The sequence below is a fragment of the Emys orbicularis genome, chromosome 7 (assembly GCF_028017835.1).
Source record: "Emys orbicularis isolate rEmyOrb1 chromosome 7, rEmyOrb1.hap1, whole genome shotgun sequence".
Classification (NCBI taxonomy): Eukaryota; Metazoa; Chordata; order Testudines; family Emydidae; genus Emys; species Emys orbicularis.
The window spans coordinates 11,704,671-11,831,605 of NC_088689.1; the positions used below are offsets into that span (position 1 = coordinate 11,704,671).

General features: G+C 43.1%; 2 protein-coding genes across 2 annotated transcripts; one reads left to right on the forward strand and one right to left on the reverse strand.

Annotated features, from left to right (window-relative positions):
* Window positions 1-5,385: 5,385 nt before the first annotated feature.
* On the forward strand, window positions 5,386-47,649 carry HABP2 (hyaluronan binding protein 2). The gene is made up of 13 exons (XM_065407563.1): window positions 5,386-5,454; window positions 19,112-19,151; window positions 34,689-34,808; window positions 36,937-37,044; window positions 37,808-37,924; window positions 38,232-38,351; window positions 39,714-39,885; window positions 40,445-40,539; window positions 41,502-41,757; window positions 44,288-44,430; window positions 44,842-44,976; window positions 46,429-46,574; window positions 47,473-47,649. The coding sequence occupies exons 1-13, from the start codon at window positions 5,386-5,388 to the stop codon at window positions 47,647-47,649; spliced, it is 1,698 nt and encodes a 565-aa protein (XP_065263635.1).
* A 1,779-nt stretch (window positions 47,650-49,428) lies between these two features.
* On the reverse strand, window positions 49,429-113,506 carry NRAP (nebulin related anchoring protein). The gene is made up of 42 exons (XM_065407202.1): window positions 113,435-113,506; window positions 112,971-113,065; window positions 112,080-112,167; window positions 107,898-108,002; window positions 106,179-106,283; window positions 105,257-105,364; window positions 103,807-103,911; window positions 103,371-103,478; window positions 101,522-101,626; window positions 97,509-97,613; window positions 95,464-95,580; window positions 92,231-92,335; window positions 91,184-91,291; window positions 90,356-90,460; window positions 88,081-88,179; window positions 87,502-87,606; window positions 86,280-86,387; window positions 85,233-85,334; window positions 84,508-84,705; window positions 84,187-84,291; window positions 81,702-81,800; window positions 78,431-78,535; window positions 77,842-77,949; window positions 74,459-74,770; window positions 73,039-73,143; window positions 70,734-70,832; window positions 68,767-68,871; window positions 68,132-68,239; window positions 67,120-67,233; window positions 65,358-65,555; window positions 63,824-63,928; window positions 62,650-62,748; window positions 61,766-61,870; window positions 61,294-61,401; window positions 59,615-59,926; window positions 56,433-56,537; window positions 55,667-55,765; window positions 55,439-55,543; window positions 52,842-52,949; window positions 51,815-52,126; window positions 50,801-50,953; window positions 49,429-49,530 (listed from the first exon to the last, which is right to left on the reverse strand). The coding sequence occupies exons 1-42, from the start codon at window positions 113,504-113,506 to the stop codon at window positions 49,429-49,431; spliced, it is 5,214 nt and encodes a 1,737-aa protein (XP_065263274.1).
* Between the last annotated feature and the right edge of the window lie 13,429 nt (window positions 113,507-126,935).

Sequence of the window (126,935 nt, forward strand, 5' to 3'; positions counted from 1 at the left end):
TGTCACTCAGGATTCACTGGTATTGTCTAGGGCTCTTAGAAAATTTTCCACAGAGAAGGTTTTTTAGGAAATGGCTAATTTTGACCAAAACAACCCCATAAAAATGAAAATAAAATAATGGGGTTATAACCAAAAACCGAAAATTTGGTTTTTGGCAACCAAAATGAAAACATGTCAGCTGAAAACTCAAAAGTGAAAATGAAAATTTTTGTGTGTGTGTGGGGGGGAGAAACGGTTTTCTAGGGACCTGCCTCTAGTCTTGACCTTGGTGTGGCCCAGAATTTTTGCTGTACTGTTGCTCTCTCTCAACTCTCATGTAGTCCTGGGCATAGCCTGACGCCTCAAGGTCAACTTGGAAGCTGTTTCTTCCGTTTTATTATTGAATCCTCCCACCTACTCAAAACCCAAATGTCAAGTCATTAATGTTTTTAAAAGAGTGAAGATCCGAGTCCACTACTCCAGTGGCATCAACAAAATAATGTAGCCCTGCATGTGCTATTTATCCTATGTTGGGATGTGCTTGTGCAGATCCTTGTGCCAACTTGCTTCAGTGGGACTCCACACTGGCAAAAAAGGATCTGTGAGACCAAGACCTAACGAGACACATCCAAAGCCAGGTCACTCACACGTGCAAATTAATCGGGCTGATGATCTGTGAGTGTCATGCTGGTTCCAAATAAACTATCCTCAACTACAAGCAGGCTGTTAGTTCCCTTTTAAATGTATTTTCATATTAATTGTTCTAAAAACCTCAGCTCTTTAGATAAACTATCCCCAAACTGGAGGAGATTCATCCAGTGGTTTGAGCATTGGCCTGCTAAACCCAGGGTTCTGAGTTCAATACTTGAAGGGGCCATTTAGGGAGCTGGGGCAAAAATCTGTCTGGGGATTGGTCCTGCTTTGAGCAGGGAGTTGGACTAGATGATCTCCTGAGGTCCCTTCCAACCCTGATATTCTATGATTCTAAAAGGCCAGCATGAGGCTTATGTCCCACTGAAACCCACAAAATAGGGCTTCAGTAGCACATCGGCCTTGTGCTGATGCCTTGCACAGTGGTGAACTTTGCTGCAAGTGACTTGATTGATCAATAAATGCAATATCGGATCTTTGTGTGCAGTCTGACATACCCATCACATCTCCTCAACGTCATGTGATTTTTCTTTTAGACTGAAAACATTTCCTCCCCAAATATTCTAACTCTTGGGAGGCATTCAGATATTACACTGCTGGGCCCTGTGTACATACCTACACTAGAGAAATAAATCACCTACTGCAGTGTGGTTTCTTCTGTACTGGAGCCTATAGCCCAGTGGGCAGAACCACCAGCGATGGAAGAAGTATAATGAAGATGAGTAACACTTTCACCAGCAACAGTTTCAACCCCTTTCCTCAAGGCTTCGTCACAAAAAGCAGTGGGTCCCAATTGCCAGAGACCTTGCTAACTGGGAGGGGAAAGGACAACCCTTTCCTCCCCCCAGATAGGCACCACCACAGCCATTTCCCCTCCACGTTTATATTCCAGTCCTGATCACCCATGTGTCATGGATAGGTCTGGGTCAGCCCCTCATGCATTAGGACTTTGGGCTTTCCATCATCTCGCACATTTCCAAAAGGTCATTTGTGTGAGTAAACGGCTTTTGGGAGTAGTCTGATGACTTGCATACACAAATGCTTGTGGTTTGCAGGTGCAGATGATTATGTTGGTAACGCTGCAGTCGTAAATGTAGCAGGTGGGATGAGGCCTCAGAGCTACTGGAAAGGATTTACCAGGTTTCAATGTGCTAATAGAAGGGCTTGAATATAGCAGAATTGCACACCATCGTACTGTGAGTCGTGGGAACAAGATTCAGAAACCCTGTCTAGGAACACTATATCTTCCAGGCTATAGCATAGCACAGCAGAGCTCCATGTCTGTTCAATGCACTGGGATGAGCAAGGTGCATTGGAGGGGGTGGGAGAGTGGTTCCATTCACAAAACAGAGCTGCTGGCTGAAAACCTTGCACCGGGGAGGAGCAGTGCAACATGTTTGATGCTCCTTCCCATGCCTTGTAGCAATGACTATGCCTGGCGGGTAGGGGGTGAGGTTTTCATTTTTCAGCCCAATGAGTTTCCACATAGAGCTAAGCTTGGTTACCCAGGCCTCATTATTTTTACCCAGTCGAAACTTTCTCTTAAGGTTATTAAAGTTCCCTCATTTGTCAAAACCATAGTCCATCTTCTCCCATTAGCAGAAGATGCTACCAAGCTTCTCTTTCAGCAGAGCAAAATGTGACAGGTGGGCACCCTTGCCATGGATTCATTGACAAGTATAAAACTGGGTGGTGGAGTATTCACAGAAGGCAAAGTTGTCCCCTGGGCAAAGGGTCAACAGAAGTTCTATAAATTAAGTTTGTTATTGAAGACTCATGCAAGATTTAAGTGCTGGCCTTCAGCACAGGAGTGAAGTTCACCCAAGAGCATGAGCAGCTCATTGAAGTGTTAAACAGCATCCAGGATAATACGTTGAGATGACAATGCAGCACACAACCTTTTCATGTAGCTTGTGCTATGCACAAGGGCACATCTAAATAAAATGCATAGGAAGTAGCATCACCCAAATATGATCTACATTTTTGTTGATCAAAGAGGCTGTGGAGAAAAAAATAATTAAAAAGTAAAAGCCTTACGCAATGAGATTTAAAAGAAAACTTTGGAGGCTGACAAGATGCATCTGGCACAACTTCAAAGTACATATAATCAATGTTTGTCAATAGCAGTTTTGCATCCTTTAATTTATCTTTCATGGATATAAAGCATGATGTTATTAGGATCCAGTCCATACCTTAATTCTGTTTGAGATTTGATGAATCAGGGCTCTATTAAAATTCAGGGCAAATCAGCTTATTCAAGGACACATTAGCTAAAGCTGGGCATTATCTAATTCCTTTTATCTTGCTGTCTTCCTAACTAGTTAAAGAATCTTGAATTGTTCTCTTTAACTTCTGTGTGTGACCACCAACATACGAACACCTCTATTATGGTGGGTGGGCGTGTAAATTATATATAACACCAATATAAAATATACTCCATCTAAATCGTATATTACACACTCCAAAAATTCCTTAAACATACAGCTTGCGAAGTCAAGCCCTCAAAAGTTAAGAAATGCCACAATTAAAGTCGCGTGTGCAACCTTAATTCAGCCCTCTTGTGTGTTTGCATAATGATGCAGTCTTTAATTACATGATCACATACTATTTTTTTTCCCACAGGATGGCTGCCTCATTCAGTGCACAGGATGGACTGTGCCCATTTAATGAGCAGTTTTTCAATATTTTCTTTTCTCCTCATGGTCTCGTGTTTTATTTACTGCCCATTATTCACATCCTGCTTTGAAGACAGAATTATTCATTTCATCATGGGCTTCTATGGCACTCATCACTACAATATCTGAGTCCTTCACGAACATACATGAAATGTATTAATAGGACTCTGTGGTGGGGCGGCTGCCCCACACCCGGAGAGGGTGGGCTGCGGCAGGCCGGGGCGCCTGCATAGACGCGCAGCCAATCCGAGAAGGGCTTACTGGGAGCCAATCAGAGGACAGATTGGGGCTAGCCAATCAGGGCCCAGCTCAGCCATATAAAAGACTGCTCAGAGCGAGAGCAGTCAGTCTGTCCTAAGCCTTCAGAGGGGAAGGTCTGTCTCCAGAGCTGGGAGGCCAGCACCACGGACAGCGCAGTGCAGGCCAGCTTTAGAGAGTGGGAGAAGGCCCTACTCCGTAGCCTGCCAGGCGGCAGGTCTGGAAGGAGAAGGCCTAGCACAGAGAAGGGCCGTTGGGGAAGTGGTCCAGAGGAGTAGTCAGAGGAGGAAGGAGAAGGAGGACAGCCAGACTGTCGCCAGAGGGCATCTGGACCGGGACTCAGAGTAGTGGGCGGGTCTGAGTCCCCCCCTTCCCCCCTTTTTGTTCTATTGGGCCATACCCTCAGCCATAGGCCGCAGGGAGCGGCCGGCCGAAACTACACCAGACCCTTGACCGAGGGGATCGGACTTGAAGGCGTAAGACTGTGGGTCATCCAACCCACCCCCCCGGAAGGGGGTGTGAATGAACAGAGGGACACTGTCGGAGGACAGTGTTCCAGAAGAGGATGCTGTGCGTTGTGAGCAACGCGAGTCCGTACGCCAACTGAAGGCGAGACGACAGGCGGGACGTCACCAGAAGGGGGCGCTCTACTGGATCGAGCCAATTCCCCGAGACGACCAGTAGGCGGCGCCACAGTGGTGAGTCCCAACGCTGTCACAGACTCCCTGAATGACCTTGGGCAGGTCCCTTAATCTCTCTATACAATAATACTTCCCTTCCACCACTCTTTTCTGTCTTTTTACTTACCCCTGGTCTACACTGGGGGGGGGGAGGAGGAAGGGGATCGATCTAAGTTACACAACTTCAGCTACGTGAATAATGTAGCTGAAGTCGACGTACTTATATCTACTCACTGTGGTGTCTTCACTGCGGTGAGTCGACTGCTGCTGCTCCCCCGTCGACTCCGCCTGCGCCTCTCGTGGCGGTGGAGTACAGGAGTCAATGGGAGAGCGCTTGGGGGGTTGATTTATCGCGTCTACACTAGGCGTGATAAACCGACCCCCGCTGGATCAATCGCTGCCCGCCGTTCCGGCGGGTAGTATAGACATACCCTTAGACTCCAAGCATTTGGGGTCAGGGTCTTATGTGTCTTTACAATGCCTTGCACATTGGAACCCCTAATCTTGGTAGGGCCAAGGAGTTGCCAACAGTTGCCAACTCTTCTTCTGTTTTTATGAATCTCATGACATTTGGTATTTCTCTTAAAGCTCCTGCTCCTGGAGTCATGTTATTACATTAGATTCTCTGCTTTCATTTTAAAAAGAAGTAAATTCCTATCTCTCCTGGTTGTTGGGGAAAGCTTGAAAACATAGCCCCTAAAGAGTCAAAACCCAGAAGCCAATAAAAAAGAGCCCAACATTTATTATTTTTAAAAATCTCATGATTTTTAAGCCAAATCTCATGGGGTTTTTTGCTGTGGGATTGTCTCTGACTCATATCTTTAAATGTCTACAATTGACTATAATGTTGATAATAATAAATACATACTACTTCTATTTATTACGCACTAGGTTGTTAAACTTTGTAATTTTGACATGTTCCCCAATGATCAAGACAAGAATGTACTGGAATGGATTCACCGGTAGCACATATTTGATCAGGATAGTCTGTTGACCAAACATTAAACATTAAACAATATTTGAGGCGTAGTTAATCATTTGCATTGCATGAACTTGCTCTCTAGCCATTGTAGTTTGACTTTGCAGAAAAAAACATAGTCAACAAATGCAAGATTATTTGTAGGAAAATTTAGTTTGTGAGGATGGTCAATGGCGCTGTGTCCCTTTGGGTTCTTCCTCTGATCCTATTGCTGGGGAATGCACCTTTCTGTGTAAGTATCCTTTTAAGGTAGTTACTGCTTGTGCAGTTCTTTGCAGAACCTTTACCTAGCAATTACAAAACTAAGCTATATCTCAGAGCAGTGCTTAATTTGTAAAGAAAGAGGTGCCGGGGCTGAAGCAATTTTTTTACATTCATAACTGATGCAGCAAACCCAGAGGTGCTGGGGGTATGAACTGCCAAGCCCAGAGATGCCAGTGCACAGCCCTGGCACTAATTGAGTACTGTCTCAGAGATTGGAAGTACTGATTTAGCCTAGATTCAGATCCATTGGAATGTCATGGGCCTAAAAGGTGGAAACCTGAGCATTATAGAATAGGCATTCCACCTCAGAGAGCCCCTTGGGGGAGAGGACCCCCAAACGGGACAGAGAAGGAAAATCCAATGTAAAAATAGGTTGAAAGAGCAGAATAAAACAAGCAGAGAGAGAGAGTATAAAGAGGCAGATGGGGAACACGGTAGTGAAAAAGTAAGTACCGTGGGCCAGATCCTCCGTTAGTATAAATCAATAGAGCTCTATTAAGGATCTGCACTTACATCTGTAAAACACACAGTATTTATTTGACAATGGTCAGGCAGCTGGTGTGCTGAAACCACTACCTATTATACTGACCAATATTGTCTCATTGTTTCCTTGTACTCCCCTGCCTGTCTGGATCCATCTGTTGACTGTTGTCTTATACTTAAATTGTCAAATCTTTGACGTAGGGACTGTCTTTGTTCTCTGTTTGTACAGCGCCTAGCACCATGAGGTTCATGACTGCGGCTGCTAGGCGCTACTGCTATGAAAATAATAAATGATGATATTAACATAGTGCACCCCCTTTTATCCATCTAGCTCTTGTAGAATATTCTTCTGTCCCTAATACATAGAACTGGTTTCACTATAGCTAGGAGAAAACATATGTATTAATAAGTCTCCTAATCAACACACTTTCAGAGTCAGCTTTTTAAACTATCCCTAGTTCCCAATTATCCTTGACAACTGGACCCAAATGATCTAGTTTTGATTCCTCCTGTATTATTTATTATCCATATAGTGTCAAGGTATACATGGAGCTGTGCAATACGTGAACAGTGCCAGACATTTAATTGTACCTTGCTCAGAAGACCTGAGAGTCTCAAAATGCAGAATGTGGCATGTGGTTCTTAGAGCTAGAAAGCTTCATGGTTCAAATGGGTTTTCTAAAATTTTTGGAGGAGACATTAAACAGAGGGGTTGCCTGGATGGGGTGGTGCGTGCATGTGTGTGAAACAAAATGTTGGAGTTTGTTTAGTCTAATTCTGGTGAACGTTGGTGTTATTAAATGCGAAGTTAGTACAGTGGCTCTGGACAGTGTGAAGCTTACAGTTCTGCTAATGTTTCCATACAAATACTAACACATCCCAGTCGTTGCTAGGTGGAGATGGCTTCCAAAAGAGGCTAAATTAAAAGGTACTATTTGGCCAATTTGTGTGAGGAGACAAGTACCGACAAAGCCAGTAGGGTGTTTCTTTTTCCACGGTCCCACAATGCAAGAAAGGGAAACAATATGTTTATAGCCAATAAAAGGCAATACATGTTACATCTTGTTAACCTGTGGAACAACCTGCCACTGGATTTATTGAAGCAAAGATTTTTAACAAGTTTTTTTTTAACTATATAAGATGTTGGAGCTTTTGCTTACTTCTATTAAAGTCAATGGAAATATTCCCCCTAACGACAGTGAGAGCATATTAGGCCCTTAATAAGTCAGAATCTGAACCAGAATTGCAGTTGCTGTGATAAAAATAAGGGCTCTCAGTCTTTATGTTTAATGGAGCTCCTGAAGGAATTCGTCTCTCTGTAGTACAGTATTGCAGTTAGGTCCATATGTGTTTTTTCCAATGACCATTGATGCAGAAAGGAGTCGATACTCACCTAAAAGGGTCAGTCGTGTTCTCGGGTTTGTTAATTTTGCAGGCTTATTCAAAGAGGATGAAATTCGCTTAGCCAGGTGAGTGCTTGCGTTGATTTAGTAGAGTAAGGTGCTATTCCCTGTGAGTAAGGGCATGAGAAAGTGGTGCTAAGCATGTGATCTGCCTGCCAGATAACCAGAGATGCCAAACAGCAGCTCCTCCGCATCAACAGACCCCCCCAAAATAGTCACATTTCTGACTGTAGGGGGAAAAGGTTAACAGCAAAACGTTCAACACAACTCGAGAACCCCCAAACCCTAGTCTTATCAGAGCTAGAGAGAGATACTTTTCCAGATCTGTTCATCCCATCACTAAAGAAAAATAAAAGATTGGCTTGTAACCCAAGAGAAGTGAAAACTCACTTTTAAAAACATTCCCATTCCTCCAAACCTTTCAGCACGCAGATTTTCTCACAAAAGAGGTGGTTGTTTTTTTTACTTATTCTTTAATGAAGATTCCAGTTGATGAGATTTCATGTTTACTGAAATTCATTCTGAAATTCTAGACGTTGATGTGCTTAAATTCAGTCCTTTGGAAGAAAGAGAGAGAGGGTTTTTTAATGGCTTATGGATCTTTTTGAACTGGCTGGTGAATACATGATCAGTGATTTTCACTACACAACAGAGTTTTATTTAAATAATGTATTGTTAGGGCTATCCATCCACAGGCAACAACGCATACCACACAGTTGATCCAATGATGGATTTGACAACTTACTGGCGGCATCAATACTAGGGTGCTTCAGTGTCAGTTTTACAGATTTTGTGGGAACCCAATCAAATCTAAACAAGTCCAGAATGATGATGATGCTTTAATTCACACCCATTGCAGAAGGTTGGATCCTGTACTAAATCATGTACAGATTTTCCTGACTAACCCTAAATGTTAGACCAATTAATTAGCTTTGATGGTTTTAATCTGACTTTCCTGTAAATATCGCTGAGGAAAATTGAGTATATATATATTACCCCCCACCCTCCAAAATTTCATTAACGTTGCTAAGATGCAAAAGCAATTCTGCTGTCACCGAAAAGCAGCACGACAGAATATTCAGCAGGCTAGTTTTTAATAAAACATGTTTTTATTCATAATTAATATAACAAGGTTTTTTGGCTTAGCACTTGGCATGAATCCCAGCGGAAAAAAAAAAGGCCCAGTTGCTGTGACGTGACCATGACATGACAAACATGTTACAAGAGGACATTTTTGGCTTAATGATTTGTTCCAAAGAAGTTGCACTGAAAGCAGTCAGTGAAAAAAAAAAAAAGACTTTACACGCTGCCAAACTCAGTGGAAAAAATAAATTAATGTTTCCTTCCTTTCCATCATCATCCTCTTCATTTTATTTTTTATTAGACTTGGGGTTTAGGAGTTTTTATATGTAGCAGTATAATTATTAAAGGGTTATTGTTATAATATTGAAGAAGCCAAACAACATTTCATGCATTAGTTCCGTCTAGTCAGAACTGAACAGAAAAGCACCAGGATTTCAGGATCAGGGTCGAAGGCGAAATTCTCCTGTCCGTTCGATGCAATATGATCGGAGAAGAAACCAGTTACAAATGTGAAAATCTGGAGTAAATCCATCAAGGGTTGTGGAATTACAACATTGGTGGAACTGAGAGCAGAATTTGGCCGTATTTAAACGACATAATTGAACTATATGCAAGCTTTGCTTCAGTGACTAGAGATCCTTTACAGTTTTTATTCAATTTATTTTGCTTAGAATTTCAGTAGGAATTCACTGGTTATCACATCACTATTCTGAGAACCTGGGCTTTGCTTTTTTGTTTTTTAATGACTGTCTCACTCGACTTCTTAGCAAATATTTAGTAGCAGAGACATTCTCAGACTAAGGTCTGATATCGTTAAGGATTTCTTACTTTTGCAAAATTAAAACAAAAGACTCTGTTATTGAAACACTGAAGTTGTAGCGTTAAGCACATTAAGAGTTAAGACATTGCTTCAGCAAAGTATCCTTTCTCAGCAAAGTACCGAAGCTTGTGTTTTAAGTCCTTTGCCGATTTCAGCGTGGGTTTAAATACTTTGCTGAGTCGGGGCTTCAGAAGTCAGTAACTATGAGAGCTATGTTTGTGCCCCGATTTCACGATGATGGGTGAATTTAGAAAAGTTCAATAGGAAATTAAGGCCCTGATTTAGCAAAGCACTTGCGCACATGGTAGGTGTTGATGGGACTTAAGTATGTGCTTAATGTTAAGCATGTGCCTAAGCGCTTTGCTGAACTGACGCTTTAATGTTCAAACCTTTCCTCATAGGAATAGTCCCACTGACTTCACCAGCACTACTCACAGGAGTAAGGTTGACTCACGTGAGTAATGGATGCAGAATCGAGCCCTTACCTCTGCCCATTGATGTGGACATTTCAGAAAGTATGAAAACTAAAGAAGGCAGGGTTGTAATGGAGAATGTTTTGAACCCACCAGCATGACCACTATCTTAACCTACAGTATACTTGCTTGTGAAGCGTGAATTATTAAGAGATTATTACGATTTTTAAAATGCTCGGCGAAACCCACTGTTCAGAGTTTGTCATGCATCCCACTGCATTGGCTGGGCCACAGGGGATCTAAATCTCCTGTAGCTACCAGCTAAAGGAGCTATTGCTTCAGCTCGAGTGCTAGATGCTCATCACTTAGTGCTAGAAGTCCCAAAGTCAGGCTATATCTCGACTACCACAGTAAGTCGACCTAAGTTACGCGACTCCAGCTACGTGAATAATGTAGCTGAAGTCGATGTAGCTTAGGTCGTCTTACTGCAGTGTCTACACCGCGCTGGGTCAACGGGAGACACTCTCCTGTCAACTTGCTTTACTCCTCTCATTCCCGGTGGAGTACTGGGGTCGACCGGAGAGCGCTCTGCCGTCGATTTAGCAGGTCTTCACTAGACCCGATAAATCGACCCCCAGTGCATCGATCGGCACAGCGTCGATCCCACGGAAGTGTAGATAGGAACAGGTCATGATGCTGGCTGCTGCGTTTGTCAACAGAATGCATTGATTAAATAAATCAATGATGCTGGTCTATGCATATTCTCCCCATAGTTCTGTGGTATGCACATATGGGCAGCATGCTCGATTGCATCATAAAACAATTCCCCGTACAGAGAAATATGAGTAGTCAAAGCAGCATTGATCACTGGTCCATCAAGGCCAATATCCTGCCACTGCAACTCTGGCCTAAATTTGCCTGATGCTGCAGGAAAGCAAAAAGCCTTCACAATGCCCCTAGCTCATTGTGCAATGCTATAACATAGAGGGAAATATTCCTTTCTGACCCCCGAAGGCAATCAGCTTATGCCCTGAAGCGGGAGGGTTGATATCCTTGTAACTAAAGAGACTTAATGGCTTTGCATAAGCTTTAAGTCTAACAGCATAACCTGCATTCTCAGCACTGATTGCAGAATGTTTGATGAGACCCAGCACTTCTGTCAGGGTGATAGAATCTGCTTTTGCAGCCCCATTCAAACAGATTTTGCAGCCCCCTTTTTTGCTCCTGATTCCTGAAACTGAGCCTGTTTTCCATGTAAGCACAAATGCACAAGCTCAACAACTGAGCCGGTTTGAAAACACCCACACTTTCCCAGGAAGCTTCTTGTGGTGCAAGATTAACTTGTGGTGCAAAGATTGTCTTGAAATACAGTAGCCAGGCACCCTTGGGTAGGCAGCAGAGGTGGTTACAACAGCATCTCCAATAGCCAAGCCTTCAGCTCCCTTCTGGGCCCCGACGGGTTCCTGTATCAGATGCTAAAACGGGAAAGGGTGTCAACTTAACAGTTCCAAAAATAGAGACATTAAATAAATTCAGTTTCTGATATTCTGAAACCAGGCACATTCGGTGCTTGTCATCTGATCTCCTAAAGCAAATAAAAAAAGATTGCAGCATAAATATCTTATTAGAATATGTTTGGTTGTCTTTTCTCCTCAAGACTCTAGGGCTTGTAATGGAATCAAGAGGCAGACAGTATGTGTATTCCTAACTTGGAAAAAGCAGGGGTTGCCGTATTGGGAAAGAGAAACCTAGAACCCACTAACCATGATGAAGTCCTTTTAAGTAGACCATTTCCCACTCTAAGGATAATGTGTATATGTTCCCTGTATGCTCCATGTGAGAACACACCCTGCTTCCATTATAATCCAGTTATAACATTGACTGAGTAATGCAATGCCATTGGGAGCTTGGGGCTTTTCCAGCAAAGTTCCTGGAATGCTGCCATTCAACATGGTGGTACCCAAGAGTTTGGATGCTTGTTAGACTGTCAGAACATCTGATTCCTTTCTAGTCTGTCAAAAGCCCAGACAAAAGATCCCTTTGAAAGCTGTCAGAGTGGACAAGAGATTCACAATGGAGAGGCAGTTGTGGCTATGATTATAGCTCTTTCAGACCTACTGTCAGTGAGAAACAGAATTTGCTCAAGCGCTCTCCCATGTCTTACAACCAGTCTCAGTTCTGTATCTATTTGATTGTAATGGGGAATGGCAATGTGTAATCTCCAGGTTTATGGTTAGGAAGGAATTTTCCTTGGCAGGGCCTGTAGGCAGGGAAGGTTAGGGGATATTCCACTTCCTCTGAAGCATTAAGCGGTGCAGCCAGCTGGCTATATCCCACACAATCATTTCCAGCACCTGCACTGGTCTTTCCCATCTTCTGCCTCTTTCTTTCAAAGATCTTTTGTCATGTTCTGCATAGCAAAGGGCAGATATTTGAGAGTTCCCTGCCCTGCTACATTTCGCTCTTTCCCCAACCTGTCTCTTTGAGTGTTACCCAGGGTATTTCTGTGGATAGATTTTATTTATTTTTATTTGAATTTTTATGGCAAGGGTCCAAGGAGAAAATTCTGGCTCCATGTGACATGCCATGCAGAAATAGGCACAATTCTCACAGGGCGCTTTAGAGCTGAGAGGTTGAAATATCGTCTCAAAAGCACTCAAGCGACTTAGGCTTGTAAGTCCTATGTCCAAAAGAGACATAGGAGCCTAAACCCACTGACGTCCATTCACAAGACTTAGGCTCCTAAATGTTTTTTGTAAATTTTACCCATTATCATGGTCAGGTAGACATTTTTCTCAAAACAAGAACCGTAACCGTTTTAAAAAGCATTCTGCAGCTATACTTTATACAGGTGGACAAACTAAAAAATCAGTATTTATCTTACTGTGGCTGCAAGGTATAGGAAAATATCACAACTTACTCCAATGAGGTAACTAGCTCAATTCATGTTTTGTTTTTGTTCATATATTCAAATGTTCATATATTTTAGGGCCAGAGGAGGCCATTATGATAATCTAGGCTGACCTCCTCCATAATGTAGGCCATAGAACCTCTCCCAGAAATTTCTTCATCAAGCTCATAATGTCAGTTTGAGTTATAACATATCTTTTATTAAGACATCCAGTTTTGATTTAAAGACTGCAAGTGATGGTAATCCAGTCACATCCCCAGGTAAGGTGTTCTAATGATTAATTGCCCTCAGTCTTCAAAATTTGCACCTTATTTCTGGTCCGAATTTGTCTCGTTTCAGATCCAACCATTGGATCTTATTATGCCTTTTTCTGCTAAATAAAAGATTAGTCTACTATCCTAAATCGCTTCCCAATGTAGGTACTTGTAGACCATGATCAACTCACTTCTTAAACTTCTCTTAGGGTACGTCTTCACTACCCGCCGGATCGGCGGGTACTAATCGATCTATCGTGGATTGATTTATCGCGTCTCATCTAGACACGATAAATCGATCCCCAAATGTGCTCCCTGTCGACTCCGGAACTCCACCAGGGCGAGAGGTGGAAGCGGAGTCGACGGGGGAGCCGTGGCCATCGATCCCGCGCCGTGAGAACGCGAGGTAAGTCGATCTAAGATACGTCAACTTCAGCTACGCTATTCTCGTAGCTGAAGTTGTGTATCTTAGATCGATTTCCCCCCCCCCCGTGTAGACCAGCCCTTAGATCAACTAAACAGACTGAGCTTCTTAAGTCTCTCAATATAAGGTATTTTTCTAGACCTCGACTCATTCTTGTAGCTGTGTTCTGAACCCTTTCAAATGTGTCAACATATCATTTCAGAAGTGTTGACACCGAACTGGACACAATATTCCAGTAATGGTCTCACTAATACTGTATACAAAGGTAATCGTACCTCCCTAACACTACTTGACCCCTGCTTATACATTCAAGGACCACGTTCACCTTCTTAGCTACAGCTTTGCACTGGAAGCTCATGTTCAGCTGGTTATCTACCTTGATTGCTAACTCCTTTTCAGAGTAGGACCTACATTCTTTTATTTGTAGATGTATAACCTTGCATTTGGCTGTGTTAAAATGCGTGCTGTTCAAACGAGCCCAACTTATTACCAAACGATTCGGGTTGGTCTGTATAACTGACCTGTCCCCTTCATTATTTACCATTCCACCAATTTTTATGTTACCTGAAAATTTTACTAGCAATGATTTTATATTTTCTTCCACATTGATTAAGATAATAAAGAGCATTGGTCCGAGAACAGATCCCTGTGGGACCTTTATAGAAACACTCCCACTGGATCACAATTCTCTGTTTACAATTGCTGTTTGAGATCTATTACTGATCTAGTTTTTAATCCACTTACTATGGACTGCATTAATTTTATATAGATCTAATTTTTTTATCAGAATGTCATGCAGAACTAAGTCAAATGCCCTACAGTAGTCTAAGTATATTACGTCAATGCAGTTACCTTTATCAACCAAACTTGTGATCTCATTAAAAAACAGCATCATGTTTGTTTGACAAGATCTGTTTTCCAAAAAATCATGGTGCTTGGTTTTAATTACAGGACCATTTTTAATTCTTTACTGATTGCATCCAGTATCAGCCTTTCCATGATTTTGCCTGAGATTGATGTCTCTTGTTTCCCAGGTCATCCTATTTACTCTTTTTTTAAATATTTGCACAACATTGGCATTTTCCAGTCCTCTGGACATTCGCTAGTGTTTCAAGATTTCTTAAATATCAACATTATTGCTTCAGAGAGTGCCTTAGCCAGTTCCATTAATACTCTTGGGTGCAAGGTCTCATCCTACAACTTTAAAAATGTTTAACTTCAATAGTTGCTGTTTAACATCATCCCTAGTTGCTGATGGAATACAAAGCATTTCATTATCACTGTGAAATATTACATTGTTCTGCTTCTTTCCTAACACAGAACAGAAATATTTGTGGAATATTTCTCTTTTCTGCATAATGTTACCATCCCTGTAAATCAGAACAAAAATCTGAGCTATAATATTGCTAGGATTTTATTTGTTCCTGATAGATTTAAACAATTAAATAAATGGATATCTCTATTATTTTGGGGAGGGATAGCTCAGTGGTTTGAGCATTGGCCTGCTAAACCCAGGGTTGTGAGTTCAATCCTTGAGGGGGCCACTAAGGGATCTGGGGCAAAATCAGTACTTGATCCTGCTAGTGAAGGCAGGGGGCTGGACTCAATGACCTTTCAAGGTCCCTTCCAGTTCTAGGAGATGGATGGAATTCCTTATTCATTTGTAACATTGTGTTTCTTGCATCTGACTCAGGTTTGAAGGCTCTTTTCCAGCCATCACCTGAGGATATAGCCACTTTCAACCACTCTTAGAGCTTAGTTTCTCAATTCCCATGATGCGCCAAAGGAAGGACACCCATTTCTGAGCACTTGAGGGTGAACATTGGCAAATCAGTGAGTAAATTTGCTTCATGAAAAGGGACTTGCAACAAACAGCCAGATGCTTATTGGCAAGTCCTGCTTACAACTAGGGCCATATCCTGCAGTCTTTTCTCAGGCAAAATTGCCATGGGCTTAAATGGCTGCAAACTTCTAGGGTTTGGGTTTGGGCTTCAGTGCACAACGTGCACAGTTCTGACATTAGGAGGTCCAGTCTGTTACATTTAACTAGCTGAATCCTTTTGCTGTCCATGAAGTTAGAACACAGATGATAAACACCTAAAATGAAAAAATATAAAGTAGCAAACATTGGTAGGGTCTGCCTTTTGTGTTCTAGATCTAACTAATGAGCAAATGTTTGTCAGTGCTTTGGAGAAATGAAGCATTGGATAATTGTTTATTCTTATTGCTATAAAGTCCAGTCTAAGTTTGGCCATTTCAGCCATTTTTCCAATGCACTGGTGACTCCAGGCTCAGCAAATTAACCAGATACATTTTATCTTAAATATTTTTGTAGGGCTTTTGTTTGTGATGAGACTGAAGAATTAAAATGTACAATGAGGTGCCTCTGACTTCTAGTTTCATCTTTTGTCTCTCTAATGCCCTGATGCAAACAGGATTCACACGTTCAGCAATTTTTTTTCTCTCTTGAGAACACAAAGTATCCGTGGCAAGCTGCAGAAATGATCATGCTTGGTGAAAGAAAACCCAGAATCTATTATTTTTCAACTTCTTTTGTTTGAATCCTGCTTCTGACTTGTTTTATGATACTTCCACTGAAGAACAAGTGCTCCCTCTGGTGGCCTCGTGAAATATAGCAACATGCCAGGTGCAAGCATATAAAACACAGAGAGGGCTCAGCCCTAGTCTTTGATAGTCACTGTGCATTGCTGTGAATCTCGGAAACTTGGCTACCCTGCTGATTTCACACAGCAACTCAAGGTGCTAAAACAAGAGCAAGGGCTAGACCTTAGGGGCTGAGGAGGGTTGCACTTTCTGTGCCGTCCAAAGATGAGAGCTACAGAAAGTTTTGTACACGAAGCAAAATGTGGCTTTGTGCCAGTAAGAAAGAGAAAATTCCTTTAAGCCAGTATGGTTTGGTGAAGCATTTCAAAGGCGAGAGGCCAATTCTCTCCTTCGTTGTGCTAAGGTCGCTGGGTCATTAGAGGTAGCACTGAGGGAGGGGGGAAACATAACACAAGATCCTGATGGTAAGAGTAATGGTGAACACACCGGTCTGGTCTGGTATGTAAACGTTTTACCCACCTAGCTATGCTGAGAAAAGCACAGCCCTCACCCACATAGCCCTGGTGGCAAAGCCCTCGCATAAATGGAGTTATATAGAGATGCAGCTTATTTAGCTGGCGGGACTGCTACAAGCTATATTGGCAATATACACCTCTACCCCGATATAATGCTGTCCTCAGGAGCCCAAAAATCGTACCGCGTTATAGGTGAAACCGCGTTATATCGAACTTGCTTTGATCTGCCGGAGTGCGCAGCCCCGCCCCCCCCTGGAGCACTGCTTTACCGCGTTATATCCGAATTTGTGTTATATCGGGTCGCGTTATATCGGGGTAGAGATGTAATGCCTTTGCCAGAGTAAACTAGATGCCCACTAGGAGGGTTTGCCAGAATAGCTATACTGGTATATTTATACTGGCAAAGAGAGAGCCTTAGACATGGACTATACCCCCATTTATGGAAAAGTCCTGTAGAAATCCATATGGCTCTCCAGAAATTAATTCCTTAGTACTAGGCGTAATGTCTGTACAGTATTGCAGCAGCACCTAGAGGCTTTAGGATCGAGGCTTAAAGTTAAGCATCTGCTTCAGTTCTTTGCTGAATCAGACAAGGCGCCCCGCAAAAAGTGATTGGCAGTCCCAATTGGACAGATAATGCAGTGAATGATGGAAACCAACAAGGTGGGGAATTTGGGTTAAGTGCAGAGAGACATCTCTAACGAATGGGAAGGATTCTTACTTTTGAGGGACGGGGATTGTAAATGTAGCTTTGCTTTGTACCATTCTTTGCTACTTGCTTGTTTCTTTTTGTTTAGTGTATTTAGCCAACCAGGATTAAGTTCCGTTTCAGGGTTTTGATTTAGACTCATCTCTAATATGTAGCCCAATACCCAATTTTGTACATTGTCTTACCTTGCAAAGGGTGAGGTCAGATGCATTTTGCTTGTACAATTGCGTCTGTATCTGGGCTCTGGCAAGGGACTTGGGGAAACCTATACCTGCACTAATGAATATATACCTAGTATATTGCATTTATGGCCCTATAATTGTCATCACCCCAGTCATTGACCTGAAAAAATTGCATGAGTGTGCTTCATCCTAGTTGCAAATGATTTGGTTAGAGACTTGGATGGTTCATTTAATTGCAGCTGTATGGAGGCTCTGCTGAGAGGTCTGGGGAACTCTGCTCTGTTAAGGTTCCTGTTGTAATCAATGGAATGGGTGGATCTGGAGTTTCTGTTCTCCCTGTTTCAAACACAAGAGGAGCACAAACACACCCACAGCAAACTAGTTTACATATTCAAGTTTGTATTCACAGAACGTTGTTTTCTGCATTATTTAACCAGTTCATTGTCTATCAAGCATAGATAATGAACCAAGTAAATAATGCAAAAAAGCAAAACCGAAACTCTCCAAATCATTCTGTGAATACTAGTTTGAATACATAAACGAGGTTGCTTTGGGCATATTTGTACCCCTCCTGTACTGTGAAATAGGGAGATCTACCTTCTCTGTACTATTCAGTATTCTGTATACTCGCATCCCATCCACAAAATCATGTATATAATGTAACTGTATGTGTTTTAACACAAGAAGTTGTTCCAGGTTAAAGCCTATTTAGTGTCTCATTGCTAGGGATGTTCGTGCCAGTTTGGATTCAATAAAACCCTCTTCAGCCAAACCTTCTCTTAAAACTCAAACACCTCCAAAGGTTTGCTTAGCTTTCTTCATTATTTGTCCTTGTTGCACATTCAGATGCTGCCTGGGATCCAATGAGGAAGGGACAGAACTCTGCAGGAGAGGTTGAATGTGTGGAATTTCCCCACAGGAATTTCTGGAAAGCCCATGCAAACTCCTATCATTGTTTTGAGCCTTCCAGCTCAGATTTTCAGGTCCTGCTGATTCAAATTTTCTTTAACTTCACCCATTGATCAACAGGCATCTTTGCATTGACTTCAGAGGTTACTGAATCAAGACCCAGGCAAACATCAGAACCAGCTATAATTCTAAGAGGCAATGTTTAGTTAAACAAACAATGCAGTCACTTAATAGGGGAACAGGCAGTTTGAATAATTCAGACAAGATTTTCTGAAGTACGCAGGACAAGAGTGGGTGGAACTTTTTGGCCAAAAGTGTCCCCCCCCCCCTTTTTTTTTTCTTTTTGCTGAAAAACACAGATTTGGGTTGACTGAAACATTTCCCAAATTTGTGTTGAATTTGCCAAATTGTTTTGGTTGAAACCAAAACCAAAAAATTCAGCACAGTTTGTTTTGAAATTTCCCTTTAATATTATTTGTTTAAAAAACTAACCAGTTAAAAATGCTCAAAATAGAAATGAAACGTTTCATTTCACCCCAAATACATTTTTTCCTGACTTTTGGATGAGCTGAAAATTTCAAAAATTTCATTTTTGGTTTGACCAAAACAACTGTGTGTATATGTATAGTGATTTTTTTGTACATTTAATTGTTTTAAGGAATTACCAGCAAACCAAAAAATCTCGTATTCACTCCAAGCTCTTCTCAAAATCCATAATAGCAGCTGGACTTTCACAGCTCAATTCCTATTTAGGCACTTCAATAAAGTGTGTGAATTTTCAAAAGTGTTTTTGAGAACATAGGAGCTAATGGCTCCTGAGTGCTTTTGAAAATGCAGCAGCTTCATTCATTAGAATTCTTGGGAAACTGAAACGGCAAATACATTCAAACTAGGCTCCTATTGTGTTTTGGATTCAAAAACTTACCAGTCCACCATTCTTTGTCTTCTATGCAGCTTTCCAGCCTCTTTTCTTCACTAGTTGACTTGCAGACAGGTAAGTGGTTCTGATTTCTTTCATAAAATGGTCTGCATATATTATATTGTGATTGTGTACCTGATTCAGCAAGATACTTAGCACATATCTGAATTCAGGTCCTGCTCCCCTACTTACCTACTTCAATGGGACTACTCATGTGGGTCTTTATTATTTCAGCTGCACACAATGCAAGTGTGATTTCTGTTGCTAGAGTTCTCAGAACACAAATTTAATTGTTATTTTATGTGAGCATTTGAGGTTATAATTTGGCTTCTCTGAGCATTTGGCCATATAATTGCATAGGTCTCAGGGTCAAACCGTGCCCTGATTTACAGCCTGTACCATCCAATTAATTGGGATTGTATAAGGTGTAAAACAGATTGTAGCCTATATGATCAAACTGATATTATCCACCTCTAACTTCCATGAATCTATGGTTTATTCATGATAACAGGGTCCGGCCCTAAAAGGTTTGGTACAAGCTTAAAATTTTAACTTCTAAAACAAAAAGTCACTCATCATAATGTTGTGGGTATACACCTGAAATCCCACAAATAATACCCATTACTTTAGTTTAATGGCATCACTGCTTGAGAAAATCAGGATACAGAGCCTGAGAGCTACTTATATGGCAATATTATATGGACTACCAAATAATTCAGTTGCATAGGGGCTAGCAAAGTATTTAAAACTAATTGCAAAAAATTTAACGTGCTCAAGAATCAGTCTTAGGACCAATCTTATTCAATATTTCTGTTAATGACCTTGGCACAGAAAGAAGCTAATGAAATGTGCTGGTAATACCAAGTTAGGAGGCATGGTCAATACAGAGGAGGATTGGAATATTATACAGGGGGATCTGGATGAACTTGAAGCATGGAGTGATAGAAATGGGATGAAATTCAATAGTACAAATTTCAAGGTCATGCACTTAGGGCCTAATAATAAGAATTTCTGCTACAAGCTGGCAGCTCATCAGTTGGAAGCAGCAGAGGAGGAGAGAGACCTCGGTGCGTGGGTTGATCACAACGTGACTATGAGCCATCAATGTGATGCAGTTGTGCAAAAGCCAAATGTGATCCTTGCATGTGTTAGGCAAGGCATTTCCAGTAGAGAGAGAGAAGTATTAATGCTATTGTACAAGGCACTGGTAAGACCTCATCTGGAATACTGTGCACAGTTCTGGTCACCCATGTTCAAGAAACATACATGTAAACTGGAACAGGTACAGAGAAGAGCTACTATTTTAAGAGAGGAAACTGGAAGAGCTTGGCTTGTTTCGTTTAGCAAAAAGAAGGCTGAAGAAGGCTTGCTCTTTATAAATATATCAGGGAGAGAAATATCAGGGAGGGTGAAGAGCTATTTAAGTTAATGGGCAGTGTTGGCACAAGAACAAATGTATATAAACTGGCCATGAACAAATTCAGGCTGGAAATTAGAAGAAGGTTTCTAACCATAGAGGGGTGAGGTTCTGGAACAGCCTCCCAATAGGAATTTTGGGGGCAAATAACTTACTTAGTTGTAAAAGAGAGCTGGACAAATTTATGAATGTGATTGTATGAGAGGGGTTGCATGTGATGGTAGGGGGCAGGGCTCAACAGCTCTGGGGCTTACTTCCAGTTTAAGTCTTATGTTCCTACAGCTCATGCTCCAGGGTTTCAGCTGGCCACGAGCAGGGATCAGGAAGGGATTCCACACACCCTCCACCATCACCATCGTATTCTGGGAGGAGTTTTTTTATGTCTTCCCTCGGAAGCATCAGCGATGGCCATGGTTGGAGATGGGATGCTAGGCAGGGTGGGCCAGATCTCTGAGGTGGCACGAGGCATTCTCTCTCTCAGGTGCTTGGCTGGCTGGTTCTTGCTCACATGCTCAGGGTCTAACTGATCGTCATATGTGGGGTCACGAAGGAGTTTTTCCATCAGGCAGATTGGCAGTGGCCTGGTGGGGTGGGGTTTTTCTTCTGCAGCATGTAGATTTGGATCACTTGCCAGGATTACCTGGGTATATCTCACTTAATTATTTCCCAAACACTGCAGGGGGCCTCAGACACTGGTGTACCTCTGTCCCTCCTATGCATTCCCTGCAGCCCATAATAGTCTAGTCCCCTGTGAGCTGTAATGCTTTGGTCTCATTTTGGTTGTTGGATTTAGAGTGCTGGGGCTGGGTGGTGTTGGTGGCCTGCAATATACAGGGGGTCAGACTAGATGATCTAGTGGTTCCTTCTGGCCTAAAACTCTGTGACTCTAATATCATCCCAAAGCAGAAGTGGAAATTAGTGTTGATGGCCTGAGAAGAATAATGACATATAGTGATGGGACTTACACTGGGAGCTAACTAGATGGCACTTTAGCCACTTCTGTCTTCCTGTACCAGTGCCTCTGTTTGGAGCATGATCTTTGTTGTTGGTTGGAAGTTGAAGGAATAACAAACCTATCTAGCTGTATGGTACTAAGCAGAGCCTATGGGTCCAATCATGCATCCTATACTGGGTGTAGGGCTTTCCACAGTGAAGCAACATTAGCTCTATGGGGCTATTCACTGTATTAAGCACCAGGCCCTGCCATAAGTGTTTTCAGGATTGGCCTCAATAGCAGAACTTCCCCTCCATCCCGCCCCCCCGCCCAAGCTTCTATATTAAATTCAGACCCAAATTCAAATTCAGACCCAATTGACACCATGGTGGAATTATTTAAAAGTGTGGTTAATTTTATAATTTTTATTTCTTTGGCAATTGCTTTTCAAGGTTGCAGCTACTTCCAGCCAGGATCAGAGGTGTAAGGGCCAAAATACCCTGGGTGAAGTCTGGGCTCCATTTGGAATTTTGCCATTGACTAAAATGGGGCCAGGGTTTCACCCCAGGAGAGTAGCTTTTTCCATGTTATTTTCAGAAGAACTGGAAACAGAAAGTGCCAGAAACCTTGCAAGAAAGCCCATCCCAGCTAGATCAATAGCTCAGTTAAGCAGTCCCAAGAGTTTCTGAGAACTTGAATAAAGCTTGGATAAGCATGTGGCTACCTTGGTTCTTATTTGCGATAAGCTTTAGCTTTGCACGGCACTCATCTGAATGCCTACATCCCAGCAAAGTTACCGTGCAATTCATTAGAGAGACAAGGTGGGTGAGGTAATATCTTTGACTGGACCTACTTCTGCTGGTGAGAGAGACAAGCTTTAGAGTTTTACACAGAGCTCTTCTTCAGGTCTGGGAAATGTACTCAGAGTGTCACAGCTAAATACAAGATTAAACAGATTGTTTAGCATAAGTGGTTAACACATGTTTCAAGGGACCATTCAAGATTAAGTGGCCCTGCTAACACCCAGTCAGAGGGAGGAAAGGAAGTGGAGAGGAAGGCAGCTGCGGGGGGGGAGGGGGTGTTGTTAGTGGATAATCGATTGTTGTAATAATCCATAAATCCAGTGTCTCTATTCAGTCCATAATTTTTAGTGTCTAGAAAAGTTATGAGTTTAAGATGCCAGGCTTGTCTTTTGCAAGTGTTGAGCAGGTTTCCTTTGTGGATGAGGATTGATAGGTCAGATATAGTGTGATCGCTTTGTGAAAAGTGTTCACCCACAGGTGATGTGGTGTTTTTGTCTTCTATCATTTTCCTGTGTGAGTTCATTTGAGATGATAGTGATTGTCTGGTTTCACCCACGTATTTGCTATTGGGGCATTTAGTGCATTGGATGAGGTATACCACATGTTATGATCGGCATGTATAGGACCCATGGATCTTGAAAGATGTGTTGGGGGAGTGTGTAGATCATTGTAGCAGTGGAGACATGTCTGCAGTTTTTGCATCTTTTGTTCTGGCAGTGTCTGGTGCCACTTTGCGTTGGTGGGTCCTGGTCTGTGGGGAGCTTGCTTATGATGATGAGCTTGGCAAGGTTGGAGGGTTGTTTGAAGGCCAGAAGAGGGAGTTCAGGAAAGATTTCTTTCAGGATGGGGTCCCCATTGTGTAGGGGTTGTAGTTGTTTGATGACACCCCATATGGGTTCCAGTGTGGGGTGGTAGGAAACAACTAGGAATGCTAATGGGAAGGGGGTAGGCTAACCTAGTGAGGAGGGCTTTAAACTAGGTTCGACGGGGACAGGTGAGCAAAGCCCGCAGGTAAGTGGGGAACATGGAGACCTGGGAGATGGGTCGGAAACGAGAGGGAGTGTGGGCTATATTGGCAGAGAGAAAGGAGGGTCAGGACAAAACTGGGAGGAAAGATCAAACCAGTATCTTAGATGCCTATATACAAATGCGAGAAGTATGGGTAATAAGCAGGAAGAACTGGAAGTGCTAATAAATAAATACAACTATGACATTGTTGGCATCACTGAAACTTGGTGGGATAATACACATGATTGGAATGTTGGTGTGGATGGATACAGCTTGCTCAGGAAGGATAGACAGGGGGAAAAGGGAGGAGGTGTTGCCTTATATATTAAAAATGTACACACTTGGACTGAGGTAGAGATGGACATAGGAGATGGAAGTGTTGAGAGTCTCTGGGTTAGGCTAAAAGGGGTAAAAAACAAGGGTGATGTCATGCTAGGAGTCTACTACAGGCCACCTAACCAGGTGGAAGAGGTGGATGAGGCTTTTTTTAAACAACTAACAAAATCATCCAAAGCCCAAGATTTGGTGGTGATGGGGGACTTCAACTATCCGGATATATGTTGGGAAAATAACACAGCGGGGCACAGACTATCCAACAAATTCTTGGACTGCATTGCAGACAACTTTTTATTTCAGAAGGTTGAAAAAGCTACTAGGGGGGAAGCTGTTCTAGACTTGATTTTAACAAATAGGGAGGAACTCGTTGAGAATTTGAAAGTAGAAGGCAGCTTGGGTGAAAGTGATCATGAAATCATAGAGTTTGCAATTCTAAGGAAGGGTAGAAGGGAGAACAGCAAAATAGAGACAATGGATTTCAGGAAGGCGGATTTTGGTAAGCTCAGAGAGCTGATAGGTAAGGTCCCATGGGAATCAAGACTGAGGGGAAAAACAACTGAGGAGAGTTGGCAGTTTTTCAAAGGGACACTATTAAGGGCCCAAAAGCAAGCTATTCCACTAGTTAGGAAAGATAGAAAATGTGGCAAAAGACCACCTTGGCTTAACCACGAGATCTTGCATGATCTAAAAAATAAAAAGGAGTCATATAAAAAATGGAAACGAGGACAGATTACAAAGGATGAATATAGGCAAACAACACAGGAATGCAGGGGCAAGATTAGAAAGGCAAAGGCACAAAATGAGCTCAAACTAGCTACGGGAATAAAGGGAAACAAGAAGACTTATCAATACATTAGAAGCAAGAGGAAGACCAAAGACAGGGTAGGCCCACTGCTTAGTGAAGAGGGAGAAACAGTAACAGGAAACTTGGAAATGGCAGAGATGCTTAATGACTTCTTTGTTTCGGTCTTCACCGAGAAGTCTGAAGGAATGCCTAACCTAGTGAATGCTAATGGGAAGGGGGTAGGTTTAGCAGATAAAATAAAAAAAGAACAAGTTAAAAATCACTTAGAAAAGTTAGATGCCTGCAAGTCACCAGGGCCTGATGAAATGCATCCTAGAATACTCAAGGAGCTAATAGAGGAGGTATCTGAGCCTCTAGCTCAGAGAGATTCCAGAAGACTGGAAAAGGGCAAATATAGTGCCCATCTATAAAAAGGGAAATAAAAACAACCCAGGAAACTACAGACCAGTTAGTTTAACTTCTGTGCCAGGGAAGATAGTGGAGCAAGTAATTAAGGAAATCATCTGCAAACACTTGGAAGGTGGTAAGGTGATAGGGAACAGCCAGCATGGATTTGTAAAGAACAAATCATGTCAAACCAATCTGATAGCTTTCTTAGATAGGATAACGAGTCTTGTGGATAAGGGAGAAGCTGTGGATGTGGTATACCTAGACTTTAGTAAGGCATTTGATACGGTCTCGCATGATATTCTTATCGATAAACTAGGCAAATACAATTTAGATGGGGCTACTATAAGGTGGGTGCATAACTGGCTGGATAACCGTACTCAGAGAGTTGTTACTAATGGTTCCCAATCCTGCTGGAAAGGCATAACCAGTGGGGTTCCGCAGGGGTCTGTTTTGGGACCGGCTCTGTTCAATATCTTCATTAACGACTTAGATATTGGCATAGAAAGTACGCTTATTAAGTTTGCGGATGATACCAAACTGGGAGGGATTGCAACTGCTTTGGAGGACAGGGTCATAATTCAAAATGATCTGAACAAATTGGAGAAATGGTCTGAGTTAAACAGGATGAAGTTTAACAAAGACAAATGCAAAGTGCTCCACTTAGGAAGAAAAAATCAGTTTCACACATACAGAATGGGAAGAGACTGTCTAGGAAGGAGTACGGCAGAAAGGGATCTAGGGGTTATACTGGACCACAAGCTAAATATGAGTCAACAGTGTGATGCTGTTGCAAAAAAAGCAAACATGATTCTGGGATGTATTAACAGGTGTGTTGTGAGCAAGACATGAGAAGTCATTCTTCCGCTCTACTCTGCTCTGGTTAGGCCTCAGCTGGAGTATTGTGTCCAGTTTTGGGCACCGCATTTCAAGAAAGATGTGGAGAAATTGGAAAGGGTCCAGAGAAGAGCAACAAGAATGATTAAAGGTCTTGAGAACATGACCTATGAAGGAAGACTGAAAGAATTGGGTTTGTTTAGTTTGGAAAAGAGAAGACTGAGAGGGGACATGATAGCAGTTTTCAGGTATCTAAAAGGGTGTCATAAGGAGGAGGGAGAAAACTTGTTCACCTTAGCCTCTAAGGATAGAACAAGAAGCAATGGGCTTAAACTGCAGCAAGGGAGGTCTAGGTTGGACATTAGGAAAAAGTTCCTAACTGTCAGGGTGGTTAAACACTGGAATAAATTGCCTAGGGAGGTTGTGGAATCTCCATCTCTGGAGATATTTAAGAGTAGGTTAGATAAATGTCTATCAGGAATGGTCTAGACAGTATTTGGTCCTGCCATGCGGGCAGGGGACTGGACTCGATGACCTCTCGAGGTCCCTTCCAGTCCTAGAATCTATGAACTAGGGGTGTTATTTCTGTATTGAAGCAGGTTCTCTTGGGGTATTTGGGTGGCCTGTTCCATGATGTGATCAAATTCTCTGTGGTGGAGTGTCCTTGTTTGGTAAAGGCAGTTTTGCGTGTGTTAAGTTGTATATTCCGGACTTTCTCCTCAGAGCCTGTTCTGTGGTATCTGATCTCCTGGCTGTAGGTAACAGATTTCTTGGTGCGTTTGGGGTGGTTACTGGATCCAGGAAGGTAGGTGTGGTGATCTGTGGGTTTCCTGTCTATTGTTGTCAGTAGAGTTCCATTGCTGATGCTGACTTTGGAAGTTGATGCTGGTGAGGAAGTGTTCCAGAGAGAGTTTAATGGATGGGTGGTGGTTGTTGAAGCTGGGGTAGAAATCTATGAGGGAGTTTGTCGTCTGGAATCCATGTCACTCAAGTGACATGCCATTTCCACTTGGAACATTAGTCGCGGCTTGATCCACTGATCAAAACAGCATGACTGCCAGTGTTGGGACAGCTATTCTCTCAATAACAGAGCCCATTAAGCTAATGAATAAGAGGATATTGATCAGAAATCCACTAATTGATTGACTGGTCTCAGCAATGAAAAAACCTGGAGATGAAAGCTTTAGCAATTTAAAAGATCATCCGAACCTCAAAGATGATTTGAAGCTTTACAAGTCAGTCTCTGCCTATCAGTTATGGTGGGGTGGGTGTGTTTGTAGTACACAGAGGAAAGTTATTCTTTGAAAATTTGCATGCAGGATGTCTAATTTAATTTCATGTAATCGTCACATTTCAGTGACAAATGTCAGATCACTGCTTTTTTAAGCGTGTTAAGGTTTCCCGGCACTTACAAATAACGAGCCCTCTGATTCAATAATATGTTTAAATCAGCCAGTGTATCAGACTTTGTGCGTTAATTATGTGCTCAGATAAAAAAAAACTGCTTTTGCTTTACTAAACCTATGGCTTGTTATGAATAATTAAAAAAATGGAATGGGAACACTTCTTAAATGAGAGATGTGGAAGCCAAATAGTTATTTAATGCTGAGGCAATGATAAAGAGGAAAACAAGTCTTAGTTTGATGCAGGAATGTCATGTATCTGGGTGTGGGGGGGAGGGGAGTTATTGTCACATGTAGCTGGCAGAGTGTTGGGTAAATGAGAGATGAGATGGACGCCCTAGGGAATCTGTAGTAGTTACTTCAATTTAATGAACTTGTAGTTAAGGCACTGGAGTGGGACCTGGGTGATCTGGGTTCTACTGCCAGTCTTCTTTGGCGATGTTGGGCAAGCTGCTTAGAGGCAGGTTTTCACAAGTGCACGGCCAGCTATTCCAAAGTGCTCTGCACCCATGGACGGGGTCAGATTTTCAAGAGCCTAGCGCCCAGCAGCTCCCATTGCTCTCAGCGTGGGGAGGATTCTTTGTTGTTCCCAATGGAGGCTGCTGCATCCAGAGCACTTTTGAAAATCTGGACATAGCTGTAGGGTGCTGAGCCTTTCTGAAAATTGAGGCCTTAATATCACTGCTCCTCGGGGGGAGAAATAGCTCAGTGGTTTGAGCATTGGCCTGCTAAACCTGGGCTATTTTTACCACTGAGCTATTTTTGTGAGTTCAATCCTTAAGAGGGGCCATTTAAGAAACTGGGGTAAAAATCTATCTGGGGATTGGTCCTGCTTTGAGCAGGAGGTTGGACTAGATGACCTCTGAGGTCCCTTCCAACCCTGATATCTATGATTCTATGTGTCAAATGGGAATGATACTGCCCTATCTCACAGGGGTGCTAGGAAGATTCCTTCTGTAATGTCTGGCAGGTGCCCAGAACCTGTCTACTGGCCAACACCAAAGGTCCCCTGTTAAACTCTCTGTCCCCTGGCATGGCTGAATATAGGGACCATGCTTTATATTCAAGGCACATCTATAAATAGTTTATAACAGGACAATACATGATTAGCAAGTGGTTAGTCAGTTGTTAATGAGTGGCCATGATGTTTATAAAGGGTTAAATAACATAGGCGATGATGATATTGCCACCTGTTAAGGTCCATTTAAAAAGCGTAATAGATGACATTCCGCATTCAGGTTATTGATTTGTACTGTGGAACAGGTCAATAGGTGCTTCTAACCCCCTCTATCACAATGTTATACATTATTATTATATTGTAATTTTGTTTGTATCATGGTAGTGCCTAGGAGCCCTTGTCATGGACCAGGCCCTGTGACAGAATGTATCCCTGTGTCCACACCCTACACACTATTGTAATAATCGTTGTCCAGAGTATGGTTTGTGCGATAGCATTTAAAAACTCACAATTTGGTGATCAATAATATCAGGGCAAAATGCAGGTAGCAGCATTATATGTGAAACTGTAGAATCACAGGGTTAGACAGGACCGCAAGGGTCATCTAGTCTAACCCACTGCCAAGATGCAGGATTTGTTGTCTAAACCATCCAAGACAGAGGGCTATCCAGCCTCCTTTTGAAAATGTCCAGTGAAGGAGCTTCCACAACCTCCCTAGGCGTCTGTTCCATTGTCCTACTGTTCTTACAGCTAGGAAGCTTTTCCTGAGATTGAATCTAAATCTGCTATGCTGTAGTTTGAACCAGTTGCCTCTTGTCCTGCCTTCTGTGGCAAGAGACAACTTTTCTCCATCTTTTTGTGACAGCCTTTCAAGTATCTGAAGACCACTATCATATCCCCCCTTAATCTCTTCTTTTCCAAACTAAACATACCCAGTTCCTTCAGCCTTTGCTCATATGGCTTGCATTCCATCCTTTTGATCATCTTTGTCGCTCGCCTTTCTATACATTGGTGTCCACATCCTTTCTATACACTGGTGATCAAAATTGGAGACAGTACTCCAGCTGAGGCCTAACCAGCGCCAAGTAGAACAGTACTATCACCTCTCATGACTCGCATGCTATGCCTGTGTTAATGCAACCTAAAATTGCATTTCTTTTTTTGCAGCTGCATCACATTGCTAACAAGGAGTCTGGTGGCACCTTAAAGACTAACAGATTTATTTGGGCATAAGCTTTCGTGGGTAAAAACCTCACTTCTTCAGATGCATAGAGTGAAAGTTACAGATGCAGGCATTATATACTGACACATGGAGAGCAGGGAGTTACTTCACAAGTGGAGAACCAGTGTTGACAGGGCCAATTCAATCAGGGTGGATGTAGTCCACTCCCAATAATAGATGAGGAGGCGTCAATTCCAGGAGAGGAAAAGCTGCTTCTGTAATGAGCCAGCCACTCCCAGTCCCTATTCAAGCCCAGATTAATGGTGTTAAATTTGCAAATGAATTTTAGTTCTGCTGTTTCTCTTTGAAGTCTGTTTCTGAAGTTTCTTTGTTCAATGATAGTGACTTTTAAATCTGTAATAGAAGGACCAGGGAGATTGAAGTGTTCACTTACTGGCTTATGTATGTTACCATTCCTGATGTCCGATTTGTGTCCCTTTATTCTTTTGCGGAGGGACTGTCCGGTTTGGCCAATGTACATGGCAGAGGAGCATTGCTGGCACGTGATGGCATATATAACATTAGTGGATGTGCAGGTGAATGAGCCCTTGATGGTGTGGCTGATGTGGTTGGGTCCTCTGATGGTGTCGCAAGAGTAGATATGGGGACAGAGTAGGCAACGAGGTTTGCTACAGGGATTGGTTCCTGGGTTGGTGTTTCTGTGGTGTGGTGTGTAGTTGCTGGTGAGTATTTGCTTCAGGTTGGGGGGTTGTCTGTAAGTGAGGACTGGCCTGCCTCCCAAGACTCCTGTTGACACTGATCCACCAAAACCCCCAGTTCCTTCTCAGCATGCTGCTGCCAAGCCAGTTATCCCCCATTCTGTATTTGTGCATTTGGTTTTTCTTCCCTAAGTGTAGCACCTTACATTTGTCTTTGTAGTATTTTGTTGTCTATAGCCCAGTTCTCCAATTTCTCAAGATCCCTCTGAATTTTAGCTCTAGCCTCCAAAGTGTTGGCAAAGCCCCTGCCCCCCAGCTTTGTGTTATCTGCAAATTTGATCAGTATGCTCTCTATTTCTACACCCGAGTGTTTCATAAAGATGTTAAACAACACTGGACCCAGAACAGACCCCTGTGGAACCCCACTTGAGTCCTCCCTCCAATCCCACATCATTCCATTCATAGTTACTCTTTGTTTGCAGTTGTTTAACCACTTACGTATCCACCTAATGGTAGTTCCACCAAGCCCACATTTCTCTAGTTTACTTATCAGAATGTCAGGGGGGACTGTGTCAAAAGCCTTGCTGAAATCCAGGTATATTATGCCCACCATATTTCCCCTATGCACCAAACCAGTTACCCTGTCAAAGAAGGAAATTAAGCTGGCTTGGCATGATTTGCTCTTGGAAAATCCATGCTGGCTGCTAGTGATCACCCCTTCATCCTCCATGTATTCGCAAATTGAATGTTTTTATACATTGCTGTAATAGCTTCCCAGGTATTGAAGTCAGGCTGAGTGGTCTATAGTTCCCCGGCTCCTCCTTTTCTCCCTTTTTAAAAGATGGGCACTATGTTATCCCTTCTCCGGTCTTCTGGGACCTCTCCTGTCATCCATGCGTTTGCAAATATTATTGCCAGTGGCTCTGAGATTTCTTCAGCTAATTCCTCCAGTATCTTGGGTGAATAGCATCAGGCCCTGCTGATTTCAATTCATTCATTCAAACAACAGTTTTCAGTTAGCGGTCTGAAGCCCCCTGGGGGGCAGTGAGCAGGTTTCAGGAAGTCTGCCAAGCAAGGCTGGTATTAGACTCACTGGGGGCCAGAGCAGAAAGCGAAAGCCCCACCACCCGGGACTGAAGCTGAAGCCTGAGTAATTTAGCTTTGTGGGGCTCCCTGTGGTGGGGGGCCCTGGGCAAGTGCCCTGCTTGTTATGTGCTAATGCCGACCCTGGCTTTTATATGCAGGAAAACTGATGTTGTGGCACAGGTGGGACGTGGAGTTTTGATAGCATGTTGGGAGGGCCTCAGGAAAAAAAAAAAGCTGAGAACCCCTGGGTCAGAAGATCTGACGTGTTTTTACTTATTCTGATCTGCATCCCTTCCCCTTTATTGTCTATGGTAAACGTAAGCTGAGATCACGACTTAGAGTATGTTTTCCAGAGAAGTCTAGGGAGTCCAGATTTTTTGGAGATAAAGGGCAAGCTGACGTCTCAGCCAGGTGTAAACACTCCTGACGGGCCATTACTTGCCAAATGACCATTCTTTGGCAGGAAAGGGGGCAGGGGCAAAAAGAAATCTTAGCAAAGAAACGGCATGGAGTTCCCTTCCACACCGAGTGCTTGTCACCTTGCTTCCCCATTGGAAATGCTTCTCAAAAGAAGGTACCCCTACGCCTCCCTCCCTTTCTGTCCACTGCATGAGAAGGAACAAAGGAAGCAGCCATTAAGGAAGCAGCCATTAATCAAAAGAAGGGGTCCTGACCTAAGAAATTTGGCCAGCAAGACTGTTGAGAGCATGTGGTGAGAAAAACTTTACTTTGAATTTAACATAGCTTGTTAAGTTAGGCACTAGTTGTGTTTTGTCTTTATTTTTCTTGTAACCATTTCTGACTTTTATGCCTCATTATGTGTAGTCACTTAAAATCCCTCTCTTTGAAGTTAATACATTACTTTTATTTTGTCTAATCCAGTGTTTGAATTGAAGCATTTGGAAAACTCCATTTGGGGTAACAAGATGCGCGTGCATGAATTCTATTAATAAAATGACGGATTTTATATACGTTTGTATTGTCCAGTAGAGGGCTAGGCAGTACAGGACATACGTTTCTGGGGGGAAATATAGGACTGGGAGTGTGTTGGGGTCACCCTGCAATATAGCCAACGCTCGTGAGAGCCAGACTATAACCCAAGTGTGGCTGGCAGGCTACAGTTGCACGCAGGCACTCAGGCTGTGGCTTGCATGCTGGAAGGCTGCTTATGAGCCGCCCCGGTGGGAACATCTTTTGCCATGGCATTGTAAGGCGGTCAAGGTTGCAGGGCAAGGGTGACTCAGCTACTCATGAGTGTGGATTATACCCTGGGTATGTCACAGGCCTCCATTGTGCAAGGTGCTGTACAAACACAGAACAAAAAGATGGTCCCAGACCCAGTTTGTCGCAGTCCCAGATGTATAAGACAAGAGACGACAGAAGGATATTGCATCTATTACTCATTTATTAACCCTGCATAGACCTTCTATACATTTCTTTTATATAAAGTATGTGCTAGGATCTGGCTACTCAGACCTTCGCAGCAGCTACTTAAAGATGCCTATTGAAACAAAGCCACCTTTCCCAGAAGATATTTAATAATTAAAGGGAGTCGGCGGTGGGGTGGGGGTGGGGGGAGAAAGGAGGGCAGGGAAGAATCTAACTCCTGCAATATCTTCCCTCCCGCACAATGTCAGCTTGAAGGCTGAACTCTGGGCAGACGTTCTTTTTGTTTTCCTTTTTTAACTTCATCACTTTAAACTTTATTTGCTTGCTGAAGACAATGGCTTTATCTTCCAGCCAGATCCTTATGTTCCTCAACCAGGTGTGCTCTCCTGCAGCACTTTCATATCATGGAGACTCAGCTCCTGACAAATAATGAGCCAGGAAAAAGGAGTCTGGACTTGACATAATGATAAATGAGGTGAATCTTTTTTTCCCCCCCCAAGAAACCAGGATTGGTGCATAGAAAAAAGAAGGGAGGAAAAAAGACGTTTCTATTTTAATATGAAATATAAAACATCCATTGTACAAAAGTAGATTTTTTTCTGAAGCAAAGAAGGAGTAAAGATAAAGGCTACAAGCGAATGAATGAGGAGAGGAAACTAAGATAATGCAGTCGATAATCAGTTGAAGGTACAGCATTATCCACAGGGCCATCGGTCCAGCCCTAGGGGAGAGCTTCTTTAAAGTTTCCCTATATGCATTTTAGTCTGCTCATTAGCATACCTTGCCTTTGAAACTCATCAGAGTGGCTCCGACTGGCTACAGGGACACCTGCTGGAGAGATGGGGAGGCCCAAGTTAATCGGTTCTCCATCTGCAAAACATAAGCTGGAAGCGCTGCTGGTTCCGGCCATGTTTGGGTGCACTCTGGGCTGCTACCTGCATAATGTGGCTATTCACAACAGCACAATATTAACTTACATACCGTCATTTACAATTAATGCTGGAAACTTACTGGCCCGTTCAAAGAGGCAGAGACTGTCTTTTTGCCCTGTGTTTGCATAGTGCCTAGCAAAATGGTGTCCTGGCCAATGAGTGGAGTCCTCAGCACTACAACAATGCAAATAATAAATATTAAAGCAAATGAGAATCTCTTAGTTGCACCCTTTAGGAATCTGAACCTTCTTTCTTACTGCCCTCTAAGATTGGAACAATTATTATTTGTCTTCCCTTAGTGTTTAAAAGCCCTAATTGGGATCAGGGCCCTAGTGTAATAGGTGCTTTGTCTACAAATAGTAAGAGACAGTCCCTGCTCTGAAAACTCACAGCCATCTTATAACAACATGTAAATAATTGCATTTTTAATACAATGGGCCCCAACGATATTAAACTTAATTCTTGGTCCAGGATATTGTCATATGTCACAAGGGGGCGGGGGGGGGGGGGCGCGGGGAGGCAAATGAATAACAGGACCTGAGATGCTGACTGTCTATAGGCACTGAGGGTTTGATTCACAAAGATATTTAGACATCTAAATCCATTGACTTCAATGGGAGAGGGGCACCTAAGAATCCCACCCTGAGGGTACAAAATAGTGCAATGAAACGTGAAACAACCACAGAACAGTGGGATCATCCAAATTATATTGGGGCACTGGAAATTTTCAATGCTGTGAATGGATGGATTCACAATATCCTGGACAAAGTCTTCTCAACGGCACCATGGCATGAAGTGGCTTCCAATTCTAGCAGCTTAGGGATCTGTGAGACTTAGCACTGTTGGCTGATCCAGATTTCTGATTCGCTCCAGCCCTCTCAGGTGAAGCCGTGAAGGAAAGGTAGTCAGAATGTTGTGAACAACATGTTCCTGTGTGTGTGCGTGCGTGTGTGTGTGTACGCACACACATGTGCATATGTGTGCAGGAGCGCCACTTCCGTCTATTGGATAGCCTCAGACCAGCTCATTTATGTGTTACAGGCCACAAGGCTAACAAAGAATACTTGTTTCAGAGTGGTAGCCGTGTTAGTCTGTATCACCAAAAAGAACGAGGAGTACTTGTAGCACCTTAGAGACTAACAAACGTATTTGGGCATAAGCTTTCGTGGGCTAAAACCCACTTCATCAGATGCATTCAGTGGAAAACACAGTAGGAAAATATATATATACAGAGAACATGAAAAAATGGGGGCTGCCATACTTAACTATTTGTACTTTTATAGGATCAGGAAGATCTATATGTGATGCCCACTGCTGTCATGACATCCCAAATGGCCCTGGTGTGCAGCAGAGTGGCAACCCTGGAGAACGGATATTTTACAATATTATCTTTCCTTTAATAATATTTTCTCCTCTTTCCTTCCATGCTCCTATAGACAGGACAGATTACTATGAATACAGTGATGAGTATATCCCGCCAGAAGAGAACACCGCTGCCACAGACAGAGAATATCTCACATATCCCGACTGGTTCTACGAATACTTTGGCTACAATGGTATTAAAATAGGTGTTAGCAATGCAACATTTTTAAAGTATGTTGGGAGGTGTCAGGGGTAGAAAACCCCAACCCACCATTCCAGTTCTGAGTGTGGCAAATCTCATTGTCTCACTCCCCATCTTACCTTATCCGCCAGCGTCCTCTCAACATGTCTGCATCAAAGGAATTAGTTAGGAAGGTTTGCCTGCAATGTTCTCCTTTGTATTCCTCTTGTAAGGAGCCCGTGTTTTATCTCTTGGTTTCGCAGAACGGATTCTGATCATGCAGAACGTTTCTGATTGCTACTACAAAAAGCCCCAGCTTATTTGTCTATAGACACTATGAGATGTAATTGCTGCTTTCATGGGATGTATGTTCTGTAACCAAATGTAGAGCAGATGTTTTTTTCTTAGTCACACGTTATTTTCTATTTTATCAAACTTCAGTATAGCGAGAAAGTGCCTTGAGCCAGCTGCTTGGCACCACTTCGGTAGCAGAAAGGGAACCGGAAGCTGGGTTAAAGATCCAGGTGGGAATTCTCCTTGCATAGGGGAAAAGTAGAGCTGGGTTTGCCAGATTTGAGCCATGAGCTGTTGGCTTCCCCTCCCACCACCTGGGGTTGTGGCTTCAGCAAACTTCACTCTAGTGATCCTCTGCTGGTGGATAGCCCCTGGGGACCTCTAGCCAACCAGGTGTAGTTTAAAGCAGCACTGAGGCCTACACCAGAAACCTAAACAGCTCCCAGATATCTCCAGGGTCAGAGGCAGAAAGAGAGCAACCCCTCCTTTGCCCCTCCTACCCCCAGATGCACTGCACAGAGGTCTGGCACTCCTTTATATCTAACCCTTTATTTTCTACAGTGATCAGTAATTTAGGTGAGAATAAGTTTTGTAGGGCCTAGCTCAATGGGGTCCCTCTGAGTAAATAGTAAATAATGACTAAGGCTACGTTTTAGTCACAGGTATTTTTAGTAAAAGTCATGGACAGGTCACAGGCAGTAAACAAAAATTCACGGCCCGTGAGTTGTTCAAGACTTGTACTATATACCCCTGACTAAAACTTGGTGTTGGGGGCGGCTCAGGAGGGCAGCCCTGGGGGCGCCACAGGTGCTGGGGGCGCGTGGCCTGGGGGGGTCGCCACGGGTGCTTAGGGAGGAAGTCGCGGCTGGGGGGGGGTGCGGGTATTGGGGGGGGGGGGGGCTTGTGGCCCAGGGGGTTGCAGATGCTGGGAGAGGTGCTGCCTGGGGGGGCATCATAGTCGGGGGGGGGGGGGCGTCACAGGTGCTGGTGGGGCGGGGGGGCTGGGGCAGGCTCCTGGAAGCAGCGACCCCAGCTCCACACTCGACGTGCTACCTCCACTTTGCCACAAGCCCCTGTTCTGCAACTTCAATTGGCTAGGAACTGCGGCCAATGGGAGCTGTGGGGGCGGTGCCTGCAGGCAGAGGCAGCATGTGGAGCTAGGAACTGAGGGAGGGGAGTTCCTGTCATCCTTCTGGGAACCCCCACCCGAGGTAAGCACCGCCCCGCACCCCAATCCCCAGCCCTGAGTCCCCCCACACCCAAATTCCTGCTGCAGAAGTCATGGAGGTCACGGAAAGTCACAGAATCTGTGACCTCTGTGACAAACATGGAGCCTTAATAATGATAGGTTCCCCTGCAGATGTCAGATAACAACTACATTGCTCCTAGTGCCCAAACACTTCCACACTTTAGTGAAGTCCTTCATACCTGGAGCCAAACTCATTAGCTTGGGGTCATCTCTGTTCCTAATGCATCTGGTCCCGCAGGCCTTATTCAGGTGAAATCCCCATTAACTACAATGGAAGTTTTGCCTGAGTAAGCGGTGCAGGTCCTGATTCAGTGCTGACTGGCTAACTGTTAGGCATGCGTCTGTGCTTAGGAAGACAGCATCAGATTGCTCTGGAAGGGGGAACCTGTCAACTTTAGATCAGGGTCACATTTTGGGGGTGATCTGACCTGAGGTTCCACCTGAAACCATATTAATCTCAGACGAACATGATCCAGAAACTATCTGTTATCTAAACACATGAGATTGTTGAGACTCTTCTGGCAACATCAAGCTAAGAGCCTAGCAAAAAGTCGAGACTGTCGGGTGTAAATAAAAAGTCTCCATGCTCTCCTGGTAGATCCATGCTCGTCCAAGCCTTGCAAGAATAATGGGGAGTGCAAAAGAAACAGAAATCGCTACAGCTGCCTCTGCCCTATGCCGTATGCGGGGACTAGGTGTGAGAAAGGTAGGTGCTGCTTTCATAATTTCATAACTATTAAAGGAAGGAAAAAACTCTAGCCAAAAAGCTCTAGAAAAATACATTGCCTTTGATTCACTTCTTAGAAAGCATCTGTTTGTGAAATAATCCAAAGGAACTGGTCAATGTGTGTCAGGTTTTGACTAGAGCTGGTCGACAGTTCATTGTTGAAATGTTCTAGGGGAATGTGTCGATTCCATCAAAACTTTCAGTGGAAACCAGGCAGGTAGGTAGGCAGGCTGCCTGGCTTCTTGCTAGCTCACCCATCCTCATGACTTCTTGGCAGGGCTTCTTGGCTTCTCACCTGGCAAGTTGCTGGGGAGCCCAGGTTTCTAGGCTCCCCGGGGTGGTTTGGTAGCTGGCCAGCTCCTCAGGCTTTCAGGCAGCCAGCTGGTAAGCCACAAAATTCCATTTCAGTTCTTCTGAAATGGATTTTTTGTACCCTTTTCTTCCCATGAAAAATTTCAAGATGTATTTTGTTGTTGTTCCAGTTCAGAATGGAAAAAGAAATCATAGTTTTGAAATTTGTCACAGGAAGGAAAATTCCATTTCTGCACAACTCTAGTTTTGAGGTTAGATGCTTAACAGGCAGTAGCACCCAAAGCTATAGCTAAAAATGGCGTGAGAGATTCAACTGAAAGTACGTCTAGCCTGGTGTCTATGGGACTCAACACCTGTTCAGTGAATACATGCATAAAATGCGAGCAATTAATCTTATCTTGCTTTTCTGTTTTATCTGGCTCCACCACAGTGAAAAACGTGTGTGAAAGGAATAGCTGTAGTAAAGGAGACTGCCTTATATTGCTGACGCCACCTTATTCTCAGTGCACTTGTAGACATCCATACAAGCCACCATACTGCAACAAAGGTGAGAATAACATCCGAAAAAAATCCTACGTGTTTGTATGTTCAGTAAGTGGGCATGGAGCCTGCACTACCTGCTCACCCCAGAGAGGTGGTCTCTCCAGGCAGAGTCAATCTGGCAGGTTAATGCTCGGGAAAGCCTCTGTTTCCTGTTGAATAGTATGTGTTACGCATCCGCTCTGTGACGGACCCACCAAGGATGAGTCTGTTGTATCTCCCAGCTAGGGGAGTAAGTCCCTTAGGGGAGTCGGTTACTGCCAGCCAGCTTCTAGCAGAATAATAGTGCTGTTTTATGCTTTAAATGTTGACAGTATCTTCAGCTTGCAAACCAAACCCATGTAAAAATGGAGGCGTCTGTCTACAGCAGAGAATCAGATCAAAATTCTCCTGCCAGTGTGCTGAACCCTTCAGAGGGAGGTTCTGTGAAATAGGTATGTCAAGATTTGCCTTTTTTTCCCCAAGGGTGGGGAGAAGGTAATTATTAGCTGCATTTGTCCAAAGCAAGGTCCAAGCCTGCAATCAGATTCAATAGCGCAGCTCCTAGATCAGGAGCCCAAACACATATCCAGGGTAATCCTGGGCTCAGGAAGGTTTCAGAGGACTTCTTTAACCTATCGTAGGTTCTCTGTCCTCCCCAAGTGACTAGCAATAGGACGGTCAAGTTTTAGCAACATTAACTCCCCATATTGCTGGGCAGGCACAACCAGTTGTCCGTAAGGTTTCCCAGGGCTTTTATCGTCCCCCTGTGAACTTTCCTGTACAATCTCCCTTCCTCTTCAAAAAAAAATCTTTCCCAATTTCCTCTCTCTGGGGCCCCCTTCAGGATGTACCCACATGTTTTGGGGTTCACCCAGGCCAGTAAGGCATTTGGTCACTGTCTGCCTTGTAACCCTTGAGTGTTTTGTGGCTGTGAAGCTTTGGCTCAGAACTCTGACCCCAACAACCAGAAAGCCCACCACAAGACACATAGGGTTACAAGGCAGATGGTGACCAAACCCTTTACTGGCCTGGGTGAGCCCCAAATGTCACAAAAGGGTTCCCCACTCTGATGTTCCCTAAACTGTGCTCCAGCCATTCCCCACTTCTGGAAGAGTGTGACTGAATGAGGGTGCAGGGGCACACATTTGTAAGGGTAGGAGCGCGGGAATCGTAATTTCTCTCTATATGTATATTAAAGGCTTCAGACCAGCTCCACGCACACGGACAACCTTCTCATGAGCTCTCCTCATTGCTATAATTCCTTCATTAACCTTTAACCCTTTCCTCTTGCCGGTGTGTCCATCCTTCTAGCATGATACCAACTCTGTGATCAGGTCTGTCCATCATGCTGGCACCCTCTGCTGTCCACAGCTCAAGTGGCAGGTTGCTACAGGAACAGATTCTGACCAGTTGCTGACTTTGTAATAATGGAAGCTCTCCAACGCTACTTTGCTGAGCTGTTTAGAGCATGAGGTCTCAACCTGGGAGTGGCAAATAGGTTTCAGGGGTTTGCAGTCATTTTCACTTTCCTTATAGCTAGGTTGGAGTCGGGGGTCCTGAAACTTTTTTCCATTGTAACTTGGTGTTACAATATTGATATGGTTGAGAATGTGGCTTAAGGTTCAGTTATTCCCACCTCCCTCGTCCAAGACTACATTTGGTCCAGTGGCTCACTGAACCTAGGGGGAATCATACATCAAGATCTTGCAACAGGCATGAAATTAACCCATGTTGTCCTTGGTGGGTGACACATCCGCTATGCAGGAAATGAGCAACAGGATGGACCTTTTCGTATCAGCATTGTCTTCTTGTAGGACCAGAGGACTGTTATGAACAGGATGGCCACGAATACAGAGGGAAAGTGAGTCAAACAAGGGCTGGGGAGACATGCCTTCATTGGAATTCTAACCTGCTCTTGGACGAGAGTTATAATGCATTTATGGAGGATGCTGAGTATTATGGCATCGGTGAACATAACTTCTGCAGGTAATCTACTGAAGCTACATATGTAGAGGTCTCCTCTCTCAAAAAATGTGCAGAACCCCCAATGATTCCAGGGTGAGCAGCTCATAGGGAAGTACAGGGAAATCTCCAGGGGATGTAAAGCTTCCATCACCTGCTCTACGCAACCTGCCTTGGACATAATGAGAGTGACAAGGTGGGTGAGGTAAAATCTTTTATTGGACCAACTTCAGATGGTGACGTACACACACTCTTCTTCAGCGTCTGACATAGTGGACATTCTGGAGCACCCTCTAAAGAGTTCTGATGCTCCTGTCCTGGAAGAGACCACTCTAATTTGCACTAACCTGGCCCCTAGCTAGTCCCAGGGTCAGGAGGGTGGAAAAGTGGCAGAGAGTCACCTATGCCACCCATCCGCTCAGGTGTGTCCCTTGTTAAAAATAAAAATAGCTTCTAGAGAAGCTTGGATCTTTACTTGGAGCATTTAGCTGATCTGTTATGCACCCTTCAATCCAACGGTTAACCGGTTATCCTGGAGATTTCCTCACTCTGATTGGTGGATGTTGGAATCTGTTCCCTTCAGGAATCCAGATGGTGATGTAAAACCCTGGTGCTTCATCAAAACAGATAACAAGGTGAAATGGGACTCCTGTGACGTTTCACCCTGCTCAGCAACAGGTAGAGTGGAGAATAACACTGAACCTGCTCAATGAGGCTCAGAGGTGTTAAGGGCTTTCTCTTTGCCCTTCCCCGGGTTCTTGTCATGCAGATAGAAAACAGAAGACCAGAAGTCCAAAGTGCAGGCAATGCAATGTTTATTGGGGAAATCAAGCAAACATATAAATAGCTCTGTACGCCACAGAGCCTTTCCCGTGTTCCCCTCCCCTTTCCTAGCAGGCATAATTATACCTGTAGTGCACACCCTTGATCCCAACCCTTATAATTTATGTCATGATCTGTTTTGGAGGGTTCTTGGGTCTGGGGGCTTCAGAACCACCTCTTTTGTATCCCATGGGAGGAGTAAGGAGTGAGGTTGTGCTTTGGTCAGGGTCAGGCATTTCTTTGGCTTTTAGTGTTTCTTATACCTCCCCCCACCCATCCCCCTCGCCTCTCCCGACTGGTTGCTTGACCTTCTCAGGAGAACAATTGAAACAGGACTGTCCTTCAAGTGTGCGCTCGTATATTAAATTCCCACTCTACCCAACAACACTTTAATTTTATTTCTTATCTCTTTTTTTACCCATCTGCTTGCGGGCAGATGTAACGCACAGTGTCTTTGTTCTTTGTTCACACATATTAGTAAGAATATAAAACTATCAAAAGTCAAATGGGCAAACAAGACCCAAAATTCTATCTCAGGCAAAACTCGCTCCTAAGCTTCCAAGAAGCTCTGGCAGCCAATCACCACTGCTGAACAGTGCTGTAGATGATCCTCCAAGTGGCTCCTACAGTACATCTGGCAGGATTTCCAATGTTGCTCCCAGACCCATGTCCCCCGTAGTGTGTCATAAGACTTCCAGTCTTATAACTGTGCCAGACATTCCCAACATGCATTGCCTTGTCCATTCCTGAAATTTATAATCATTATAGCAACTTCAGTCTACGCCTGTAGCAAGTTCAGTCTTATGTCTCCCCTACAGAAAATATTCCAGCGACTACAGTCACCCCAGCTGTTCTTCCTGTAGTGGGTAAGACATTCAATACGTGTGGACAGCCAGAGGCTGAGAGAACGCTCAAAAGGATTTATGGTGGGGCCAAGACCATGTCTGGCAAACATCCCTGGATGGCATCTCTGCAGAGCAAGCGTCCATTGAGGCCCCCTATGCCAAAGGGACACTTCTGTGGAGGAGCGCTGATTAAACCATGCTGGGTTCTCACTGCTGGACACTGCATTCAGTAAGTGCATTACCTGTGTCCTGTTAAGCATGAAAAAAATCATAGTAGTTATTTGGCTGAAATTTATCTACTGGAAACCGTTGCTAACAAAGTGCCAGATTGAATTTTTTTGATGGAAAATGTCAATGTCAGCAACATTTTCTGATTAGTGTTTTTTAATGGGAAAATTGCAAACAAAGCATTTCAATTGAAAGTGTCAAAAATTTTCATTGACATTTTAGTGGAAATTTTTCTGAGCTTCCCATTCCATTAAAATGTTTGATAGTTTGATATTTTTTTCGTTCTGTTTCAGGATAGAAAAAAAAAGTCAAAATATCAGAATTTCCTGCAGGATGGGATTTCTGTGTTCTGAACAGCTCTAATAGCATTATAGAAATACACCTCCACCCCGATATAACGCTGTCCTCGGGAGCCAAAAAATCTTACCGCATTATAGGTGAAACTGCGTTATATCAAACTTGCTTTGATCCGCCGGAGTGCACAGCCCTGCCCCCCTGGAGCACTGCTTTACCGCGTTATATCCGAATTCGTGTTATATCGGGGCACGTTATATCAGGGTAGAGGTGTATATGGTGTTGTAGCCATATGAGTCCCAGGTCATTAGAGAGACAAGGTGGGTGAGGTAATATCTTTTATTGGACCAACTTCTGGTGGTGAGAGAGACAAGCTTCTGGGCTTACACAGAGCTCTTCTTTAGGTCTGGGAAACGTACTCAGTGTCACAGGTAAATACAAGATGAAGCAGATTGTTCAGCATAAGTAGTTAACACATGTTTCGAGGGACCGTTCAAGGTAATGTAGCCCGTTAACACCCCTCCAGTCATAGGGAGGAAGGGAAGTGGGCAGGAGAAAGACAACTGCAGGGGGCAGGGAGAGGGGGTTGTTAATGGGTTATAGATTGTTATAATAACTGCTTATAGAAATGCTGAGTACGTTTCCCATACCTGAAAAGGAGCTGTGTGTAAACTCAAAAACTTGTCTTTCTCACCAACAGAAGGAGGTCCAATAAAAGCTATTACCTCCCCCACCTTGTCTCTCTCATTGAAAGATGGAGTCAGATCCCCAGCTAGTGCAAATCCGCATTCACTTCAATGGAGCTACACCACTTTGTCAGCTGGAAGTAAAATCCTAAGAAGTTACTTAGGACTCGTATTGGGGGTTGCCAGGGAATGAAGAATGAGACGGTAAAGGGATGTTGTTACCAGATAGTTATAAAATCACAGAAAATTTAGATCAAAAATGCCAATTAAATCATCCAGTCCACTTCCCTCCCACTGCATGAGTGTCCCAGAAACTCATTAAAACACGTTGTCCCTTTCACGCCTTTGCTGCAGTTGCTCAAAGAGGATCTGACTTCTGCTTCCAATCAAACCCTAGTTAAGTTGAAACAAGGTTATACCATGTGTACAGTACCCTACAGAAGGGGCTGTGAAGTGAGAGAGAAGGGAAGAGAGCGGATATTTCTACATGGAATATAGGGAACTCCACTTCTAGAGCCAGTACATAAATCGACCTTCTTCTCAAATTGGATTACAGTTCAGAGGAGTCAGTTTCTGCTTGATTTAGCTGTGGTTGGTATTTTGATTAAGATCACATGCTAGCAAGTAGCTATGTACAGGAGGTTAAAAGGATATTATAAAAACGTACTGGGCGTCCCCCGAAAAGGTGTTACCTATGAAATTCTCTCCTCCCTCCTCTTACTCCTATGTAGTGTAGATAAGGCAGTTGGCTGACGTGTTGGTGTTTTTATCACACCTTGCTGTAGGACCGATTCAAGCCTTCAATTAATTCCTTGGGGAAATGTTATCCGTATCTGAAGGGGTCCTCTCTCTGAGGGTTTTCAGCATCTGCTGGAGGAAAAGAGGAGGAATGTAGCAAAGCTTTCGGGTGGTTGAAAGGAAAGTCCTCTGAAGACCTGGGGTTGGGGTCGACCACATAACATGTGACACCACACGCCATGGCATAAGGAAGAAAGCAGTGAGAGCTCTAGAACAGCTATTCTGTGATTTTTGCCTCCTGTTGCTAAACACCAATTAGCCTCTGCCTGGAATACTAGAGTTCATTTTCGGAGGAGCTTATGCCTCGCGGGTGTGTAGAAATCTCTAGGTAGGGAACGTTTGGAGACTGGTAAATTACAAAATGCAAGAGGTCATTCCAGCATTGTTGACTTGCTCCGCATTCTGACTGCCTGCATTCTAAGCAGGCCTGCCGACGGGGGTAGGGAGGCAAAGTGGGCAATCGCCCAGAGACCCGGGCGATTTAAAAGGGACTGGGGGCCCCTGGACCTTTTAAATCACCCACGCAGATCGCAGGGCTCCTAGGCGCACGTGACTGCTCCGGGCCCCACGGGCCGGTGCAATTGGCCAGCACGGTCGGTCCCGAAAGTGACAGATTCGTCACTTCCACCCCGGGCCCCACCCCCCTTTAGGGCCGGCCCTGGCCGGCCCGGAATTGCTGTTGGTGGGCCTGATTCTAAGCACCAGAGCTAAAAAGTTCAGCAGGTGATTTGCTTTAATTTTTTTTCTTATTAGATTTCAAGCAGACAACCTGCAAGTGTCCCTTGGAAAGCAAGACCTGGAGAGGACAGAGTACCATGAACAAAAATTTGATGTGGAGAAGATAATTCGGCATGGACTTTACAAAGAAAGGAACGATATTCCATTCAATGATATTGGTAAGCTCCCACAGTGTTGCAACATGCGTGGCAAACTCTTTGACGAGACATTGTTGGATGGACCTTTTCACTGATGAAAACTGAGGTGTGGTTTCTATGGGCTGCACCTCTCTATGGGACTGATCCTGCTTTCACTGAAATCAACGGCAAGACTCCTGCTGACTTCAATAGTGCAAGGACAGGTTCTAGAAAAGAGGAAGCCAGTGTGTGATTATGTACAGTGTAGACATTCTAGATTTTCAGGATGGTTACATAAACAAATAGGTACATAGTAGAAGAGGACAGCATCCAGTAACAGGTACAAATAGTAGATTTCGGGCATTTACACAGTGCACATGTGTACATTGTAGACTGATAAAGATGAAAGGGGATTAAAATTAATCAAGGTATTCTTTGTTACCCTGTGTACAGCTTTGCTTAAGCTGAAGCGAGTTGATGGCCATTGTGCTCTAGAAACGAAGTACGTAAAAACAGTGTGTTTGCCCAATGATCCATTTCCTGATGGGACTGAATGCTACATCTCAGGATGGGGAGTTACTGAAACAGGTAAGATATTTGATGGTTGGCTGATCTCTGTTATATCCATATTCGCCTAGAGTAACTCTCTCAGCAGAGTTGCTCTGCAATTCCCTGGATCAGAATCTAGACCCTCGTATCTAAAATTCAGATTAAGCAAAGAAATTTAACCAAAAACTAAGCATGTATTAACCTGTCTAGGTAAAATAAGTATTGACTTGAACCTTTATCCAGTATCCAAACCTTTCTGGGAAATCTGAAAAAATTCCATTAACCTTTTTCTTTGCCACCTGACACAGCGCTTCTTGGCTTCATTCAGAGCCAAAAATAGAAGCACCAAGATACCGTGAATGAGGCAATGCTTTACTTACAGTATTTCCAGACACGATCAGGTACTGGAACTCTTGCAAGTTTTCCATACCTATTAAGCTTTTGATAAGCAGCATCTGGATTTGTTTGATCCTTCTACAAATCATACATCCAAATCATTTCAAGTTCAAGCAATTCTACCCAAAACTTTACTGCAGCCAGTAACTCTGAGTGGGAATTACGCTTTTTAAAAAAAAAGATAATGGCAATTTTCTGAAAAATGTATTTTCTCATGGTCTGATTGATATGTTGCTGTAAAGTAACAGAAGGACAATGTTTTAGGTGTCTTAGTACTTTGCAACTGATAGTCTGATATGACACACAGGGCCAAATTCTACCTGTTGATGTAACTCCCATTGAAGTCAACAATAGCAAAGCATGCCCATTTGTTCAGAATGCGCCAATAGGATGTAATGGATAGTTTAAAAAAAATATCTAAATTGAGCAAATTTATTTAGAAAACCAATTACCTTATAATTGGGTTCCAATTGGCTCTCTTTGTCTGAAATCTCTGAAGAGAATTATTATTAGCATTTCAGGAAATTACTGAGACGGTGAAATGTTTCCTGTAACTCTGGAGTAAGACCAAACTTATAAACCACATAAAGTACCCTTAAGTAGCTTCAGATGTGGTGCTTTGAATCGGTGGCTATCACCTTTCGATGATATGTTATGTCTTTAGAGTCCCATTATCTCCTTTAAATATTGTATGATTTTTACCTTGTTTGTCTTTCTCATTATTTTGGGTGTTGAAAAATATATAGTGGCTTGATTTTCAGAAGTGCTGAGCACCTACAAATCCGATTGAAGTCAATGGAGGCTGCAGGTGATCAGCACCTTTGAAAATCAGGCCATTGAATGCCACTAGCAAATGTGTGGATGCAATGACCAAATCCTGTAGACCTTCCTCTGTCTCTAGTCAGGCAAATCTCCCAATGACATCAATGTTCTGAGTGAAGTTCCCAGGCACGGGCTCTAACTAAATTTGTATAATTTCAGACAGACTCCCCCTTACCCCATCCAAATTACAAACAAACTCATAGATTAAAAACATAACATGAAGTGGGGAAGGGGAAGGTGACTTTCCGCATTTTCCTGGCACACATCTTGTAGGTGAAGGATCTCGTCAGCTGTTAGATGCCAGAGTAAAGCTGATCTCCAAGACGCAGTGCAATGCACGGTGCGCATATGATAACAGACTGGATGAAAGCATGCTTTGTGCAGGAAATCTGCAGGCACCAGGAGTTGATACTTGTCAGGTCGGTTGCTTTTTCTGTATTTGAACATTAATTTCTCTCTTTAAAAAAAAAATCACATAAATAGTCAGGCTCTGGCAGAGTACTACATATATATCTGTTTCTCCTATCAACACATTAAAACAGCCTTCTTCTTTCTTCAGTGTGATTTGAGAGACACATTCCTAGAATTAATGTCATCACTATCAGTGACAAAGAAGGTTTAGAGGTTCCATTGGAAAAGTTCAAAAGTTCACATGCTTACCCAGAACTCTTCTTAATGCATATACCTTCTAATCTTTTTCTCTCTCTCTCAAATCTATCAGATTCTTCTTTGTCATGAGCACCAGCCCCACAACTCGATCTTCCTCATCAGATCTCATATTCATGGGGGAAGTCAGGATTGATTTACTCTGTTACTCTGGTGTAAATCTGAAGCCACTCCAGAGTTGAACTATTGTAACACAGCAAAACCTGGCTCAGTATGCCTTTGGGGTTTTTCCATAAAACCTTTAAATGAAAATAACAAAACTAAAAACTCCTTTTACAGATGTTTTGATACACAAGCTGAATCTGCCCGTATAGTTATGAATCAAGGTTATGACCAGAATGCCAAGCGACTTCCATTCATGACTCTGGAAATGTCATGTGAACTTGTGAGATTTCTGCCAGTTTGAGCCAAAACTTCACAAGAACAGTTTGAGTTTTCACTGTCATTTTACCAGAATCCAGAGAAGTGTCCTACACCTAATCAGGATCTAACCACCACCTCCTTAGCACATCTGTATAAAAAAAAATCATTCAAAACCTCAAAAGCTTGTGCTTGAGAGAGAAATGTTGTTGTTGGGCAACATTTTTGCTTTATTTTAGAATGCAAAGAATGGCTCTTTTTTTTTTTTTTTTTTTTTTTTTTTCTTCTCAGGGAGATTCTGGAGGTCCTCTAACCTGTGCACAAAATGGTTCCTATTATGTCTATGGAATTGTGAGCTGGGGCGAACAGTGTGGCTTAAAAGATAAACCAGGAGTTTATACCCAAGTGACAAGATTCCTCAATTGGATTAAATCAAAAATTCAGCAGGAGTCCAGTTCCCGCGCGTAAGCGACACGTTCTGGAAAGGCAAATGGTAAACCTGAGAAATTTAATTTTCTTTATCCCTCCTCCTCCAACATTATTGATGGCACTGTGGCCATGACAACATATCCAAGATGGTGGTGGCTATAGAGAAAATAGCAATAGCTGCTGCTTCAGACCTCATGCATCAACGCAAATTTCAATCTCCGGTGAACAGTACCAATGTATGTATGTAATATTCAGCTGAAAACTGAAACTCCCGTAGATTCTTTTAATGTCTTTTAGTGACTTAAAGGGCCTGATCCAAAGTCCGCTGAAGTCTTTTGGTGGATCAAATATAAGGAACGAGAGCTGCTCTGCTTTGCCCAAAATCAGTTGGACAGTCATTTTCTTATTTTCTTCTGAGATTTTTGTCTTGTAAAACACTTATGCATGTGAACAGCTTTGCACCGCTAAGTATTCCCATTGACGTCACTGGTACTATGCACATGCATAAAGTTACTCACATACATGTGTTTGCAGGCTCAGGGCCCAAGTTGTGTATCTCCGGCTGTCAGTAAAAGGATGTAAAAATATTTCTATAATGTAAATCTAAATGATTTCAAAATAATTTCGAAAATGTTCATGATTTTTTCTGTTTTTTTCACTTTTCTTCTTTGTATCTGATAGCTGAATTATTTACTAAACCTAGATTATAACTCTTAATTGTTAGACATAAAACTGGAATTTCATTTTACAGATAGAATTGCGTATTTTTGTTCAGTTATTCTGCAGTCTTTAAGGAAAATTTGGAAAACAGGGGATTGGCGTTAATTCTGATATGGAAGCATGCCCACTGGTTTATGTGAAGAGTTGGTCTGCAAAGTGTAACAATGTCTCTCTCATTTGAGTATTTTTGGCTTTTTATGGTTGATTATAAACCAGTGGTTCTCAAACTTTTGTACTGGTGACCCCTTTCACATAACAAGCCTCTGTGTGTGACCCCCCCCCCCCTTATAAATTTAAAACACTTTAACACCATTATAAATGCTGGAGGCTGACAGCTAGTGACCCCCCCATGTAATAACCTCATGACCCCCTGATGAGGGGTCCCAACCCCCAGTTTGAGAACCCCTGTTTTAAACCTCATGCCATTGGGATGGTCTATAAACAGCCCCATAATCCATCACAAGCTATTCCCATTGCAATAACTTCGAACCACCCTCTTCAGCAGCAGCCTCAGGTACTAATTGTGATCTCTGTCAATCAGGGATCACTCCTCTGAAGTCCCTTAAAGAATACGACCCAATTAATCAATGCTAATTTAGCTTCCATCAGCCCTTGCCTTGTGCATATTCACCCGCCAAGAGATTTTTAAAGCCTTATCTTGTGTCCCTTTAATGTCAAGGTGCCAACAAACCAGGAACCAATTCTAAAATATCTAAAGGCATCATTTATGGAAACAACTGTATTTGATTTATTCCATACAAATGATTTTACATTCTACAAATCAGGGCTTATTAATCTTTAGTACAAAGCTGAGCCTGCCAATCATCTAGTACTAATTTCATTGACAGCCATAAATAAATACCATACTTTGTATTACATACACTTATAAATCACTTGTCTTAAAGTATCCACACAAAAATATAAAGATCAATATTAAATTGCAGGGTCTGTGTGGTTGTTGTTTTTTAAAAGAAACGGAAATACACCAAAACAGTTCTTAGATGCCATCTACTGTGCTCCTTAGTCAGGAAAGCGACAGGACAAGCCGAAAAAGCGAAACGTTTTCATGTAAGCTGCAGTGCTGCCTCATCTTTCTATTCATTTCTTAAACAGCTGCATTTTCCTCCGCTTGACTTGCAGAATTTCTGAAGCATCAGGGTTGACGCTGACCTGCTGGGATCCTCCTGCCTCTACCCGCTCCTGCAAAACCAAACCAACTAAGTTGTGGGGAAGAGCCAACATAAAAGGAGTGTTTTATTATACTGTCACCGCTGAATTTAAAAAAAAATCCACCTGGCACAAAAATGAGCAAAATAAGGATTAATACTGCACTTAGGCCAAACTCCTGCCCTTAGCTATGTGAAAATAGCTAACATAGTTGTGTAGCTGAGGGCAGAATTTTGCTACTGGGTCCCCATTTCTAATTTACACCCTAAATAAGGAGCAAGCAGTCGAGAGCGATGAGGAGGTGTCTCTGTGAAGGGCAGATGAATCCTAGGTGTGGGACTCAAGAAGTCATTCTATGCAAGCTGTCTTATTCAAGTAATACTTATAATTATTCCCCCCTCATCACTTTGCAGATGGGGACTATACGATGTGTGTCTTATATTTCTCTTGGGCTGGTCTTGTTGCGAAAGATAAACTTTAAAAGAAACAAAAAATGAAAATGGAATGCTGCCATTTTATTGGAGCATAATATTTAACAGTATCCAGGACACTACCAGGGTCATGCTCCTCTGCCATGCAGCGGTGTGAGGAAAGTAACAAATTAGGGGCCAAATCTGAGAATGGGGAGACAGGAAATGAAGGAGAATCTCCACCCTCCCACTCCATGTGTTAGGGGCTTTAATCCGCTGCTCCCTCTAGAGCTGCAGAGTGCTGCATGTTCCCCCCACATCCAGGTAGATCTCGAAACAGAAATCATCCTGCAGTTACTGCCATAACACTGCTGCAAACCCACCTAAAGGGGCTTTCAACATAGCTGTCAGAGGGGATTCAATGGCAGAATAGTTCCTAAAGGCATCTTACTGAAATTAGGGAAAGGGAAGACCAGGGGAGCCATGCAGGGACTCTGAGCCCCCTGCTCTCCATGAGTACCAAGATCCCTGTGGACCGAAAGCAATCCACAGGACAAAACCCTCTGGGCATTCCACAGGGGAGCCAAATCCTGTCCACCCTATGGAGTTTCCTAGCCCCTCCTTGGAGGCTGACCTTCATGGAGAGTGACCTGTACTCTCCTCCCTAGAGGAGATGCCTCTAGATTAGGGTTGAGGCACAGTGGTAGGGTTGTGTGGGGAAAGCATGAATGGACACTGCCCTAGTTCTGTGGTTAAATAACAGGGAGACCGCAGTCTCCAAGGCCTCCATCTGGTCGCTTTCACAAGCGCTCAATGGGATGACTGCTCAGATCCTGTCTAGGGGGCTGTGTTGTGTTAGAGGTTTTGTGAGAAGTGCGGTTTATTCCACTTACCACTCCGTGTTCATATTGGCCATAAGTACCCTGAGGTGCCATTCCCTGAGCATATGCCAGCTCCGCAGCTCTTCTTGCCATTTCCACTTTATAAGAGCCTGGGGGAGTCCAGCCAATGCCTCTGATCCAGTTCAAGTCAGACTTGTATTTGACCTGGAAAAATGCAATAGACACCATTGGGTATTATTGGGTGTGGCTCTAGTTAGACCACACACATTAAAGGTTAGACACGATCAGGGCCGGCTCCAGGCACCAGCTCAGCAAGCTGGTGCTTGGGGCGGCAGATTGTTTGAGGCGGCATTCTGCCCAATCCTAGGGCAGCACGGCCACTTTTTTTTGTTGTTGTTCCGCTCCGGCCACCCCATAGGGGGCGGCGGCGGCGCGGAGAACCAGAGCACCCTGCAGGGCAGTCCTCTTCCTTCCCTCCCCACCGACCGGAGCGGAGCCCTCGCGGCAGGAGGTGGCGCAGCGGGAGGGGCCGCGTGGTAGCGCCTCTGCTGTAGCCCTGGCCGCCCCCTTCTCTCTCTCTTCCGCCCGCTCCCTCCCCCTCCCCCCCCAGCCGGTCCCCCTGCACCCGCGCTCCGGCCGCGCCGTAGGTTTTTTTTTTTGCTTTGCCGTTCTGGCCGCCCCGTTTTTTTTTTTTTTCCTTGGGGCGGCCAAAAAGCCAGAGCCGGCCCTGGACACGACACACGCCAGGTCCTACAGGATCAAGAATCAAACAACTATTTATTCTTAGAAAGCGGATGCTCCTTTTTTTCTTACAATAGGATTTTTGTAATAATCAAGACTAGTAAGCAGGGAGGGGTCTACAAGGATCACCAAGAGTAGCTGATAGCACCTGGAGTGAGTGCTGTAAACATAGCCTAGGGTGACCAGACAGCAAGTGTGAAAAATCGGGATGGGGGTGGGGGGTAATAGGAGCCTATATAAGAAAAAGCCCCAAATATCAGGACTGTCCCTATAAAATCGGGACATCTGGTCACCCTAAATAGCCTATAGTGCAGATATACTTACATCACTCTGGAGTTTGTAGGCCTGTTTTGCATGCTTCAGATTCAGCTGCTCGGGATCACAAGTGTACTGGGGCAGGGGCTGTTTGTAGTTTACATTGCTGATTAGCTGCTGGCTCTTCTTAGCATGGATGAATCTGGGCTGATTCATGTGACTCGTGAACTGTGTCCTGTTTTGGGCAAACTCCTTCTTGTATTGGTTGTCGCTCTGGAGTTTTCCCACCCTGATGAAGTGCCTCATTTTGGGATCGTCATTCACATTACGGAATCCGATCTGTTGGCCTTTATCCCTCAGGAAGGCCTCTTTGTACCTGAACTGCAGGGTGTTGGAAAAGGAAATCTCATTTGCACATCATACAACTGCCTTATTAATTGAATTCCCACCCCTCCCATCAATAGCTCTCTCTTCAGCAGGCACAGGATCCCCTCTGTGCACTTAAACCAAGAGAAGTCTGAGCCACATGTGTCTATATTTTTTTGTAAAAAAAGCCATTATTTATAGTACAACTATGTAACCACAGTAGAATAAACTCTTTGGTAATTGTTAAAGAAACAGGAAAAATGTGTGAAGCCACCACCCCTGCCAATGTAGGACCATTTCTTGGAGAGCTGTCTACTTTTTCCTTGAGCTGGCTAGTCCGTTTATAAAGGACTCAAGCAATGCAGCTTCTGTTACTGCAATTTCTTCGCCTATGTGTTCACAGGGTGACCAATGTCTTTTGCGTTCACACTCAATCTAATAAGTGGCCTAGGTAAGCCCACTATTTTGACTAATCAAAATCTTGTACCCAATTTACAGTACTATATCATCAGAAACCTACCCCCCATGACTAGGTCCTTTAAAAATACTCCTGTCACGTACTGTATATTATTAAATGGCGTTCCTAGTGGAAAACTTCGAACTTAATTCTGCACAAACATCTGGTTTGACTACATAACCACCTCACCCAAACTGGCTTCCAAGACCCACTTTTTATGTCCGGGTTTAATGGCTTTGTAGGGGTGTATTTTGTAAACTGAACACTTCTTACATCACTGGCAATTTCTCTTGAAGCTTTAGCTGTCTGGAATGGGATGGCATCCAACCTAAAATCATAGCCAGCTGCCCTTGTCTGTTCCCAAGCTGTTTTATACATTTTCTGTGTTAAAAAGAAGAGGAGAAAACAGTCAGTTTATTAAATCTATTTTTGTGGCTGCAGTAATAAATGTTTTATTCTAAAGGATTCATTGTCATGATGAATCTGGACAGCAATCTCCAAAGATTTGGGATCAGATTCTATAGCACTTCGGTTTCTTTCCTATTAAACATAATGATGAAATCTCTCATGTCTAAATACAACCATCAGGCTTTCTTTTTACATTTTCACATGGATTGGTTTTGATTTTATTGAGTTTCTATTAGCGACTTTGATGCATCAGGCACATCAATATTGCATCGATATTGCCCTTATTCTGTCTTTTGATGCATCCACTTGTAGTGCCTTGGGTTTTGTGTCTTCAGAATTTCAGTACCAGAGTTTCAGTAACCAGTCATTTCAAGCTTTTCTAATGTGCTCTGTTTCAGTCCCATGTTACATGTGGTTTCATTAACTCATCTGGAATAACATCTGCCCGTAACACATTGGATATGACTTTGAGGCTGTGAAATGCATTCTCAAAGTGAAAGTGCTCCAGTTCTGGTTCTTTTCCAAGTAGTGGTATTTATACAATAGCTTTCAGAGTGGATAGGATGCAGTGTCAAATCCTATGTGCTGGCTACATAAACTGCTGTATCTGATTCTTTTTAAGTCTCAGCGGACACTTCTATTTTTTCCCTTTCTAATTTTATTCCCCTGCACCCTCTGAGGCTGCAGTCTAGTTTTTCTGATATATGTTTTACACCTGAGCACGTCACCAATATACATTTCAAGTTCTAAAATACATTAACCTATTTCTTATGTTTTGCAAGTGAAGGTGGTGGTTGTGCAAGACAGCAGACTGAGCCAGCGGACGTTCTGAACAGTTACAGGATGGGAGGCGGCAGTGCAAGGCCCACTAATGTGCCCTAGTCATGGTTCAGTCTCCAGACCCAATCTGCCCCTTGCTTCTCTGATGAGAATTCCAACCAGGAAGTGGAAACTGGGACTGTTGTTTTTCACGTGCGGACACCTATGATTGGACTGAGGCCACTCAGTAGCCTTCAGATGGCATGCAACTTTTGGTCATTATTAGCGTGGGCTTTATAAAACGACCTGCTGCCATGTGAATCCGATGATCCTTAGTCTCTCCCCAACAATGACATTTGCCCAGATTCTGAACTTGTACCCACAATGCCCCTTTACATTTAGTAACTGCTGGGTGCAGGCTGTATGCTACATCACAGTCATTTCCTGTCTGGCTTTTTTTTATGTAATCTCTCAAAGCTTTTGCGTTGCCACTGTGAGTCTTAATATTACATGGGTCCTTTGATCTGGAACCCCATGAGTCATTTTCTTTATCACAGTGTGCAGAGTTTTGTCCTCATCCTCACACATTACATCCATTTGATTCGTAGTTATCTCCACAGCTTTAAAATATCAATGGCTTTTTGTGCACTGTAAGGTCATTCTCCCTCAACAACCTTCCATGTGTAGCACATGATCCAATTCTGTAAATACCACAAACAATTTGATGTTTAATGAAAGGCTACAAAGATCTCCATGTCCTCACTGCTCCTCTGGTAATTCTAGTTCAAAATGTTGGTATCTTGAGAAGAAACATTACATGCAGATCTGACAATTATGAGATTTGTCAAGTCGTGGCAAAACTGCTTTAGCTGCGTGAGCAGCAGATCTCCTTTACTCTTTTCCTCAGACATGAGTGAGGAGGTTTGTAAACCAACAAATTTTCCTCCCCGTATTAGAGAGGATAACAAGAAATGTATTTTTTAGGCCTCGCTTGTACCTCCATAACTGGCCTTTCAGACAGATTAAGGCTTCAAATTATACAATAAAATCTTACATGTATATAGCACCCTTCACCCAAAGCACATTGTGAACTAATGTAGATCCAAGGATCTCTCTGCCCATCACTGAAATGTAGCCCCCAAGAGACCAGCTGTTTAACAGCACATGGCATCACAAGAAGTTAGGGACAGAAATACTGCCTGGGCCTGCACTGGGGAGACAGAATCTGTTAACCCAACTCTGCTTGGCTGGCACAGCTGCACACACATAGGTGACTAGTGTGCTAAAAGGATCAGTTCAGGCCAAAAGGTGCCCCCCCCCGCCATGCACACAAATTACATATCCCGGGACAGAGCCTATTTTCCCAAAGGTGATTGAATGGGTCTTAATTTGCCCAATAATCACAACTGGATTGAAAGATAGAAATTCCTGATAGCTTTCCACTCTACCAGATAGAATTGCTTCTCAAAGGAGAAGAGGAGAGTTTTATTTCTCTGGTCAATAAAACTATACAGCCTTCCAATCCCGTCTGGACTCAGGTATGTCTCTGTTGTCCTCTGGCTTTTTCATTTTCAGTCAGGCTCACCAAAGGGCACCTTAACTTCTGTATCTAGAGGAAAACTTCCTAACGCCTGTTTTCCTTAATTAAGCAGTCCAGTTTATTACAAAGTCTACCGCCTGAAATGAAGTGATCTGTCACTTACATCACTGATATGAAGTGCATTCAGGCGGGCTCTGACAAAATCTGGGTGGTCAGGAGGCAGGGTGTATCTGTGCATTGCAGCAGAGTCTCCAGATCTGTACAGCCTCTGTGAAATCAAAAAGTATTCAGCGTGACGACTCTGGTGCTGGCAGCAGGGGTGAGGAAAACCAATTGCTGCACGACAATATCACAAAAAGTGTAAGGTCTATTACAGTAAAAGGAAACATACATCACTGCACTGGATGTAGCTATGCTTAGCGTGGATCAGGTCCGGAGAGTCAACCACTGTGGTGAACTTCATACTCCCTGGCTTCTGACGATACTTTGCCTGCAAGTGGAAAAAAAAACAAGAGGCTTCTATTAAATAGTGATCAATGAGAATTTTGCATATGTGACAACAGGAACAAAATCAAAACCAAAACAAAACACTATCCTCAAACCATGGTGTTAAAAACAAAGTGTTTTTCCTTTAGTGCCAACCCTTATTTTAATGCTGGCAAATGTGGTTCCAATGTGCCACTGCAGTGTGCACAAATAAAAGTTTCTTTTCGTTTTGCAAACAGGAGTTTGCTCTAACAAATTCACTTCTTATATACAGATCTCATAAACTCTAGTTAGGAATGGTACACAGTTTCTGCAGTAATAAATGATGCTGATTAGGCTAAATCACCCTCCTGTCAATGTTATGTGCAATAGCATGCAATTTTAAAAACTGTAGCTCATCCGCTTAGCATTTCATACTGGCGTTTACTGCATTTATTTGTTTACATATTTTGTTTTTAGACAAGCATGTCCGTTGGAATAGAAAATATGCCGCGAGTGTCACAAGTGGACGCTCATCTCCCATACTGCTCTTTGGTAACTTACGCTTTGTATAAACAGGCTCCCACATCAAAAGGAAATGATAAGCTACATTCGTAAGTGTCATGTAACGAGGAGCCTTGATGGTAAACAATTCCTACAGACGTGCCAGCCCATGAAAAATGTATCAGTACCTCACTGATGAGCTCTCCAGCCTTCTTTACATTTTCTATCTGTGGAGATCTTAGAGCCAGCCAACCAACCCCTTTCATGAAGTTCAGGTCTGCTTTATAGCGAGACTGTTAAAAATGAAAATGGTTAGCTTTTCTCAGTTTTGCAACCGCAGCTATTAGGTTTTTTAAAAAGACTGCCCGATTCATATTAAACTTTTCGACTTTTTCATTCTCCATGCATATATCACGTCATAAAACCAAACTGTTTGCATTTGTTCATTCCACCAGGAATTAAATAATCAATCATATGCAAGTCACAAGAGGAGGCCTCACAAGTGAATTAACATGATTCAAAGCAGAAATAACCTGTTTGTATGGATGTAAAAGATCCCTTTTTAAAACAATTATTTGAAGTAGGTTCAACTCAGCAATACTAATTATTTTATCCAATGCATGTTTTCTAATTAGCCTGACTTTGTAAGAGGACAGCAGTTCTCTGCTCTATATGGTTTAGAGCCCCACCTACAAAGAGAATGGGCTAACAAAATGAATAGGGCCAATTGTTAAAGCAAGTGGAAGATGAACAAAAAACCTCGAGGTTCTCGTCCAGATTCTGCAAGTGACCCATTGTGTGACTTTGACCAAATCATTGAACAGTTCCATGCCTCCAGCTCTCCATATTTAAAATGGAGAGAACAGCAATTACTTATTTCAAAGGGGGGCTGCAAAGCTATCAAACTTCTCTTGGCTCCTCAGGTGACAGGTGCTGTAGAAGTGCAGAACTTTTATTCTTACTGGGTGGTAGATGGGACGGCAAAATCTGTTGTCTCATCTGATAAACTCCTAGATTATTTGGGTGACATCCCTCATCAAATCATCTTGATTATTTTTCTGGCTTACTCATAACGTTTCTAAACACATGGGGCCAAATCCCGAGGTCCTTATCAATTCTTTACTCAGTCCCTACCAGAGAAACTCTTATGAACTCCAGTGGCAGTTTACCGTGTAAAGATTGAAGGGTTTAGACCATGGAAATGTTACTTTCATGTAATGTAATGCACAGGTTATCATAGTTCCTCTATATCAGGGCTCTGTGTGCCATTTGGTCCCTGATGTGATTTCAGGCAGGGCCGGCTCCAGGCACCAGCCCACCAAGCTTGTGCTTGGGGCGGCACCTGGAGGGGGGCGGCGCGGCGCTCCGGCCGCCGGGGAGAGCGGAGCCGCAGTGGGCTCGCCGCCCTCCCCCGGCGCTCTGGCCGCCGGGGAGAGCGGGGCCGCGACTGGGCTCGCCGCCCTCCCCCCGGCGCTCTGGCTGCCGGGGAGAGCGGAGCCGCGCCGGGCTCTCCGCCCTCCTCCCGGCGCTCTGGCTGCCGGGGAGAGCGGAGCCCCGGCCGAGCTCTCCGCCCTCCTCCTGGGGCTCCGGATGCCAGCGGAGCCGCGGCGGGCTCGCCGCCCTTCCCCCGGCACTCGGGGGGGGGGGCGGCGGGAGGCTTTTTTGCCTGGGGCGGCAAAAAAGCCAGAGCTGGCCCTGATTTCAGGCCACAAGAGGGGATTGGATGGAAAGGTAGCAAAGGACTGGTGTAAGGCAGACAGCCCGAAACAGCCCCCCAAATGCCATTCCAATGGCAGGGAAGCATCAGAGCACAAGGGTACTCCAGCCAGGCTCTTGAAACCATTGTACACCTCTGTACCACTATAGAACTCCTCTACACAGGAGTTGAGAACACCTCAAGAACTGAAAGGGACTTATTCCCCAACTGACCATCCAGCCCCTCACCAGATAGGACCCATTCCCCACCTAACCAAACACAACAAGAGGTTGCAGGACAACCCAGTCACCATCACCACTGCAGATGTGAGGACCAGCTATCAGATAGAGGGAGCCGCCAACAGGAGTCTCGGTGATATGCTGAGGGGGTTGGTAAGCATGGTGAGTGATGGGGACGGGGCTGGAAGGCAGGGGTGGAAGGACTGATGGATTTGAGAAGGGGAGCACATGGAACTGAGTGAGGTTTTTGGGGTGGGTAGAAGTGGGAGGCGTATGGAATTGATGGACAGGTTGAGCAGAAAACAGAGTATTTTATGCAAGAAATATGATATGTTGCTGACTGCAGGGGAACATTTTGAGGGACTCGGTGAAACTTTCAGCAATACAATCCTGACCCAAAAGAAGTTGGCAATGCCTGTTTTTTCCCCAATGTACTCTCTAGTGATTAATGTCTTTGTGTAAACTCTGTGCTACTGTCAAAGCAGAGAGGAAAGAAATCTAAGGCTCCCCCCTCAACACAAAACTAAGCCCCCTGCTAATGGCTCTCTTTTTACATTGGGATCCTCCAGTTTCCACTGGCAAATCTTTTGCTTTCTTTCCACTCTAACAAAGAACAAAGACAATTGGATACATTTATAACAGAGAGGCAAATCCAACAGGGATCCTTCAATCGGATCGTTGGCTTTTATCTGAAGAGATGAAGTGCATAAGACTCTTTCAAGGTGCCTTTTGTTGCAAAGAAGAGTACGGTTGATATAACGCTACCCGATATAACAGGAATTCTGATATTACGCGGTAAAGCAGTGCTCCGGCGGAGTGGGGGGCTGCGCACTCCGGCGGATCAAAGCAAGTTCGATATAACACGGTTTCACCTATAACACGGTAAGATTTTTTGGCTCCCGAGGACAGCGTTATATCGAGGTAGAGGTGTATATGCAGTCACCTGTGCACACAATTTTTGAGTACTTTCAGTGCCATATGTGAACAATAGTACGTACATGTGCAAAACCATTTGCAAGTGCAAATGGAGCACGGGTATGGCCTGTTTAGAGTTTATCATTTACATAACACACTGGTGTGCAAAAGCTGCATGAAACAAGCCATTTGCATGTGTAAATTTGTACATAAGTAATTAAAAGCTGAACTGACTCCTGTTTGAAAATTTGGCCATTGATATTACGGTCTCCATTTGCAAAAGCCTCCACAATTGAGACTTGCAAATTAATCTCTGAACATGCAACCTCCTTCCCAGTGCACATTTGTGCCTGGAGAAGATGTGGATCTAGTTGTGCATGTGATCAAACATTTTGTAGATGCACAGGCAGGACTTTGCAGGCACATTTTCAGTGTCTGGCATCAACTTGTGGTTTGTGTTACTGGTAAGTTTTGCTGTTTCTAAACCTGTTTGCAATTAACAAGAGGGTTCTGTCTTTACCTCACTCTGTAGCATGTGGGCTCTCTTTGCCCACTGCATCTTCAAGTCTTCAGGTAGTGCTGTATACACATGGAATCTTTTCCTATAATCTTGCTCGCTCACTAAGGCCTGGGCCTTCCTAGCATGGACTAGATTCACCATGTCCATGGGCAGATGGTACTGAGAACAGATCTCCTGGGACCCTTTCTTATACTCCTGTTCGCTTTGCAACTTCCCAGCATGGAAGCAGTGTAGCAACCTGGTGTCATCCACAATGCTTCTGGCACCGATGTGCTTTCCTCTTTCCATCACAAAGTTGTGCTTGTATTGACACTGAAAATAAAAGGATAAGGTGCTTAACAAGCATGCTTAACTTCAGATTGTGCATTATTATTTTAACTCCCATGAAATTCCCTTTTTAGAGACCAATTGTAAGAGGCCAAAAGAGAATGCAAAATCGATCCAAAAGAGAAACATTGTGCACACTGTCTCCAGTTTTTTGGGACCAACTGTTCCTGGACCATAAACTGATTTGAGAGAGAAGCGTAGGGTACAGGTCTAAGCATAGGAATAAGCACCAGGAACGAGTAAATTCTCATTGTAGCTCTGACTATGATTCCCTCTGTGACTGTGCATTTATCCTCTCTGTGAAATGGCAAGGATTATTGTTGTTGCATAAACAGTGTGCAGGGAACTTTAAAGAGAAGGTCCAGGCCTGGCCTGAAGAGGTTATAATGTAGTCTAAATGGAATAATAATACTTATCTACCATGCAGGGGAATTGAGGGGATTAAATTACAGTAGCTAATGTTTATCAAGTGCTTTGAAGATGAAGGGGCAAATTCAGACCTGCTGTAAGTGGACGTAATTTTATTACGGAATTGCAGATCTGAGGCTGCAGCCACAAGCACTATATAATCGCTAAGTATAGCTACTTCGTGAAATGTATATACATGTTTAAAGCATTCAGATTTTATTCCCCTAGACATAACAAGATATGCAGCTCAATGCTATGCAAAATCAAATATTTTTATTTCATTTTAATTATAGGTGACTCTTATAATTTGTTTACGAAATCCCTCGTGGGAAAGGAAAGGACTTAAAACTACCTACAGATAAAATAGCACCATGTCCTAATGTGTTCTGAAAATGATAATCCAAACCAGAGAAAATTCTAAAGAGGAGGGACATATGTATTCCTTGCCTGGGAAGTTACTGAGTTATACATTTGCATGAGTCCACTAATTTTCAGTGCCCAACTTGAGATGCCTATGACCTGATTTCTGGAGGATCTGAACTCACAGTTTCTTGTGACTTCAGTAGGAGTTGTAAGTGCTCTGCACTTCTGAAAATCAGGCCCAAGGTGGGTGTCCAAAAACAGGCAGACACCCATAATTAGTGGATACGTTGAAAGTTTGGGGCTGAAGATCTAGATAGATTAGAGAGGGGAAGAATTTCCCTACCTTGCACCATACTTAAAATCACTGGATGTTTCCCAGATCTTTGACTGGGTTTGGTTTCTGATTAGCTGTGACTCTCTTAAAAAAAAAAAAATCACACAAAGAATCTCATTCATAAGTAATATAGTCTGTCTCACATGGTTATAGGGTTGCTTTAATTCAGTAAAATCTGCCTTAGACATTGTTTTACATGAAGTTAACAGAAATTAGGCAAGATGGAAGGTTGAATCATTCAACTCACATCACTGGCAATTTCTCTGGAGGCCTTGGCAGTCTGGAAAGGGATCGCTTCCATTGTCAGCTTGTAGCCTTGAGCACACAGATTATGCCAAGACTCTCTGTACTTTGCCTAAAGTGGGAAAGGCACATGTAGATTTCTCTGTTTCATTTTTAAATGCATGAAAGAACGAACAAAGAAACCCTCTTACATTTGTTGTACAGTTAGTGAGTCAATTTCTTACTACCAAAGGATTTTTTATTATCTATAGAAGATCTTATTATCTCAAACAAACATGTGTAGCTTATTCTTTATGTAGATTTTATTTTACTCACATATGTATACGTGCTAATGGCCACAGGTGTACATGCATTCAAATCAGAGAAAACAGAAATGGAACAGATCCAATAGGTCATCTAGTCCTAAACCCCTGCCAGTACAGAACTGTTCCTCAAGATAAATCCAAATATGCGTAAGGAAAAAAACAAACACTTACATCACTGAGATTAGCTGCATTTATTCTTGCCCGTGAAAACTCAGGCAGACCTAGGGTTAGTGTGCAGTGATGCAGAATGTCTTCTCCAGCTGCTTTATACAGGCGCTAGGAAAGAGATTCGAGAATATAATTGCCACTCATTTTCTAGAATGTTTAAATAACGTAACAGTGCACAGCCTTAAATATTTTGCTAGAACAAAAAGTACAAAAGAAATATACCAAAGTTTACTGCACCTATATAGGTTTGTTGGGGTTTTTGTTGTTTTAGAAAGAGGTTTGGGTTGGGTTTTTTTTTTTTTTTTTTTTTTTTTTTTTTGAGGGGAGGGATTGTTCCAAATATCAAGGAAAATATTTCAGAACTGTTAGTTCTATCAGAAATACCAGGAGCAGATATTAGGTAAGAGGGTCTCAATGAGGGGTGAACTTTGGGGTGGTTGGATTTTTCCTGAAATTGGCATGTTTGACAGGTCACAGTGAATTTTGCAAAAATGAGAAAGAGGTTCTTGTTCTCAGATAGCATTAGGTGGGCTCTAATGTTGCTTATTCAGTACTATGCAAATGAACCTCCTCAAAAATGTACTAGAATCTACCTTCTTTGCATTTTGTTTGCTTTCAAGTAGAAAAACCTGATTACAGGACTTCATCTCAAATGGAGGCTATCTATGAAGTTTTAAAGGAGAGATCTGATTGACAAAATGATACTAAATGTTTGTCCGGAAATAATAAAATATGATCTAACTGTGCCAAAGCACAAATCAATGATGCCTTCTTTCCTTTTGATGTATTATGTTTCTCAGAATGAGGTTCTCTCCCTCCCACTCCTCCTTCCCCAGCTCATTGCATTTTAAAAAGCACATTTTCTGATCCACGTTACTAGAGCCTACCTCATTAGCAATCATGTTGCTGAATTTTGCATGAAGGAGGCCAGGAGAGTCTGTCACCGATGTGTACTTGAAGGAATGTGGCTGCTGACGATATTTACTCTGAGTTCACACACACAAAGAAAAATGAACAGAAGCACTAAATTGTCTTGTCAGATAAGGGACCTGTCTCCCTAATACTAGTGCTTTGGTTTTACTTCTTGTGCTTAAAATGGTGCTTTGTAAAGAATGTTCATCTATTAACCATTAGGCCAGTTTATCAATTGCTCCCATTAATCTGGTGCATTCATGTCTCATTAGTGACAATGAAGAACAGATAGGGAATATTGTAGGGTTTAAATCAGTGTGCTGCCAAACTTGCTGTAGAAATTTTATTATTTTACCTCTTCATGTCACTGGTCCTGCCTATTGAAATCAGAGTTTCCTTGTCAAAGGCTCAATCCCTAGTTGCTGCAGTTGAACTTTCCACTTTCAAGCCCTTGGAAAAGTTGAGGTTCCACTTACTTTGAGGAGGTAAGTGAGAATTATGAACAAAAACCAGAGCTCATCACAAGGATCAAAGCACCTGATCTGTTCATCAGAGTAGGGCTAGAGATGTACAAACTCATTTTGCCTAGTTCCAAACCTATTTGAACATGGTCACTGGATTCATCTTTTGCTTTGGAGAAACTAGCAATGTGAACAGCAGGGAGAGAGCGGAGAAGGAAAAATCAAATTGGAAAATAGGGTGGAAAACAGAATTCTGAGTAGACAGAATGCAAAACACAGAGCAACTGTGAAAAAAGGAGCAGAGTGGGGGCAGGGAACAATTCAATGTTCAGGTCACTCCAATGTGCCAGCCTAGCTTTTGGGGAATGTTACTATATGTAATAGAGGGCACAGGTTTCCTCTTAGCTGGAAATACACTTTTTTATATAAAATAATGTATCTTAAAAATACCAACCACATGCGTTCAGAACACAGGAGGAAAAGATTGTGGAAATAGTTAACGAGGTCTGCAAAACCTCGAACTCCATCAGGTTCACCCATGTGAAATGAGAACATTAATGGCGTGATCAAATAAAGGGGGAGGGAGTCTACCATTAATCCAATGAGTCACTTTGCCAACCCAGTTTAACAGACACACATCTGGCGAATTCTTGTTTGTAGTGGAGAAATCAAACCCCTCTTTTGTTACCTCGCTGATGAGTTCAGAAGCTTTCTTCTTTCCTTCAATCTCTAGGGCCCCTGGAGTAATACAGCCAACTCCTTTCATAAAGTTCATGTCAGACCTGTACAAATTCTAAGGGAAACCAAAGAAAAGTAATTACAAGTTTGTATTTAAGATGCCCCCTCAGCACCCAGGTAGACACAATCTTACATTTTACAGCATATCTGAGTGAGAAGCCTAGGCTATAACAAGACAGCTCAAATTATCATAAAGGTGTAAAACTGATCGATAGGGGCATACAGAGGCGTCTTTCTAAGCAGGGCCAGCTCCAGGCACCAGCCGACCAAGCACGTGCTTGGGGCGGCACCTTGGGGCGGGGCGGCGCTCGGGTTTTTCTTTCTTTCTTTCTTTATTGGTTCGTCGGGGCAGCGCTGGAGGGGTTTTTTTTGTTTCCGCGGTGCGGCGCTTGGGGGGGAGCGGGGGCTGGCGGGCACGGCGCTCGGAGGGAGGTGGGGGCTTGGCGCGGCGCTGGGAGGGCTGGCGCGGCACAGCACTCGGAGGGGAGCAGGGGCTGGCGGGCATGGCGCTTGGAGGGGGGCGGGGGCTTGGTGCGGCACTCGGAGGGGGACGGGGGCTGGCATGGCACGGCGCTCGGAGAGGGGCGGGGGCTTGGCACGGTGCTGGGGGGGCGGGGGCTTGGCGTGGCGCTGGGGGGTCGGGGGCTGGCACGGCACAGCGCTCGGAGGGGGGCGGGGGCTTGGCGCGGCGCTGGGGGGGCGGGGACTGGCGCGGCACGGCACGGCGCTCGGAGGGGGCGGGGGCTGGCGTGGTACGGCGCTCGGAGGGGGCGGGGGCTTGGCGCAGCGCTGGGGGGCGGGGGCTGGCGCGGCACAGCACTCGGAGGGGGGCGGGGGCTTCGGGCGGCGCGGCACTTGGAGGGGGCGGGGCTTCGGGCGGCGCGGCGCTCGGGGGGGGCAGGGATTTCAGCGGCGCTGGGGGGGGGTTCGGCTGCGTGACGCTCTTCTTTTTTGCCTGGGGCGGCAGAAAAGTTAGAGCCGGCCCTGTTTCTAAGGCACAACACAGCCTGTGGTGGTGTAGGCCCTGGATTTGTAAAGAATTGTGTAGTTCAAGATTACATAGTGGGCCAAATTCGTCCTTATTAGAACTCCACTGATCATGTAGATTTAGTCTTAGGCTACAGTTTAGAGGTCTCTTATGAATCAGATTTTTTAAAATTGTATGCAGCCTTCTTCTAGATATATGCACCAATTACATTCAGATTCATAGCAGGTCAAAGGCCACAGGGCAAACAGTTTACACAATCAACAGGGCCTTTAGAAGGCCATCTCACTCATTGCAGAATTCCTTCTATTGTAACTCTTTACTACTCAAGTACCAGACAGATACACGTCTCATTCATCAATGTAATCAAGGGAGAACAGTCCCTGTTTACTCCACAATTGCTGCTCAGATACATATATCTGTGGATGTAATGGTCTGGAATATAACTATCATGTGTCAGACCCAATAGGATAATGGCACTGGGATGACTTTCATTTACCTCACTCTGGAGTTTATAAGCTTTCTTAGCACACTGCAATCTCACATCATCCGTCACAGAGGTGTACTGGTGAAGTAGTTTTCTGTATTCCTGATCGCTGACCAATGACTGGGCTTGCCGGGCATGCACTAAGTTTACCATATCCAGTGGCAGATGGAACTGGGTCTTCATATGCTCAAAACCTTTTTTGTATTTTACCTGTTAAAAAAATAAATGGATCACTTTATAGACTGAGGTATGGCTTAAAATTCAAGGTCTGATTAAAGGGATAGTCTCCACATTCCTCCAATTTCCTATACAAATCATTCTCTTATTTTAATAAATTCCCCAACCTAATTTAAGTATACATGAAATTAGATTATATGGCAGTCAATTTTTGGCCAAAAAAGAGTAGTCATCGACATTATTTTAAAATAACTGCAATGTTATCTATATTTGGAGTCCTTTTAAGGCTGAATATAATTAAAGCTAAAGAAATAAGTTATTGGTAAAATTGCAAATCTCACAGTTGATTCTTAAAAACTAATTATATTTTTACAAAGCACTAACAAACTCTTAAAGATATTTCATGATAATAAACCTGTAGAGCAATATCTGAACCTTTTTAGAGAAAACCAGAATTAGCCCAGACCTTCACGCAAAATAATTTTAAAGTTCTAACATACTTGGGTAACCTTTTATAAATGTTTACAATTATTTTCACAGGAGTCTTTGCACTACTTAGTTCTGGCCAGAAAAAGATGAAATACTAGAAAAATTCAGAGAAATCTTATTCTCATGAAATTTCCAGATTATTTATGCTTACTCAGGAGGTTCAGATAAACATTCAGAGTTTTTGGTGCTAATCAAAATGATATAATAAACTTGATGGGTGGTGCAGATGGTTCTTTATTATTTTATTAAAATCTGCTCCAAACTGACCTTTTTTTAAGGTTTTCAGATCACTAGAACTAATAACCATTGTTGGGTTTACAACAAAAAATATGATGTTCTCACCTTGATATAACAAAGCATTCCAGTACAAATCCAATCCAACAGTTGTTGAAGTTCATGGAAACATTCCTATCTACTTCAATGAGTGCTGGCTGCATTGAGTGCCCCCATGAATAAAACTTTTAAGCATGTGACTAGCCCTATTGACTTCAATAAGACTACTCATGTCTTAAACTCATACAAGTGAGTAAGTGCTTTGCTGGATCAGGGTCATAGGGTCTGATCCTGAGTGGCACTGGGTAGCCACAATTCCCATAAGAAGTCAATGAAAGTTGTGGTGCTCAGCACCTTTCAAGACCAGGACAATATACTGAATGTATGACAAAAGAAGCAACCTGAAATTCCATATGTGCATTCAACATATAGGCTCTATAGAGTACAGTAAGTAGAAAATACTCAATGTAAAAGTTAGATCTCCAAATTATATAGTTTAAATCCTTACATGAAAACTGGTAATTCTTCTTAATCATTTATAATTGTCCCTTGGTGATATCTATACACAGAATAACATACTGTATATCTGGAAACAGTTGCATGGAGTAAGAGGCCTGTAGAGAGAATACAGTGTAGAGCTATTTTACACTCCGATTAATAATAATGTATTTAATGTAAAAGAATAATAATGCAATTAATGTAAAGTATTTAGCCAGTGTAAAGGAAGACTTGAGTCTTATGTAATACGCCAGAGAACCTATCCATAGCAAAGTCTGTTTTCCATGGTCATTAGAAAATTGTTTCTACGTGTTCCTTCCCAGGTCCTTGTACTTACATCACTTTGTAGCAAAGCTGCATGCACTGAGTGAGCAATGTTAAGATCATCTTCCAAGCCCTGTGAGCCAACCATCTGTCCTTTCATTTTCTCAAATGCCTCCTTGTATTTGTACTGAAGTGGAAAAAATAACAGAAGTTTGATAAGGGCCAAGTAACAAGAGAGGTGAGTTTTTGACCAAAATTGAGCCTTGCTTTTTTTTAACGGTAATTGAGCAAATGAACTGAATGAACGAGAACTGTTGAAGCAGTCAAGAAGTCTATTCCTCTTTTCGACACAAGTCATAGATGGTGTAAAGAATTCTCTGACGAAGCAGTTGTAAATCTTTGGACTATAAATTTTAGTTACAGCTGCTAAGACGTATTATGTTTTGCCAAGTCTTAAGAGATGAACACTGAATAAATCTTAAGTGAATGTTGAGAGAGCCTCGTCAGTACGCATCTTTCAGTATCTTGACTTATTTAGAAGAATATACAAATGCAGATATTTAGAAAGCAACATGGGTCCCACCACATGCTATCATATAATGGATATGACATTCTTTCTTAATGCATTTCTCTGTATATGACTATATTGGCATAGTCTTTTATATACATAAAGCCTGCTATACCTATTTTTTCAGTAAAAATTCAGTTTCAGAGGACTATGTGTTTTAAGAAATTAAAGTTTGATTCTGAAATCTCTCTCTTACCTATAGATTTCTGCTTCAAATGTAGTCTAGGTTGATAATGACTGAAAGCTGTCAACAACCCTTATGGCTGTTCAGTCTGTATCTGAAATGAGTTGGTTGTCTCAGTACAACTCCATATTTAAAAGCCTTCAGTCACCAATGACACCTCATTGGGTCTTTAGTCTCAGAAGGGAGGCCAAGAGTTGAATGGAGCATGGGGTAGATCCCTCTCAGCATGTAGGCTGGAAATACTGTTTCCATGAACACTGACACTCCATAACAGAAACAGTCTGGAGTAGCTGGTATTTTATATTGGACAAATTTAGCAGTAATTTCACTTACATCACTTATGATTTCACTTGAAGCCTTTGCTGCCTGGAAGGGAATGGCATCCAATTTCAGTTTATATCCACCATCTCTTATCTTACTCCAGGATTCTTTGTAGTGAGTCTGTTTGGAAATATTGAACAGCATTTAAATTCATTTACTACACAGCAGGTTGACATTGCACCTTTGTTGTTATAATAGAAGCATCATTGTGTTTGCTTCATTTTATTCAAACAGATGGGGCTGGTATAAATAAAGCTATCAATACAAGACAGATGTACAACAGAACACAAGTCTCAGTAATGGGGCTCTAACTCACTTTCTCCATTGTTCATTTCTAATTTGTCTAGTGGTCTGACTTCTAGATTTGTAAATTCCAAGGCCAGAAAGGACTATTGTGATCATTTAGTCTGATTCTCATGTATAACACAGGCCAGAGAATTTCCCCAAAGTAATTCCTACAGCATGTATTTTATAAAAATATCCAATCACATTTGATTTCTTATTTTACCAAGAGGATAATCGGGCCATAGAATGATCATATATGAGGGACAGGAAGTACATAGAGTACTGTAAAATTGGCAAGATACTCTAGGGATGTTTTTCACTCTTCCTCTGAAACATTAAAGGCCAGATTCTGATATCCTCACCTCACTGATATTCAAAGCATTTAATTTAGCCTGAAGGATTTCAGGAAGATCTGCTGTTTGTGTATAATGATGCTTTATGTTCTCTCCGTGCTCCTTGTACAGCCTCTGAAATGCAGAAGAATTTCAAATAGAACACTCACTACACATCCGATCACAGGTTGAGATAAAAACAATAAGGTCTGAGTTTATTAAAAGCAAAGAATACAGAAAAGCAACAGCAGTACTAATAAATGCAGGCAACTGTTTTCATCGAGAGGTCTTGAAAAGAGCTGGGGCCTGATACTTCTCTCAAGCAGGGTAAACTGGAAGGGTAAACTGAAGTCACGTGGGTATAAAATCAATGTAAGACCCTAGATTTCTGAATATTAAGAAATCAATGTAAGACCCTAGATTTCTGAATATTAAAAAACTGTTATCAATTTAATATGTGACTAAAGAGATAGCTAATTATTAACAGGCTATTCATTAAGGACTTGCAACTATGAAGGGCCTGATTCTGAGAGTGGCTGAGGCACCTACAATTCCCATTGAAATCACTGGGACTTGTGGATCCATTGGCACACCTCTTTAAAATGATTGTCAACCCTGAGTAAATACACATGGAGACAGTCATCTTACCATCTCCTGTTTTATAGAACAAAATGGGACAATTATGGACTATTGAAAGTTTGGGTAGTCAACTCCGTAGGATAACACTGCAGTTGTTACTACATGTGCTACCAATACACATATTCTAAATAACGAACTGATACTTGGCATACAATAAATGTTTTAGTATATCTAAACCTTTTGTGTGCAGATACACCTTCTGAAAGATTTTTCCACTTTACCTCTCAGTTTCCCCTTGCATTTAGCTTTACAATGTACCTACTGGGAGGACTAGTACAATTGTCCAACATTTTGACTGCTTTTGACCATTTCGTAAATGTGAGATCCTCTCATGGACCATCTTCTCTTTCAATCTACTTGCCTTCCCTATAGAATTTTCTGTCTGTTCTAGTGTTTAGGGAGTCCACAGCTTGAGACCCATTAGACTGCACCCCTATGCTCCTCAAATACTCTACTCTGCCCGCTGTTCACTGATATAGAGGGGCCCAATTCTGCAGATGCTCCCGAGTGGAAAGCCACTGACAGCTACAAACATGGAGTAACTGTAACATTGTGCAGACACTGAGTGCTAACTCATATTTACCCTGCTTTAGTATTAAGGACTTTGATTCTTATTAAGTCTACCAAAGGCAAAGGTACTAGAATATCACATTAGCATTTGCATTACACAAAGGTCTGTCATCTTTTTCTTGATTTTAAAAATACCTATTTTCGCAAGTGTTTTTTCTCCTCAATAAAACATTCTCTTATGGCTGAAACTTGTCTTTGTTGGGTGACTTTACTATTCACTTCCACATTATCTCAGTTAAGCCTACAACAATTTCAAATAGTCCTTCTACTAAAAATAAAGACCAAAAACCTCTTAGGTTCCTCCTCCTGGATTTCTCTCTCAGCAGGATGACAGCCTAAAATTATTAATTTATTTTTTCTGTCTTGTCACGTCACTTCACATTCTGTTTCTAAAGTCTCAACAGAATCTAAAATTTAAAACATCTGGGTTTGAAAATAGTAACCACGCAAATGTTTTTTTTTCTGTGCTAGACCTCAAAAGGTCAAAAATTTCTAAATAAGGAAGGCAGGTCAGTCCCACTCCCAAATCATATTCCTGCAAAATATTTTTGTACAGAAAGCCTTCTGTGTGTGGAAGTCCCATTGACTTCAATGGGAGCTCTGTGGGTAGAAGACTTCCATACTAAGTAAAAATCATGCCCTTTGTAAGGTGCACCTCACTAGAACATAGAAGCTTCATGGTTCCCAAGAATAATCTTAGAGAGAGAAAGAGAAAACCAGTTCTTCAGTCAGGTTGTTCAAAGAGGATACCACTCTTATAATCATAATGCATATACATTATAACTTACATCCACAGCCTGGTTATAACTAATTCTAGCCTGGATCATCTCAGGAGTGTCTTTAATACTGGTAAACTTCAAAGCACATGGATGCTGACGGTACTTCTTCTGTTGAGCAGAAAAAAGATCAAAGCTGTGAATTTTGTGCTGCTCTTTCATGCTATTTGAAAGGGAAAAATCATAGGTTGCTCGAGATTAGAGTGAATTTGTGAACATAATTATAATTCCTCTTTCCTCATCTTTATGTCCTAGGTACTTTCAGATTAATATTTGTTTCAATTTAACAATAGCCATTTACCGATTAATATTAAAGCATTTCTTCCTAAATATAAAGGAAACATTTCAAAATCAGATTATGCCTACTAGAATACTCTGGGACCCATGGTAAGAAAGCATTTTTTAAGTGGCTTCAAACACAGTACAATTGATTACATTTTTTATTTATAGTTCCTTTAAGCAAGAAATGGTACCCACTCGAACTGCGCTAAAAAAGGCCGTGATTACACTTCTTGATGGAAGTTTTATATTTCCTGCTAACACCTGAGCATGGCAAACTGCACTGAGATCACTAATACTGTGTTTAATTATTGCTGCATATTTTATAGGTGCTGAGATTAATTCCGCTTATTTGAAAGGGCCCATAGTATCTTCTGAGAGGTCTTGAAATATAAATAATTAAAATGAAGGCTGCATATTGTCAAGCTTACACTTTGTCCATATGGCCCAATCCTTGAAGGCCGTACACGTGTAGCAGTCAAATCAGCACCCGCTCTTCCTGCATTAGGCTGTACTACTTCCATTTTCAGTCTTATCTCCACTCCACACAGAGTCCTGCTGCCTGAGCGGGGCGTTTGTGGCTCTTTTAGAAACTGCTCAGATTTCAATGTCCAAGTCTAAATCCCTATCCCTGTTACATCCCTTAACACAATTTTTAGGCTACAGGGCCCAATCCTTAAGTGATGAACAACCTGTAAGACCTACAGACTTTATGGAGATGAAGGTGGTTCAGAATTTGTCCTAAACTGAAAACAGATCTGTAGAGTAATTGACTAGAAATTCATTTAATTAAGTGCTGAGAGATACTGCTCTTGGAGATGCTTTTTAATCCCATCTTGCCAGATGCAGTCAGACTTTTAAATAAACAAACAATATTATTTAGTGTTCATAAAAAAGGCCAGATTAACAGTCTTGGAGTCTGAAGTTCTGTATTCGAAGACAGAACAGACACAACATAGGCAGTAGCAATGCAACTTTGCTATACTATCCTGCCAATGTGGGCCAAACCTCACCTACAGGGACCACTTCAAGGGGTTCAGCCTTCATATCCTACTGAAACACTGGCCTCTCTACTGACAGTGGTGTCCAGTTAGTGACAATGAAATGCAGATTTTTGTGACATCTGCATGATTTAAAAGTTTGTGGGCCAGATTCCCAGCTTGTATAAACAGGCAGAGTTCCATTGGCTTTAGCGGATCTGGCCGAATATGTGGTCAACTGTCTTTTAAAAGTCTGTTTTCTCTTACTGCTGAAGATTATATGGAAATATGTCAATACTGCCAGCACTTAGCCACATACTAAAGGATAACTGAAAAGCTAAATTATTTGGTGCATCTTTATACTCAATGTGTGGACAGGTGACCCCTCTAGGTTTTACCATTGGCTATCTAACGTGTTGTAAGTCTTTCAGTTTTCTACTGATGAAGATTTGGTCAACAGGCCCTCCTTCAGAAATCTGCAAACTATTGAACTGATTCTGCCCCAGTGGCTCCTTTGAAGGACTGCAAAAACAGGCACAAAGGATTCTTGAGCTCATCTAAAGAGCATTCTTTTTGAGTGGGTAATGTGGGAGTCATGGGGATAATAAGGATCAGAATCCACAGAGACAGACAGCTGGATCGAGAGAGATCCACGTGGATGTCCAGGTCCGATGTGAATATATACAAAAAAGAGAGAAAGAAAGAACGTGTACAAAAGGAGGCTCTGGGTGCAATAAGTGCATCTTTTCATCATCTCTCCTGTTTTGCTTCATTAAAAAGGTAGGCTAGTAGGTAGCAATTGAGCACTGTTTGATTGTCATTATTATTCATAATATCATTTGTCACCTGCTTTGTTTTTGCAAAGGCTAGATGGACTCCTACTGGTGTGTGTTTGGTATCTGGTTTCCCTCTAATTACCAGTCCTATTCCTGGTTTTGAGGGCTTTCATGTGGTATGCCTTTTTCTTTCCCCTTTGAGTGGAAATTATTTTAATTTTATACAGACATTTTGCACACATTATGCAGCAAGTTCTGTTACATGCTGTCATGAAATCTCACCTCGCTAATGAGTTCTCCTGCCTTCTTAGCCTGCTCCACATTTAATGACCCAGTAGCTATCCATCCAACTCCTTTCATCCAGTTCAAATCTGCTCTGTATTGGTTCTGACAAAGGGAAAAAATGCCCCATTGTTGGTGCTCATACATTTAAAGTGCCATTAGAGGATTCAGACATATCGGGAACACCAACTGAGTCAAATTAGTGCCTGCTTTTGTTTTATCCACGGCTGCGCAATTGCAGGTAAAACAAAAAAATACAGAGAGACGGCAGTATAACCATCTATTATCAGTTCTGCTGTATGCTTTGCAAGGCAATCTTTTAAAAAGGTTGGCCTGTTCCCTCACTGTCATCTTCAATTCTTACTCTGAATACAAAAAGTAGGCTTGTTTCATCGTATGCAGTGTCTTCCTGGATATTCTTTGTTTAAAAGGACACTGCAGAGACAATGAGGATTCTGAGAGTATAGATCTGTTTCAGAGGATTTCTTGTAACACTTAAAATGTCACAATGAGGGGAAATGGTCTCAGCTGATATCGTCCAAGGACCTTGAACGGTGAAGAGTGTTTAAATGAACACTTTCCCCTAACACTGGTGACATTTTTCTATTCAGCAATTACAACGAGAGACCAAGCCCCCGCTTCTCACCATCCTGCCCCCAAGCAACAAAATAGACAGTCATCAAAGCTGCAATTTTCAAATGAGCCTAAGGGAGTTAGGCCCATAACTCACACCAAATTGCAGGAGATTTGGGCACCTAATTCCCTTAGTTGCCTTTGAAAAAGCCCAGCCTCACTCATTAAAGAGGCAAGTCTGTCTTACAGCAAACACATATCACTTTCACATAAAGGAGGCAGTGTCTCTAGTGGTTAAAGCAAGAGACCGGACTCTGGACTCTTGGGTTCTGTAATTGATTCTGTCATTGAAATCATTCATAGAAATCATTCATAGAATTTCAGGGTTGGAAGGGACCTCACTAGGTCATCTAGTCCAACCCCCTGCTCAAAGCAGGACCAATCCTCAGTCATCATCTTGGGCAAATTATTTAGCCTCTTTCTACCTCAGTTTACCTGTTTGCAAAAGGTGAATAATAAACCTCACGGGAGATTCCTGAGGATTAATTAATGTCTGCAAGATGCTATGCAAGCACAAAGACTTGACATACTGAACCGGGCAAATATGTGCTGATTCTAAGGACTCCATTTTCAGATCCAAAAAAACATTTGTCCATGACAAAAAGTTTCATTTATTCAAATGTTCTTATGTTCTAAATGGATTTTGTCAATGTATAAGGTATATTTTTCTGGTCCTAAATGTATAAACCTAGATTTTAATTCATGAGCTATAGAAATTCATTTAAGTCCTAACCATCTGAAAGAGCGGAATAAAACAGTTAAGCAATGTATGAGATTGTGAACTTACATCACTTTGCAAACCATAGGCCTTCTTGGCCCATTCCACTTTCATGTCAGTAGGCAGAGCAGTATAACAATGCAGGGTTGTCTTATATCCTCTATCTGTGATCAAATTCTGAGCCTTTTTGGCATGGACAAGGTTTATCATATCCATGGAGACATGAAACTGAGACTTTGTGTCCTCAGATGCCTTCTTATACTCCAGATCACTCTGTAACTTGGACATTTGGAGAGAATGCGCTATCTGTGAGTCTGCTTTCACGTCTTTCACTCCAATCAATTTACCCTTGGTCTTCTCATAACTTTCCTTATACTTTATCTGTGAAGAAGAAAAAATGGATCATAGATACAAAGAGATGCAGCTGGGCTGTAGCCATTTATTAACAATCAAATGGTAACTTAAAGTAAAGACGGCATTTCATTTTTGCCATTATTCAGGTTCTCCCAAAATGCATTTGCCTTTCCGTCTCTGGTAGAAACACTACAGTAGTGAGATCCACATTTGGAAACTGAACTCTCCTCAAAGATTCATAGATTCCAAGGCCATAAAGGACCATAGAACTTCCCCAAAATAATTCCTACAGCAGATCTTTTAGAAAAGCATGCAGTTTTGACTTAAAAATTACCAGCGATGGAGAATCCACCATGATAATTGGGAAGTTTTTCCAATGGTTAACTACTCTCGCTGTTAAAAATTCATGCCTTGTTTCCAGTTTGAATTTGTCTAGCTTCAACTTCCAGTCATTGGATCATGTTACACCTTTCTCTGCTAGACTGAAGAGCCCATTATAAATATTTGTTCCCCATGTAGATACCTACAGACTGTACTTGTCCTCTCTTAACCTTCCCTGTGTTAAGGTAAATAGACTGAAAGAGCACAATCGATCACAATAAGGCACGATTTCTAATCCTTTAATCATTTTTGAGGCTCTTCTTTGAACCCTCCCCAATTTGTCAACATCCTTCTTGAATTATGGACACCAGAACTGGACACAGTATTCCAGCAGCGATTGCACCAGTGCCAAAGATAGAGGTAAAAATAACCTCTCTACACCTTGTAGCGGGGTGGTTACCCGCTCCTGCCCTGAGGGGTTTAAAACAGCCCAGGAGAGGGCTGGGGCTGGGGCAAGAAGCCTGGGCTGATTGGGGAAAGTAGGCTCAGCTGTGGCCATGCCCCAATCAGGCCCAGCTGGCCCCTATAAGAGGCAGTGTGCCAGGAGCCCTGTTAGTCTCCCTCTGTATGTAGAGGGAGAAGGGCCTGGCTGCAGGGACCTAAGCAAGACACCTAGATTGGGAGCAGGGCTGGGGAAGGGCCAGGGGAGCTGGGAGCTCCAGCCTGGAAAGCCCCAGGCTGCAGGTCTGACTATAGGCCAAATAGGTGCAGGGTTGCAATGGGGAAGCCCATGGGTACGCAGAGGCAGCAGGTCCGAACCCCTTTGCCTGTGATGAGTGGCTTATACTGCAGTCTGCCCCAGTGAACGGGGGCGAGATGGAGACTGGGCAGTAGCAAAGACTGAGGCGAAGTGGGAATAGTGGGTGGGGGTTCCCCTGGGAGGGGGAGACCCAGAACTGTGGGGGTACTGCCAGGGAGCAGCACCCAGTTAAAGGGTCCTGAGAGGGACACGGGGGCCAGTAGTGGCAGCGAGACACCAGCCTGAAGAGGGCACTCCAGAGGCTGGATGCTAACTCCCGAGGACAACCAGCAGGAGGCGCCGCAGGGGTGAGTCTGCACCCGCTTACACACCTACTTGAGATCCCCTTGTTTATGCATCCAAGGATCGGGTTAGCTCTTTCGGCCATAATGTTGAACTGGGAGCTGATGTTCAGCTGATTATCCACCATGACCCCCAACTCTTTTTCAGAATCACAGTTTCCCAGGATAGAGTTACTCATCCTGTAAATATGGCCTACATTCTTTCTTCCTATGTGTATACATTTACATTTAGTGGTATTAAAACACATATTGTTGGAGTGGGTAAATCACTTACCCATTTAGATCGCTCTGTATCAGTGACCTGTCCCCTTCATTATTTACCACTGCCCCAATTTTTGTTTCATATACTAACTTTATCAGTGATGATTGTATATTTTCTTCCAGGTCATTGACAAAAACATTAAATTGCAAAGGACCAGGAACCAATCCCTGCAGGATCCCACTAGAAACACAACAGATCAATGAGGACTAGGGACCGAATGGCTAGGCAGCAGTTCTGAAGAAAAGGACCTAGGGGTTACAGTGGATGAGAAGCTGGATACGAATCAGTGTGCCCTTGTTGCCAAGAGGGCTAATGGCATTTTGGGCTGTATAAGTAGGGGCTCTGCCAGCAGATCGAGGGACGTGATCATTCCCCTCTATTCGACATTGGTGAGGCCTCATCTGGAGTACTGTGTCCAGTTTTGGGCCTCATACTACAAGAAGGATGTGGAAAAATTGGAAAGAGTCCAGCAGAGGGCAACAAAAATGATTAGGGGGCTGGAGCACATGACTTATGAGGAGAGGCTGAGGGAACTGGGATTGTTTAGTCTGTAGAAGAGAAGAATGACGGAGGATTTGATAGCTGCTTTCAGCTATCTGAAAGGGGGTTCCAAAGAGGATGGATCTAGACTGTTCTCAGTGGTACCAGATGACAGAACAAGGAGTAATGGTCTCAAGTTGCAGTGGGGGAGGTTTAGGTTGGATATTAGGAAAAACTTTTTCACTAGGAGGGTGGTGAAGCACTGGAATGGGTTACCTAGGGATTACTCTAAGGAATCTCCTTCCTTAGAGTTTTTTTTAAGATCAGGCTTGACAAAGCCCTGGCTGGGATGCTTTAGTTGGGGATTGGTCCTGCTTTGAGCAGGGGGTTGGACTAGATGACCTCCTGAGGTCCCTTCCAACCCTGATATTCTATGTTTCTATGAATGATGATTCCCAATGACAATTATATTTTGAGATACCTATGATTTCACAGTAGCACAGGAAAGAAAACGGAGCAAGATCTAGTCTCTAAGGCTTGTGAGCTTTCCATGCAAGTAATCAACATGTCTGTTTCCAAAAGGAAATCAGAGTGGCTTTAGGCTTACCTAAAAGAGGAAGCTGTTTTTCAATATTACATGTCATAATCTAAAAAGATAAAAAATTCAGCGAAAATAATCTTTATTTCTTTGAAAAACAGCCTCTCTCTCCCAGAAATTTTCTGGCTTATTGGCCAGACCAGTGACTTAGATGCATTATTCTGCAGTGCCACTTGCAAATTTTTGGTCAGTTTCTGGTTCTGAACATTCACCCTAAGGGCTAGAAGGAGCTGGGGAAGAGGTTGCATGGTCAGGTTTGTTGAGAAGGTTTATATTTTTCTACAACAAACCATCAGGTTAATTATGGAATACCATCTAATTAGAATCTATACTCACATCACTTGCCAGATCCCTCTTTGCCTTAGCTGTCAAGAAAGACAGTGCATCAAGACGAAGTTCAAATCCTTTTTCCTTCTGCTTCTCCCAGCTACTCTTGTACAATTTCTAAAGAGATATCAGTAACAACACTAACTTTATTATCAATTTGCATTACAGTAGCACACAGAGATCCATATAAGATTGTAGCTCCAGTATGGTAGTCAGAGACGGCCCCTGTCCCAAACGACTTAGTTTAAGGGCCTGATTCGGATACCTTTACTCACACTGAGTAATATTTCCTCCACAAATCGCCCCCCATTGATTTGAAAGGAACTATTCATGTGCCACTAAAACTAGTGAGACTACTCACATGAGTAAGTTGAGAATGTGTTAAAGACTTTGAAGGATTGGAGCCTTCAGAGCAGTACTGGGACCAGCCAGGTATTCAAGCAAAAGCAAATAATTTGGTTCTGAAGTTTTTGAATTTAAACATTCAGATCAGCTTAAGGGAAATGTCCTTCTATTAACTATAGAGCAATTATTTCAACAGCAGTAAATACCATTTGATAAGTTAAAGGGGTGGTGCCCAGCCCCAACCATACAGCACCTCACTAATATTTGCAGCATTTGCTCTGGCCTGTATGAAGAGAGGTTCGTCTTTGCTGATGGTGTAATGATGAAGAAACTGCTCTTTTCCCGACTTGTATGCAACCTGTCCATAGAAAACAAAACAAATAATGTCAGTAGCATCAGGTTATGTTCAATTTCAAATGACAATTGAGTCTATGGGAAGAAACAGGCAAGAATATTTAAAGGGAAATTTACTTGATGATTTAGTCTTTAAAATCAGGGTCCTTTTTCCAAAACCTGAATTGAGATGTTCTCCCATAAAGCCTAAATCAATTCCAGGTTAGCCAATTCATTTATTATTAATTGTCAGTGATGCGATATAAAACACACACACTTGATAAAATAATAAACACCCTTTTATTGGGATTCTCTATTTTACCCTGATCTATACTACCTTTCCTCAATTTCCTGTGCCTCATTGGTCTTCCTTAGCCAAAGAGGGAGGGATAATGATATATTTATACAGCGCTATTCATCCCAAAGTACTTTATTTCAATAGACATACAAGCTGATACAAACTAATGTTCTGTACAAAGTTTACACAAGACATTACTTCATCTATCATGGAAATGTAGCTGCCTCTGTCATGGAATGAGTTAAGTTGTTTAATAGCACACAGCAATGCTACATTTTAGGGCAGGAAATGAAAAAGAATACAGAATGCAACTAAATCTGCAGGGGGTATTTATGTGAGCTGGATATAATTAACCACATTATAATTTGGCCAGGGCTAACACCCCTGCTTTAAATGAAAGTGCCAAGGATCTTTAATGGTCTGAAGCAGCAGCCACCTCCATTTTACATCTCAGTGCATTTCTAACGGCGCGTACGTTCCAGGATGAGACACTCTACTTCAGAACCCATTGAAGTTGCTCGTGGATTGACTAGAAGGTTGCTGCATTCAGAGCTACATTTTGCTTAAAGGCTCAACATCCTGCATCTCATTGAGATTAAAAGGGGGGGGGAGTTGTGTCTCCCACAAAGTGGCACAGAACCCTAACTCCAGGGCTACCAAACTTGCCTCAAGATATATTCTTTATAGCTATAGGGAGGCAGAGTAATCTAGTGGATAAGACAAAAGAGAAGAGACTCAGGAGACCTACGTGCTTTTCTGATTCACTTTTAAAACCAACTTTTTAAAGAGGTTTGAGCTATATGGATGCAAAAATGCAAGTGCCAAGTATTTGTAAGCAGGATCTGAATGAGTTCTCCCCTGACAGCTAGCTGGGAGGGGCAGAGGCTTCAGGAGCAAACTGTATTTACATGAACACACCACCTCTGCCAAGATATCCAGAAGATAGAGCTGTGTTGCTCAAAGTGATCAACTTTGGCTGGTTTTGGGATGGTGTCCCTAACTTCTGTTTGCCAGAAGCTGAGAATGCGCGACAGGGAATGGATCACTTGATGATTACCTGTTCTGTTCCTTCCCTCTGGGGCACCTGGCACTGGCCACTGTCGGAAGACAGGATACTGGGCTAGACGGACCTTTGGTCTGACTCAGTATGGCCATTCTTATGTGCTTCTGTAAATCACTTTAGTATTGAAAGCAGGGGGAATGAAAAGTAAGAGGTGTGGGGGTGTGGGGGTGTGGAGGTTTGGCGTCCCAGCCAGTAGGTGTGGACTCTTCTCTAAGGATCCCCTGGTCTGGTTTAACCTGTTCCTCCCCACTGTTCAAAGATAGAGCTAAATAGGCTCCATTAGGAGCCTTTGGCATTTTAAGTGCTTAAATGAGAGCTGAAATCACTCGTGGTGGGACAGCGTTTCTGCCCCACCTGCTAAAAATTGAAAATCACTAAGAGACTGACCTGCAGAGGTCATAGCAGAGAGGCAGGTGCCAGCAGAAGGTAACTGACAGTCGGCCAGTGGGAGCGGCCGGCGGGAGTGGAACGAGCGGCTAGCAGGGTAGCCAGCAGAGAGGAACCATGGCTGGCGGGGCAGCCAGCTAAAGCAAGAGCTCAAATGGCAGAGCAAGCCAAGTGCCTTCTTCCCCGGGTGGGAAGTGACCTCACACAGATGCACCTCTCAACCCTGGATCCTCACTGACCAAGGACAACCGCTGTGAGTGGGGTATGGTGAGGGAGCAGAGAGGGGCACAGAAAAGGAACTTTTGGTTGTAAAACTGAGGAACATGAGGCGGAAGGCTCTGCCCCACACACTCTGGGTTGGGCGTCCTGCTCACAGTTTTACGCTTATGAATCCTGCTTGTAGCAATTTTCCCTAATTAATGTCCAGAGACGTCCCGTCTTTCATTAAAAGTTTCTTTTCTACACTCAGACTCTGTGCATGCGAGTGGGGAAGTATTGCTTCTCAGAGGCGCCCAGCGGTGGTGTGTAATTTTCCCAGGTTACTGGGTGGGGGCTTGAGCCGGTTCCGTGTTGTATTGTTGAAAAGGAACCCCTAGATATTGAACCCAGCCCTGGTTGCTGCCGGCTCCACTGGCAGAAGGGTTACATATTAAAACACAGATGAACAAAAAAGGAAAGAAGGCAGCTGTCTAGGAAAGACCAACCAACTGAGGATTAAGTGTTGCTCACGCAATACCTGGACAGCTGCCAGTGTCCTCAGTTCAAGTCACAACATGTAACATATCTCACTATCAGCAGTTACCACTCTCACTAAATTAGGTGATCAGTACATTTAACAACAGGTGTCCCTTGTTTTGAAAAATTAAAAACTGGTTGTGGTCCAGCTGGGCCTTCACCACAGCCAGGAGGTCACAGATACCAGCTGACAGGGTCCTTGCTCTATTTCTCACATCTAAGGAAGGAAAGGAGATTGGGGGGGAAAAAATAGTCACCTTGAGAAAAGCTTTATTTCCCTAAAAATAGCTTAAGCATTTGTGCTCAAAAAGATGCAGTCTTAAGTGCACTAGGTATAGTTAAGGATCTGAGTGAGACAGGCAGAATAGTCTCACTGAGGAAAGAAAAACAGCAGAGGTCCATGCCAAATGCAGAAGTTGTAAAGGATCTGGTTTTGTCTCTATCCGTCTATCCAGATGCCTATATGGCCCTTATCACCATAGTATCTGAAGTCTGAGGCTTTGCATATATCTGTTCCCTATCAAGTTTAAAGGTTTCTAGCTGTGAAGCAGGGGAAAGTTTAAAAAAAAATAAAAGATTTAAGAAGTAAAGCTCAAAGTTATTTAAAGCCATGGCAAGATTCAGAACTGAAGCCAATTTCTTTTTCAGTGGTTCCCATCTGTCCCCAAGAATTACCAAGTTAATGATAAAGCATCAGTGAGGACTCACATCACTCTGCAGTTCCTGGCTTTTCTTCGCGTGTTTGATCTGGGAACTGTCGGCCACACTGGTGAACTTTAGAGCATCGGCTTTCTGTCTGTACTTTCTCTGATTTAAAAAAAAAAAAAAAAAAGGCATTCAGAAATTATCACATTTATTTTCCCAAGTGAATTCAGTGCTTTTCAAAAGGGGAAAACTGAGAGTTCTGGAAACTGACGTCTTTTGTTTAGAGCACAGGTATCAGCATTGTAAGCTTCCACAGTCTATCCTCTCGGAACCTGAACCGGCAAGATGACTGCTAGTGCTGAGAGCAATGCCATATGCATGCCCAATCAATGTTCTCTCTGCTGAGACTGAAAACATGCATACTAATTAATGCCAGATATGCTGACTGTATGACCTAGATCTCTTTCTTGTTTCACACTGACCAATGACCAACCTTCCTGGCCTGGATTTGAACCAGTAACAGAGAAGTTTAAAGGCTCTGCATGCCATTACCCATTGCCTGAGCCCCCCAGTGCATGTTACCACCACATTTTACGATATAAACCTTTTCAAACTCAAGTTTCTGTTGTTCCTTTTGTAGTTTGTTAGATTATGGAAGAGCTTAATGCTGCTGTACTATTTAACAAAGAGCACAGAGGACATATTTTAGCCCTCCTGATACAAACTTTCCCCTATATATCATATTGAACCTTGTGACAATTCAAGATATTACCCTGGCACTTTTCTCCAATATCAACTGGATGCTAACTACGGAGGCTTGTCTGTAGTGGCAGCTGTAGGTGCCCCACAGGCAGGTTCTAGGTTTGGGTGTCAGAAGGAGCATTCCATTCTGCCCAGCCCTGTGCATTAGTATCCGACAGTGAGCCCTTTTGCAGAGGTTTTGTGCAAGGAACCAAAGTTTCACCTTGCATGATTAAGACTGTCCTTCTGATTAATACACCATAATATTCCTTAATGGCCTGATCCAAGGTCCACTGAAGCCATTAGAAAGACTCCTATTGACCTTTGGATCAAGTCTATTCTGAATTCATCTCAACAATCGAGTCTGGTGTAGTGTTCCTTTCAGAGCAAATAACAAATTAATGTCTGCTTTTGAGACAGTATAAGAAAATACATCATAACTATTTCAAGACAGCGTATGATGGGGAGACCAGGCAAACTCTTCTTATGTACTTTTATTGACTGTTTATTAATCTAACGATTCAGCAATCAAACCAACCATTCCATGTTGCAGGGGTATATGTGAGTGTTTCTATTACATCACATTTCGGCAGTGGAAGCCACTGTTTGAACTGATAGGTGAACAGATCAGTTCACACTGGGACTTTCCCGGCTGCACACAAAACAGAAGTTAAAAAAGCATGCTCTGCTTCAAAGAGGTGCTCATTTTGCTTTGTATTTAGAATTTAGAGGGGACGGAGGCAGATTAAGAACAGTGTGGTTTTGTCACAATTGTATGCAACATAACATAATGACATTCTGCAAGTAAATGACAAAATGCCAGCTTCTCATTGGAAATAGAAATATTTAAAATAATATATACGGGCTTTCATCTTAGGAGGTTAGTGTCAGGCAGATCACCACAAATTAAATATTTGTGGCAGTGATCATTACTATTGCAAGCCACAGCAGTAAATGTCAGTCCATCTCTAGTAAGATATTGGATCTGAGCTGTTGCTTCTTCCCTTGGTTCTGATATTTATTTTTCATTTTTGGGAGTAAAGAGTTGGATGTCAAAGGCCTACGGTATCAGAGTATGTGATTTCCAGTAACTCTAACAGGTTTCTTTTCCTTCCTTTTCCTCTTCAAACTTCTCCTAATTGTTTCTTCTTTCTATCCTCCTGCTTTACTGTCACCAACGCTACCACTAGACTGGAGCGAGAAGGTTGAGAAAGTGTATTCCCATGAGGTTAATGGCAATGGTAGGCCAGGAATGAACTAAAGAAAAGAAATGAAGAGCGCTGCAAGCTAGTGCTGTCAGCAAGGACTCAGAGCAAGTTCAGTCCTGACTGGCCATAGAGCAAGGAAGTTTCAAACAAGGTTGTGAAACATCTACTTTTTCATTTATGTCACTTAAAAGTCTGTGTGCCCTGTTTTAGCTCCTCGCTTTACTAGGATTTGAAAAACAGCCTAAACAAAATAAAACAGCAAATCCCATTGTTTCCCAGTGCTAAAGGTGCAGGCAGATGGAGAAGGGTAGGAGGGAACAATTATGATTACACAGAGATCTGTCTGAGAGCCCTGTAACGCGAATACTAAGTTCCAGGGAAGAAGAGTATAGTTGCATGATGGGCAAATATTTCCCAAACCGCAACCCAAAATCTCCCAAACCGCCTTGCCACACATGCACCATCCCCATCAGCTCAGACATATCTCAAATTTCCAATATACTTGAGTCTCCCAATCCATTACACATACAGCATCTATACTCCTGGCCAACCAGGCTTCAACCTTCCAGTCAGAAAAACAGCCAGAAAGTGCAGCTCACCTCGCTAACAAGATCTCCTGCTTTTTTGGCTTGTTCTATATTAACACTCCCTTCTGTCATCCATCCAACTCCTTTCATCCATGTCAGATCTGCCCTGTACTGCAGCTACAGAGGGAAACAAATGTTTTAGACTGAGTCTAAAGTCTGACAGTTAAAGTATGCATACTTGCCAGTTCTGCATTTGTGAAGAGACATTTTGAAGATGAAAACAGATATATAAGTGCTAAGGAATATTAAGTCATTTTGATCACCTAATATATCCTGATAACTCTTCAACCCTCAACCTGCAGCAACATTTAAAATGGGGGTGTCTGACCTTACCTCACTCTGAAGTCCATAGGCCTTCTTGGCCCACTTTGTCTTCATGTCTTCTGGAACCACTGTGTACTCGTGGAGTTTCTTCCTATATTCAAGGTCACTAGCCAAAGCCTGGGCTTTCTTGGCATGCTTCAGGTTTACCATGTCCATGGGCAAATGGAAATGTCTCTTACTCTCCTCAAAACCTTTTTTATAAGCAATCTAGGATATAAAGGAACAATACATTCACCTTTACTTTAAGAGAAACAAGAAAGAAAGCAATGGCTTATAAGTACTTTATTTGATATCACTGTATAATCAGGCATTATTTATCCACAAAACCTATACTTAGCCTCCATCATCATTTGCGATAGAGTGAAATAAACTTGCCCATCCTGCTGCATATTAGGCAAAGACTTGTAGGACTGAGGTTTCAAAAGGGGCCACACTGTAGCCCCAAAATGGGACCATCGATTTGCAGGTTCCACTGGCAATTCCTCTCATGGATCCATAACACGGTCCAGCTCACTTCACTCTGTTCTTTTATCTTGCAACTCTTTGCAAAGTCTATGGGTTTTGTTTTTTTGTTTTTGTTTAGTTTGTTTTTTCAAGATAGGGTTCAATGTGCTTTCCTCTTCTGAAAATAAGATCAATACCAACAATGCAGTGTTCAAGAGCTCCAACCCTAAACTAGCAAAATAGTATAATGATGAAAAACATCTTTTAAGTAAGAGAAATCAATCATTTACCTCACTACTCATCTTGGCCACTTGCAAAGAGTGCAGAAGTCTTGAATCTTTGTTTCCAATTGCTTTGCCTTTTGTCTTTTCATATTCTTCTTTGTATTTAATCTTTGAAGAGGAAAATAATTTATTGTAAACAACAGACCATTTTCCAATTGCCACAAAGATATGCAGTATGTTTAGGGACGGGCCATTTGAGTGCAGGGCCTGGTAGCCAATTCAGAGCTCTCAAATATGCTTATGAATTCTGAAGGGCAATCAGGTTGGCCTTAGTTGTGTCTTCTTTAACCTATTAGAAGGGCTAAGCCTTTCCTCGCATGGATATTTTTCTAGATATAAAACCTTTGAAACAGCTAAATCATTCTTTTGTTTTTGAGAAAAATGTGTTGGATTGAATCCTGATGTTCTTATTGAGCAAAATATGTAATGGGGTTCTAAACAAAAACTGAGCAAGGTCTTCGGGGGTTGACCCATTTTAACATAAACAGCTTCTATTCTATAGGTTGTTATATTGCCCTCAGCAGTGTAATATCTGAGTGCCTTCCAATAATTCATTAAGCAACTTGACTAACCGTTCTCATACATGATTATTCTCTCCCTCAACCTCTCCACAGGGGAAAGAATGATGCATGCAGAGTAGCGGTTTGTTTTGGTAGGGTTTTGTTTTTAGGATTTTTTTTTAAATATACATGCTGCTATGTGTTTATGTTAAAGAAGGCAAATCAAAGAAGCACGCCTTGTACTTGCATTGGAGGTGGTGAGGTTTGTGTTGGTCTAATTAATTCAAAATGCTGAATTTTACAACATGGACATGGAGCTACTGCTCTTTTTCTAATTTTATTTCTTTATATACACACAAAAAATAAGCAATTTTTCGGAGAGTGGGGCTGGTTGCCTATAGAAATTATTCTGAACAAATTTTCCTAGAGTTCATCAACCGTCGAGAAAGATGAATGTACAACGGTAAAATTCAGGGCTTAAAAACCCAGGTGAAACAACATATTTATTTCCCTATGCTATTGCTGACTTCCTAGTTAATTAAATACAACCTACATCACTGGCAAGATCCCTTGAGGCTTTGGCAGCAAGTAAAGACATGGAATCCAGATTCATTTCAAAGCCCCGACCCTTGGTCTTCTCCCAACCTTCTTTGTACTTAATCTGAGAACGGAAATACAACAGCATGTCACTAACATGAATATACCTGCCTAAACAGCTAAAGCAACCATGGAAAATCGTGAGGAACTAAACAAAAATATAATATACTCAGTTAAATATAATATATTTATTTACTATTATTTTATGTTAAATAATTTATTCTGGAAGAGGCCAGATTTAACATTCCTGGAGCTTGTGGTCCCCAATTATGCACAGAGCAGGTGGCAGGAGTTCTTAGATCGTAAGGGTGGGATTTTTGAAGTGCCTAAAAGAGCCAGGGGCCCAACTTCGATTGAGAGCCAATGGAAGTCAGGTGCCCAATTCACTCAGCTGCTTTTGAAAATCCCACCCAAAATTCTTTGGACCAGAGGCCATCTTTACCTCTGTGTTTGTACACCGCCTACCACAATGGGGCTAATTCTGGTTGGGGCCTCTGGGCATGACCATCACAACAATAGAGATAATAACTGTACATCACGGGCACTATGCATCTTCCCACATTGTTCCACCAATACGCCTCCGCCTTGAATTGGAAGAAGCACAATGGAGTGCGAAATCCCCATTAAGGACTTGCAGAATTGCCACGAGATTGGCTTAAAAGTAATGAGATTTGTAGCAAATAATAAATGTACAGGGTGGGGGGTAATTGTCTTCTGTCTGATTCCAAGAGTTGCGGCTTTAAGTAAAGCACCAAATATTGTGATAAATCATGAGAGTTGGCAACAGTGGCACTTGATCCAAAGCCCGATGCAATCAATGAAAGCCTTTCCCCTGACTTCAGTGGGCTTTGGATCAAGATCTAAATCCTTGGTCTTTGCACTGGCCCTGCCAGAAGAGTAATACATCCAATGAGCACTAATTTGGGTGGTCAGTTTTGTGGTGTGGACATTTAATCTGCTAGTCAAATTCAAGTCATTTCATGAGATCTCAGAACAAATTCCAAGGTTGTGCTTCACATTTTATCCCTACTAATTTGGATAACTTTGTCTCAGATTGTTGAATAAAGGCAGAACAGAGATGCCTAGTTCTTCCTGAACAGTCTCAGCATCCATGTGTTCATTATTGCTCATATTTGAGGACAATACATAGATCTACATTTGCAAGTCACTTTGCTTACCTCACTGTATAGCTCAGCGTTGGCTTTCGCCTTGACTAACTGAGGAACGTCCTGTGGTAGAGTGTAATTCATTTTGGTTTTCTCATACTGGGCTCGGTAAGTCAACTGTCACAGACATTGAAACAAATTACCTTCAATAAACCAAATGTAATTCCATCTAACTTTAAGTGATTATTGTTTGTTTTAATGTGTTAGGGGCCATAATATAAGTCTGTAATAACTAAACAAAATTGGAAATAAGAAGAAAAGGCAAATATAACTTTCCCCTCAAGTAAATGGTATAATGTACATAGGCCTGTAGGACAATTCCAATAAAAACAAGTATTAACAAATCAAATAGCTAGAAACTGAAGTTATATAACGTCTCAAAGTTCAAGAAAGAATTTCATATTTCTTGATCTACTGATGTGGCCACTTGGCCTGGAAAGCAATTTCATTCATTTTCTATGGTTTTAGTTGTAAACCTACCTATCAACTATTATCAACAAGAAAGAAAACATATATGCAGTGAGAACATTAGGAAATTAAATATTTTCTTATCGCTAATAAACAGAGATGGTCAATGGCAGCAGGACTTACATCACTGAGCTGTTGTGAGTTTATTTTGGCTTGAATGATTTGTGGAGTGCTGGTAACAGAGCTGTACTTCAGCTTGTCTATGCTTTGTCTATAGTTTACCTAAGTTAAAATAAGAAACAAAAAAGGAAATGCTCAGATTGGCATGTGAAAGGTATGGTAGAGAAGTTTCGTTTAGCTGAAATTTGGGGGTAAACCCACCACTTAAGTCATAAAAACTGACATGTAGAACAATTCCCAAAGCCAGGAGATGTGGATGAGATTAAGCATAGCCAGTAATTAATCCTCAGAAAATTCCCTGTGCTGAGATTATTACTTGAAAACAAACTTCCCTCAAACACAGTGTGTGGATTTTATTAATGAGACACAGTTTCAATTGGTTCCTATAAAGCATTCCTATCAAATTAATATCCTGCATCATCTCTTAGGCTATGTCTACACTACCACAGTAAGTCGACCTAAATTACACAACTCCAGCTACGTGAACAGTGTAACTGGAGACGACGTAGCTTAGGTCGATTTACTGCAGTGTCTAAACTGCGCTGTGTCAACGGGAGACACTCTGCCGTCGATTTAGCGGGTCTTCACTAGACCCACTTAATCGACCCCCAATGTATCGATCACCAGAGTGTCGATCCCGCATAGTATAAACATAGCCTTAGAATCCCTTTTATCTTTGTAATCAGGAACTTACTTCAGTAGTGGTCTGTCCTGCCATATAGTTACACAGAACAAATTGTATTCCAATGGGCTCTATTACTACTTGTCTTTAACTAGTAAATGTAATAACTGATAATAAAAGTTTCTTGTATGGTAAGAGTTTGATATGGAAGGGAAAATATATATGGTGCAGGGAAAAAAGCATTTCAATGTCAGCCATCAGTAGGAGTGCATTAGAGTGCACTAAATTCCTAGTATATGAATACAGTTGCAGCAATAATAATCTATAAAGATAAATATATTAAATCCCCAAACTATGCAAGATAAAATGTCGTGGAGAAATTTTCTTTTAAACCTATTCCTGACAAAGGCCTCAGGGTTACGTTGCAGCACACAATTATTATTCTCTTAATATAAATTGTAGTTAATCACCAAACATTGCAAATTGTATGTTGCTTAAAACTAGTTCTTTAAGAACTTTTTTTTGCCGTGGAGTGTAATTCAAAGGCATTTAAAGCTATGAATCCATTTTAATAGGATCCTCTTTATCTGAGACACCTGCACATATACACACTTCTGCTACCCACCATGTTAACTCACATTAGAAGAATTGCATGACTTATCTCACAAAGCCAAAAGCGATCAGTGTACTTAAAAGAGTATATTCACTCTTTCTATGTAGATATCTAAGGCTCTCTTCAGCAGACAGTTTCTTTCTTTTCTTCTTTTTAATCTCCTTTTTTTCTTTAAACTTAACCACATGTACTTATTGCTAATGATGATCTGAGAACTGGGAATGTTGGCTGTGTGGTAATACACATAACCCACATCCAAATTGCTCAAGTGAGCTCTAGCCTCTGGAAAGGTTTGGCCTAATGCTGTATTTGATTGCAGGTTCTTTCTTTGGAGCATATAAATCACTTTGCCGCAATGCCAGTCATGCACAAGTCCTGCCTGGAGTCATGGCAAACATGTACTAGACAAAAATGCTCCAAGCCCAGTCTGTTCTTGGATAAGTGAAACGTTGGTGCCTACAGTCCCTGCCCTTGACATTCTTGCTTCACCTCTTGGGGGGATGTAAGTCTTCCACATGGCAAGAGGAAGAGAATAGTTAATTCAAATTCTCCTTCTCCCCTCCTTGTCTCCCTAGCCCTTTCCACAGACAAAATGCAACTATTGCTGGAGAAGAAGCAATACAATACCCATTAGCAGTTAGAATATTAAGTATTGAAGAACCCACAAAAGAGATCAGCTATACCTATTCAGCTAATATTTTCAGGGGGGGAATTTAGTGCTTGGAAAGGTGCCAGAATGACAAACTGTAGACTGAAGTCCTCAATTCATCCATACAGCAGGTACAGTATGGGCAATGGTAGTGTAAACTTCCCCACACCAATTCACCTTTAGGTTACCAACAATCTGGTCTGAACTGAAACCAGTGACTTGGGCTGGCAGCCTCTGTATCCCATTCCCAATCCTCCCAGCCTTCCTGACCCCACTGAGCCTTGTGTTACCAGCTGTCTGTCACCAGGATAAAATCACACACTAGGCTTCAGATTTTCTCCTCCAGGAGATGAGCCGTACAAGAAACAGCACGAAAACCCATACGATTATTTACATCTTTCAAAGGAGCCAACTTCCTTGTTGTTTGATATGAAGGAGTGAGTGTAGCTGGGTAATTGTAGTCAACATTGTCGTGCTTGTAATCAGATTTATAGGCTATCTGAAACACAGGGAGAACAAAAAAAATCAGTCTTTTTTTAAAGCTGTCATTTGTTTGAATAATTATCAGTCAAGAGGAAAGGAGAAACAATAATATTAATATTAAACACAAGAAACAAAGTAAGTTCAATGTCATCAACGACAAAGAAAATGAAATTATTTGCATAGTTTAGCCACTAATTGATTCTTTTTCAACTACACAATTAATCCAATGCCAACAGTGGGAGCATTAACTTAACTTCCACCTATGACATATCTCTTTTATCTTTCAGCTTAGTTCTTGAGTTTCTTACAGATTTGTAAATAATGTACTTGAAGGAATGATATGTAACAAAATGGCATTGTGACTAATCCAGTAAATTACAGGGTTCAGAAACCTTCATTAAAGATTGTTTTTTCACCTGACCCTACACTGTGTTGACCAACCTCAACTCCCATTGACGTCCAAGGGAATTGAGGGAGCTCAGTATTTTGCAGGATTGGATACCTAAATGAATTATTTTAACTTCTCCTGCATAATAAAATATGTGTAAACTAGTGCAGAAGGGTTTCCGAGATTTATAGTCTTCTCAGCACATCCATCCTTAGCACCTCCCAACATAATTCGATCTAAGGTTTCTTATCAATTGAAGGCTGCTAATATTAAAGACAAAAAAAAGAGAATACATCTACATAACTGAATACTACCGCAGTACCTACTATAATATAAGTGCAAATGACTTACATTGCTTGCCAAGCTGCCAACCTTCATAGCATGCAGAGTGCGCCTGTCCATGCCAATGCCTTCATAATGACCTTTCATTTGATTCTGGTATTTTTCTCTGTATTTAAGCTATACACAAAAACAAACATTGTCTCAGAAAATGTATTTCATTTCACTATCTGTTACAGCAAAGAGACAGGTACTGAGCATAGGAAAATATAGCCGGTTCAAATGATCTACTAGTGTTGCTATCGTGTGAAAACTCATCGTGATTATACAACAATTTTGACACCTTAAAAGAAAAAAAACTATTGACACACCTCCCAAGAGACCTTCATTTCAACAGATGTCAATTGTATTCCCAAAATTACCTACGTGCCACACAAATTTGGTGCCTTCTCACTTCATTGCTGAAAATTATTTACCTTGGAAATAATGGATCATTAAACTGAGAAAGAGTTATTTATAACAAAGGAATTAATGATATTTTAAAATTTCTTGCATGAATACTCTTTTGTGTCCTCATTTAGGATAGTCACCCATTCTGCCCTACCTTTGTGCTGACGGAGATCATCTTACTAACGTATTTTAGTTAAAGATGTTTTTAAAATGAGTTATTGCTACACCAATAATAATAAACATTAGTTTTACAGATATTTAATTATGTTCTGCTCAATAATTTACATCTCAAAAAATGGCTCCTGAGATTATCTGCATATATTTCACTTCAATTAACACATGGACATAAGTGATGAAGTAAATGAAAGTGTGACAAAGAATGTTAATAGTCATTTTTGATTGGATTAGCAATGCATTGTAGTAAGTAATCTCTTTTCCCTATATTAATTATTATTATTTGTATTATTGTAGTGCCTAGGAGCTGTTGTCACAGACCAGGCCCCTGTTACGCTAAGCATTACACAAACACACACCAAATGACTGTTCTATTCAAACTCCCAATGCAGCTTTTACTCAAGGCTTATATGGAACACACACAGATGAACTGTGATTCCAGCAGCTGCTAAGTTAAACTTCCACTGCACTGCATGCGAGATACTGAGGACTTACATCACTGGTGTATTTTGAGATCTTGCTCACATTCTTGAACTGGGGAGTCTCACAGTAGTTAATACTGTGGCCTTTACTCTTTTCCAGATCCTTCTTGTACTTCACCTTAGAAGCCAAAAAATACAAGGGTGAGATGTAGCAAAATCTGAATTCACTGCATAAAATATCTATGTACATAAGTCATACCTTAAATTCAGATAAGTTAACATAAAATGATTTTATTATATGGCATACCGTAAAATGTAGGTTCCACACTTCTGATGTTTCCCTTTCCAATAGTGAGCCCTATGGCCTTGATGATGATTTTGGGGCCTACGTTTTCAAAAAGCGAATAGTGATTTTAGATGTCTCAGCTTTGGGTCCCTAGTATGAGACGTTTTTCAGAAAGTGCTGACTGCTCAGCATCTACATATGAGGCCCCCTGGGGTATGCCTACATTGCATCTGGGAGTGAGTTTCCCAGTTCGGGCAGATAGATTTGCACTAGCAGAGCTCGAGCTAGTATGCTCAAACATCGAGCAGCGTGGATGTTGAGGCTCAGGTTCTCAAACCCACCTAAGCTTGAGTAGAGGAGATCGAACCTAAGATGCAACATTCCTACTGCTATTTTTACCATGTTAGCTTGAGCTCCACTAATGTGAGTCGTCTACCTAGGGTGGGAGGCTCACCCCCAGCTGCAATGTAGACATACCCTTAAAGATCTCTTAAGTGGGGCCCCCAAATCAGAGGCATCCAGAATCACGTATCAATTTTGAAAAAGTTATCCTTCTTCTCTAAAGCTATCACAGCACAATTCTATGAACAAATTAATACATGCTAATGTTCCTGACAAATAGACTATGTAGTTGCACCCCCAAAGGATGGACACATTATTTCAGTTATACTGCTACAAAATAGATTTGGAAAGTTTCTTCTAAGAAGACTTACACTGGATATCACAAGAGTACCAGAATGTGGGAGATTGTGTCCTAGCACTTCAGCTGACACTGAATTGTTCTGGGTAATTGGAGAATACTCCTGACGCACTGCATCCATTAATCGGATAATAGTGGACATGCCTTAACAACTCAGAATAGTTTGAGAATTCCTGTACACTATTCTCTTACAAGCAGATAATTCTTTTTTGCATTATTTGTAAGCGACAGTCTTTTACAGGATGCTGGATTCTGTTCTCTATACATTAATAGAGGCGCACAGGTATAATGGAAATTGGATTTTGGCCCATTTTGCATATATTTTTCAAAGGTTAATTTTTCCAATTATCTGCAGAAAACCCTTTAAAACATCGTAATATACACTTCTGAATTATCCTAAATTACTTATGTTTTGAACCCCAGAAAATGAGAAACACAGCACTAAGAGCCATGCAAAGGACTTCCTGAGGTTGGCCAGAATCAGAAATATGCTGCTGTCTCTTTCTCTATAACAGTGATGTCACTTTATAAGTCAAATTGAAATTCCTTGTATGAAAGTATTAATTAGTACATGCAGTGCTGATACTACGGGTCTAATTCTTCTCTTTAATTCACATGCAAGTTTCCCATTGATTACTTCATATGTACATGTGGAGGCAGAATAGGGTACAGAATTAGAGCTCAGCTGTATATTGGATTTGGATTTCATATTCAAATAGGTAAGCAAATCTTTCCCAAAAAATTTGCAAGTTCTTAAGTGTAGAACTTGTATTTAAGCCTCATCTAAAGATATACATTTTAAATTCAGAAAAATAAAATAATAATACTCAGCATTTATGTAGCACTTTTCATGTTTAGAGCTTGAAGCACTTTACAATAGAAGGCAAGTATCATTACCCCCATTTTACAGGTGGGAGAACTGAGGTGATCAGATTCCCAAGGTGACACAGCATGTCAGTGGCAGAGCTAGAAACAGAACTCAGGTCTCCTGACTACCAGTCCAACAATCTATTCACTAAATCACATTGACAACATTTTGGAAAACTTTATCTGAAACAAAATTCTGCATCTCTTGATCTCCTCTGTCTATAATATGTACACTCCTGGTTTCTTTTCCTTTAAAAAAAAAAAAAAAAAAAAAAGGAGGAGGAGGAAGGAAAGATGTACCTTGGAGAAAGTGAGGGGTGAAAGTGGGCTGCCAGTATCGGCCCATACACTGCCGCGGCAAAGGACCCTGCTTATAGCGCTGCCATGGCAGCACTTTAGCGTCGTTGCCCCTTTTGCCTCCTCCCCCCCCCGCACCCCGGGCCACTGACAGTGGGGGGCAAAAGGAGCAGCTGCCCCACGGCCGGCGATTTTAAAGGGCCAGAGCCCCGGGCCCTTTTAAATCGCCACTGGAGCCCCGGGCAGCATGGGCCAGGCAGCACGGATGGGCTGAGGCCGGCCCCCATACCGATAAGTGTTGAATATTACTTTCACCCCTGCAGAAAGGAATTACGTGAAAAAACACATGCAGTGAAATGTGTCGTTCAAGAAACAGAAAAGCTATTTTAGTTCATCTGGAGATGCTTTCATTTTAAAAAACACGGAAAGGTGAGGAGAAGATCCTCAGCTTGTGTAACTTCTCAAAGCTCTACTGAAGTCAATGAAGCTGTGACAACTTTCATCAGCTGAGGATCTGTCCCTGAATGTTTCTCCTAAGGAATGGCCATATTTTATAACTGTACTACACATTGATTGTTTTCATGTGTGCTAGTCAGGGCCGGCTCCAGGCACCAGCCCACCAAGCTTGTGCTTGGGGCGGCACCTGGAGGGGGGCGGCGCGGCGCTCCGGCCGCCGGGGAGAGCGGGGCCACTGCCGGGCTCGCCGCCCTCCCCCCGGCGCTCTGGCCGCCCTCCGCCCCGGCGCCCTCCCCGCGGAGCTCTGGCCCCTGCGCTCTGGCCGCCGGGGGGGAGAGCGGAGCCCCGGCCGGGGCTCGCCGCCCTCCTCCCAGGGCTCCGGCCGCCCTCCCCCCCGGCTCCCTCCCCCCGGCGCTCTGGCCGCTGGGGGGAGAGTGGAGCCCCGGCCGGGGCTCGCCGCCCTTCCCCCGGGGCTCCGGCCGCCCTCCCCCCCCAGCGGGGGGGGGGGGGGCGGCCAGAGGCTTTTTTGCCTGGGGCGGCAAAAAAGCCAGAGCCGGCCCTGGTGCTAGTCATTAAGGACAACAGCTTTTTACTTTCCTAGCCTGAGAAAGCAGAATTTACCTGCCAGAGATAAATAGATATAGCTGTATCTAGTATGGGCTGCTCTCCTATCAGTCCATAATTCTATTTGACTCCTTACCTCACTGACAAGCTTGTTGACATTCTGGGCTTGTTTAAGAACTAAGTTGTCTTCGGCTGAAAGAGAATGGAAGTGGGCTGCCCCTTTCATCTTTGAATGATCCTTTTTGTATTTTATCTAAAAAAGGGAAAAATAATCCAAAGATATTTTTGTCATCGTTGTCATTTCCATTCACTGGAAGAGCCAGAGTAAGACTTTTCCTTAATTTCTATTAGTTTTAATATGCTTGAACAAAAGGGTAAATAAGTTGGAAAGGTAAATTAATTGCAGGCTGTTACTTCTTAAAATCATCTCCATAGAAAATCACCAGTCATGTAATCTGACTGTTTCATATGAAACCACTTCACAATTTAGTATTTTTCTTCAAAAGTTTTCCCATTGGTTGGACAACACTGGTTCTTAGTTACTTGAACAGACATCTTCATATTAATAATCACTAGCAGATTCTTGGCTAGCAACTGATTGAGGCTTGTACTCTATTCTATTAAAGAATTCAGTTCTCAGTAGTCTAATGTTAAGATGCCAGTCAGAGAATTATAGATGGTTACTAAGTATCCACTAGCGCAGGAGTGCCCAATCTGTGGCTCCAGAGCCAAATGTGGCTCCTTGTAGAGGTACCAACTCACGAGGGAGGGCTAGCTCAGTGGTTTTGAACCCTGGGTTGTGAGTTCAATCCTTGAGGAGACCATTTGGGGATTTAGTTGGGGATTGGTCCTGCTTTGAGCAGGGGGTTGGACTAGATGACCTCCTGAGGTCCCTTCCAACCCTGATATGCTATGATTCTATGAACTCTGGGGCTGGAGCTACAGGCACCAACTTTCCAATATGCTGGGGGGTGTTCACTGGCTCTGCCTCAGGCTGTGCCCTCACCCCTTCCCCCCTGTTTTAAAAAGGAGGGAGGTGAAGGAGGTGCTAATTTGGATTCGGAGTTCTACCATTGACTTAAATATAGGATTCTACCCCTGGGTCTGGATGTTTATATTTGTGTTTTGCCTAACTTCTGCACACAAATCAATTAATTTTCACATGTACACAGATAGGCTCCTCACCTCATGCAATCGCAAATGCCTAACTTTGAAATTCTACCCCGTAAGTTATGAAACAAAAGATATTTTAGAGTGGGCTGAAATGTTATGATTATTCATATTTGATTTTGGAGTCTGCGTTCAGTTTCTCAGACTTTAAAAAAAAATTAATTGCCTTATACTACGATATGTTCACCTCCCCCCACCCCCCCCGTACAGCAAAAAGAAAACCATAAAACCAACCCCCATAACAATTGCCAATTAGGAAATATAATTTTGATTAGCACGTTGGAGACCTGTTACAATGGCATCTTTAATCAGGGAAGGTTAAATATTCATTCTTAAAGTGGTCATTACTGGATTTGTCATTGAAATAGGCCACAGTCACAGGAGGTCTTAGAGAGACAAGGTGGGTGAGGTAATATCTTTTATTGGACCCACTTCTGTAGGTGAGAGAGACAACTTTCGAGCCACATAGAGCTCTTCTTCAGATGTGGGAAAGGAAAGAACTGTGTGTGGCTCGAAAGCTTGTCTCTCTCACCAGCAGAAGTGGGTCCAATAAAAGATATTAACTCATCTACCTTGTCTCTCTAATATCCTGGGACTGACACAGCTGTAACTATACTGCATAGGAGGTCTTAGTTTCTTTATATTCTCCCAGTCATTAGTTCAAGTAATGGGATACTATGTTCTCTTGTCTCAGTATCAATTGCTTTGTACTAAAGATATACTACAACATAATCAAAAAACTAGAAACTGTTCAGATCATTCAAGCTATATTTACTCACTATGGGAGTTACTGTAGCAAATCTCACAACTATAACTACTAAATACATAGTTTGCATTGGTGATAACAGACATCATCAATCCCCCAAGCCCTCTAGTGCTCTGCAATGCAGTGAAATGTCATTGTTTGTTTTTCTAGTTTAATTTTAGCATTCTGCTTCCAAGCACTACTTCAACAAACTGCTGCTTTTAATTGTTTATGTATTGTATTGATTATTCATGTTTTATACTTACGTCACTTGCCAGTTCATTTGCTTTCTTGGCATTTTGATAAGCTGGAGTGATCATAGCAGGAAAGCTTCCTTTCCCTCTGTGCTCTTCATATTCATCCATATAATCCTGCAGAAAATTCAGGGTGTTTATTCATTACATATGAGCAAGTGGATTATTAATGACTTTTCTAAGCTCCCCAGTCTCTGTAATTTGCATGTATAGTTCATTACTTTCATTTATCTGTAAAGTTTGTTCATTTCGTACTAGAATATATGTATTTAATCACCCACAGTGTAAACTTTCTCTATGGCCTCTTTATTTATGTTGCAATGGAAACACGGGTAACTTAGCTACTTTCAAGATGGTATTCTTCCAGTACAGAGAAGATGAATATAACCTCCAAATCTTACCCCAACTCTCCCAGGCCAAAAACTAAAAAGAAAAGAAGACTGGGTCTCATGGTTAAGACACTCAGGAGATCTGGTTCAAGTCAGGCTCTGCATCACATGCCCTCTGTGATGCTGTGCAAGTCTCAACATCTCTGTGACTGTAGTCCTCATGGGTACATTAATACTTCTCAACTTCACAGGGTTTTTTTTGAGGATGAATTAATTAATTAATGAGAGGTGCTCAGGTATTATGATGGCAAATACCTTAAAAAACAAAAACAGTGCCCACTCTTTTTTTATTATTATTATTATTTTTTATTATTATTCTAGAATTAGTACTATGAAGCGAAATGTGTCTTTAGACCAGATTCTGCCCTCAAAAGCATATGAGTAAATCTCTTTAGCTTTCAGATTGCATGAGAATATCCAGGACGTTATCCCTATGTCAGGACATAATTGAACCATTTTTGGACTAATGCCAGGTTTACAGAAAAAAGGTTGTTTTGAACTTTAAAATCATTTAGCCAAAGGATTATTTTTAACTTTTTCATAAACATATTAAGGGTTTGTGAAAAAGAAATTGTTAAATATTTTATTTTAAACAATCTTAGCAAAAGAAAAAACAATTTCCTCATTAGAAACCATATCATGTATGTGCTTATCATGTAACTTTGCATAAATCTTTTGTAGTAATGTGCCAGATCAGGTGAAATGAGGATGCCTGCTATGGCAGGAGTAGTGTAAATGCTACAAATATTCATGGTATTTCTCCTATGACTTCTCTCAGCAAAGGGTCATGCTATGTCAGATCACATGTCACATGATAAGTTGGGTCACACTACAGTGAAGTCTGTCAGTAATATGGTAACAACATCTATAGCTATTCTATATCCAAAATGTGCTATAAATATGTACAGAGAATCCAAAATAACCATGAATAATAAACTGTCACTCTTTTAAAATACCATTCTTCCAGCTGAATTCTAACTTGCATTCTAATTTCTGTTTTTCATAACTTCCTCAAGCAAATTTCTTGAAATTTTCTGTGCTTGTTCCAAGTCTGAAACCAATATTATTCATATTACGTGGTATCTTAAAGCAAACATAGTCTGTTCACTTCTATGGGACTATTCGTGGAATAAGATTAAATCAATCAGAATCGGACCCAATGAGATAAAAAAAAGCAAGCCAGATTTGACGTTTGTGATATAAGGTTCAACACCATGCTCAAAGAAAATACGAAAGTTAGTTTTAAAGTCACAATCATTTAAATTAGCCACCTTTGTATAGGAATATTAGGAATGTCCTGTTTATTCATTTATTTTTTGAATGAAACTTTTGTTAGTTTAGAAGGTATATGGTGATTTTAAATTTCTGCTACTGTATATGCTAAACTGATTTCTTTTTCAAATGTGGCTTGTTGTTCACACTTCTAGGGGATCTATCAAATAAGCCAGTTTTGAGTAAAAACAGTGAGGAAGTTTAATGTTATGAAGATCTTAAGTCAGTAAGTGCATGCACCTCTTTTCACCTAAAGACTTTGATTAAAAAGCAAAGTCTGACTATCTACAAGAACAGTATGTGAAAATAATAATTATCCTCTGAAATATAAATTCCTGAGATTGGGACCCCTGAGTTGCATTACTTCCCTGGGACAGACATAATTTAACTGAAATGTTAATATTATGACATTAAATGTTAATGAATATTAGGATTTTTTAGCATTGCCCACAATAATTATATTTCCTAAAAAATGGAAAAACAGCAAAGATGAAGCCATAAAGACCAGGGCTGAAATGGTCCCCTGCCAATGGTACACACTCATTTGCATACAGTAACTCCTCACTTAATGTCCTCTCAGTTAACATTGTTTCGAAGTTACATCGCTGCTCCATTAGGGAACATGCTCGTTTAAAGTTGTGCAATGCTCCCTTATAGCATCGTTTGGCTGACTTTACAAGAGAGCATTGCACAAGTTTCTCTTCTCCGCCTCCTCCCCCTTCCTTCCTCCCTCCCTCCCAGCGCTTCCCCCCACCAAACAGCTGTTTGGCAGCGCTTAGGACTTTCTGGGAGGGAGGGAGCGAGCGGGGAAGCTGCCCTCCCCCCCGCCCCCAGGCAGGCAGGGCCACCCGGAACGCAGGGGCTTTAGGGGCTGCAGGGCCCTGGGCTAAGGGGGCCCCAGGGCCCTGGCCTGCAGCTCTAAAGCCCCTTTTAGAATGCGGCCCTGCGAGCACAGGCCAGAGGACTCAGGAGGAGCTGGGGCAGCCGCGCAGCCAGTGGCTGGAGAGAAGCGGCGCTTTCCCCTTCAAAGCCGGCTAGAGAGAAGCAGCGCTTTGAAGGGAAAAGTGCTGCTTCTCTCTGGCTGCTGGCTGCGCGGCCACCCCTGCTCCTCCTGAGTCCTCCGGCCCATGCTCGCAGGGCCGCATTCCAAAAGGGGGTTTAGAGCTGCAGGCCAGGGCCTCGGGGGCCCCTTAGCCCAGGGCCCTGCAGCCCCTAAAGCCCCTGCGTTCCGGGTGGCCCTGCCTGACAGGGGGGAGGGGGGCAGCTCCCAGAATCACGGCTCCCAGAATCGTGGCCATGGGGGTGGTGCCGCGCTGCGCAGAGCCACCTGCACACCCCCTGCACCAAACAGGAGCTGCCCCAGGTAAGTGCTCTGCACCTCCTGCCTGCCCCAGCCCTGAGCCTCCTCCCGCACCCCCACCCTGAGCGCCCTCCCGCACCCTAACTCCCTCTCACACTACAAACCCCCACCCTGAGCGCCCTCCCACACCCTAACTCCCTCCCAGACCCTGCACCCCCAGCCCTGAGCCCCAGGAGGAGAATGGAGAAAAAAAGAATGAAAAACGGGGGGGGGGGGGAGGAGATAAGAGAGAATGCTCCCCCTGGGGGGGCCCCAAAAATGAACCTGAGCACAGGGCCCCACTAACTCTAAATCCGCCACTGGTGGGAGGGAGAGGAGCGAGGAAGCGCCGCGTCTCCGCTCCTCCCCCTCCCTCCCAGAAAGTCCTAAGTGCTGCCAAACAGCTGTTTGGGGGCAGGGAAGCGCTGGGAGGAGTGGGGACGTGGCGTACTCTGGAGGGGAGGTGGAGTGAGGGTGGGAAGAGGTGGGCCTGGAGTGGAGCGGGGACGGGAAGAGGCAGGCCTGGAGCATCCCCCAGCAAAGTCAGCACCTGTTCTTCTGGAGGGAAGCTGCTGCTGCGCAAGCTGCTTCCTAGCGTCCTTGCCTGCCTCATTGTCTGCAGCAGGCTGTGTCTGTGTGGGGTAAGCCAGGGGCACTTCCCAACCACAGTACAGCACAGTACTGTACAGTATAATGCCTTTTGTCTGCCCCAAAAAAATTTCCTTGGAACCTAACCCCCTGCATTTACATTAAATCTTATGCGAAAATTGGATTCGTTTAACATTGTTTCACTTAAAGTTGCATTTTTCAGGAACATAACTACAACATTAAGTGAGGAGTTACTGTACTCAGACTATGGTATTATCATGCTGCTCTCCCCTTGTGGTCTTGATTTCTCATATGGAAAAACAAAGTTTACAACAGGGGACAGCAAATCTCATTGCCATTAGTAAACTCTAAGCATTTGGCAGTATTAACAACCAGCTGTAGCATGGGTACATGGGTATCTCTTAGTTGTTGCATACCTGGCTAAAATGATCTATATTTTCTTTTGTGAAAGCATCATCTGTTCCAGTTGCATGGCTGGCTTTTCCCTTCATCTCTGTTTCATATCTTTGATGATACCTCACCTAACAGAAAGAAAAGAAGATCAAGCCAGGTGAGTTCAGCCTGTTACATACATGCCGTATAATAAATCACATGCACATGTTAATCATAAAGGTTTGCCAAAAAATTTCCACTGCAACCAGTCTTCAGAAGCCAAGTTTTCTACTTGTATTTAATAAAATTTTCAGAACATAGGACTTGCTATATCAGTTCAGATCATTAGTTTGCTAAGTATAGCATTCTACATCTGGCAGTGGCTAACATCTGATGTGCCAGAAGGTTAAAAATAAACACATAAGTCACATAAGTGCAGAGTCTCTATATAGTGCTTTTCATCCTACCTGATCTCAATGTGCTTTGCACACTCTACTGCAGGGTCATTTGCCCACCAATAATTATTTTTAATAATAAGAGGCTTGATTCTGAGAGGGGCTGATCACTAGCATGTCACTAGGCCCAGTGGTAGCTTTAGGTGAGCAGCTTTCAAGTTCAGGCCCAAGATTTACAATATCTCCACTGAAGTCAAAATAATGCCTACAAGCTATATGCAAGCTTGCCCTTTATCCTACACAGGTGATTTTTTACACCAATAAGAGTTCCTCCACAGATCAAGGGCAGTGTATAAAGTTTCAATGTTTGGAACTCATCTGCCTTTGTCTTTAAGACTAAGGGTCCTTCTTGACTTTCACTGATGAATTAATAACCAGAAAATTCTCCATTCTGGTTTTAAGCTACATTCCATGTAGCTAGCACAATATGCTATACGTATTTCCTTTCACTGCCTGAGTAAAAATTGATACTAATGAGTCAGTTTGAACACACATGATTTAATTTAGCCTCGTAGGAGGCTGGTAATGTTATCTTCCCTTGAAATTGCTTTTTTAAAATCATCACAGCTTCTGGCAGTGGGGTTGGTACACATTTAACACCACAAACGTACGCAACAAACGTAATTGTGGCACTGAGGCAAAGGCAGACAAATGACATTCACTAAAGATCCCAGGCTCACACTGCTACATGGAGGGTCAATCCTGAAAGGTGCTTAGCACTCCTGAGAGCTGCGACGTGAGTTCAGCTCCAAATGACTTCAGCAGGAATGCAGGGCATTCAGCCCCTCACCAGAGTGCTCGGCACCATGCACAATAATACTCCAAGAGAATGGCAAGAGAGGGGGGTGGTTCTGAAATAATATCAGTCCAGAGCCAACATACATTTGAAAGGCTTTCCATATTTCATTTTATTTATACATATATACTTAATACTCAAAAGGCTGGTTTCTCTAGTTCACTTTGTGCCTCTCAGTCAAAGCTCACTCCTGCACCAACATAAAGGGAAGGAGAGGGGATCAGGGGTGAGCAAGGGCAGGGGCAGAGCTCTTCTAAAACCAATCCTCCTGTAAGAGGGATCTTGTGCCTGTGGTATAAATTAGAGCTGCTCCTCTAACTTATGCCAAAACTGAGCAGAGTGGGATCAGAGAGTCACAAGTGGCTCCTTATGGCCATGCCCCTCATTCCTCTGTGTCCAAGTGCAGCTTGGGAGGGCCTTCTGCCCCCAGAGATTAACAGTATTGCTTTCAAAATATAATGGCCTTATTTTCCCTCGTGTATAACACAGGACCTGTCCGTGCAAAAATAATTACCTGAAATCCTACAGGCCACATTCTCTGCTGATGTAACTCCACTGGCACTGATGGGATTTTGCCAGAAAAGAATTTGGCCCTAAATCTGTTGGATTTTTTTCCTCAAAAGAATTGCATTTGATACTTACCTCACTGGCTAGTTCATTAGCTTTCTTGGCTATCTGATAAGCTGGAGTGATCATAGCAGGAAAGCTGCCTTTCCCTCTCTGCTGTTCATATTCTCCTGTGTATTTCAGCTGTAAAAAAAGCAAGGTAATGTAGGAACAAGTATATCGCGCACATTTATATCTGCTACACACAAAAAAGCTACCTTAAAAGAACATTACTGAGGTTGCAAAGTCAACCACTCAAAAGTCAGGAAATGTCAGAGTAAAGGTTGCCTGCGCAACCTTCGTTCACCATCATCCCTCACCACCTCACAGCCTTGTATGTATAGTCGTTAATTACATGATCAAATACTATTTTTCCCAAAAGACCCCAGCCTCATTCTGTACTCAGGATAGGCCTGCTCTAGGGATTATTCAGGATTGAAACAGGTTGCCTGTTCTCTCCTGTTATGCTTACATCACTCATAAGCTTCCCTCCAGCCGTTGCGTGCAGTAGATCTGGAGTGTCTACGACAGTGGTATAGCTGGAAACTCTGTCTTCATGTCCTCGCTTATATGCCACCTGGGAGGCAGAAGATATCAAATGCATTTTAAAACTATTTACTAGCAAATATCTGGGTATTTCCTTTCCATAAGGCTTGAAAAGGCAACAGAAGAACTGACCTTTGTTTCAGCTAATGAATTATTCACAGTTTTCTGTCCTTAATACAAGTCCCTCAGCTGTAAATACAAAGGCAGGTGTATCTACTACTGACTAAAAGTGGCTGTCACTACAGTGTGTTCTGATTTTACTCATCAAACTATGTGCATTAGTTTAATTGTTCTATTATTTCACTCAGCCTGTCTGGATCTATCAAGTGCCAAAGGTGTTCATTTTATGGCAATGAAAGAAAACTGCACTATGGGGAAAAAAATATTTTTTTCTGGTACTTTATACAGCATTCTCTCTTTACTAATACAGGTAAACAGAAAAAAAAAATAAGAGTGGTTATGCTGATATCTACAACATAGTAAGCTGTCTTCATTTTAAGGCCCCAGTGCAATGCCTATTAAAGTCAATGGAAAGACTCCAAACTCAGTGGGAGCAGCTTGATATGGTCCAAAGTGTTTGTTTTGGGTGAACAATATTCTTCAATAAAATCACTACAAGATTCTTCAGTAATGACCCAAACCCCTATAGCTTACAATTGTATTATTGCAATGGTTGATGCTATTCATGGAAGCCACGGCAGTATTTTTCAAATGCTTTGTATGGTTCTTATTTTCACTGGATTTCTTTGGATTGGATTGTTATTTTTATAACATGGTACATTACATGCATAGATAAGTTAAAGTAAATTCTAGGTAAATTAATTTACTAGTGTACTGGTATATAATTTTACATACTAAAAGGGAAAGAGAGATGAAAAAGTTAGAATAAGTGGATAAATAAATGAATAAAAATAAAAAAGGAAAATAAGAGTAAATAATTCACAGGGTATAGAATGGTACAGCAATTAATTGTTTTTAAATTTGAGATGGCATAGAATGGTACAGCAATTCATTTTTTTTTTAATTTGAGATGGCCATGATGTCATAAGTATCCCATAGATCTTAGAAAATGCCCATACTGTCACTTGTTATACATGAAAGACAAGGTGGGTGAGGCAAAATCTTTTATTGGACCAACTTATGTTGGTGAAACAGACAAGTTTCAAGCTCCACTTGTTATATGTGACATTCTTCCAAGGCTAGCTAGTTTGCTAGCGACTCCTGTGTCAATGTATCACATTCAAAGTTTTTTTCACTTTTACGGGAGTTATTTTACAATGACTGTTGGCTATGGAATGCACCTTTTAACATGAACTGTTTTAAATCCAAGTTTCGCTGAACTTCAATAAGTTTGACACACACAAATTGGGACTTACTTCACTGCTTAGCTGAGTGGCTTTCTTAGCTATCTGGTAAGCTGGAGTCATCATGGCTGGAAAACTGCCTTTGCCTTTCTGTTGTTCATATTCTTCTGTGTATTTCAACTAGAAAATTATATAATTTTTATTTTGTTAAAGAAAAACCCTCTGCCCACCTCTTTTAATGCACACATTCTAATTGTTTTGGGTTATATTATCCTGATGACTTTTAAAAACCTATAATGGACTTAACCAAAGTGGAAATCACGGGTCCCATCAGTTTGGCTACACATGTTTAAAGAGTTTTAAAATAATTGACACATAAAAGAAAATGTATTTTATAAGTTCGAAATTTAGAAACATTTCCTATGTAAAGTGGAAAAAAATCTGTTTATAATCTTTTCCTTCAATATTTTTGCGAACAAAATATTTACATTAGTCACTAGTTTAGTAAAGACCACCTTGCGTAGGCACAGATCTTCAATTCTTATACCAAGTTTGATTTCCATTCACTTCAGGTTGATGGAACGGCAATAGATCCTTGTCTACTCTACAAAAAATAAGATGTGTAATCCACTGTTGGTGCAGCCTATAGGTGGTAGCACCACTGGAAGATGTAGAATATGTTGGATTCCATCTACAATCAAAGTTACTTAAGATGTTACTCTCCTGTAGCTGAAGTGTATCTTAATTGCAGAAGTTCATGGTAGTTCAACTTGAATATAATTTCTAAGCTTGGTAATAACACTGTTAGGTGACCTTGACGGTATATATAGATAGCGCTCACAAGGCTCAACACTCTCTCTCAACATAGCAGTAAATGCATGTCACCTTCTCCTTTTGTAATTTGTTATTGAAAGTTTGGCTATTCTAAACTGGAAAGTCCTCAGAACACTATAACTCATACAAATAAAGTTATTGCAAATGTCAGCCCACATACATCACCGAGAGTCTTCTGTGCCTGAGCTATCCTGACCGTTTCAGGATCTGGGATGGTTCCAGAATACCAGGATTTGTTTTCCTCATATGCAGCTTGGTAGGCTTTCTAAAAAAGGAAAGATTAAGTCAGCGGAAATGTGTATACTCATTTTTAAACCCGAACAGTTAATCTGCCAGGCAGGGAAAAGAAAACCATCATTCATTATGGGTGAAACATATTCCTATGCAGAGGGAAAGCATGAGGTCTATGCTCCTCTTCAGTCTCATTTGGAGAACATAGGCGGATCTTAAGTGTTATGAATTTTGTGCTCACCCTTTCCACATCAAAGAATATTTCTGAGCATGTTCCATAAGATTTGCTTAAGAGATATGAAATTAGGGCCCATTTCCCAAAACTCCAGTAAAACATTTGTTGAGTAATGCCGAACATCATGCAGACAGCAATGAATTTGCTAGACCAGCATTACTATTGATGCTAAATCTGTGCTAGATGTGCAGGCAAATCTGAAAACTGAAAATTCAGCAATTGAAGATTGATATTTTCTTTTTTGTCAGGCTTATTTCATAAGAATTCAGAGTGTGAAAAGTGCCAGATTGAAAGCTCTGAAAAGTGAAGTCCTCTATTTGCTTGCACAGGCAGCATCCAGATTACCCTGCCAAAAGGGACATCTTCTCGAGAGGACAGTTATTTATAGACTTGTGAGTATTTGGGCTGTCTGCTGAGACTGCCAAGAAGAGTGATAATGGGCTTGGACCATTTCAAAAGCAGCATATTTTACTTATTACTAACGTAGGATGGGTCTGAACCACCAAAATAAGATGAATGGTTCTATAGCCCAATAAATCATTGAGCTAGCCCTTTACATTTTCTATTATTGTTCCCGTCTCTATGTTAAGGGAGATTTATTTATTTTTTAACACTAGCAAAAAACTTTTTTAAAAAAATAAATAGTTATCTTGGGCAGTAGTTTTCTGTTCTCCCTTTATTACTAGCTCACACAGATGAGTTTAAACAGGGATTCCTAACTCCCTGCCCACTTTCTTCCTGTCCCTGATCCTGTGTTTGCGACACTCACATTGAAAATTAATACTGTCACAAATTCAGCATTATGGCTCTACTTCAGGATCAAGTCAGAGGAGAAACTGGGGTAGGCAGAAAAAAACCACTAGCAAAACACAATGGGTGAAATCTTGGCCTCAGTGAAGTCAATGGGAGTTTTACCATTGACGTTAATGGGGCCAGAATTTCATTCAATATTTGCAGTAAATAGAAAAAGTGGCAAGACAAATGATGGATTATAATAATACTTAGCACTTACACAGCACCTTTCATCTGAGGATCTCTGAAAGTTTTACAGAGATGGGCAAGTCTGATTATACCCATTTTACAGAAAGGGAAACAAAGGCACAGAGAAGGTAAGTGACTTGACCAAGCTCACGCATGACTCCATGGCTGAGTCAGGAATAGGATCCAAATCTCCTGACTCTTGCTCTCCTCTTTTTAATGACTAAAATATGCTACCTGGAAAAGCAAGTGAAAGTTAAACAAGCTATTAAGGAAATAATAATAAATGGACTCTCATGACTGAAATATGGTGAATAAAAGCATAGCAATAATCATCCCATTTAGCATGGGGCAGTAGCTCATACCAGGCCGATGCTTGGTGAATTGCATACTAGCTGCTCACATGAACGTGTGTACTTGAAGAATGTCTCTAACCTGTCTGGCCAGCTGTTGAACTCTATGGGCCGCTTCCATATCTCTGGATGCCACATCCCAGTGAAAAAATGATTTGAATCGTTCCCCATCTTCTCGATATTTAATCTACAAAAAATAATGGCATCATTATGTATAGGTTTTTCTCGCATCATGGATGCCTGAGGCCATCATTTTAAGGTGGGAAAGTGCTGAACATGCCTGGGTACATAGTACTATACAGTAAGTGCAAACTGCAGCAAGAATAATTTTAAACCAGTGCAAGACTTTGTTTACTTCCTAACATCATAAAGCTATGAACAAATGCACACCTCTGCTACTTTGTGTGTGTATCTATGTACCAGATCCTCAACTGGTGTAGACTGGCATTGAAAGCTATGCCAATTTTCATCAACTGAGGAACTAGCCATATATTTTTAAAGATATACAGATATAGGGCTTGTCTACATTACCCGCTAGATCGACGGGCAGCAATCAATCCAGACGCGATAAATTGACAGCCAAGCACTCTCCCGTCAACTCCGGTACTCCACCGGAGCGAGAGGCACAGGCAGAGTCGACGGAGGAGCGTCAGCAGTTGACTCATCGCAGTGAAGACACCGCAGTGAGTAGATCTAAGTACGTCAACTTCAGCTACGTTATTCACGTAGCTGAAGTTGCATAACTTAAATCGATCCCGCCCCCTTGGTGTAGACCAGACCATAGAGACACGCCATTTTATGTTAGGACCTACAAAACACACTGGCCTAGACAACCCAAACTCTGCGGCCTTTGAGAAACCATTGCTCACTGCACTCTCTTCTTCCTTGCCACCCCACCAGAGCCCCCTTTACTTGCCAACTCTACTTCGATTCTTTTGTTTATCACCATCCTCCACCTACCAACTGCCATACAGGAAGGCTACACAAGCAGTAGACTCTGTGTCATGCAAGGAGCACAGACCTGCATTCTGCGTGCCTTCCACCACTGCCTAAGGTATCGGTGGAGAAGGAGGTTAGATTTATCCCTTAGTGCAAACATCTGTTCTCTGATCCACATAGTGGCTTCTGACTAAGATATTCTGCTGACACTGGAGTTATACACATATAGGAGGAGCAGCACACTGGAGTTGAAACCTACCATGAAAATCTGAAAAGAGAATTTGGTTCTTAGACACCAGTAATATAATGACAACTGAAATCAAGAGAGAAATCTGCACAGAACATACAGTTCAAGTGTTACTATGAAACATTGGTCCTGTGTATCAGTCAGTGGGTAATATTCTACCTCCTTTATCCTGTGCAACCTCAGTGAAGTCAGTGAGGTTGCACAAATGTAAATTAATGGCAAAATTGAGCTCCATGTCTTCACTTTATTATAATTTAGTATTTGTTTTGCAATAGCACCTAGAAGCCCCAACTGAGATCAGGGCGCTATCTGTGCTAGGTATTGTACCTGCACATAAGAAACAGCTGCTGCCCTGAAGAGCTTACAATTTAAATAGACAAGACAGAAGAATGCTGAAAATATGTATCAATATCTCCATTTTACAGGTGAAGAGAAGCAGCAGAGATAGATTAAGTGACTTGCCTGATGTTTCACAGGAAGTCAGTGGCAGAGCAAGGAATTGCACTCATATCTTGAGTCCTAGTTTAGTGCCTTAAGAGCAAAACCATCCTTGTTCTCTAATGTAATGTAATGTTCTCAAGTAAAAGCTTATTCAGTTTTACCAGTTGAATATGCTTTTTACTTGAGATCATTAACATTTCAGCTCAAATATTTTCTCAAGTGAGAATTCTTTTATACATTTAGCATACGCAGTTCTAGACCAAAAACTGCCATATAAGTGAATGGGGACTTTCAGTGAGTAAGGACTGCAGAATCAGGCCCTTAAATACACTTAGCAACCCCCCCTTTGGAGTTCAAAATTCTCTATGTGATTGAAAGGGACAGGAGCTGCTCTAGGTGAGAAAGGAAGGGAAAGTGATCTCTGAACTATAATTTGCCTTGCATATATATATACACACAAACACACTGGAAGTAACGGCGATCTCATATCACAGTCTGCAAACAGAAATAGAACCTGCAATAATCCCAGACTCATTCCAGACCAGCTCTGTCACACGCAATTTAAAGGAAGTATACTGGTTGTTGTTGTAAGAGTGTCTGAGTTATTGCAAAAACCTGATGCATAAAAATGGTGTGCAAGAAAAATGGGAGAAAAAGTGCAACGTATGATGAATGCTGCTAAATGTATGATGCCTGCATTGTCCAGAAAGCAGAGAAAATATGAAGAGTGTGTGCAATAATTTAAATAATACAACTTCCTTCCCTTATTTACAGAGAATTTTTAGTAGGATGTGAAATCATGTATGAACACACTGTTTATGCTTACTATATGTAATAATAATAGTAGTAGTTTTTATAGTATCAAAGGGGACTAAAGTCAATAAAGCAACATTACATATGGAAATGGGCCAGTTACCAGTGGTTATTTGCAATCTTACTATGTACTTTTCTAATGTTAAAGTTACCAGAAATACAAAATTGAAACTAATGTCTTTGGAGGAAAACACCACAAGACAGGAAAGAATGCCATCAAACAAAAAGACTTTGAGCTCCCCCAGTGTTTTTCAGGAGCACAACAGCCTTTGATACAGATACAGATACAAGAAAATCCAATGCACCCATAATATTTCAGTAAAAATGTTCTCAAAACAAAACCATGCAAAACCTGACTTTGTATTTTTTATAAATCTCAGCCCAAGTTCATCAGATGCTTGAAAACCCTCCTGGGTACAGATTATAATAAAACTGAAGCTACTTTGTGGCTTGGTATCAAAGACTTGGGGATTTCAGTCAAGTTTTGCTTGGTGTTTTCAGGTTCATTTGAACTCAGAATTCAAAACAAGCGATAGAAAGTTTAAGAAAATGTCTTCATGAACCCACATGACTGACACTATCAAGTTTACACAGCTTTGTTCAGCATTCCTAGCAATTTTCTGTGAGCACTGCCACTTAGAATATTAGATAAGTATCCCTTTACACACTGAGCCTGCATTTCTCAATCAGGAAGATTCCCAATAATATTAATTGATTCATTGCCCGAGTAAGGACTGTGAGGCCCCAAATGTACAAGAAGTAAGGCTATAATTCTACCTTGGGGTTTCCTAGCGATACTGACAAAACTATTGTTTTGCTCTCTTTCTTTGCAATGGAACTCAACGGCCTTATAATGTAGAGTTGTATGAAGTGTTGTAGCCTTGTAGAGTGATAACGCAGATGAGGTAACATCTTTTATTGGACCAATTTCTGTTGGTGAGAGAGACAAGCTTTTGAGCTTATGCAGAACTCTTCTTCAGGTCTAGAATACATGTAATATGTGTTAACTACTTACACTAAACAATCTGTTCCACCCTGTATTTAGTTGTGACACCCTGAATACATTTCCCAGACATGAAGAAGAGTTCTGCGTAAGCTCAAAAGCTTGTCTCTCCCACCAACGGAAGTTGGTTCCATGAAAGATGTTACCTCACCCACCTTGTTTCTCCAATGTAGAGTTGAACAGGCACAATACATTATTCCTCTTTTTAAAATGAATACTGAACACATAGGATACAAATTCACCGGAGATAGAAAAAAATTTCTTGTTGAAAAAAGGAAAAAATATTCCACAAAATTACCTCATCCACCTTGTCTCTCTAATATCCTAGGACTGACTCATCTACCGCAACACTGCATATAAAATTTTAGACATTTTCCCTCATTTGGTCTAAATTTCAAAATTTTCCAACCAGCTCCAGCATTCACTGAAATATTTATAACAAATGTTACAAAATGTGTCTTCTTCTACATAAAATTGATATATTTCTAAGGGACAATTGTAACAATTCTATATACCAGCATAACCAAGCAACAGATGGGATCAAACTGGGAAATTTGAATCCAAATCTGGATTTCAAACCCCTTAAGTATGGGTGTATTTGATTGTTGTGGCCCATTATGAGCCCATTTGCAAAATTCTGATCCAAACCTGGATACAAACTTTTAATACTCTCAAAGAGACCATGGGAGAGGAGAAGGAGTTTCTGTCTGGACTTTGTGTTTTAGAACATTTCTAGAACAGAATACATGACTACAATGGTGTCTTTTTGAAACATAAAATACATCTGAATATAAAACACACTTGTTCCTAAAGCTTCTTACCTCACTTACTGCTTCTGATTGTTTCTTCACATTTATATTTACTGGTGTCTCATATATGCTTGTGAATGTGTTGTTTTTTGGGTTATGTCTACAAAAGAAAGTGTAATGGGAAATTAGAAATGTATGTTATTGACCACCAGAAAGATAGGTTTTCTTTTTAGTTTGATATTTCTTAAAAACACTGAACAAACCTGTCCCCCACCCCAACATGACTATTGGGTTACACACAAGTTATTGTTTTATGGAGTAGGTGCCTACAACTAAATTAATTTTAATGATCATATCATATCAATGCTGTGTTTCTAATAACAAAAGAGAATAATAGAATAAAAAACAACTGTCATCTCTTCCTTTCAAATGAAAATTTGACAGGAATTGATCATTATGAAATAAAAAACTTTCAGAAAAAACCCTCCCTCTAAAATCTGCATTTTACATATTTTTCTGGCTACTAAGTGAATTCACATCTTGTTAACTCTTAATCGCCGATACAGAAATCACAGTATAGTCACAATAGTTTACTTTTCTAAATACTTCAAATGACACTTATTTTGGTGTCTTTTAAGCTACAAGACGACATGACAAATGTGGAAATGTTACATATGAGGTCAGATTCTGATCTCATCTGCCAGTGCTGCCCATATTAATCCAGAGTAATTCCACTGAAGTATCATGGAATCATAAAATATTAGGATTGGACGAGACCTCAGGAGGTCATCGAGTCCAATCCCCTGCTCAAAGCAAGACCAACACCAACTAAATCAGTAGAGTTATTCTGGTTTCACACCACAGTATGTGAGACCAGAATCTGTCCCAAACATACTCTTCTAATGAATTATGGTAACTTAAATTTTACACCATGATTATTTTTTTATAAGGAAACACACTTACGCTTGACAGTAAGGCTTTTTCTGATAGCTGATAAAGTTATTTACAGTTAGCATCATCTTGCAGACTTCACAGTGAAAACAGGCTTTGTGCCATGTCTAGAATTCCAAAAGATAAAAATATAGTGAAAGTTACTTGTATTTCATATTGTATTATTCTAGTGATTTTAAACAGCAATATTGATCCCTTCTATCCATATAATTAATAACCATTTCCCACTGTGTGAATGAACATGTACTAAATAGATCTATTGTCATTTCGAATTTGTTTGTTGTTTTTAATTTTTTTCCAACAAACTTTTATAATGAAGTTCATCTCAGTTCTGAAATCCAGTAGGAATAAAGAATGTACAGTCTGGGGAGCTTTGGCTGTGTCTTCAGTGGAAGCAGGATTAGGCCCAAAAGTAAAGTACCAATGCATATGTTTATTAACGTTCAAAATGACCAAGATAGAGAATGTCTACTGACCTGATCTATACAGTTAATCTTCTCAGCAGAGTAAACCCCAAAGCCGCATCTAGCACAAGGCTGCACATTCATCTTGAAATCAACAGAGTGAAGAATATATATATCTATATATACACAAAAGGTTCAAAGACTATGAAGATGACTTTCCAGTCTGTATGTAACACACTCCAAACAGCCCAATCAAGCCCTTTTGCTCTGCAGTCAAGGATCACATTAAAGTTCTGAATCGAAGTGTCTCACTCCCTTTTGCTGACCTTCTGCTTCGAAGTCAGCTGCTGACTGGCTTTTAAAGCTGCCAGTTACTAAGAGGGGTTATTTTGGCAACTGGGTAAGTACGTACAGAAGGGGAGCTCTCAGTGACATCTTTCTCTAAATAGAAGAGTGAACTCATAGAAAAGAATCATGTTCATGTGAATGATAGAAACTGGTCATTCAGTTTCTAGGCTTTGCAGTTTAATACTAGTTGTCATAACCCCAGGATGGAGCTAATGGTATCAACAGTACCATTATCAAATTAGTAGGTAGCTGGTCACCTCCATGTGGGGTATATGAGCTCACTAAGGGATAGTCTGTCCCTTTAGGAACAGCCCTGTGTAAGGTAGCTGTGCCACCCCAGAAGTTCAGAGAAAAAACTTTAACTCAGAGATTCACAATTTCTTCTGTGCTCCCCATTTGCTCCTGCTACATCGCAGACCATAGCAAATTACTTCCCCTTAACCCAACTCACCTGCACTTGGTGGGCTGTGGGGAGGCAAAGCCAATACCACGCTCATTCTCTGCCCCTCTTCTCCTTCTATTGCTTCTGCCATTGAGATACAGGGAGGCCCCACATGGGATTGGGGGAAGCCTTTTATTTCAAAGAATTCCAAGCATTAACAAACGGGACACTTGGCCTATCAACCACAAAAGAGCAGTCACAAAGCAGCTATTTAATAATGTACCGCATCAGCAGAGCAGTGTAGATCAGAAAGTGAAAAATGCCTCATCCAAATGAAACTATGGAAGAATGTGAATAGGTAAACTGTCACTCCTAACACTGGAGGTTACCAATCCTACTCTTACAAAAGATACCATGGAATTTTTCACAACTGCAAGTGGTCAGGGCCTAAATTTTACATCTCACCTGAATTACAGAACCTCCAACAGCAGTGTCCCTTAATAATGGGACATTGCTAGGTACTTTCCTCTAGAGTAAACTACAATCTATTGAATCCCCAACACCACTCTCCTTAGCAGTTAGGTACTATAAGGAAGCCTCCTATCCAATTCCTGATGATACCCAACTCTGCTTAACTTATTACTTTTACTGAATGCTAACAGTGTACTAGCACTGTATAAAAAATGGAGTTGACAAAGTGCCTGCTCTGAAGAGACACAGTAGTAAGCACTATGGCCCCAATTGTACAAAGACTTACTCATGTGGTTAATTTTAAGCACTGTGAATAGTCCTGTTGACTATGTGTAAGTCTTCACAGGATTAGGGCCTATGCTTGGTACTAAATATTAACAGGATGAGCCCTTTGGTCTCAATACTGCTTCCACTGAAGTCAAGGAATGAGAGTTGAGTTCTTATACCCAGAGTATATCAGGTACACAAAAGACTAAGAGGACAGTACATTTGGGATTGGCTCTGTTGGGTTCCTGGGTATAATGCAGTAGGATGGTAAAAGGCCTAATCACCTAAGCTGCTGCATGCTGAATACGTTGGAATGATGAGGAAAGTCTACTGGAGCCAAGATAATAGCCCTAGTTACATCACAGCTAGAAAATCTAATATAATAATATTATTAAATAACTCACTTGAGGTTCTTCTGTCCAGGAGAGGAGATGACAATGGCCATTGCAGCAATGGTATTGCTTATATTCATATTATGTATTTTTAATTACTGCGAAAGCAGCCAAAGCCATGGATGGGGTTGAAGTAAAAATTATAAGAATAAATAAAAATAAATGTTTTAACTACTTTTAAACAGTGGCCTAGAATTGGAAGAATGAAACAGGACTGAGTCCAGTCTGGCATTTCCAGTTCTTGTTGGAGTTCCTTAGGGTATGTCTACACTACGAGAGTAGTTCGATTTTACTTAAAGCGAATTTGTGGAACCGATATTACAAAGTCGAACGTGTGTATCCACATTAAGGACAGTAATTCGACTTTGTGAGTCCACACTAACGGGGCAAGCGTCGACATTGGAAGCGGTGCACTGTGGGTAGCTATCCCACAGTTCCCGCAGTCCCCACTGCCCATTGGAATTCTGGGTCGAGCCCCCAATGCCTGCTGGGGCAAAAAAATGTGTCGAGGGTGGTTTTGGGTAACTGTCGTCATTCAACCCTCACTCCCGCCCTCCCTCCATGAAAGCGCCGGCGGGCAATCAGTTCGCGCACTTTTCTGGTGATTGACAGCGCGGACGCCACAGCACTGCGAGCATGGAGCCCGCTGCGATCATCGCTGCAGTTATGGCCGTTGTCAACACCTCGCGCCTTATCATGCACCTTTTTCAGAGGCAGATGCTGAGAAATCGGGCGAGGAGGCTACGGCAGCGCGGTGAGGACATTAAGTCTGAGAGGGGCACAGACCTCTCACAAAGCACTGTCCCCTGCCCTGAAGCGCAAGGACACCCGGATGCGAGCAGCCCTGACTGTCCAGAAGCGAGTGGCCATAGCCCTCTGGAAGCTTGCAACACCAGACAGCTACTGGTCAGTTGCGAATCAATTTGGAGTGGGCAAATCTACCGTTGGGATTGCTGTGATGCAAGTAGCCAACGCAATCGTTGAGCTACTGCTCTCAAATGTAGTGACCCTGGGAAACGTGCAGGTGATCACAGTTGGCTTTGCTGTGATGGGATTCCCAAAGTGCGGTGGGGCTATAGATGGAACTCACATCCCTATCCTGGGACCGGCCCACCAGGCCAGCCAGTACATTAACCGAAAGGGCTACTTTTCAATGGTGCTGCAAGCACTGGTGGACCATAGGGGACGTTTTACCAACATCAACGCCGGATGGCCGGGCAAGGTTCATGACGCTCACGTTTTCAGGAACTCTGGTCTGTTTAGACGGCTGCAGGAAGGTATTTACTTCCCGGACCACAAAATAACTCTTGGGGATGTGGAGATGCCTATAGTGATCCTCGGGGACCCAGCCTACCCGCTAATGCCCTGGCTCATGAAGCCCTATACAGGTGCCCTGGACAGTGAAAAAGAACTCTTCAACTACCGGCTGAGCAAGTGCAGAATGGTGGTGGAGTGTGCTTTTGGATGTCTGAAGGGGAGATGGAGAAGCTTACTGACTCGCTCTGATCTCAGCGAAACCAATATCCCCATTGTTATTGCAGCTTGCTGTGTGCTCCACAATCTCTGTGAGAGCAAGGGGGAGACGTTTATGGCGGGGTGGGAGGTTGAGGCAAATCGCCTGGCTGCTGATTACGCCCAACCAAACACCCGGGCGATTAGAAGAGCCCAGCGGGACGCGCTGTGCATCCGGGAAGCTTTGAAAGCTAGGTTCCAGAGTGAGCAGGGTAACCTGTGACTATTACGTTTGTTTAAACAGAAACTGAACCTGCCCCCGTTTCTTTACCCAGTTAATGTTGACTATCCTCTCCAGTTACCAACCTCCTTCCCCACCTTCCAACACACCTTTAAAAATAAAATAAATGAAACTTTGTTCATTAACACTGTTTTCTTTATTAAGGATTTCGCGGTAAAGGGTTGAAACTGGGACGCAGACTGTGGTGGGGAGCGGGTGTAGTGATGGAAAGGACGCTTCTAAACGCGAGGAATGACAGGCTCCTGCTCCTAGAGCGGTCCGCAGTGGTGGACTGGTTGTTTCAATGGAGCCTGCCACCCCTCCTTTTCGGGACTCTGTGTGTGGGGGCTATGTGACTTTGTGGCTGGGGGGGCGGTTACAGATCCCCTGCTGCGTGGCTCTGTCTTCCAGGCTAAGGACCGCTGCATAAGATCTGTAACCGCCCTCCCCCACCACAAACTCACATAGCCCTCCCACACAGAACATAAAAACCACCTCCCAGACTGACCAGTGTGCCTAGTGACTGCAACGTGTGTGTGACCTTCTGCTGAACCTGCCCCCATGTCTGTACCCTGGTAAAGGTGACTGTGCTCTCCAATTACCAAGCCCCTTAACCCCCCTTCAAACACACTGTCCTCTAAAAGAACCTGATGGAAACAGTAATTAACAGAAATGTATTTTTTATTAAGAACTACACAGTTAGGGGATGAAACTGGGACGGGGGCTTGGGTGAGGTGCATTTGGAGGGAAGGAAAGGACGTATCAAATCTTTGGGAATGAGAGCCTTCTGCAATTTGAGCAGTCTGCAGGGGTGGAGTGACTGTTTTCACGGCCCCCGCCGCCCCTCCTTCTTGGGACTTTGGGTGAGGGGGTATGGGACTTTGTGGCGGGGGGGGGGGGGCGGTTAGAGATAGAATGCAGCGGGGCTCTGTCCTCCTGCCTCCGGTCCTGCAGAACATCTACAAGGCGCCAGAGCGTGTCCGTTTGCTCCCTCATTAGTCCAAGCAGCATTTGAGTCGCCTGCTGGTCTTCCTGCCGCCACCTGTCCTCCCGTTCGCTGTGTGATTGCTGGTATTGTGACATGTTCTCCCTCCACTGGGTCTGCTGTGCCACCTCGGCTCGGGAACAGACCATACGTTCTGAGAACATCTCGTCCTGTGTCCTTTTCTTTCGCCGCCTGATCTGCGCCAGCCTCTGGGAGCGGGATGCCGGGGTAGCTCGGGAGACGCTCGCAGCTGTGGGATGGGAAAAAGGGAGTGAATTACTCAAAAAGATACATTTTTGCAAACAGTGAATATAGTCTTTCTCTGTGAACAAGACCATGCACAGTACCTATCACATGTGCACTCAGTACAAGGTCGAATTTTCTGTCTTCACCTTGAGTGCCTGGGGTCTTCCTGTACAGATCACACAAGCGGGGCCGGACAACGGAATTCTGCTAGCAGGTGGCCATGGTAAGCCGTAGACTTTTGGTTGCTTAAAGCTTAATTTACAGCAGTGCCCTCCTTTCACGTTCCAAGCAATGCTCCTAGCATTGGCAAGTTCCTGCTGCCGGCGATCCGGCCGGCATGAACTCTGCCCCGTCCCACCCCCGTCGCGGCTGTCCCCGGGAAAGATCCCTGCATCCTGCTGGCGAACCGCTCAGCAGGAACGGTTCGCCTCCCCGTCCCCACCACGTGGCTGGGCTCGGGAAAGATCCTTGCACGCTGCCGGAGAACCGCTCAGCATGAACAGTTCGCCTCCCCGCCCCCACCGTGTGGCTGTAAACCGCCGGTTACAGTTATTTAAAGGAACAGGCAATCAGTCCCCATACTAAAATTCCCCTAATTCAAAGCAGGTCACCACGAGTGATATCACTCTGATGAGGATTACGGAGGCAGAGAAAGACCGCATGCTGCGTGAATGCCAGCAAACACCAGGGCCGTATGCCGCCATGCTTTGCCAGGCAATGATACCGGAGTACCTGCTGCTAGCCTGGCGCGGAAAAGTTTCCTACCATGGAGGAGGCAATAAGGCCGCTCTCCCCAGGAACCTGATGCAAAGGCTTTCACATTACCTCCAGGAGAGCTTCGTGGAGATGTCCCAGGAGGATTTCTACTCTATCCCCAGACATGTTAACAGACTTTTCCAGTAGCTGCACTGGCAAGGACTAAAAAGTTAAGCGCCTAGGGCAAACTAATCATTAAAAACCCATTGCTCACATACCATGCCTATTCTATTCAAAATAAATGTTTAAAACACTTACCTACTGATATTTCCCCTGATTCACGGTCCGGGTTACCACCTTGGGAGGGTTGGTAGGGGATCTCCGTGAGGGTGATGAAGAGATCCTGGCTGTCGGGGAAATCAGCGTTGAAAGCGCTGTCGACTGCCTCGTCCTCCTCATCTCCTTCCTCATCTTCCCCGTCCGTGAACAGCTCCGAGGAAGCGGCCGTCGACAATACCCCATCGTCAGAGTCCACGGACAGTGGTGGGGTAGTGGTGGCGGCCGCACCTAGAATGGAATGCAGTGCCTCGTAGAAACGGCATGTCTGGGGCTGAGATCCGGAGCGTCCGTTTGACTCCTTGGTCTTCTGGTACGCTTGTCTCAGCTCCTTGATTTTTACACGGCACTGCGTTGCATCCCGGCTGTATCCTCTCTTCGTCATGGCTTTTGAGATCTTCTCGTAGATCTTCGCATTCCGTCTTTTCGATCACAGCTCCGAAAGCACGGACTCATCGCCCCACACAGCGATCAGATCCAAGACTTCCCGATCAGTCCATGCTGGGGCCCTCTTTCTATTCTGAGATTGCATGGTCACCTCTGCTGGAGAGCTCTGCATCGTTGCCAGTGCTGCTGAGCTCGCCACGATGTCCAAACAGGAAATGAGATTCAAACTGCCCAGACAGGAAAAGGAATTCAAATTTTCCCGGGGCTTTTCCTGTGTGGCTGGTCAGAGCATCCGAGCTCGGACTGCTGTCCAGAGCGTCAACAGAGTGGTGCACTGTGGGATAGCTCCCGGAGCTATTAGCGTCGAATTCCGTCCACACTAACCCTAATTCGACATGGCCATGTCGAATTTAGCGCTACTCCCCTCGTCGTGGTGGAGTACAGAAATCGATTTAAAGAGACCTCTATGTCGAAATAAATAGCTTCGTGGTGTGGACGGGTGCAGGGTTAATTCGAATTAACGCTGCTAAATTCGACATAACCTCCTAGTGTAGACCAGGCCTTAGAGGGGTGCTGCTCTCTATTCGTTGACTTCATTGCCCTTCTGTTTTGGTGTAAGGCCACCAAGTTTTCACACCTGCATGTTAAAATCGGGGATACAGATTATGCTGTGCATCTAGGATTTTTTATCTAGATAATCAATTTTTAACCATTTAAGGCTTTGATCCTGCAATGTGGGTTGCACCTGCAGATCTATGCATGTCACAGGGGTTTTAAATTATTTTACCACTGTAATTTATTCTGCAGGGTACACTTTTTACTTTGTAATCATCTGGCAGTGGGTCCTTTACTGTAGAAAAAAATTGCTTAGCTATGTGAATTTTACCAAATGAAAAAGGATTTGAACAAAAAACATGCTTATTAGAAACAAAAATTGAGCTGTTCCAAGTAAAACCAAACCTGTTTCCTAGCAACAGCCTTGCTTTTAGAAGAGGGTGTTACCAAGTTTTGTGATTTTATCACAAGTCTTGTGGTATTTGGGGTCTTTCTAAAACCCTAGCTCATGAAGTCATATGAATACATGAGAAGCTCAGCTTTAAAAAAAAATATTCCAGGTATTGCAGGTATGGAGAAAACCTTAAAAATGTGACCTAAATGCAGTGTTGATTTTATTGGGGTCTCACAAATTTTAGAAAGACAAGGTCAGTGAGGTAAGTCTCTTTTATTTGACCTTCTGTTGGTGAGAAAGATAAGCTTTTGAGCTTACACAGTGACCTGTTAAGACCCCAGCAGTCATAAGGAGTTAGTTCAGTCAGTTACAAAATTTTTACGTTTTCTTAAAGGCCCATCTACTGGAACCATGAGACTCTCAGCTTTCATTTAAAAAAGAAATAGGTTTCTAACCCTCATGGTTGTAGAGAAACACTTGAACATATGAAGCAAACACAGCTCAAAGATTCAAAAGCTAGAAGAGAAAGACACCCCCCCGCCCCACACACACACACATTATTTTAAAGACATCTCACGATTTGTAAGCCACTCTCATGACTTTTAGGGCCAGACTCCTGATTGCCGAACATTTGGACTTGGCAATACTGTGTTCACACCCTAATTGTTAAGAAACCAGAAGGGAATGAAAAAGAAACTCCAAGGGACTATGAATTTGTTTTTTTTTTCAACCCCTCCCCCTCATGATTGTTAAACCAAGCTCAGGATTTTGGGTGGCCGGACACAGGATTTTGAAGGCTGGGGGTTGGCAAGAGGGCAAAGAGATTTTAAAAGATTCCCTTCTCAGGGCTCCAATGTCGCAAAATATCGAGAAGGTGGCAAATTTCCGCACCAAATTCTGGCACCGAGGAGTGTCTGTGGGGCGCAGGGCTCCCCATAGGGGTGATGGGGGGCAGGTTTGGGGAGCTTCGCCTCGCCCCTTCTTGCGCTAGGGGGGCCGTCAGGAGTTCGATCCCCACCCCCGTGCCCCTCAGGGGCGGGATAGGGGGCAGCGCCTCCCGCAAGGAGGCGGGGCTCGGATCTGCCCCTGAGCCGGAAGAGCGGCCGCAGCTGCCCGCCCGGCAGAGGGCGGGCCTGGGTCCCGTCACTTTTGCTTTCGCTTTGCCCCGTACGGTCCGAGGGCACAGCGCTGACGGGACCGGGACCGGGACCGGGGCAGACACAGGGGAGGACGGCGCAAGGTCAGTGCCCTGGCTAGGCAAGCGCCCCCCGCAACGATCCCCGTCTGACCCCCCTTCCTCCTCCGCGGCGTGTCCGGCCCTCCGATCCCCTTCTCCCATCCCTGCTCCCAGCCGGGCTGCTCCTCTCCCCCGTACCGGACCCCAGCTCCATCCCCCTTGTCTCCCCTTCCTTCCACCCACCCCTTACCTCCCCCACCCCTCAAACCTCCTGCCACCCCTGTTCCCAGCCTGACCCTCTCCCCAGTACCGAACCCAGCTCCATCCCCCTTGTCTCCCCTCCCTTCCTTCCACCCACCCCTTACCTCACCCTCCCCACAAACCTCCTGCCACCCCTGTTCCCAGCCTGACCCTCTCCCCAGTACCGAACCCAGCTCCATCCCCCTTGTCTCCCCTCCCTTCCTTCCACCCACCCCTTACCTCACCCTCCCCACAAACCTCCTGCCACCCCTGTTCCCAGCCTGACCCTCTCCCCAGTCCCGAACCCAGCTCCATCCCCCTTGTCTCCCCTCCCTTCCTTCCACCCACCCCTTACCTCACCCTCCCCACAAACCTCCTGCCACCCCTGTTCCCAGCCTGACCCTCTCCCCAGTACCGAACCCAGCTCCATCCCCCTTGTCTCCCCTCCCTTCCTTCCACCCACCCCTTACCTCACCCTCCCCACAAACCTCCTGCCACCCCTGTTCCCAGCCTGACCCTCTCCCCAGTACCGAACCCAGCTCCATCCCCCTTGTCTCCCCTCCCTTCCTTCCACCCACCCCCTACCTCACCCTCCCCAGAAACCTCCTGCCACCCCTCTCCCCAGTACCGAACCCAGCTCCATCCCCCTTGTCTCCCCTCCCTTCCTTCCACCCACCCCTTACCTCACCCTCCCCACAAACCTCCTGCCACCCCTGTTCCCAGCCTGACCCTCTCCCCAGTACCGAACCCAGCTCCATCCCCCTTGTCTCCCCTCCCTTCCTTCCACCCACCCCTTACCTCACCCTCCCCACAAACCTCCTGCCACCCCTGTTCCCAGCCTGACCCTCTCCCCAGTTCTGAACCCAGCTCCATCCCCCTTGTCTCCCCTTCCTTCCTTCCACCCACCCCTTACCTCACCCACCCCTCAAACCTCCTGCCACCCCTGTTCCCAGCCTGACCCTCTCCCCAGTACCGAACCCAGCTCCATCCCCCTTGTCTCCCCTCCCTTCCTTCCACCCACCCCTTACCTCACCCTCCCCACAAACCTCCTGCCACCCCTGTTCCCAGCCTGACCCTCTCCCCAGTACCGAACCCAGCTCCATCCCCCTTGTCTCCCCTTCCTTCCTTCCTTCCACCCCTTACCTCACCCACCCCTCAAACCTCCTGCCACCCCTGTTCCCAGCCTGACCCTCTCCCCAGTGCCTGACCCCAGCTCCATCCCCCTTGTCTCCCCTCCCTTCCTTCCACCCACCCCTTACCTCACCCTCCCCACAAACCTCCTGCCACCCCTGTTCCCAGCCTGACCCTCTCCCCAGTACCGAACCCAGCTCCATCCCCCTTGTCTCCCCTCCCTTCCTTCCACCCACCCCTTACCTCACCCTCCCCACAAACCTCCTGCCACCCCTGTTCCCAGCCTGACCCTCTCCCCAGTTCTGAACCCAGCTCCATCCCCCTTGTCTCCCCTTCCTTCCTTCCACCCACCCCTTACCTCACCCACCCCTCAAACCTCCTGCCACCCCTGTTCCCAGCCTGACCCTCTCCCCAGTACCGAACCCAGCTCCATCCCCCTTGTCTCCCCTCCCTTCCTTCCACCCACCCCTTACCTCACCCTCCCCACAAACCTCCTGCCACCCCTGTTCCCAGCCTGACCCTCTCCCCAGTACTGAACCCAGCTCCATCCCCCTTGTCTCCCCTTCCTTCCTTCCTTCCACCCCTTACCTCACCCACCCCTCAAACCTCCTGCCACCCCTGTTCCCAGCCTGACCCTCTCCCCAGTGCCTGACCCCAGCTCCATCCCCCTTGTCTCCCCTCCCTTCCTTCCACCCACCCCTTACCTCACCCTCCCCACAAACCTCCTGCCACCCCTGTTCCCAGCCTGACCCTCTCCCCAGTGCCTGACCCCAGCTCCATCCCCCTTGTCTCCCCTCCCTTCCTTCCACCCACCCCTTACCTCACCCACCCCTCAAACCTCCTGCCACCCCTGTTCCCAGCCTGACCCTCTCCCCAGTGCCTGACCCCAGCTCCATCCCCCTTGTCTCCCCTCCCTTCCTTCCACCCACCCCTTACCTCACCCTCCCCACAAACCTCCTGCCACCCCTGTTCCTAGCTTGACCCTCTCCCCAGTACCTGACCCCAGCTCCATCCCCCTTGTCTCCCCTTCCTTCCTTCCACCCCTTGCCTCACCCTCCCCTCAAACCTCCTGCCACCCTTGTTCCCAGCCTGACCCTCTCCCCAGTACCTGACCCCAGCTCCATCCCCCTTGTCTCCCCTTCCTTCCACTCACCCCTTACCTCACCCTCCCCTCAAACCTCCTGCCACCCCTGTTCCCAGCCTGACCCTCTCCCCAGTATCTGACCCCAGCTCCATCCCCCTTGTCTCCCCTTCCTTCCACCCACCCCTTACCTCACCCTCCCCAGAAACCTCCTGCCACCCTTGTTCCCAGGCCTGACCCTCTCCCCAGTACCGAACCCAGCTCCATCCCCCTTGTTCCCCTCCCTTCCTTCCACCCCTTACCTCACCCTCCCCACAAACCTCCTGCCACCCCTGTTCCCAGCCTGACCCTCTCCCCAGTACCTGACCCCAGCTCCAACCCCCAATTCTCCCCTCCCTTCCTTCCACCCCTTACCTCACCCTCCCCTCAAACCTCCTGCCACCCCTGTTCCCAGGCCTGACCCTCTCCCCAGTACCTGACCCCAGCTCCAACCCCCAGTTCCCCCCGCCTGACCCGCTAACCCATTCTGTCTACCCCAGGGAGGGGTTCAAACTGGGAGTCGGGACCCCTCAGGGGGTCACTAGCTGTCAGCCTCCACCCCAAACCCCGCTTTGCCTCCAGCATTTGTAATGGTGTTAAATATATAAACAAGTGTTATTAATTTATAGGAGGGGAGGGGGTTGCACTCAAAGGCTTGCTATGTGAAAGGGGTCACCAGTACAATAGTTTGAGAACCACTGGTCTACCCCCTTCCTGGTCTCCCCTCTATCCTCTACCCTCCCCCCCCCCATGCCTGATACTCTCTAACCCTGTCCTCCCACCCCTCCCCGATCCTATTCCCTCCTTCCCCAGTATCTGCCCCTACCGGCTTAACCCCATGTTCTGCCTCCTGTCAGATCCCTCTAACCTCCTCTCCAGTTCTCTCCTCTCCCTTCCCATATCAGACTTCAGACCTCAGCTCTAACCCCACTTTTTCCACCCCATGCCTTACCCTTTAAGTCTATACACCACCTTACACCCCCACCCCCTCTCTTCCCAGCACTTAACCGCACCCTGTAACCATGATTGCCCCGTTTTTGTCCTGGCATATCTGTAAGGGGACTCAGTACACAGTGCCAGATGTCCTGTCTTATGGGCTCAGGATCATCCTGTACTTTGTACTTCAGAGGTGGCAACCCTACCTCTAACCGTCCTTCTGCCACCCCAGCTCCTGGATCCCACCTTCCAACATGATCTGTCCCTTTTCCCTGTCCCCAGGAATCTGACCCTGTCCTCCTCCTTCCCTTCTGACCACTAGCAGCTAACCCCCTCTAAGCTCCTTTTTCTCCCTGGCCCCAGAGCCTGATCCTGTTCTCCTTCCTATGCACCCCTGAGCTTAACCCTCCTTCCCCCCTTTCTGGCCACACTTTCTAACCCCCTGCTTCCTCCTAGCATCTGACCCTCCACTTCCAGTGTCTGAGTCTTCCTCCAATCTTCAATGTTTTATCCCTTTCTTTTCCTCTTCTTTTAGCCCCAGAGATTCTTCCCTTCCTTCTCCCCCCCCCTCCATCCCCCCAGCCTTAGGCCTTGTCTACACCAGAAAGGTGAACTATACTGGTGTAGTTAAAGTGAAACAACACTCCATTTTCCTCCCGAGGGGATGCAGTTCTATTGGTATAAAGGCGTTTTATGCCACTGTCTATTCCTGTACAGGAAAGGGAATAAGCTATATTGCTATAAGATAACTTTATACTGGTATAACTGCCTCCACACTAGGCATTGCACTGGTGTAACTATTTTAGTTTAAAAAAAAAAATCACACCCATGAGAGGCTAACAGTTCATTTAGAATCCCGCATTTCCCATAGGTAGTACAAATTATTCCTTCTATTTGTGCATTATTTTGCATTTATTAATACTCATTTTCTTTCATGCATTCATTCACCTATCTGTATTAGGTCCCTTTGAAATTCCTTGTCTTCCCTAAATAATCTTGTGTAATTTACAAATTCCAGCACCTCAAAGTTCATGTCCTTTTCCAGATCACCGAGAAACATATTAAACATCATCAGACCTATCCCTAGTCCTTTATGAACTGTGAGTATTCCCAATGAAATCAAATTAGAATCTGCTGAGGCTGAAAACAACTTTCCCTTTTACTTTCAGCCTGTACTAGGGTTGGTACACAGTATTCAGATCAATGTCCACACAACCTATCTAATATCTGTTTGCATAGTCCTACAATCCACTGGTATCTAATCTGACAGTCCGTGTTTCTAATCTATCACTTGATGAGTTAGATAGGACATGCATGAGTAAGGACTACTTTAATCAGCAATTGTTTGCAGGAATGGGGCAAGCATCAACTGTTCTGCTCTCCATTGAATACTGTGATTAAAAAAAAAACCTTTTCACCTGGTAAATAGTATGCTTTTTCTTATACAGGGGAAATTATTGCTTTCAGTTACACTGGTGTAATTCTGAAACAACTCCACTGACTTTAGTGAAGTTACTCTGAATTTACATTGGAGTGACTGAAAGCAGAATTTGTCCCAAGTGCCATAATTTGCCTAAGGGGCTGCTATGAAATCTTAGAAGAGTAATATGCTTTTTAATTTCTGAGCATAACTTTCTTTACTTTTTTTAAAAAACACACTAATCTTAGGAAAATATAAAACACATAACGTGTGAAGTAGAGAGAAGTAGTGAAATTCAAAATTAAGACTGATCTACATCCATGAGTCACATCATTGTACTTTTCCACCAAACACAATT

What these genes read in the sequence shown, in the direction of transcription:
- HABP2 (XM_065407563.1), top strand. Translation starts at nt 5,386, where the DNA reads ATGGTCAATGGCGCTGTGTCCCTTTGGGTTCTTCCTCTGATCCTATTG. An exon ending in GGGGACTAGGTGTGAGAAAG is followed by an intron (nt 37,045 to 37,807) that starts GTAGGTGCTGCT and finishes GCTCCACCACAG; the next exon opens with TGAAAAACGTGTGTGAAAGG. An exon ending in CAGGAGTTGATACTTGTCAG is followed by an intron (nt 46,575 to 47,472) that starts GTCGGTTGCTTT and finishes TTTTCTTCTCAG; the next exon opens with GGAGATTCTGGAGGTCCTCT.
- NRAP (XM_065407202.1), bottom strand. Translation starts at nt 113,506, where the DNA reads ATGAATGTGCAGCCTTGTGCTAGATGCGGCTTTGGGGTTTACTCTGCT. An exon ending in TTGGCAGCTTGGCAAGCAAT is followed by an intron (nt 90,461 to 91,183) that starts GTAAGTCATTTG and finishes CCTGTGTTTCAG; the next exon opens with ATAGCCTATAAATCTGATTA. An exon ending in CAGCTTTGCTACAAAGTGAT is followed by an intron (nt 65,556 to 67,119) that starts GTAAGTACAAGG and finishes TTTTTTTAACAG; the next exon opens with GTAAAATACAAAAAAGGTTT.